This window comes from Tetranychus urticae, chromosome 2, assembly GCF_039701765.1.
Source record: "Tetranychus urticae isolate SD_2017Ah chromosome 2, NJAU_TeUrti_SD_1.0, whole genome shotgun sequence".
Lineage (NCBI taxonomy): Eukaryota > Metazoa > Arthropoda > Arachnida > Trombidiformes > Tetranychidae > Tetranychus > Tetranychus urticae.
Window position 1 is genome coordinate 16,903,658 of NC_142959.1, and position 112,704 is coordinate 17,016,361.

General features: G+C 31.9%; 14 protein-coding genes and 1 long non-coding RNA gene across 20 annotated transcripts; 7 read left to right on the forward strand and 8 right to left on the reverse strand.

The window, feature by feature from the left end:
* Window positions 1–366: 366 nt before the first annotated feature.
* LOC107366635 (uncharacterized) lies at window positions 367–2,239 on the reverse strand. Of its 2 annotated transcripts, XM_015934254.3 has the most exons (4): window positions 1,977–2,239; window positions 1,014–1,880; window positions 770–948; window positions 367–670 (listed from the first exon to the last, which is right to left on the reverse strand). In XM_015934254.3, the coding sequence occupies exons 1-4, from the start codon at window positions 2,016–2,018 to the stop codon at window positions 451–453; spliced, it is 1,308 nt and encodes a 435-aa protein (XP_015789740.1). In that variant the 5' UTR covers window positions 2,019–2,239; the 3' UTR covers window positions 367–450. The 2 variants fall into 2 exon arrangements, with proteins under 2 accessions (XP_015789740.1, XP_089123166.1); XM_089267040.1 differs by lacking the exon at window positions 770–948 and having other exon boundaries at window positions 1,977–2,213.
* A 796-nt stretch (window positions 2,240–3,035) lies between these two features.
* Window positions 3,036–5,093, reverse strand: LOC149094014 (uncharacterized). Its single transcript, XR_016199293.1, has 2 exons — window positions 4,932–5,093; window positions 3,036–3,928 (listed from the first exon to the last, which is right to left on the reverse strand). It is a non-coding gene; the product is annotated as an uncharacterized LOC149094014 (long non-coding RNA).
* A 489-nt stretch (window positions 5,094–5,582) lies between these two features.
* On the forward strand, window positions 5,583–35,954 carry LOC107366782 (uncharacterized). The gene is made up of 4 exons (XM_015934418.3): window positions 5,583–6,096; window positions 6,196–6,781; window positions 6,971–7,357; window positions 32,432–35,954. The coding sequence occupies exons 1-4, from the start codon at window positions 5,806–5,808 to the stop codon at window positions 35,731–35,733; spliced, it is 4,566 nt and encodes a 1,521-aa protein (XP_015789904.2). The 5' UTR covers window positions 5,583–5,805; the 3' UTR covers window positions 35,734–35,954.
* On the reverse strand, window positions 35,825–38,213 carry LOC107366606 (solute carrier family 35 member G1-like). The gene has a single exon (XM_015934226.3). It carries the CDS (start codon window positions 37,811–37,813, stop codon window positions 36,371–36,373), a length of 1,443 nt encoding a protein of 480 aa, XP_015789712.2. The 5' UTR covers window positions 37,814–38,213; the 3' UTR covers window positions 35,825–36,370.
* A 2,945-nt stretch (window positions 38,214–41,158) lies between these two features.
* On the reverse strand, window positions 41,159–42,077 carry U2A (small nuclear ribonucleoprotein polypeptide A'-like U2A). Its single transcript, XM_015934520.3, has one exon. It carries the CDS (start codon window positions 41,967–41,969, stop codon window positions 41,208–41,210), a length of 762 nt encoding a protein of 253 aa, XP_015790006.1. The 5' UTR covers window positions 41,970–42,077; the 3' UTR covers window positions 41,159–41,207.
* An 81-nt stretch (window positions 42,078–42,158) lies between these two features.
* On the reverse strand, window positions 42,159–44,248 carry LOC149094015 (deoxynucleotidyltransferase terminal-interacting protein 1). Its single transcript, XM_089268241.1, has 2 exons — window positions 43,443–44,248; window positions 42,159–43,372 (listed from the first exon to the last, which is right to left on the reverse strand). The coding sequence occupies exons 1-2, from the start codon at window positions 43,903–43,905 to the stop codon at window positions 42,423–42,425; spliced, it is 1,413 nt and encodes a 470-aa protein (XP_089124367.1). The 5' UTR covers window positions 43,906–44,248; the 3' UTR covers window positions 42,159–42,422.
* A 67-nt stretch (window positions 44,249–44,315) lies between these two features.
* LOC107366739 (uncharacterized) lies at window positions 44,316–46,287 on the reverse strand. Of its 2 annotated transcripts, XM_015934369.3 has the most exons (4): window positions 45,523–46,287; window positions 45,293–45,443; window positions 45,000–45,229; window positions 44,316–44,916 (listed from the first exon to the last, which is right to left on the reverse strand). In XM_015934369.3, exons 1-4 carry the CDS (start codon window positions 46,180–46,182, stop codon window positions 44,461–44,463), a joined length of 1,497 nt encoding a protein of 498 aa, XP_015789855.1. In that variant the 5' UTR covers window positions 46,183–46,287; the 3' UTR covers window positions 44,316–44,460. The 2 variants fall into 2 exon arrangements, with proteins under 2 accessions (XP_015789855.1, XP_015789854.1); XM_015934368.3 differs by having other exon boundaries at window positions 45,000–45,443.
* A 150-nt stretch (window positions 46,288–46,437) lies between these two features.
* ApepP (Aminopeptidase P) lies at window positions 46,438–83,822 on the forward strand. 4 transcript variants are annotated; one of them, XM_015934367.3, is made up of 8 exons: window positions 46,438–48,046; window positions 76,937–77,681; window positions 77,753–77,906; window positions 77,995–78,126; window positions 79,478–79,587; window positions 79,700–80,234; window positions 80,343–80,441; window positions 83,209–83,822. In XM_015934367.3, exons 1-8 carry the CDS (start codon window positions 47,176–47,178, stop codon window positions 83,326–83,328), a joined length of 2,766 nt encoding a protein of 921 aa, XP_015789853.1. In that variant the 5' UTR covers window positions 46,438–47,175; the 3' UTR covers window positions 83,329–83,822. The 4 variants fall into 4 exon arrangements, with proteins under 4 accessions (XP_015789853.1, XP_089124365.1, XP_089124364.1 ...); XM_089268239.1 differs by lacking the exon at window positions 46,438–48,046 and adding an exon at window positions 76,421–76,750; XM_089268238.1 differs by lacking the exon at window positions 46,438–48,046 and adding an exon at window positions 76,421–76,572.
* Window positions 83,823–89,133: 5,311 nt separating this feature from the next.
* On the reverse strand, window positions 89,134–90,199 carry LOC107366741 (uncharacterized). The gene is made up of 2 exons (XM_015934371.3): window positions 89,640–90,199; window positions 89,134–89,531 (listed from the first exon to the last, which is right to left on the reverse strand). The coding sequence occupies exons 1-2, from the start codon at window positions 90,123–90,125 to the stop codon at window positions 89,445–89,447; spliced, it is 573 nt and encodes a 190-aa protein (XP_015789857.1). The 5' UTR covers window positions 90,126–90,199; the 3' UTR covers window positions 89,134–89,444.
* Window positions 90,200–91,888: 1,689 nt separating this feature from the next.
* On the reverse strand, window positions 91,889–96,042 carry Snx27 (sorting nexin 27). Its single transcript, XM_015934436.3, has 9 exons — window positions 95,742–96,042; window positions 95,242–95,624; window positions 94,997–95,099; window positions 94,532–94,924; window positions 94,110–94,451; window positions 93,927–94,016; window positions 93,707–93,856; window positions 93,514–93,642; window positions 91,889–93,443 (listed from the first exon to the last, which is right to left on the reverse strand). The coding sequence occupies exons 2-9, from the start codon at window positions 95,472–95,474 to the stop codon at window positions 93,378–93,380; spliced, it is 1,506 nt and encodes a 501-aa protein (XP_015789922.1). The 5' UTR covers window positions 95,475–95,624; window positions 95,742–96,042; the 3' UTR covers window positions 91,889–93,377.
* Window positions 96,043–97,584: 1,542 nt separating this feature from the next.
* On the forward strand, window positions 97,585–99,027 carry LOC107366800 (sterol 3-beta-glucosyltransferase-like). Its single transcript, NM_001323146.1, is given in 2 exon segments — window positions 97,585–97,631; window positions 97,704–99,027. Coding segments are annotated over 2 exon segments (1,371 nt in total).
* A 3,540-nt stretch (window positions 99,028–102,567) lies between these two features.
* LOC107366794 (uncharacterized) lies at window positions 102,568–106,760 on the forward strand. Its single transcript, XM_015934432.3, has 4 exons — window positions 102,568–102,853; window positions 102,959–104,575; window positions 104,644–104,758; window positions 104,864–106,760. The coding sequence occupies exons 1-4, from the start codon at window positions 102,639–102,641 to the stop codon at window positions 104,966–104,968; spliced, it is 2,052 nt and encodes a 683-aa protein (XP_015789918.1). The 5' UTR covers window positions 102,568–102,638; the 3' UTR covers window positions 104,969–106,760.
* Naam (Nicotinamide amidase) lies at window positions 105,616–106,760 on the forward strand. The gene has a single exon (XM_015934434.3). It carries the CDS (start codon window positions 105,616–105,618, stop codon window positions 106,633–106,635), a length of 1,020 nt encoding a protein of 339 aa, XP_015789920.2. The 3' UTR covers window positions 106,636–106,760.
* A 44-nt stretch (window positions 106,761–106,804) lies between these two features.
* On the forward strand, window positions 106,805–107,897 carry LOC107366797 (chromobox protein homolog 3). The gene has a single exon (XM_015934435.3). It carries the CDS (start codon window positions 107,000–107,002, stop codon window positions 107,498–107,500), a length of 501 nt encoding a protein of 166 aa, XP_015789921.2. The 5' UTR covers window positions 106,805–106,999; the 3' UTR covers window positions 107,501–107,897.
* On the forward strand, window positions 107,812–110,300 carry PolA2 (DNA polymerase alpha subunit B). The gene is made up of 6 exons (XM_015934433.3): window positions 107,812–107,998; window positions 108,088–108,344; window positions 108,439–108,650; window positions 108,704–109,672; window positions 109,742–109,931; window positions 110,023–110,300. Exons 1-6 carry the CDS (start codon window positions 107,893–107,895, stop codon window positions 110,161–110,163), a joined length of 1,875 nt encoding a protein of 624 aa, XP_015789919.1. The 5' UTR covers window positions 107,812–107,892; the 3' UTR covers window positions 110,164–110,300.
* The last annotated feature ends 2,404 nt before the right edge of the window (window positions 110,301–112,704 follow it).

Consider the following 112,704-nt stretch of genomic DNA (forward strand, 5'->3'; position numbering starts at 1 on the left):
ATAGAAACAAGCAACCTTCTCCCCCTGCACCTTCAACATCACAATAGCCATCAACAGAATCTTTATCATTTTCAGGAAACATAAATGAAGGTAAATCAGTTTTATCTTCAGGAGAAATCAATGAATCAACGAAAATGAATCTTCATTGCCTGAATTAAACCCATCTTCACTTTCATCTTCTTCAGTTGAACCTGAGATTATCTTAGTTTCATACTTTTTAAGCAAATCTCTCTTTAATACTGTTCTTAATAACAGATTTTGTAATGAGAAGATTTATTAACCCTTTCACTTGCTATCACAATGAAACTATTTGTCTCAATGTAAGCGTGAACTCACTCAATTGATTGTGGAAGCATTTAAATTATTTTCAAAATAAAATTTTTTATTCATTACAATACTGAATACTTTTGCGATGAAAATATTTCACCAGATTTTTTTATTTAAACATGATTATTGACCATTAATATCTAACATTTCCGTGATTAGTTGAGATGTGTAACCCAAATGTCTTTTGACGATATCTTGAATCTTTTTCCTGGCATTAAAAAGTAACAAGAAATTCTCTAAATTACAAATCAGCTTCTTGATTTCATAGTTGGCTTCCAAGATTGAAAAACCACGAATTTCTAAATACTTTTGCACCAAATGAACTGTGATAAAATATTCCTTCCTAAATTAAAAACAAGAAGAAATCGATTGATTAGTTGGAATTGAAAACGCATTGAAATCAGTTTAAACACAGACGGAAGGTGATTCAAAATTAGATTACCTGACAGCATAAGAGGACCGAAGGCTTGCAGAGTTAGGGTTAAGAAGGCAAAGTATAAGTATCAATAGATTTATTAGTGGGTCAGAACGTAATATCGGGTGGATAGATGCGGTCAATTCAATAAACATGTTATCATTCATCATGGAACACCTCTCCATGCTGATTTTTTGTCCATTTATCTGTTTAAAAAGAGTCGTTAAAACTTAAAGCAAAGTCTAAATAAAAACAAAAGCAATTGTATTACCTTGATTGATCTCGTTTCTGGCTCAACGAAGATTAGGCTTTTGATTATACACAGATCCAGGAAACGCGATTTGAGCAAGGAAATTTGATCGTCCAGACATAGATTTGTAAACGATGTTATCTTTTTTACAGCTGCAATCAACTTCTCGGTGTGCTTTTGAATTATGGTTATTTGAAATTTATCAACAGGCTCAGTTGTCTCAAGTGCAGCGTCTCTGTTCTCGTGTAAAATATCAGATACTTTGGCAAGCTCATGGTACTTTTTGTATTCAAATTGACGCAGTCCACTTTCAATGCTTAAACGTTCTTCTTGTAAGTTTAATTGGATAAAATTGTCCTCAAGTAATCGATTAAAAACAGTCGATTCAAATAGATTTAGCAATTCAATGTCTCGTCGCGCTTCTTGGTCCCTCAAAGCAAGCCAATCATCTGATATTCTTGTTGAATCGGACTCTAGGGAAAATATTGATGGCGACGGTGAATCTTGTGACAGTGAGGGGGATATTGATGGGGATTGTGCTGGAGATGATAATGAAGATGATACTGATAACATATCATGTGGCAGAGTTGCTGCTGGGGTTAATGGCAATGTTGACACGGTTGTACTTGGCAGGTACGAAGGAGATGTTGATAATAAATCCGATGGGTAATAAGAGTAATTTACTGTTGTTGGGTCATTATAATCAGATAAACCAGAATTCTCAAGATTGACATCATCATTGGTAAGCCATGAAACCGTGTTATGATCCAATTCATTTATCCAAGTGTGATCATCTATTGGATTAGCTATCAAATCACTTGAGCCTGTAAAGTCAACATTTGGGCTCGAATTCGGTTGACCAATGAAATCCTCGAAATTGTAACACAGCTACAAAATTAGGTTACAAAATAGAAATGAAATAAATGCAAAATTAGTAAAAATTAATAAAATTAGACGCACAAAGCAAAGTAAATAAAGACTTACCTCATTCAACGCATTTTCATTGTTTACATTGTGTACCTCCATTGTGTAGTTGAACTATTACACATAAAACTTTGTTTTTTTGTCGAGATTTTAGTTTACGTTATTAACGTGAGTTGTTAAGTGAATAGTACGATAAATAAGTATATGACATTTCGAGTTGACCAGAATTCCAATACAATCAACCAGAAATGAGTGCTACAAAAATATAACACAATGGTAAAACATGGAAGGTAAATGATATAATTATAGAGAAGCTTAAATTCACAATGACTTTTTTATCAAGGATATCTGATTATTCGAAATATTGCCTGAATCAGATTGCCTGTTATAATCGATGTATTGTTAATGCAACCATGTAGATAAATAACGTCTGAGCTAAATTATAATTTATTAATATTCAACAAATGAGCATTGGTATAAAATTATCCAAATACTATATCCTATTAACGATAACTAGAATAGCAATTTTTAATGGACTCAGTTTTCATGTCCCTACAAACCTACAAAGTCCCAACTCTCAACTCAAAATTCAAAGTTTTTATGCAAATTTCATACATCTACATATTGCGTATACAAATGTACAACAATGTTAAGTGTCAATATTTTTTCTTTATTTTATGTGCTGTTCCTGATTTTCGGGTTGGGCTCTAAAAATTTATATATTTTTGCGGCGACATTCAGGCCAAAACCTTTCATTTGCGATCAACAGAAAATTTATAGACCCTTTGAGTGCAGAGAAATTTTGGCAGAAAAATAACAAAACGGTGATTGAAAAATGATTCATTAGCTACAATTTTCCACTTAAGATTATTGAAAATATGAAACGAAAATAAGCAAATTTTCTTTTAATTATCGAATGAATTGAAAATGTAATTAATTTTTGTTAATCAATTGAACGACTAATCAAGATTGTTAATTAAAAGTATCAATGAGAAGAATATTGAATTTGATGATAAAAGGAGATAAACTGGATAATTGAACATGATATCTGAATGTTTTGAAAGCTCTTTAAAATTGCAAATGAAATATGAAATTATTTGGATCATCATTTATCCATAATTAAGTTATAATTGAGTTTAATGAAACTATTGTTAAGTCACTTTCGATGGCTTATGTAGACTGATAAAGCTGGTTACTTGTGATTGGCATCATTTGGTTGGTTTGGCGACAAAATTGGCAAATAATGAGAATCAACTGATGATGATGAATAAATAGAAAGAGCATAAGTAAACAGATTTATCTAATCAATGAATAAATTGTTAAATCAATCTGGTGAACTCAGGGAGAGTAAAATAAACAGCTATTATTGTCCTGACAAAGGCAAGTCACAATCGATTAGAAATTAGAAGAAATCGCATAACTTTAGGAAAATGAGTTTAATTCAGTTCATCTCATCAAACGATTATCAAAATGCAGGGGAAAAATGATCTTCATTTTCAATCGATTGTCTTGTCTTTGCTTTGGTCATCAAACAATGCTGACAAGGATATCATGATGATTATGATTGGAAATAAGCATTTCATGAGAAAAGTTAAACTTACTGGTTTGATACATAATTATCATTTCTGGTCAACATCTATGTAAAATCATTATAATCATCATTATCATCATTATCAAATATCATCCTTCTCTCATCATTATGTCTTTCACTAACCAAGTCAATAACCTGAAAACACTTATTGAGAGCCCAGTGAGTTAGCAACTGAGTGAAGCTGAAATGAGTGAGAAGATGAAATAAAGTAAATTAACAATTCCTGAAAACGGCTCCATTAAATAACCCAAATTGACAGAAGACGAAGAGACTTGAAAGACACTGGAAAAGAGGCAAAAAATGGTTCCACTTTTTTCTTTGCTTCTTGTTGGTGTTGTTTCCTTGATTCCATGATTATTTCACCAAGTAATAACCATCAATCACATAACATTTACAGGCAAACCAAAGCCAATAAACAAGGCTAAAAAGTGAAAAGAAATCAATCAAATTAAAAAAATGTGACCTTATAATAAAGTTTGTGTTTATCAGGGAAAAGGGGAAGAAAAATTCACAATCAGATGGAATCATGTTTTACAATGAGTTGATTTTGTTCTGATTTATACTGATTAATGTATATTAACGTTTCATTTTGAGCTACAATTTTTCAAGAAACAAATGTCATTTGTTGCCATTTTTATTCATCATGAGTTTCTGTTCTGGTTTTTCGTCTCCAGTTAGCCAGATTGAAATCATTTGATCAGCTTTTCGGATAATGGCTAAGTAATCATTTGATTAACCAATTTGACAACAATTGATTGACATTTGATTAGTAAAACATAATTAAAACGGAAACAAGAGATGAACCAGAATTGGAAAATAAATTCAAGTGAAAATGGAGAGAAAAAAAGTCAAAATTTCTTGTATTCTTTGAGCTTGAAGTGTGAAACTCAATGAGCGAAACAATATGAATTGTTAACTTTAAAGATGATTAACCTTGATTAGTGTTGGTTAATTGTGTTTGTTAAACTGGGCTGGTTAGGAAAGGTAAATTGTTAACATTTGATATTCAATTAAAAGGAGTAAATTTGGTTACAATATAAATGATTGTTTAACCACTTAACCAGATTATCTGAGCTAATGCCAGGAATGGAAGGATAAATTGGTAGAGAGTTAATTGAAGGTTAATCAAGCTAAACAATCAAAACTTGTATTACATTTAACTGGTAACTTGATGAGATAATATTACCCTGCATATTGATGATCATCATTGATGATTCATCATCATCAAACCAACAGTTACCAATCAATATTTTCAGCTTTTATCTAAACAGGTAAAGGTATTAGTTATCATATCATTTGCTATTATCATCAATTGATCAAAGGTAAATTCAACAATCATGTTAATGATGATCAAGAAGATCATCTGAAAGAAGAAGAAGAAAAATGGGGAAAAAGTAACATATTTTATCCCCTTTTCCTCTTACCTTTTCATTTCCATTTCCTGTTGACCTGCTAATTGATTATTCAACTCAATGTTACATTTGATGAAAATCAATAAATTATTGTTATTGTAATACATTGTTATCACTGATAATATCCAGCTATACAGGGTTGACGCACTTCAAATGAAAGGTTTTTCAAACCAAATCATTGGTCAGCTTTTAATTTTTGAAATTAGATTTTTCGATTTCAAGAAAATCTAATTTAATATCTTTCATTCGATATGTATATCGTGATTGTGCGACTCATAAACACCGCGCAAATCGATTTCCAGAAAAAGTCCACAAATCTTTTCTTAAATATGAACGTTTCTAATGGGAAAATTAACATTAAAAATCTTAAATTTCAATCTTCCATAGACGCGCAATGTTAAAGCTTAGAAAATATTGTTGGACTTTTTCTGGAATTGTGAGGTAACTATAAGTCCCACAATCACGATTTACATATCGAATGAAAGATATTTAATTCAATTTTCTTTAAATCGAAAAATCTGATCATAAAAATCAAACCTTAGCCCATGATTTCATTTCAAAATTGCCTTTATTTGAACTGTGTCAGCCCTGTAAGTTTGTTATCTGTTTTTAACAACAGCGCCGTCTGGTTGTTGTTGTCAACTGCTGGTTAAGACTCACTTCAGTCTTCAGTTAACTCTCAACGTGAACACTTTATTTTTGCTGGTTAAGAGTGGTAAATGTTTAACTCAAGATAGTTTTGTTTGTTTGTTTTGTTTCTCTTTCTCTCTCTCTTACTCTCTCACCATTTTAATTTGTCTCGTGATCTCTCTCTGTCTATTAAAGAGTGTCTCTTTCTACCTGTGTGATTTGTTAGTTCAATTTTGTAGTCATCAAAATTGAAATAATGGTCGCAATTAAAGGATTAACCATTGACTTTCTCGATGATGAACCAACCCTTGAAAAGGCTGGTTACATATTTTATTCTGGTTTTAAATATGGAGTCAACAAAAATGTGCAAAAACGGATTAAAGTGAATCAATTTTTCTTTGTTCGGATTAGTCGTCATGATGATCCATGTATTGGTGAACTTGTTTCCATTTGGAAAGATAAATTCAGGGATACCATGTTATCTTCTGTTCGATTATACTTTTTACCAGAACAAACTCCTGATGGAAGACAATCAAATCATGGTCAAGTAAGTGTCAACCTTTTCCCTATTACCTTAATTTACTTTTTTTTTTACATTTCTCTCTCTCTCCCTCTCTCTCTCTCATTTTCACCACCAACTCTTCAGCATGAAGTATTAGCTGCATCAGAACCAGTAATTTTAAGATTAAATGACCTGGTCTCATGGATAACCGATGAAGTTGATTGGGTTACCGGTCTTGAAGTGCCTTATTCATCAAATAAAATTGATCCTCCTGCCTTCACCTTACCTTTCCTTAATTTGATTAATAAACAAATTACTCTGGGTTATCATAACTGTAACCCTCATCATTCAACTAACCATGAAATTGACAATGATGTAAAAATGAACCAAGTTCAACTTGAACAGCAATCAAATGAAGAACCAGAAAATCAGTCGACAATTGTTGTCCTCTCTTATCCACAATATTGCCGTTATCGAGCTGTTCTTAAAAAAATGGAAGAAAATTTTAAAGAAAAGGAAAATATTTCAATTAATTGTAAAGTGACTAAATCAACATTAACATTGCCAACCTCATTACCAACATCACCATCAAATAATCAAACTTTATCAACCAGTGCAATTGTTGAATCCGATAAATGTAAAATTTATCCCAACATTAGGATACTCTTTTGCCGGGAAACATTTGAACATGAAGGACTTTTGCATCATGATCTTAACTGTGAACATTTAGGTAACAATTTTAATCATTTATTGTAATCCCAATGATTATTGTAATAGTTCAAAGACGCAAATGTCAAAATTGTTATTTTTAGCAAAAGCAAATTTTTGCTTCAAATAATGCAACAAATTTGATGATCGATTTCATGTTTATGTTTTTGTTTTTGTTTGAAAAATGCATTTTCTTTGTCTTTCCAATTAGCTCCTAAATTGAAAGGCCGTCCTCGTAAACGCGGTGGTTCCTCTGTTACTATGAATGCTTCTGCTGCCAAAACAAGCAGCCATTCAAGTTCATCCCAAGATTCAGATACTTCAGAGGAAAATAGTAAACAAGATTCATCTCGGGTTCGTTTACCACGTAAAACAAGTGCAACCACCAACAAGGTTAAATCGCATGAAGTTGATTGCGCTTTCCAAGGAAACAGGAATAATGTTACATCTAAGTATAAGTCAACGACATCACCAATGTCAGCTAAATTGGCTGAAAAATGTCTTAAAAGTGAGACAGAATTTATGAAACAATTGAACAAGTTCATGAAAGAGCGGAATACACCCATCACAAGGATACCTCATCTTGGTTTCAAGAAAAGTAAGATTTCAATTAATTGCCATTTACCTTCATCAACTAAAACAATTAGTGAATATCCCAACAAAAAATTATCTCAACCCACAATTTGCAATATTTAAACATTGAAATTGAACATTTTTCAACTCAATGCAAATTGAATTGAAATCATCTGATTGAGTTACTCTGAAATGTATCGATTTTAAAGCAACAAAATTTAAAATCGCAAAAAAATGTTTTTCTTTCATTTTGTCAATTGTCTAACAATTGTATCAAATTGTTGGCATCAATTGGCTTTAATCAATTTCACATAATTGATGGAAAGAAAACAGTAAACGTTAAAGAGTTGAAAATGAAACTTAAAATTGATGAGAAATGTTTCTTTTATTCATATGTTTACCATGCAATTTGAGACACCATCTCATTAGTAAAGCTTGTAAGATTTCTCAAGTGTTTGAAGCCATTCAAGGAGGGGATGAAGATGGGAAGAGAGTGAGTGAGAGTAGGTCTTAAATAAAAGATTGGTTAAAATCACGTAAGAAAATATGAAGATTGAAAAAAAGAGAAGTGAGAAGAAGAAGAAGAAGAAGAAGAAGAAGAAGAAAGAAAGGAAAATAAGTAAGCGCATGAAAGCATGAAAAATGGTAGAGGTCACACCCTGTAGGCAGTGGTGAGGGGAGAGGTTGAAGAGGATGATGAAAACTATGAAACTGCAAAGATGATGGAATAAACAATGATGATAACTTGATAATTGTAAAGACTTGCAGTCAACTAAATATGCATATTTATATATGCCCATGGCCTTTATCATGTCTCTCACATTATCAAGTGATCTATTAATATTTTAAGCTTTTCAATTGATATCAGCCTTTTTTTTTATACGCCATCTTCATCCAAATGTATAAATATCTTGATGTTTATTTGCAATATTATTTGATGGTTCCTTGATTCCTCATATTCAACTTACTCTTCTTTGTTTAGCCTTATTGATTTATCACCATTGTCAGGACTTTCAGGGGGTGGTTTTTGTCTGTGTAATGAGTTTTTTTTCACTCTCCAAGAGGAATGAGAGAAGATGCTGATTCTCCTTTTCATCTCTTTCTTTCCCTCCTTCTCCTTCTTTCATTGTATATTTACAATTTCCTAGGAACCTTTTTGCTTCCCCTCTGCTCTTTATATTTCCACCCTCCATGGGAAATGTTTTCATGTTTTCACTTTTTTTTGCTGTTGCTCTCCCTTCTTGTGTTGCTCAATGAATTGAAATGTGATTTATCTAAAGCACAATCTTTTTTAATTTTCATGTAAACGTTTGAATGTTTGCAAAAAATTGTTGATTTGTCGCTGCATGTTGACAAAGGTGAAATTTTGATTACTAATTGCAAGTTAAGACAAAGAATGTGAGAGCCAAGAAACTGATGATTACCATCAACATCATCATCATTATATTCAAGACTAAATCTTGACAATAAGAGGGATGACAAGAGAAATGATAATAAAAGGTTTAATGTAATTGGTTTGCTTCTCTTTTTTTTCCTGTTGATTTTTTTCTCTTCTTCTTCTCTGTTTTACTGATGCTGATTATAAAGGCAATGAAGTTGTATTTTTGCTTTGCATTTTATTGGCAACTTTAATTTCCATTGACCTGGAAATGAAGTCTTTTTTACCTTTTTTTGCTCTTTCTCTTTCTCTCTTCTGATCATCATTAACTTGATGAAGAATGAAAAAGGTAAACGAGTAACGCCATCATTATCATCATGAACAACAATAACAAGAACCGTCTATTGATGATGATGAAAAAAGGTAGTCACGATTGAAAGTCCAATCATTTTTACCTGATAATGAGTTTAATATGCTTCCTTTTACTCTCTTTTCATCCCCTTTACATCATCATCATCTTATTAAATTTGCGTTCATTTTATTGTCCTCACTTATGATCTATTTGTTGAGTTTGAACAAAAAACAAAAACAACATCAATTTCAATGAATGATATGATTTTGTTGAGTGACCGGAACAATGTATAAAAGACCATAAATAACCCTAAGGGTAGTGAGAGAAGAGAGAGCGAGAAAGAGAAGAGGAAAGAGATGAAAGACAATTTGGGAAGAGAGAAGCTGAAAAATTGTTTAAATCATCAAACAAGCAAACAAAAAATACATCAAAATGGGAGTGAAATGGTTGATGAAAAAGTAGAACTTGTTTTTTTTCTTAAATTTATTTCAACTTTGCTGGTCCATTCTGTGTCTACCTAATATATATTTATGTATGTTGACAATTGAAGGGCAAATGGTTGGTTAAGATAGACAGAGAGAGAGAGATCAAGACAGAGAAGAGTGAACCCAAAAAGAGTTGCTATTTTGCCTGAAAACTTACTTTTAATAGGAAAGAATGTTGATGACAGTTGAAGAGAAGAATCAATATTTTCTTCTCTTCTTTTTTTCTTCAATAAAACTGTGTGAAATATTGTCTCATCAAGTATTTTTTATTCCCATGTAATCCAATCTTTATTAACCTTTTAGTTCATCTTAATAAGCATTTTTGGTAAATTAAATTGTCTGTAATTGTCGCACCTTTACAGTAAAGGGTAAAATTTACCTTTTAAACTTTGATTATTGATATATAATTGCAAGTTTAGTCACCTTTTAATAATGCAAAATAATCCATAAACCTTAACTTTTAGAAGCTGATAAATCCCTTTAGTTTATCTCTCAAGTTAATGTTTATCAACATGAAAATCAAATTTAACCATGAAACAAAGTGTATCACAATTGTTGAGCTTTTTGCACCAATCATGTTATTGATAAACTCGTTGGCTCCTGACTTTGCACCAAATGTTTGAACCTGCATTAGGCATGTGATTAAACTCAAGTATCTCAATGGATCAATTTTAACCCAGCCGAGTTATCGCGATTATCAAATGGATTTGGTTTTAACTCTTATCAATTTTCTTGTTATAATGCAAAACAATCTGATGATGACATTTAAACTTGAGTCAATATTTATTTAAAAGGCTGTAAAAACGGCTATTTTTACTTGGAATTAGTCCATTTTAGATATTTTTTTGTTTCCTTTTTCAAATGGCAAGATAAGTTCAGAGAAATATGAAAACAAGGAAAGTAAAACATTGACTGGATATTTATGAAATTCATTTCAGCTTCTCTCATATTTTACTTTTCACATTTTGTCTATTTCTTCCTCTTCTAATAAAAAAAACTTCTTGTAATATTTTTTGTTACCTTTCCTTTCATGTTAAAAGAAAAGGTAAAACCTGCTTCCTTCACAATTTTCTTGCCTTACCTTTTCATGTTAAAATGGTTATGTGAGAAGTGCAAAAGAAACATTGAGACCAAGTGAGAGAGAGAGAATGATGATAAGCATGAAAACAGGTAAAGCTTAATCCTATCTGATTGTATCCGATTGCTTGTTAATTTGAAGTCCAAATGCAATTGACTATATCGAGGTCAATCCTGCTAAAAGAGTCGAGCAAAAAGAGGAAGAGTTTGATGAAAGTTATCATCAATATTGAGCCAAGAGGATAAATGAAACAAAAAAAGGTTGAAAGAAGAAGAAAAAAAAAGTTCCATTAATAATCTTGTTTTCATTATTGTTCATCTTTTACTGATCTTTATCATTATTAGAGTAAAAAAAACATTGAGTTAATTTTATAATTGATTGTTAATTACATGATAATGTTGAATAACCAGTGAAAAGAACACCTTTTCTCATTGAACTTTTTCAGATTGTCATTCTCTCTTTACTCTCACACATCTTGTCACACATTTATATCTAGCTCAAGGATATTTTCATATGAAAATGTTCTTGAATGTTCATTCTTGAATAATGTGACTCAAGACACTAAATTTAATCTTACAAAAGTTTTAATGTTTAAATTGACTCTCAATATCCCATCGCCATCTTGTTTAATACCATTATTCACATTCATCTTTTTTTTATAGATGAAAAATATTTCTCTTTTTAACCTCGTTTTTTCTTCTCTTCTCATTCACAATGAAATCGGAAATTGAAACTTGAAGTTTTATCTCCATGGTGAAGTTGACTGTATTTCCTGTTTATACATATATATACATATAAACATGTTTTCCTCTTTCTTTCCTTTCTCTTCTGTTTTTGCTCTTTTCTCTCCCCCTTTCATTCCGTGATAACTCAACTGGAATTCATGAATTGAACAACAATCACGATTGCAAGTTCACAGTTAATCTGGACATCTCTATTTCAGACACTTTTTTGTTGGTCTTGATGTTCACCCTTTTTTTGCCTTCCATTCAATGTTTAATCTGATATCCTTGGTCAACTTTAAACAACAAAAGGTTACTTTAGATTATTGATGAAATTTGATTAAAACCAATTTTATACTTTACCTGACAAGTTATCACCATAATCATGATTCAGTAGATTGATCATTCCTTAACAAACCTTTTATCCATAAATAACACACAAAAAAACCTTTTCACCCTCTTTTCTCGTTCCATCTCAAATGTTTGTGTTGATTTATTGTGCTTACCTCCTCCTACTGATTATCATTATATTATTTGCCATCTTCATCTTTTATTTCATTTTTTTTAACTTTTTTCTTTATTCCTTTTAATTCACTTTGATTCAACTATTAACCAATCATAATAATCATGAAACAATTCAATAATCATTACTTTAAAACCATCCTTTGGGTGTGGTTTCTTCATCTGACATCAATTGTTTCATCATATTTTTCCCATCTGATTATCAACAAGAATCACATCAGGCAATAAATGAAATAAACAAATTAAATAACCAAAAGAAACCAGAATTAACCAAAATTATATCAGAAATGTTTCATTTCACCTTTAACCTTTATCTTCAACCAATCATCACAATTTTGATAATTTTCAATCAATCTTTTTGCTCTTCATTTTGACAAAATTCAACTTTATTTTCAATTCTCATTTTTGATCCATTTTTGTGATGTTCAAAAGTCACAATATTAATCATTGAGATTGTTGCTATTGAATAACTTGTTTCATTGTGTGATGAAAAGAGTTGCTTACTTTTTTGTAAAAACAACATTTGATGGCAATAATGGGAACAATATAATAACATAATTTGATTAACACTTTTTACACCAAACAATGATGCTAAAGTGACCTACTAAAAGAGGAATGAAAGAGAGAAAGAGAGAGAAATTAATTAACTTTTTCTCAGCCCCATTAATATGTATGTTTCATATGGATGATATAATCAGTAAAAAGCTCTCAATGGAAGATAATTTAGTTTCACTTTTGCCTTTCAAATGAAATCAATTTTTATTGCTGATAATCATATTTAACTCTCATATCTTTTGCCCTCATCTTAACCATTATTAATATTGCTATTTATCAAGCTTCATTTCATCTTGTAGCTGCTCTTTTCAATGCTCTCTCTCTCTCTCCTTTTTATTTATCATGTTGATGTTGATCATCATATTAAACAAGTATTAGTTTTGTTTCATCTTTTGTTGTCTTGATAATCATTATATTTATGATGGTTTGCTGAAGGTTATAGTGATACCAATTAATTTAGTTGTCTCTCACTCACTCACTTCATTACAACACACATCTCTACCTATTTTTAAACACATACTTTTATTGGTAATATTATACTTTTGAGATGATCAGCCTACCTTTACCTTCACTGATGTTGCCACAAGCTATATACCTTAAGGTCAGAGAACCTTTGGGAAAAAAGGTCCGAAGATGGCGAAAGAGAGGAAGATGGGAGGATGAGAGGGGAGAGAGAGAGAGAGGTCCTAGTGTATTGAGTTAATCTTCAAATATGCGTGTGTAATGAAAGAGGAAAGTAATGAGAAGAGAAAGAGAATTGACTTGACAATGAGTCTCATTTTGCAGGGTAAAAACTGGTGATGAGAGAGTAAAAGTTTATTTCGATGTCACCGGAAATGGCTTTTCAACTGTCTTTAACGATATTAGAGGGAAAAAACAAAATATCTGTTGACATATTTTGGGTAAAATGCTTGTTTAACGCATGTTTCAACTCGCTATCTTGGAGAGAAGCAAGAGAATCACTTTGAAAAATTGTTTATTAGCATCAAATCAATTTGGGTCCAAATGAGCATTATTTTCAAAATTGCTTTATCCCAACCTTTTGTGATGATGCAAAATGACTTCATGAAATCTGACGCTTCTACTCTTCAGATGAAAGACTTTTAATTTCAACATTTTTCACTTTCCAATAAAAGCTTCTCTTTATGTCTTGCAACCCATTATTTTGTTTCAACCTTCTGGTCAATGTTTACTCTTTATCATTTTGATTCAATTTCAACTTGAAACAATATTTTCAGTGAACACAGTTGATAGAGAAAAAAGTAAATTTTTTTCATGTCAACCGGAAATAGTCTTGAATTGTCTTTAAAGATTGAAGAAGGAAATGAAAAACATTTTTGTAAGGCCGAGCAAGGCTTGAAAGAGTCACTTGCAAGGCCAAGGTCTTGGGTTGAGATTGATCAAGATGAAGGGATAAAAGCTCGTCAAGTTGTAATCAATTGAAGATGCGATATTTTGCACCCAATCAAGAAACTCTTGACTCTGTGACTCTACTTTGCTGTTTCATATTTACATGCTTCTCTCTTCCTCTCTTCATTATCTTCATTTTCCCTTTCTTGATCATCTTTCCTCAATGCTTATCATATGCTAATGACGCCATCTACAAATAAATCAATGCAGTTATTTTGGGTCACCTCAAGGTATATCAGCTTTTCAATGGACCAAGGGTCTTGAGTTGAATAACAAAAATTACTTCAAGTTGATTATTTTTTTCCGAGCACAAAAGCCTTGTGAGACTCACTTGAATATTGCCATTTACCTGCACTTTTTTTTTGTACCAACCATTGTAATCTTGACATGATCAATGCTAATATTACACCATCAATTTACCGAGTCTTTGCCTGTTTAACCTGCATCACTATACCCAACACTTTCAGTCTACTCATGCCATTATTATTCATATTAATATCTGTATTTATTTATTCATTAAACTTGATTTTCTGTCCTCTCTCCCTTTATCTATGTATTTATTTACCTTTTGGTGTTTCATGGTTAAGTGTTCAATACAAAAGGATATATAATATTGAACAAGAAATATCTGCATAAATGTATTTATCTGTTAAACACCATTTCTATTCATTAGTTTCACATCCTTTATCCACTCTTTTATTTAAATTATTTGAATAATCATCATGAAGTAATGTATTTCCATTTTTTTCAAACTTTTATCAAAATCAAATAACGTCATCAAAAGCAACCTTTACCAATTTAGTTTTTCATTATTTTCAACTTTCAATAGCCAACCATTTCAACTCTTAGTCTAAAAAGTTGATTACAATCAAATCAAATTAGCCACCAAACTCATAAACATGATGAATCCGTTGATTGCGACTTCAGTCAAGTGAGTCAAATGAACCTTGAGACAAAAGTTAACATTACGAGTGAAATTTAAATCAAAATTGAACAATCATTTTTCAAACCTTTCCAATAATGCAAAACTCAATTTAATTGTTTAAATCAGATTAAATGGCTTTACATTGAAACCTTTGAACAATTTTTCAACCGATCATTTTGCTTGCAATCTTCAACTCTTTGATTCAATTTCAATCAAACAATGTTTTTCAATCTTTACACTTTACTAGTCACATCTTATCCCAGTTGCAAGAAAATTTCAACTGATGTTTGATTAATTGACTAAACAATTGACAAGCGCATCAACAGTAAAAACTGTGAATAATGAGTAAAAAAACTCTCTGCGTCTTCATTTGATTGCCTGTTAATTTTGCCATTACAATAATCCATTTATAATAGATTCTTACCTTGCATTCCTCTTCTGCCTCATCATCATCTTTCCTGCTCATCTTCCTGTGTTCCTTAAACAATCATATCTCACTCACTCTCATCTTTTTGTTTCCCTTTTTTGTTCATCTTCAAAGTTAATGATTCTTCTGTTACATTGAACTTTTTTTTTCTGGCAACCAATTTTTCTCTTGCAATTGGTCTTTGTCTTCATCTTTACCATGGTTATACATACCTTTCATCTGTTCACCTTTTTTTAATCAATTATCATGACAATATTGTTGACTCGTCAATCCATTTTGCTCGCCAATTTTCCCCCTGCAATTGAGTTGCAAATCTTTTCCATTCCATCATCACCAGCATATTCATTTCAATGAAATGCACACTTTCAACCATTTCTTTATCCTTATTTGATAGTCAATTTCATTCATATTTATTACTTGTAAATATCTTTTGATGGTTCCATATTTTTGTTTCTTGTTCAACATAAATTGTATTATAATCTTACCTTTTGTTCAACTGTACAATTTGTTTTTCATTTTTCGCCAAAAACCAATTCTCAGTTGGTTCACAAATTTATCTCTCTCTCCTTTTACCATGTATTTCAACCTTGGACAGAATATAATTTTCCTGAAGGTTCTCTTCACCCAAAAAAACAACAACAACAACAATCACAGCCTTTCATCTTCATCATTGACTTTGATCAAATTATTATTGATTTCCAATTCTTTCTTTTCCAATTGATTTGAAAAAATGCGATCGATTAAACCATTATTTATTTCACCAAAAGTTCATTTCAAATGATTGTCTAAATATTTAAACAACAAGTTTTGCTGCTGACTGTTAAATATCATTTCAAGTTGAACCTTAAAACGTTGAGAAAAAAAACAGGAATAAAAAAATCTGTAGGAGTAATTGATTAACTCACCAACATCAACACATGAATCTTAATTATCATGCTGTAAAGTTGATTCTTTATTTCTTTTCACCAACAATTAACTTGATTGTTAAACAGCAAGAAACAATCATCTACAATTAATCATCTTTTTTTAAACACTTTACTTTCTCAATCAATTATCAAAATGAGTTTCCAATCAATTTTGATTTCCATTTCCATTAATAGGAAAAACCATTTTTTGGTTTATATAACCTGTAGTGATAAGTACAGTAATTTACAAATCATGTTGATGGTTTAAGTAATGATAACAAATGAGAGAAAATATTGAATAAAATTCTTGCTCCTTTCCGTATTTATTGTGTTCCCTGTTTATACTGTTCACTGTTGCCATTAATACCAGAGTCTGCTTTTTTCTTGCTGCAATCATTCAGATAATCTGGTAACAGTTAGAGCATTTATTGTTAGGCAAAATGAATAGACTCTATTGTGCCCATCAACATTATATTTAATGTAATACAGATTTTGCTAGTTGATGAATGACAATAATTTTATCCATTATTTCAGCCATTCTTGATTCACTTTTTGCGACCTTTTTTGTTTCACCTTTTTTTCAATCGCAATTTGCTTCCATTGTTGATTTATTAATTGTATCAATCTTGTCACCTATGAAAATATTTGTCTCGAAACAGAAACGCTTTTTGGGTTCAATGATGCCATGAATTAGTCTTAACCAAACAGTTTTGTTTACCGTTTCAATTGATAATCAAAAGAAATGAAAGTAAAAAATTTGCTCAAATTGACATCATTTGCATGAGAAGTGACTTTGATAACAATTGATTTTGCATAATAACATTTACTATTACCTTAGACTTGCAATTTTTATTTCAAATGAACTTAAATTATTGAAATTATGTTTCAAGTTTTTTTTTTCATTTTCACTTGAAGATGATTTTTCTTGATTATCTAGAAACAGCTTTTCTCATATTTGGGTATTTTTTCATGCTTAAAGCATTTCCATGCTGTTATAATTTGATTGGAAACACGCGTTTCCAATTGAGCTGAAAAGACTCTTGACATGAATTTTCATTGATCAATTGTATTCAATTGGATTCAATTAAAATCAATGAAAAGGTTTGTCTCTGAAAAGGCTTTTTGTTTTGCCAATTAACAATGCAAAAAGTGATAAATGCGAGATGATGCGATTGAGATGATTTAAATTAATTTAACTCGAATTGACTGATTAATAATAAACAATCATTTGTAACATCAGTCATCACGTAAGCTTATATTTAGCTTTAGGGTTAACTTGTTTATGCAGCTTTCAATATCATCTTCATCTTGATCGTTAAAATAATTTTTATCCTCACAAAAGGTTTCATGAAAAGGGTAAAGAGTATCATTAAAATGATTTTTGGATTATCATTCATGATATCATGATGATGACTTTCTGTCAGTTTCTTGTCCCAATTTTCAATTGAACAATCATTTGATAATCTTTCCAATCCAATAGTAAAAGGAAATGATTCAACAAAAAAAAACAATCAACACATTTTCATATTTTTTCACTGTTTACCTCAAGAAGAGAAAAAAAGTCTTGAAATTTGCCTAAAGCAGTTTCCAGTGTTTCAATGGTTTTTATGTTAGTCTCAATGAATATTCAATTTGTTACAGAATTTTTTTCCTCTCTGATTTTTCCATCATGTTTCCTGGTTATATTGCATTCATTAGCTACTGATTATTCACTGATATTGATCTTGATTGTTGTTGGTTAACACGAGAAAACCATCTGATTGATTTAATAATTTAAATGTTTATTTAATTCAACTTTTGCATTCACTATCATTATGATTACCTGCCAACACATTAAGCTAATCGCTGGATTGACGTAAATGAAGAAACTATTGAATATCTTTTTCTTCATCATTCAGTTTCTTCTTCTCTTTGTTCATTCTCTGTGCTTTTTCCCTGTATTTATAACTTTTTTTTTCTGTGGCTCAGTGCATGACAACTTATCTGGTTCTGGCAATATTTCAGCTTCACCATGTTATTTCTACCTGAATTCATTTTCTCAATTTCCAACTCATTCTTTTCATCGATTTTGCTCGATTTTCTTTCTCTCTTTCTCATTCTGATTATGTCTTTGTCTTCATACTTTCATTATCATTCTCTATCTTCCTTCGTCATCATCCATTATTGTCAACATTTATTCTCATTTTCCATTCATTGTTGTTTCATGCGATTTTTAACTCTCATTTTCTCACTAAAATATTCAACCTTTTTTTGCCTTTCACTTTACCATTCTAATTACCATTAATCATGAACCCATTACCAGACAGGATTTACAATTTAATCAATTTTCCAATCCAATTTGAAATTTGCAAACATTCATCAATAAATGATAATAACTGTTAATTGTTTTTCATTGAGAGAAAGAGCAACTTTTTTTTCTGTCCAATTTTACCAACAATTTATCATCAATTTAAACATTTGCTAATTTTCAATTTACCATTTTCATGAGACACTCTTCAGCTATTATCATTTCCTTTTCCAGTTTACAGTCAATTTTTCCTTGTTTCTTTGTCAATTAACATGTTCAACTTTCTTCCCTCGACTTTGTTTTCTTTGCCTCATTGACTATTAACCTCAACCCAAAGCATACATGTTCAGCCCTTGATGTTTATGTACACAAATAGGCAACTTTAACACTTTACAGTTTCACTTTTGAGCAAAATTTTACTTACATTTTTGTTCACACAGTTAATTGTTATTCCGATTTGCAAATTCACTAATTGCTTATCCTTCATACAATTATACATTTACATAGTTTGCTTGACGTAAAGTTTGTATTGAACGGCTGATTGAATATTTGATGAAACATCAGGTTATTGTTAGGATAACAAATTTAACCCAAATGCGATTATTATTCGGATGACGACCAGAGTTGATTTGATCCTAATAAACATTCAATTTTACCTTAATTTCACCTTAATTTCACCTTGATGTCATGTTTAGAAAGATTAGTCTTTAATCAACTTCAAGTCATTTAACATAGAAAGAGTTCAATTTTTTATCGACAATTTTGCTACTTTCAAAATTAATTTGGTTCAAATAAACATTTCAATGAAACTTGCATTCAAATTCATCTTTTTTGCTTCATTTGATTATACATTTGTATATTCATTTAAACCCGCAACTGTTATTTTTGATATTCAATACCTTCTCAGGTTTACCTTGGCATTAATAGTTGATTTTTGTTGAGAAAACTGAATTTTCTTTTTATTACCAAATTGCAACGAAACACTTGATAATGTTAATAGTTGAAGTAAATGATAATCATATTGCTAATAACGATAATGTGCTTATGATAATGTCATAATCAACTTGTCTCTTGTTACTTCCTAATTAAAACTTGTTACCACTTCTTATTGACTTTAAACGCACTCCAATAAATTGATTGTATTCATCCGTGCGGACAATTTAAATGCAATCGAGCAGATTTCAATATCATTTACCTGCTTCTTAACAATTCAAACTCTCAACCGATTAAATGTTTAATCAATAAATGAAGAGTCAAAGTTTCCCTTTGCTTCTTATTCAATCATTTTGATACAATGATCTTCATTTCAACTGCAATCCCATTATCACAACCATCTTATCTTGAACATTATACAATTCAACTCATTAATCCAACTTTTAATAGCAACTATTATCAATAATTTCACATCGACACTAATCATGCTCAGGTTAACTCTTTTCCCTTGTAACTTGATCTTTTCCTCTTTTCTTTTCTCAACTTTTTCCATAAATTTCATTCCATTATCGTTGAAACTAGTTACAAAAAAAAACAATGAACTTGAAGCAAAAAAATTGATAACTTTTTAATAGTCAGTCAGAAACAAAATGATAATATCAAATTGTATCAAAAGCAGACTTTACCTAAACTTAAATGGTTCTTAAAAGTACAATTTAATGTGATTTAATGATATTTTTTTACCTTCAAATTTAATAGTTTTCACTTGTTCCTTTTTTTTCTGTATTCTGGACATTTTGTGATAACCATTATGATCATTGTTTTATTGTGTTAAAATTATTCAGCAAAGCCGAGGTAAAACTAAATAAATAAAACAATATTTGGCTTCAAGTTGAACTTTCAATATAATCATCATCATTGACTTATTCAGCCGCAGGCTTAAACACTGAACAAGTTGAGTTAATGCCATTTTTGCTGTCTCTCAGTTGATCCCATATGAAAATAAGGTTATGAAGATGATGTGAAAGATGGCAAGATGAATGAAGACAAAAAATGTTATCATTATCATGATAATTGTTATTGCAGTTGATTCACTTGTTTGTTTACATGTTTCCCTGGTTTTTACCCAAAAAATCAAACCTAATCTCAATCCGATTTATCTCTCACTCTGTATGTGTTAGTGAATTATTTGGTAAATACACTTTACTCTTTCTCTTCTTTCTCTTTATCATCTTGTTCCTTGTTCCTTTCATCTTTCCCTTTCTTGGGAATTGTTAACTACATTTGTTTACTGTCTATGTCTGTCTTCATGTTAGCAACAACTGAGAAACGGAAAAGGGAAAATGATTTTTTTGTCTTCAAATGAAATTGAACCCAATCTGGTTCATTAACTTGCAAAATTGAGTCTAAAAGGGCTTTTATTGTTTTTCATTTCTGGTTCCAATTAAAGTCGATAAATTCCTTCATTTTAGGAAATCCTGAAGCCTCTTCATGATAAACAAAATACCTTTCAATATTGATTGAAATTGAATTTTGAAAATTACATTTTTTGTTGAGAAAATTTTTGCAAATTTTTCATTTTAAAACCATGAAATTTGAGCTTTTAAGAGCATTTAAAAGTGACAGCAAAATTTGCTCAAATCAACACTATTTGCAAACAATTTTGGGCAACAATCCAAAATGTTATAATTATAATCATTGAAGAGTTGAATGTTTGACGAAATGTATAAACTTATTCATGAACCACTCAAACATGGAAACTCAATGTTTCCAATTGGGACAATCTGTTGAGCGACAATCAAAATGGCCAAATATCTCTCTCGCTGCTTTTCCCACTCTTGCTCATAACTGTTACACTTGAAGTCAAGATACAGGGTAAAAAGGGAACATTGTAAGTGAAAAAAAAAGATTGAAACCTTGAACCATAATTAGCAGGCAAGTAATCAGCAATTAAAGTAAGCTGTCAACGGCATTTCTCCTTTACTCTTGATAATAGCCTTAGCTTGGCTATTCTAACCATTCCTGTTGGTGTTGCTATTTTGTGGCTACTGTCATTAACTGCAATGCGCTTGTAAAAACAAAAACACAACCCAACAACAGCAACTCTCTATGCTTAATGGAAACCCCTTGAAAGGTGTGCTTCACAAAATTACCATTTTATTCATCTTCTTCATCTTCTTCATCATCTTCTTCTTCCTTTCACCCTCTTGTGTATTTAATTTCATTATTAAACATCAAATGATCAGCTCAAATGTTTCCATTGTAGTTATTATTTACTAAATAATAATCAAATGTAGAAACGCAAACTGAAAGGTAAAAACAAACAAGGTAAATGTTATCATGTTTTTATAATCAACATTTTCACTGTTTTTCATATTTTAATATTTAAAGGTTTGATTAAAAGAAGCAATAAAGTCTTGAACGTTTCCAAAAGTAACACTTGCAAGACTCAAGTTTCACTTGTAATTGTTTTCATTATTAATGTATTAATTGAAACAGGATTTGGCCAGCACTCAACCTCCTCTTATTGATCCCTCAATGTCCGTCTCTTATTGCCCTCATTTATATCCCTTAGGCATGTTTAAACCTCTCTCAACTGGGCTCAACGTGTGTTCATGTCTTGGTTACTCTCTCTATTGGTTGTGAACTTTAATTAACTTGAATCATGATTTTGTATTTATCAACTTTTTTACTCCCTCAACTTGATATATTTATCAACATTTATTGTTTACTTGCTACTTGATGATGTTTGCTTTGAAAAACATCTTGATTGTGTTTACAGTATTCAAAAAAATCGAAATGACACAAAACGTTCAAGTGGCCTTAAAGATACTTTTGTTTTGTGTCACATTAAAACCTGATTAAGGTACAATTATCATGAGATGAATTGATTTGCACAAAGATGTCATTAAAACAGGTTTAACTTATTGAAACAATGAGAGTTGATACAAATTGATTCTGTGACTTGTTTTGACTTTAATTTCTTGTCTTCTGTAAGACTTTCGTTATTTGGTTTACCAGTTTGAATGCTGTTAGACAATTAATGCTCCTGATTCAAGTAAACGCTTCTGGTTTCAATCAAAAGCATCTTTCAACTTGCAAAGCTCATTCATTTATCCTCTCGACTGAATTATAAATAATTACATATCCGGGTTAAAATGTCTACACATAAGATGTTGATGATTTGCGATTTAAACTTGAAACTGGATCAACACTATTTCTGGTTAACTCTTTCGAACCTTTTCTCACCAAATGTCGCTTTGGACACATCTTTTGTTCACCTTAACAGAATGAAGAATTTCAATTTTTTGCTCAATCTTTTACATTCTTTTGCTTCATCAACATTATTTAGTTTCTGCTTCATGCTCATCATGATATTTGCAAACCTCTTGTTTTTTATTCAACTAATTTCATGATAATGATCTTTGTTACATTGAACTATCATTTTATTGTTTCAAGTGAAACTTTTATCCAATTAATTTCAATTGAATCAACAATTGGAACTCTTGAAAATCAAAAATTTTGACCAATAAATTGAAACAATTTTTCATGTTTGGGACAATTTGTCAATCTAACCTAATAGGTTACTTTGAAAGGCAACATTCAACTTGAATCTCAACCATTTACTGACATCACTTTAACTCTCAAAGTGATAATGATAATCAATAGAAATGTTTTTACTCTTTTTCTTGTTGGACACAAACAATGGCCATTGGTCAAACTGTGCTTTCTGGAGACAATATTTATCAACTCCTAACCGGTTTTAGATGTTTTTTTGCTTCTCTTTTCTCCGTCTCGCATTTATATATTTTTGATGCCTTCTTTGATACTTTTGTTGTTGTTGCTCCTTTTGCCAATTACCTTGCAAATGTTTCTCATTCCCATCACAACACAGATTGCAAGAAGTAAAAAAATTATATAAGCTTCCTTGCTGTGTTAAATAGTGAATGAAAAATGGCGAGAAAAGATAATGTTGAACCATTGTAGACCATTTTTGCTCCTTAAAACACCAACCAAAAAGGTATTTATTTTCATACATTTCATATGTTTATTATATTTGCTCAGATTTATATAATTGTTTAAGTATATCAGATGGTTGCAAGTAATTGACTTGAAATTAAACAAGATTAACAAGAGTAAATTTAACCTCAAACTTGATTTTTTGTTCCCCTTCATCTTGATCATCATCATCTTTTTTTCATCCCCTGATCATCATCTTCTTACTTTGTTTTGAAGAGTCGATTCCTCTTCTTCTTACAACTTGCTTTACTTGTAAATGTTTCACTTGCTGCTACTAATGTAATAATAAGATGATGATAATGATGATGATGGTGATGATGATTAGAGTATGAGAAAAGAAGGAAAGAAATGAAAAAGAAAGGAAAAAGTTGAGTAAAGTTGGTTGCTTGGTTGGTCATTAATGGCTTAAAATGTTGCTTAATCATAAACATGCTGCTACTGCTTGATGGTTACTCTTAATGGGGTCACTTTGTTTTGGTCAAACATCTCAATTGATGATAAATCTGTGATGAAAACAAAACTGAAAATGATATTCATCCGGAAATTGATTTAAAGGTAGCTTGAGTGATTTCAGTGAGAAACAATTTTCAAGTTTTCATTTCAATTTCAATTGTTGCAATTAGTCGATTAATTGCATTTCAATTTACTCTGGTTGACACTTAAACAGTAAAGTGTCTTGTTAATGCCAGTTTTGGGTTAAATGAGTAAACACAAAATGTTTCCATTTGTGAACATTTCCGCAGATTTTAAGGCCATTATGACGTTCCTCTCATCCATCATCATTTACTTTTCCATTTTTCCCTGTCTTCCACTTTGTTCATCCCTTGAACTCGCTCAATGCCATTGGATTAAATCATCTTTGATCACCATTCAACATTACACTCCTTCAATATCATCATCTTCCTCCCTCTTCTTACTCAACTCTAATCGCTCTATGTTGTCTATTGTCCTTGTTTTTATTGCAACTCTCGAGAGTAAAAACGATGATAAAGATGAAGAAAGATGATTATATTAAAGAAGGAGCAAAGTGAGGAATAAATGAAGAGTAAAGATGCAAAGAAAGAGAAAAGCCATTTTATCGGTTATCATAGCCTTTACCGATTATCATCCTTTTCCTCATCCTTTCATTTCCATCACTTGAATCCTCTTTTTACGCTCATTTTGTACTCTTTTTTTTGTCCAAATTTTTGCTCATTTCTTGGCCAATATTTGCAAATGATTTTAAACAAAAAATTACTTTTCTTTCAATTTTTGCGTTTCAACCTTTTTTTGTTTCAAAATTGAATTTCAATTGATTCAGGGAATAAATTTTTCTCTCTTCCTTTCCCATTTCTCATCTTGGAATCCGTAAAAATAAGATTCAATTAAACCATGAGAGTGAAAATGTTAAAGATATAAATGATTTAGTTGATCGATACGCTTGTCACTTGTGTCTTCATTGTCTTCCTCTTGTCGTCAAACATTTAAAAATGATTTGTTTTTGTTTCTTTTGAAACTCGCAAAAATTCAAGTTGAACATTTCTCTACGATAACAATACAGATGACATTTAATAATACTTGCATTATTACATTATTGTTATATTGAAAGTGAAAACCTTGATAATAGAGACTCACCATTTTGATGATGCTACTCATGATAATTCAGTGTTTTCCTTAAGAACAAAATCACATCAAAAGGCAAGATTCACCCAATCATGCTCATGGTAAAATGATTTTCCTCTTCATGTTGCTAACTTTTTTCTCAAGATGTTGATGTTTATTTCAGTTGCTAACAAGTAACAAGGTAATATGCAATTTACCTGGAAAACGGTGGAAACAAGGTAAAGAAAAAGGTTGATCTGTTGAATGGTTATTTCAAGTGTAAAAACCAGGTAACAAGAATGAAACAAAAAAAGATCTAAATTTAACTTTCAATTTTGTTTCGCTTTCAACATTCAATAATCAATTGATATCTCATGTAAGTTTATTGTAAACAGCTTTTTACTCAACATGATTGTCAATCATGTTTAACCATTTCATGAGCAACAATTAACTTTTTTTTACCTTCAACTGTTTCCTATCAAAATGTTTGACAAAATTTCATTTTCTCTCAATCAGTTTATTCATCGAAAAATGGCCTTTCATGAAACAATATTCACTTTTCAGTTTCATATTTTGTTTCTTGTTTAATGGTTCATTTTGTTCAAACCAATTGTTTGATTTCAACCGTAAATGCTAATGATTATCATTATTTTCATGATAAATATATTTATTTAAATTGACGTGTTTTTGAAACTTTTTTTTCTTCTGTTCATTACTTTTTTTGCCGTTCAACTTTTTTCACCCAATTTTTGTGTTTGGTTATATTTGATCAAGAAAAGGTAAAAATGAAAAAATGAACTTTCCAAATTTAATTCATTTTAACCATTTTGTTTCAACTCAATTGAAATGTTTTAAACAACTTTTTTTTGTCTTCAACATTCACAAAATTCACTGAACTTTCTCTTTACTCAATCTCGTTTATTCCTTCTTCCCTTCCTCATCATCATTATCATCACTCTTTTTTTTCCTTTCACCTCTTCTTTACTACTTCATCATCACACTCAACTTTCTCACTGATTTACTCAATATTTTCATTTCACCATGAAGAGGTTCCATGACAAGGTTGACCAGAAAGAGAATCCAGAAAAAAAAATTGTAAAAGTTGAAAATTATTGGTTAATGGTTGAAACGATCATTATGATGATAATGGTGAAAGAGATAATTGTGATGATAGTTTTGGATAATTTTCAGTTTTTAACCCTAATTTCATTTGATTTTGTTTATTTGTTGAACCTTTTCAGCTTATTAAATGGCCAATATAACGGACCTAATGTATTGTTTGATTCTCAGGGAAAAGCAAGTAAAAAAAAAGATTTAATGCAATGAATTTAAACCTTTTTTTCAGTGTTTGGCTGAAAGCGTGAGTTAGATGAACCTTGAAATTGATTGCTGATGCTTTGATATCATGGAAATTTGAGTCCTCCAGGCTCAATCATTTCAATCTTTCTTTCCTTTCTCTCTTCCATTTGTTCATTTCAAATTGTTGAATCGATTCTCATTGATCACCCAATGATCGATTTGTCCTCATTTCACTCTGTTTGCCTGGTTATGTTTATGTTTGTTACTTGTTAATCTACTACAAGTTTACTGCTACTAACCAAGGTTGAGTTATGAGGGAAACAAAATAATATTATTAATAATCATAATAACCAATCATAACAATAACTGTTACCAACAATGAAAAAAAGTTCACAGAGTGAAAGGGGAAAAATGGAGCAAAAAAGTTGCATGAAAAATGGAAAGGTTGGTGAAAAGTTGATGAGCAGCAAAGAAAGAAAAATGATAATTTATTCATTTACTGATAATTTCAATTAATTTACACCGATTAACTGAATAGCTACAAGTCGCTCAATAAACATGAATCCATCAACATTTCCTTTTTTGTCCTTTTTCAACATTTTGTTTCACTCACTTTCCAGCTCATCTTTATCCTCATCTTTTTCATCTTCAACATTCTTGATCTTCTCTCTCTACTTTTCTGGTTTCTTTGCTGTTTATTTATCTTCATCTTTCCCTTGCCTTTTCCTCAACTTGCACTGAATATGTTAATCTGACTCTGCTCGGCTTTTCCTTCAACTATTTATCCATTTTCATTCAATTTTTTTGTTTCTCTTCTTTCTCTTTTCTCCGTGCTATTGATTGACTATTTCTTGTACTTTTCGAGCCTCTTGCTGTTGCTGTTGTTGTTTGCCATTGACATTGATGATGATAATGATGATGATAATAATAATGATTTGTGTTGCTTGCTTGGTTGACTCTCTACGAGTTGTTAGTTGAACACAAATGCAACTATTTTTACTCCCTCATTTGATTTTCCTATTAACAAGCAACTTCATCCATCTTTGAAACAAAATTAAAAGACACAATATTTAACCAACATTTAACAATTTGTCTTAAGTGTCACTTGATTTTTAATTTAATTTTTACATGACTCTTTCAATGTGTGTAAACAATTGACATGTAAATTCATTTTTTTCTTGCTTGTTGCCTGAAATTTTGCTCTTTTTTTCATGGATTTTTCTTCTTCTTCTTTAGTTGCCATGAGAAAAAAGTAAAAGGCTGAATTACTCATGACAAGTAACTTTTGCTTTACTTTTGCTTTACTTTTGCTGTTATTCAAATTTTCATGTTTATCCTTCCCAATTGATTTCCTGTTATTTTTGTAGAGATGCAATCAATCGAAAGACTTGATAAATACATTTGAAAGAAAGCTCTGATAATCTCATGATTATATTGATGATAATGATGATGATGATAAATGATAGATTGTTGCTATTGAAAAATGTGTTAATGATGAAGATGATGATATTACATTAATGATATATTGAAAGTTGCCTCTTTGGGAAACAAAGCAAAACTGGTTGATTCATTATTTATTATCATCATTTCAAGTAAACTTTTCATTCCAACCCAACCTTGAAGCAAATTAACTCTTAATATTGTCTGTTAAAAAAATTTAACTTTTAATCAAAAGTTTAATTCTCAATTGCAATTTAAATTGTTGGCCAATTGTGAACAGATTTTCATGATTTGTGGTGAAACTCTTTTTACTTGATCCAGAAACAAAAATCAATATTGTTGGAAGAAGAAGAAGAATCGGTCCAAAACTGTTAATGTTGAGATTCAGGTTTTCATTGAGTTTACTTCATGAAATGAATTGCTCCTGATACTGTTTCATCTATTAATCAATATTTGATCAGATAAAAGTTGCTTTCAATAATTGGTTTGCTTACAAAAACAAAGCAACATCAAGTCAACTTGTAAATCAATCGATGAATTGAAACAAAAAGAGTCAATTTAATTTCAATGTCAAATATGATTTAAAAGTTTGTGTTTTTGCAAATTGTTAAATTGTGTTCATTTTACTATTTGAATGCACAATCAATTTCAATCACTTATCAATTTAACCATATTAACTTACTCTTGATGATGATCATTACCAACACACAGAAAAACAACTTGAAATGTTACTGTTACACAGATTACCTAAATCATGTTGATCCTAGGTGATGCAATTTAAACTTTAATTTACGGTTAAATGATGCTGATACCATGAACCAAATAATGTTCAACTTTTCCCAAGTTATTTATCCTTTAACCTTTCTGCTTATTTACTTGTCTTCCAATCTTCACTGCATTTTCATCTTTACTTTTCTTCCTTTCCATTCCATTCTTTCCTTCATTTCTCTCCATCTTCTTCTTTTCCTTCATTTCTTCTTCTTCTTCTCTATTTTCATCCTTATCCAATGTGGTCTGGGAGTTTCTTGATGATTATTGTTACTTTTAATTGTTGTTTGGTGAGTGTGTCTGTAAGTTTATCCTGATTGTAACTCATTTTAACCTCTCTCTCTCTCTCTCTCTGTATGCATGCCTAGTAATTATCATCAGTGACTAGATTATGTTGATAAAAATGTTGAAAAAGCTGAACTAAATGAACAATTGATAAAAAGTTAATTATCCATGTTTCGCCTTTTCTCAATCTTCTGTCTCCTGTCTTTACCATTGTTGAACATAATTAGTTAGTAGTTAATTTAATGCCATTTTTCATGTTCATTTATCGATTCATAATCAATTTAACCTTTCTTTCCTTTCTTCTCACAATCATGCCCATAATGAATGAATCCTCTCTCTCTCTCTCCTGGTTATGAATATTGCTTGAAACAACTCAATCTTTTATTGACCAGATTAAAAACATTACTCAGACATTTTTATATCCTCTCATCATTATAACAAGTTGTTAACAAAAACTAAGTTATCAAGTAATTATCCCATCATTGTATTTGTAAAGTATCCTGTAATTATTTGCTCTTGATTTTATTATTATCTTTTCAATGTTTCTTCCCTTAATCAAATCTAATCTCAATGATTGATTGGATAATGTGGTTAAATGCGCAATTTAGCTAAAATTTATTATTACATTTGTAGTTATTTTTGCTCACCATTTCACTTTACTTTACAAAAACATGGAAACAATATTTCCTAAAGTTACAAATGATTAATCTATCAAACTAACACCAGAATTATGTTCAATATCAAGAAAAAAAAAGAGTTCAAAACATGAAAATATTTCAATATTTTTTTCCTCTGATTGCTAAAGGTTGATTTAAAGGTATTGAAAGAAAACATTGATTGCGTGATTTTTCAAATGATTACTAAAAGTTATCATTTCTTTATTAACAATTGTCTAATAATTTATAATAATAAAATGATAGTTAGATACATTTACGCATAACTGTCAACCAATTATATTGGCTGGTATTGCGTGTGAATGGTGAATCCCAATTGATTTCAGATGTATCAAGAAGATAAATTATTGATGATGAAAATGATGAGATGAGGATGAGAAGGATGGTGAAATGGCGAAGGAAAAAGTAGGCGAAAAAAGGAAAATGATAAAAAAAAAGATTTCGAGTTGGGTGGTGTCAGTGTTGATGGTGGGTTTGTATGAATTTTGTAAAATTCAAGAATCTCTCTGAGGCTGAGTGAGCTTGAAAAGATGAGGGAAAAGATGGAAAGAGTTGAATTGGAAGCAGAAAGAGTTGTCTAAATGTAATGACATTTTTCCTTCATTCACTTGAATTATATGATAGATAATGTTTCTGTTGATGTTGTTTTCATGAGATTTTATTTTCTCCAAATCTGTTGATTAAACCCTTTTTCATTCCCTTTTTTTCATTCTCAATCATTATCAATCTCATGTTTACCTCATCTTGACTCAGGATTGATGAAACTTATTCAATTAGAATCGTTGAAAGGGGGAAACTCTTTTTTTATCGCATTTGTGGTTGAAACTAATCAGCTAAAATTATTACCATTTATTGCAATGAATACAAAAAAGGTTCATTTTTTTGCTGGTAAACAAACTTTCAATAATTTACTTTAATGATCATTTCTCAGCACCTTTAGGCTGCAATCAATTGGCATCGTGTTAGCTTAGCCAAGCATTCACTTGTTTACTGGCAATTAAACTTCCTTCCGATTTTCATGAAAAATCTATGATTTCATTTCAACTCATCAAATTGATGATAATTAGTCCTTTTCACTCTTCTTTATTTCCTTTTCTTATCCAATTGTAAATACACATTTTCACATCGTCATTATCAACATAAATATGTTTTCCTTGTAAACCTAAAATGTTTCATTCTTTGCACCTAACAGCAATTAACTTTCTATAATTGACTAACTGCCCATGATATTGAACATATTTAGAATCATTTTTTCACTTACAATTGAGATAACATCCGTGATGAGTTTTCTGGTGTTCACTTGAATATGTGGATTGGTTATCAAATGAATTTCAGAGAAACTTTCTTTTCTTCTGGTTAACTTGATAATGGAAACATTGAGGTTGACATTGTTCAATCTCTCATAGCAAATGATTGCAATGAAAATGTTTAAAAAAGCTTCTGATTACCAATGGTTGGCATTTGCGTCTTTCATGATTCCATGAACTAGCAGATAAAATCATTGGACTATCAATAATTTCAGGCAACCTTAGAGACATGATAATGAAAAGTGGAAAAGATTGAAATGTGAAGGAAAGATGAAAAGCTGGTCAATTAAGATCAAGTTTATGATTGTTTCATGTTGAACCAGTCAAAAGGTAATTTAAAGGTTGATTGTTGATGAAAGTCAAGATCAAGAGAAAGGTAAACATTGAACATCTAATTGAAAGAGTTAAGGTTTGGATAAGTGTTTTAATTGTTGATTGCCCGCTTTTTTTAGGTCAAATTGAATATCTTTGTGAACGTAGCAACAACATGGTGAAATGTTTATCAAGGATTGGGAGGGAAAAGAGTGAAAAATGGTTGAAATGGCGATAACAAGTTGCATAAAGATGAAGATGAGGGAAAAGGCAGTGAAAAGTGAGAATGAAAATTGAAGTTGTTTTCATTCAACCAAATATCGATCCAATAACATGAGTCGCTTTTAAATGAATCTTGTCCAATTTTTAACTTGTTTTTTGCTCCATCTCTTTGTGTATCTTTTTATCATCTCTTGATCATCATTTCGTTTACTTTTCATCATTTTCATCTTCACCAACAATCTCTGTTTATTGTAAAACTCATTGACTTTGAAAATTGATAAAATTGTTTCTTTGCAAACTGTAAATGATAAAAATTTGTGACTTCTTTTCCCATCATTATCAGATTATCAGAATAGGAAATGTGAGATATTTTTCAAAATTATTTTTATCACTATTCCTTGTTGAAATTTGATAAACAAAGTGGAAAATGTTTCAACAATTTTGCTCTTTTAAAACATTCAAATGATCAAAATTAGTGGAAACAATTGAATAACTTTTTCTTTTCTGGTCTTTTATTTTTTTCCTTTTCATCCAAAATGTGAAATAAAAGGTCAGAATAGTAATTTGTTATCATGTAATTTAATAGAGTGTGATAGTCAATTGAATAATAAGTTGAAATGAGAGTCGATGAAGGACGCAAAATCATGATTATTGTTATATCAATGATTCAAAAGGCAATTCTGTTCAAGTTAATGTTTCCATTTAATATTGTTTTATTGTTTACTGTATTTTAACATTCAATCAATTGTTTTCTTACCTTTTTCTTGCTTCTCTCAGCCCAACACCTTAATTGATTATTCATTTAAATTACACCATTGATTGTAATTTGCAAGGAGACAAATTAATTTCTCAACAAGCGCAATAATTTTATTGTTCAATTTGTTGTTTAAATGTCTGTGAAAACATGAAAAATACAGGAAACATGATAATGAAAGATTGAACCATTTAATGAAGGAATCTATTACATGAGGTTCAATGAAAATGTTGAAAGGTTTTCATGATTTTTTTGGTAAAAATAGAAAAAAGTTTTTCTTTCATTTCTCTTGATCATCTTTTTATCACCTTTTCCTTGTTGCTGTCGACATTGATTTACATATTAATTTAAATTGATTTAGTTGATGAATACGAATGTTCAGCTTTTGCTTTAGACAATTTACTATTCGCAATTCAATGTATTAATTTGGACATTTTTTTTCTTCTCTCTTCTTACAGTTGACCTATTTTACTTGTTCACCTTAACTCAGAAACTTGGAGGCTATGAAAGGATTACCAAGCAAAGGATATGGAAAATTGTTTATGATCGCCTTGGCGGTGACCCGAGAAGCACTAGTGCGGCAACTTGTACGAGAAGGCATTTTGAAAGGTTGCTGTTGCCTTTTGAGAGGCATTTGAATGAAGCTCGAGGAATCAAAACTAATCGTCGATCGACTCGGGGTCGATCAATATCTCCACTTGGATCACCCGAGCTATCGACTAAAGGTGGAGAGGGTCTCGATGATGATCAGTCAATTGCAAGTGCAACTTCAATGGTAACTGAAGAACGAAAAGGACGTCGAGGTCATCATCGTCATCGCCATAGACGGCAAGGTGTTCGTCAGTCTAAACGGTTACAGCAAGGCAGTTCATCGAGTGCTCCTGCTACGGTTGCTGCTGCCTCGACTAATGGGTCAACCTCGTCTGCAACCGATGACGATGAAAGTGAATCATTAAACAGTGAGTTGCATGAAGAAGAGGCTAGCAAGTCATCTATTGTTGATGGTTGTTCGGTTGAAGCCGAGTTGGTTAAAAGTGAGGAAAGTCAATCTGGTCAATCGGAACGGAAAATTGATAAAGACTCTAATAATTGTTCGGATGATGAATTGTCATCTAGAAATGGTTTGCCTAATCAGAGTCGAGATGAGAGTCAAGTTGAGTGTAAAGATGAAAATGAACGGAAAAGTTTAACTTGTCCTGTTAAATCAACAGCCAGTCCAAGTGTTGAAGATAATTTAAACTGTTCACAATCAGAGCGTAAACCAACCTCTCAAATGTCAGCTGTTGGTGTTGAGGAAAACATGGAAATAGATAAAGTATCAAATTTTGAGACAACTGATGATGTTAAACCTGGTTCATCCATGGTCAACTTGGATGGTGCAGATGAGGTGAAAAATGATGCCAATAAAGATTTAAATGAAACGAAAGTTGATAAAATTGAATTAAAATCGGTCAATAGTGAACTTGATGGAGACGATATGAAACCAATCAAAAGTGAAGTTGAATCAAAGTCAGCTGATGAGATATCTGCTGATGAGAAGGTTAATTGCTTGAAAAGTAACAAGTGTAACGATGATGATACCAATAATGATAAGAGGGACAAAAATTTAACCACCGGAACTGATGACTGTGATACCGATGATAATGTTGAAGTTGATTTAAACTTATCTAAGTCAGATAAATTAAGCACTGCTAATGGTGCTGTTAATGTCGATACAAACAATGCTGCTTCACCCTTATCGTCTATATCAACACTTATTTCAGCAATGGATGCTGCTAAACAACAACAGCAAGTTCATTTGACAAGAGAAATGAAAGTTGAAAGCAATGAAAGTCAAACAATACCACCAGTAAATGGTATTAAAAAGGCCAATTTAAATGTTAAATCAAATGCTGTTGCTGCCACGGTTAATGCAACGGTCAATAATTCACTTAATGTCAGTTTAAATTCAAATGTAACAAATACAACCTCTGGTCGACCAAGTGTTATCCATAAAACACCGTTAAAGCCTTGTGTAAAGGTTGTTCCAACTTATAAAGACAATCCAATCGATGGTTTACCCAAAGACAATTCCCTGCTCAAAAAGCCATGTTTACCTCCTATTGCTCATGCAGCCACCTTTTTACCCTCTCCATGGTATACACAACAAATACCCTTTACCAGTGGATCTTCATCAACCTCATCTTCAGTCACTAAAAGTACCAAATTAACACCCAACTTTACCTCCTCTTCATTGAAACGTAAAGTTGCTCCTTCCTCACACCAGGATTCACTGTTGCTACCTTTGGATTTAACTGTCAGTAAAAAGAGGATTGTTGAAGTTGATCGAAAGGTTGTTACACCAAAAGACAAAGTGACCTCTGAGGACACCTCACCATCAACCATACTTGATTTAAGTGCTAAAGTACGAGTTAAGGAATGCAAATCTGGTAAAAATTCTGGTTTACAAGTTATCCATAACTCTATGGATAGTAATAACAACATCAACAACAATACCAATAATAGTATTCATCGTTCTGCACATCAACATGCTGCTAATAACAATGCTGTTATAAATTCAGTCCCTAAAGTGCCAAAGAGTAATAATAGTAATTGTAATTCTAATAGTAATACTAATAGTAATAATAGTAATAGTAATAATAATGTTAATATTAATGTTAATTATGAGCGAACAACATTAAAAAGCAATTCATCCAAAGCTGCTGTTAACCATCAAACCCAAAACCAACAGCAACAGCAACAACAACAACGACATGTTAACCCATCGCCATTGCCTGTTTCTTCACCAGTGGCTATTACTGGGACAACATCGACACCCAAACATCATTCCTCTTCACAAAGTAACCACAAAACTATCTCCAATTCAAATCGATCTCAACTGATTAAATCAAGTCCTTCACCCAATGCCTTGAAAATGAAAGATAAATCAAATCATTCAGCATCATCGGTCACTAACTCTGGGTCTGGTCTGAAAGATCTCAATCAGCAACAGCAACATTTAATTCAAACACACCTTAATGGTCTCTCTAACCATCAACATCATCAACACCACCAACGCCGTCAGCAACAACAGCAACAACAACAACAACAACAACAACCTCTTTCATCCCACCATCATCAAGCACAACAGCAACACCAACAATTACCTCTATTACCACCTGGCTTTCCATTTTCACCCTCTGAATTGTCCGCCGCCAATCGAGATGTACAATCTAAATTACAATCTTCAAATACTCTTAATCAATTACGTGCAATGGTTACACCGGAAAACTTTGCCTTGGCTTCACAAACGATTGCTCAAGAAATTGCTTTCCGTGAAATGGAACGACTTCATCCCAATCTAGCCAAACAAATGAGCTCGGCTGCCGCTGTCCTAGGCTATCCAGCGGGTTTCCATCCCATGTTAAACTCTGTCCATCGGCCAACCGTGCCATCTTCACCCTCAATCTCAGAATACAATCCAACTTTACCCTCTTTCCTTCCCTTTTTCAACTCGTTTCCCACCGCTGCTGCTGCTGGAAGTGGAACCCAAACAAATTCAAATGGAAACGGATCCGGGCCTAATATGAATATGAATGCCATGGCTGCCGCTGCCGCCGCAGCACTGGCTTCTGGTCACTTCTTTAATCCTGCTATGCTGGGTCAACAAGGAGGCGTCTCTGGCTTTTCACCCTTAGAGTTACTTGGCGATGAAAGGTTTTCCGCTGCTGCTGCCGCTGCTGCTGAAAATGATGCTCGATGGAGAGGCTGGTTTGAATGAAACTCGAACAATTTGAACAATTTACAAATTTTAAATCCCACAAAAGTCATCATGAACCATAATGAAATCATCATTAATCATCAACTGATCGTCATTTCTTTCATTATTTAATTTTACTGATAATTACTGATTGTTACTGCCTCTATGAGCAAATGAAAAATTACATTAATCTATACATAAATGTCAAATAAATTTACAATAAATAGAGTCAAAACATCAAATTTTTGTGTAAAAATTGTAATTAAACGGAAAGGATTCTACCGGAAATTTTTGCCCACATTGAAAGCCGCGATTGAACTACATGTCCGAAAAATAGTTAGAGCTTAAGCAGAATACAGGTTTCTGAGAAATTTCCGCTTAAACAGGGTGAAGGGAAAAACTTTTTGATTATTTAGTTTGATGGTTTATTGTTGGACTAGGAATATATATGTAAAACAGTCTTTTAAATAAAGAGTTTGGTTAATAATTTGGTGCCTCAACTAAAAGAGACCAAACGATAAATTTGAAGTCAATTTCATCCACGATTGTCCATCTGACAAAATTTTTAATTCAGAATTTGAGTCTTTAAATGTGAATTGAATTTATCGTAAACAGTGAAAATAAATTTGCGATAAGTCATGATCGGAGGTTCCACTTGTTATTTTAATGTGAATGCAAATAAACGTCTCCAAATACTATCCTTTGGTAGTGTAACAATATATTTGCGAATGCTGGTCAATGAAACTGCTGTTGTTACCAGGAAAGCGCCAACATAAGAATACCAATCAGGCATTGATTGAAATATAAAAATTTGCGTTAAGAAAGCAAAGATAACTTCAGATGATGCTCGAGTGACTGATACTAGACCAGCTTCTTCACATTTAAGTGCTTTAGTTAATAAAAATTGAGCGTAAAAAGAGGCAACTGTTAAAATTACAAGAAGCCAGGTTCCTATTACGGTGGTCGGTAGTTGAATACCATCTTGGAAATAAGTTATTATCGAGCTCTCAATTATGGCCACCCAAGCAAAGTTGAATAAGATTATCGACTGGTCTAGACATTTAACTTTACGGACAATCACATAGGATGACGATCCAACCAAAGTGGCCCCCATTCCAGCGGCTAAGCCCAAAAGATGAGCAGTCTTGTCAATACCAGCATCAGCAGCTTCTTCCTCAGATGAACCAAAGATGACATTTAGTTTAGCCGTGAATGCAATTCCCAACAGAGTTACTGCAAGAGCGATGACATGAAAAATACCACAAGGCTCTTTGAGGAAAACTCGAGCCAAGATGCAAACAAAAACTGGCATTGATAGGACAATGATGGTTGCATTGGCTATGGGAAGATATTGAAGGGCACAATAACGCAGATAGACTGAAGTAGCTCCAGCAATACCACGAAGTAGTACCCAAAATCGTAACTCTCGTGGGCCTAAAATGTTACGGAATCCAACTTCGGAGACCATTGGAAGGGAAAACAAAAGGATTCCAATGAAACGGAAACACGACATTATTCCTGGATGAATTTCTGATAAATGTTTAACTATGGCTGAGGTGATGGAAAAAAAGACGGCTGATAGGAAAGCAAAGAAGATTCCTCGAAATGAGGTCCATACAGAAATGACAACTTGGACTGATGATCGACGAAGATTTGATATGACAATAGATGCTTTACGTCCATAGTTAGCCCCATAGTTAGTATTGACGCCGGTATTGGTGTATTTACCCTGATAAGAGTAAGGCAATGAGGACATGGAATCTGATAGGTTGGCCTGGTGTGAAATTGTTGATATCAGTAAATTATTGGTGTGGTAAGGAGACTTAGTTGACTGGTCAATCGGTAATGGTAAAGCACGAGGTGATTTACTGGTACTGTTGAAATTTATTGAAGATGTTGAAGCTCGACGTAGGACAGGAGTTGACCGTAAATGGGATTGTCTCGGTAAAGGCGTTAAACTGTGTATGTTTTCATTGGATTCAGCTAGTGTTGAAGTTCCTGTTTTAATTGAATTGGTTTCACTAGAATCGGCTACAGTCTCAATAATGAAATCGTCTTCATCTCTTGGATTGGCTCGATCAACGGCAATTGAATCCTTCATTTTCAACCAAAAGCAAACTTTTTTGGCTAATCAAATTTTACAGTTTAAAAGCAAACAAAACAAGTTGATTTATTTTATAAAATTGTTGTCCAAAAAGTCCACTGGATCAATTGATTTGTCAATCTCTTGTAAATTGTCAGAAACGTTTGAAAGAAGACTTTTACTTGGTAATGATTTGGTTTGATGATACACAATTGAAGCAAAAATTAATTAACATGATTGGAAAAACAGAAAAATTTGATTGGTGAAAATGGTCAATGGAGTCCTGAATTATGGTTAATGAAAACTGTCCTTCTCAATCACAAAGACTTTTGAAGATGGTTTAGGTCCGCTCCCAACTATCAACTAATAAGTTTCATATTGATAGATAATTCAATTGAATTAAATTGATTTTTCATTTTAATCACGCCCAACCTTGATGATGATGCTTACATCAATCAAATTTAAACACAAACATACAAGACTTTCGCTTACTCATTATCATCAACCCACCTCAACTCCCCATTAACTGTATCATTTTCATCTCTATTGGAATCATCAACTTCTCAACAGATTAAAGATCTTAGGCAAATCAGGAAGCCTAATCAAATCAATTGAAGTTCAATAGTAATTATTAACCTTTCCAGTCTCGTGTAAAGGGTTGATCATGAATTGGCCGAGCTGATAGGAATAGGATCAATGAATAGGAAATTAATGAGTAAACAAAAAAACACAGATGTGCACTGATTTGAGTAAAGGCAAATAAACTCGATCATTCAACCAATTATTAACAATTACAGCGATTCAATCTCTTCCTCGTCTGAATATTTAAATCACAAAGATTCATTAAAGATGGTTAATAATATTAATCAAGGATAATCAATGTAGATGTTGATCTTTTCAGATTGCTGTTAATATTGTTTGTCTGTGCAATTGATGTTTAGGTTTGTGGTTTTGTTGATGCTTTAAGAGGACAAATTGTTTGACAAGGGCATTTAATTGTAAATTGTCAACAAAATATACTTAGTTAATTCACAATCATCATCATTGACTAGTTATTTTACATATTTTATTTTTAAATGATCAACTCTTGCTTCAAGTTGGATTCAATCAATTTTGCCGAGCAACTGTTAAGGTTAACAACAATCGCGTAGTCAGATTAATGAATCTATTCCTGTTAATGATGAGTCAAAAACTATTTAGATTAATAACCAATGATTTGAGGTGAAAAATTTTGCTAATAAAAAGAGTATTTAACCTCCATTTGAATATCAATTTACCTCGTTATGCAGTCAATGGCCATTTACATGTGAACAGATTGGGGAAAAGATTGCTGAGTTTGTTGTTGAATGAAAATCATCAAAATTATTATCATCAATTACTCGGGTAACGACAAAAAGGTTAATTTATTAGTTAATAAGCTTACCTTTGAATTAATTGAATTGATTGTTTGGTTAAAAAGGTAAACAAAAAAAGTCTTGCTATGTTTGAAGCTAAGCAATTGTTTGATGTTTAATTTAGTCATTTGGAGTGTAAATAAAATCAATGAAACCAATATTCAGTATTTATTGGTCTTATCAGCCATCAATCAAAACTGAGAAATCAAATGATCAGTTGAATGTAAACAAATTGCTGATGAACCATCAAGGTTACAATTGGGTTATACCACAAACTGATTCAGTTAATTACTCAATTATAGTAGATAAAGTATTGTCCAGCATTTTTTCACAATAGATTGTCATCTTCATCAAAGGTTAATCAATGTTTACTAGTCAGCATCACCATTAACATCATCAGCATCAACATTTCGCTACTTGTAAACATTATTTACCTGATTGTGATTCTCATGATTAAAATGATGAATTTAAAAAATAAATAGGAACAATATAAATTATCTGATGACGTTTGAACTTGACAATAGAAATTAAATTCTGATTTGGATTTATTGTAGTCAATATTTTGCATCAGCATTTACAATTCATTCTTCTGATTATCAAAGCTAGTAAAACAATGGTTTTTGTTGACGATATAATTTATATTAAAAACAACCCAAATCTAAATTTTATAATATTATTGATGATTGCATTTCTATTAGTTTAAATCAATCAAAATTACTTGATGGAAACTCAATCGTTTGGTTGAATAAGAAGATAGAGATTTTATACAGAAATGATTGTATTTAGATAATTTTGATCAGAAAATAATGAAGAAATGTTTAAATTAACAGTAAAATTTCAATTGTTTTACATCAAAAAGCGAGATATAATAATTAATTCACAGTTCATTTGTATTACATTGATATAAAGGCTAAACAATATCTATATAACCAGTTGGACTATCAATTTTGATCAACTCTGTCAAGGTTTGCTGTTTAGTTATTGTTAATGTTTCCATTGTCATTGACACCATTTTCAATTACAATCAGGTTAAACATTCAAAGATTAATAGAGTTCAATTAGTTGATCAGCATTACGATATAATTGCTAATTATGTTATCACATTATCGATAGTTTAACCATATCAAAAAGCAAAGTTAAGTAATAGGGAATCCTGAATAAACGATGTTAGTCAATGTTGAAATTAAATTTTTAGATCATTTTAGAGTCAATGTTGCTAATGTGGCTAATCATTAGATTATTATTCAGTAAATTTGAATGATTTAAATGAACTTCTCCACGTAATTGCTTAAATTTGAGTAAATTTACGATTCGCTTTTATGAATTTTCACTTTTCACATTTCATTGTAACTCTTCATTTGTGTAAACTTGATTATTTATACACTTTGCTTGTCTGTATTGTTAGAGTTAATTTAGCTGATCATGAATAAATTATAATGAGAATAGTTTAATTGAGCTGTTTATTTCCTTCTTATAATCATTTAAGCAAATTGTGTGTGTATCTTGTATACTATTTTACCTTTCCAGAAATTAAAGGTTGGCTTAATTTCATTACTTGGACAAAACTGTTTTTGTTGAAGCATAAAATTAGGTTAAATGAAGAAATAGATTAAGATTGAAAAAATGAACAAATCATTTTCTTGCTACCTTTATTACTTAAACAAGTAATATTTAAATTGACCCGATTTAACTTTGAGTGTTTCATTGAAACAAATTATATTAGTATAATTTAGGAGTAAATAGAATAATTTGATTGATCCTGATGATTGAGGATCAATGTTGATGATAGCATTTTAGTCTTACAAGTTGTTAGAATCATTTGTGATAATGAAATCAGATTTTCACCATCTTTCAAAATTATGGCTCATCCTGAATTTATTGTGGTAGCAGGTAAGATTCAAGATAATCAATTCCAAGGTAATAATTTAAAGCCACCATCGCGATTTTAAATTAAAATATCAATGCTAAATTACCAAAGAAATAAAAAATTTATTTTACACAGGTTGGTTTGGTAAAGCTCAGCGATTATTTGGTTCAAAATTTTCATGATCATCTGCTATCGATTTGCCGGGAACGTATCCTGCTTTCAACAGTTGATTAAGCCTTTCAATTTCTTCCAGTGTTTTAGCCTTTGCAATGGCAGCTTTGATAGCTTCAACATCAGCTGGTGTGTGAACGGGTTTACCAGGTTGAGTCTGTTTCGATTTCGTATCATTAGCATTTGATGCGGCACTGACAAATACTTTCGACTTGATACCAATCTCTTTCTCCAATTGTTTACCTTTTTTACCTTTGAATAAGGCCTTGGCTTGTTCTCGTTCCTTCATCTTGACTTTACGAAAATCAAATAACCGAAGTGTTGGTAATTTGAAAATTACATATTCTCTGTAATATTTTTTTGTGGCAACAGGGTTGTTCAGAAGGCATAAGCATTCGAGTTTAGGTAAACGCGCTAGAGCATCAATATCACCTAGTTCTTGTATAGAGTTATTAGTTAATATTAACCATTCCAGATTGGGTATACATTGGTCGAGATCATCAGCAATTCGATTAATCCTATTGTTGTTGAGTAAAATCTTTTTCAATCTTAAAAGAAGCGGAAAACCATCTAACCGGCGAATGTTGTTATCGGAGAAGTCAATGCAGTCAAACTGGTCCAGAGAAGCGCCCAGATTTTCAATAACACTAATCTTGTAGCCTCTTAGATCCAACTCTCGATCCTTGGTAGCAGGATTAATATATTGAGCGGCACCTTCGATTATATCCACAGATAATTTCATTTTGATTATAATTTAAATACAGAATAAAACAAAACAAAAAATAAATTCAACGGTTTCAATAGAATGCATTGCCATCTAGCACATGCGTAAAGTTATGATATACTTTGCCCACCAAGTTTGAATGTAGAGATGATAAAAAAGTTAAAATTACTAAATTAAAAGATATAATCAGATTACGTACAATGAACATTATAATTTGATAAGTCCTTCACAATCATTTAATTATAATCTCAAGAATCAATTTAAGCATCAATAGCTAAATCCAAATAAAATTTATACAATCTGGACAGTTAGACTCAAATTAATTTGGTATATTTTTTGATAATTAATTGGAGAAACATTGTTTTTCAAATTTATAATATTTATAGTATATTAGTATTTTCTTAAGCGTAAATAGAATGTTGACAGGATTTACTCCTCTTAAATATTGATTAATTTTACAGGGTATAAATATTAAATATCATTTGAAGTTAAACTCAGATCTGTTGGAAGTGGAGAGATTGATGGACTCAAATCGACATTTGAACTTAAATAGTCTAGGTCAACTGATGGTGAAGGTCCCCTGCTTGAATTTTCAACAATATCACAATTTTGACCGGGAGGCGCTAATTCAATGACTGGTGGTACCAGTGAGTTATTTTTCATTAAATTTGACCGAGCACTTTCGTTTCTCAGAGCTTCCATAGTTTTCTTCATCTTATCAATAATATAGCTTGGTACAGTGAATCCTACTCCCATAGAGTCACCATCAACCCCAGGAGCATCACGATATTCGTCAGAACTCAACAAATCTTCAATGTCTTCCTTAATTATGAGATAAGCTTTACCACCAGCTGGAGGCATGAACCCATGCTCATGTAGCCATTGTTTATCTTCTTGGTCACCAATGTATCGAAAAAGATCGGCGTGTTTAGTATACAATCGACCTCGAGTTGCACCGAAACCAAGAGCTTTGTTTGCTTTCGATCCGAGAACAAATCGTGTTTCCGTACTCAGTCTGTTTGGATCCCACCTTGGACCTTCTCTCTTAATGTCAATTGAACTGTTCCCTTTAACTTGCACTTTTGCGGGAGTTGATTTTACTTTACCCACCACAGATGTGCCTTTGAATTTTTTCCTTTTAACCGGTGGCGGACGAAGATGATGATTATGAAAGGAATTACTTTCCGAGTCTGATTCATAGTCAAACAGTTGGTTGATAGGGAGATGATGATGGTGATGACGCCTTTTGGTTCCTGAAATTATGGTATTATTTTCATAATCTGATCCATTTTCAATTAATTCTCCATTCGATGGGCTATTAACAGGTGCAGAATTTGATGAATTTACATTTGAGCCGATGTACATTTTTTTGGCTTCTTCGAGTATTTGACGGCAAGCTGCCTGAAGGTGTTGTTCCGAAACTAAAAGGTATAAGAAAAAAAAGGAATGAGATGTGGGTTGCAAGGAAAATGAACAAATAATAAAACCAACCTGAGTTAGCACCGAAATTTTTACGTATGTTGCTTATGGAAGGTCTGAAGTATTTTTCTATATATTTTTGTAAAATAGTGTTAATTTCATTATTGATACTATTTTGAAGAGCTTGTCTCAGAACATTCAACGATTTGGCTGCACTTGTGACTATTCCGATTCTAGCTCTGTTCATGACAGTTCTATAATTAACTCGGTTAGATGAAGCATTTGTTGGAAAGTTTAATAAATTCAAAGTTCTCATATGATAAGTTCTGGTCCATTCACGAAGATCATCTTCACTGGCTTTCAAATTACCATCCAAAGATTGACTTATAGGACCAGTTAATAGAGAAGCTGTTGGAGTATATGTTGTAGCAGCATTAAATGAAGTAGATAATGTTGATGTTGATGACGATGAGGCATTGCTTGGTTCATTTTTAACACCAAGATGATTCTCAGTGTTCACCACCTTTTGGTTCATCTTGTTCACTTAATTTTAAATTTTTAGGATGAATAGAGGAATAAATAAAGAAATAAAATAAAACAGATGCTGTACAATATCTTTAAATGGTGAGAAAATTTGACAGAAGTTTGGATTGAGTAATACAGATGGTTAGTTTCAACAAAATTTTGCAAAATAAAAAACCGACTTTATACTATATTATTTGGTCAAACAGACCAACCATTACCAATGGTAGACTCACTGGCATCATAACTAATAAATAAGCAATTAATCAACAATAGAGAATAAACTGGGATGATGATTAAAAATGGTAAACAACATTACTTTAAATCAAAAGATTAGTGTTGCAACCTGCAACTTGAAAGATTCTTTAGGATCGATATATCGATAGTATCAAAATTATTGTGTTTTTGTTGCAAGTTTTGAAATTAATGTTTCAGATCATATTTATTGAAATATAAATTGAATTTAAATTGATTTTGTTAAGAAAATAAACTTTTAAGTTTCGAATGAGATCATTGTTAGATTCAAAGAGTGGTAAAAATGCAAATGTTAAAAAATTGAGCAAACAATTTAAGTGAGCTCTTCTTCCGACTCAAGATCACCATCGACTATGTAATCGTAATTCCCAACGAACTGGTGGTCTTCATACTCTTCGTGCTCTTCTCTACTTTCTTCAGTTCCTTCATTGGCTGAACGTATGTAGCAAACCTCATCATCTGATGCCCACATATCTCCTTCTTCATACCTGCTGCAATCTTCTCGGGTTGCGTATGCGCTCGGTCGGATTCGGGTTAAATTATAAATGATTACTAATTCTTTCGAAGCCAACCCTTGATGAACTAAATCCCAGCCGTACAGCACTGTCTCAAGAGAGATTCCGTAGCATTGATTCAGTGATAAAAGTTCCAGTGTTGGGCAATGCGCGAGAAGATGCATTGCACCTACATCAGTGATGGAGCTCCCATTAATTTTTAATTCCTTTAATTTCTTGAGTGTTGCAAGTGCTCTTGCAGATTCGTCATCTATCTGTGGAAAAAATAAATTTTAATAGATTTAGAAAAACAGATTTCAATTAGTTGGCAAATAATTAGTGTGCAAATTAAATTTACCTTTGATCTTTCTAAGGTTAAATCAGTTAATAGCGGGCAATATTTGGGAAGGTATGACACTGATAGGCTTTTCAATTGTTGAGCTCCAAAGATGCATAATTCTGTTAAATCAGGCCATTTTTTTATGTTTGCAACAAAGGTATCATTATCCAAATCTTTAAGGTATGGTAAAATCCGTAAAACTCGCAATTTTGTCAGATTGCCCAGAAGTCTGGCTCCGCTCAACGTACCTGGTAGCATTGGCAACGCATTCACAATATCGATAAGTCGATTTTTCGTGGACGCCAACTTACCTCCATGTGAGGATTGAACTTGCAATACTTCTAAACTGCGAAAAGTGTTGCAAATAATTTCGTATCCGGCTTGGGTCAAAGAAGGTGCCAACAATGTTTTCAAAGTTTGAGAGCAGTTTTGACCAAGCCTAGAAAATGCATCTGTAACAATCTAGAAAAGTAAATCATTAGAAAATTAAAATTTGCTACAATTAAATAAAGACGCACTGTCTTCACTGTGTAAAACTTACCGAGGAACAACCTAATAGATCCAGGTATGAAAGATTAGTGCATAAATCAAAACACCGCCCAGTGATGTTGTCGACTTGGCTGAGAGAAATAGATTCAAGATCGGGTCTTAATTCCAACAATTCCTGCAAACTTCTTTCACTGATGTTGTTACAGTTGCTGAAATCGATTGATTTAATTGATGGGCAAGCTCTGCCGAGGTTTGCGATATTGTATCTGCTAAGATTTTTATGTTTCATGATCAATTTTTGAAGATGCGGACAGTGCTGGCCAATGACATTAAAAATTGTTTCATCAAAGTTGGTTGCTGTTTGCTCCAAGTTGATTGTTTTCACGTTTGGACACTTGCTGAGGATTTTGGTCAGTGTCAATGTATCAAGAATTTGTCCTGATTCGTCCCTCCAAATATTGAAAGAATTCTCGAAGGCCAGTAATTGCGTCGACTGCCAGCACTGCATGACAATTTCGTTCCACAGTCGACAAACTCGCTCACATCTCGTCCTGTTCCGAACATCCAATTTCCCAAAAATAATAATCATTGGATCCACATCAACGTCATAAATAGTCTTCACTTTCGTTTCTTCCTTGCCATCCTTTTCTTCCTTCGCATCCTTTTGTTGAGTGCTCGTTGAAGGTTCGGATTCCGCCACTGGATCACTCATTTCAAGCAGTTTAAGTAAACAATAAAAATAAAATGGATATGGAAATGGAAATGGAAACAGAAATGAAAAAAAAACAGAAATTAAAAAAACGTTGAAAATTAAAAAATCAGAAAAAAGCGCGACCTCTCACACTGTGACTATTTATTTATATGCAAACAAACTAACTGTTAACTGTTGATTTAATGACCAACAGAGGGCGATCAAATAATTTTAAAATTGTCCGGTTGATTATTTTGATATTGAATAAAGAGAGCGGGAGAGTAGAAAAGAAAGAGAAAGAGAAAGAGGAGTAGAGAGGGTTGTTTATTGGGCCTGGTTCGTTTTTTTAATTTACCCGGAGGGCCAATCTTCTCTCCTCACTCTTCTTCTCTCTTTTTTTCTGTTTCAGTAACATTGATGTATACAGATAAATACACTTTTATACACTTTTTTGAGCCAATTATGTGTTCAATTCAACTTAAGTGAAACCCTATCGACACCGTATTTTTTTTCTTCGTCCCTTTTCTTGTTTCATTTTTGTCCTTTTTTTTCTGTGTCATCTTCACTTTCAACCTCTTTTCTACACCTTTTTTTTACCTTACACTGTGACTTTATTTAGTGGCCTTATATTTATCATTGGACATATCATCAACAAATGTAGTTGGAACCAGTCAATTATCATTATCAATAACACGTTCTTGCTGTTGCTGGTTAAAAGTTTCTTGTTGTTTCTGTTTTTTTGTTGTTGCTTCTTCCTATTGTTGGAATCAAATTTGGCAACAATTTACAGTCAATTGCTAGTAGTAAACTTATCTTACCGTGATTGATTCGTTAAACTGTTTACAAGTTGTTTTTACCTAAATTTTTCTACAATCAAGATGATCCAATCTTCTTGATTCCTTGCTGTTTTGGTTTTACTCTTTTTTTTATTTGTTTTCCCCTTTTGTTTACCTCTTTATGTGCTTATGTTAATATATATCGTTTATTGGGAGTTAAATTTGATTCACTGATGCAATGGAGTGCCAATATGTAGCGACTCAACGAGGTGGAATAGCTCTTGTCTACGAAGGCCATAGATATAACAAAGTACGTGATGGTAAAGATGGAACTGTTTATTGGCGCTGTTCTCGTGATCGTCAATGTCCAGGTCGTGCAGTGACTGTTAATAATCGTGTGAAAAAGGCCAATAACAAGCATAATCATCCAGCTGAGGCAGGAATTGGTGGTGTACCTGGTGCCACGGGTTCGGGTTCCGTGGGTTTACTTCGTAATGGATCAACAGCCTCATCCAATTTTATCAATTCACATAATAACAATAGTTCCAACCATCATCATGGACACCATTCACATCACCATTCACACCATCACCATCCTCATCACCATTCCAATCGCCATCATCACTCTCACCTTCATAACTCTAATCAATCAAATAATAATAGCAACAACAATGCCAACAATCTTAATAGTACCAACAATGTTAATAGTATTAACGCCAATCGAGATGCCAATTCAAATCAATCCTCATTACACCAAGTTCAAGCTCAAGCCCATCAACATCACACCTCAGGTTCATCGTCATCCGCAGGATTATCACCACCCTCTTCAGGTCAACTTGGTGGACCTTTGTTATCAGATGTAACCCCAATCATTTCACCACGAGTACCATCTGGATTGACCATTCAAGAAGTTCTTAATGCTCAAACGGCTGTTGCAGCCACTGCAGCAGTTTCATTTCCCACTCTCATGCAGGAGACTCTTAAATACATTGCCTTTGCCAGTGGAAACCACCAGTTTGCCTCTTTTGCTGCCTCAATGGCCAACTTTGGTTGCCCCAACATTGAAACTCTAGAAAGATCACTTTGCCGAAACATGTTCACCAATGAAGGTTTGTACCTTTATAACACTAAACCAACATTACCACTGACAAAATAATCAACTAAAAAGGCAAAAAGAGATTGAAAATTCCCATCTTATCATGTTAACCATTCCAACCTAATCACACCAAGATTAACCATCCTAATCCACTTTCCTACCTACAACCAATACCAATCAAAGCACACCCTAATAAGGTCAAGAATTTAGTCTCATTATCATGAGATTATCCGTGAGATTTGAATGAATTTTATTCTTTATTGACCAGCAAAAAAAAGTAAACCATTCAAATGTATTAATAAATTCACAAGGTAAATGAATTTCCAAAAAAAACTCACATCAATTCACATAGATTTCAATCTAAGCTAATCCCAAATCAAATTGTGATCTTTAGAAGAAGCAAAAACCTTTAAATCTCTAAATATTTGCCCAAAATAACAATCTAATTGATAAAGTGACTTCTGACCACAAAAAAACACCAAACCATGAAACAATTTGAACCAGCAAATAATCCATTAATCACCTTTTTCCAAGTGAACATTACAATATTGTTAACAATTAGTTGATTATATAATTTAGTTGGACAAAAAACAAAATGTAAAAATCATTGACCATGGATAACAAATTAATCTCATGAGTTACAATAACCAATCATAAGACTGATACACAACCCTTTAGCAAACAAACAAAAAATGGTTAAACCTGGAATGGCCATCCATTTGCAATCCATTGACTAACTACTCGCATATCCGTAACCTGGAGCTACAATTAATAACATTGTTTACGTTTTCCAGTTTCCTCTGTTAATATCAAAATTCTTGCTCCATAACTTGTTTCCATGGTATTCCGAGTCGTCTTGTTCAATCTTTGACAATTTCACTTTTAATCATGTTAATGTGTTGACTCAATTTGAGAAAGCCTTTTTCCAGGCCAAATTGAATTAGCTAATTAAAACAATTTTTTGGTGAATTTGGTCTTTCATTTTATAGGGAAATCCTTGTTCAACCCTTTCAACTTTCCCTATAACTTTAAGGGTTAAACGGGTAAAAATATTTAGACAGAGATGATGATGATTATGATGATTATTATGATGATGTAGATGATTTGAGTGTTAGCACTTTCTCACGCTTCTTTTATTCATTAGACTTGCCAATTAGAGTTTTACCTGAATTTATATCTTGAACTTGAAATTACACTTATAATGATGATTAAGATTAATATAAAGGTGAGGATGAGAATTGAAGCAAAAAGATGAACAACAACAAAAAGTTGTGAGCAATAAAATTGTTTTTCTTTTTGCGTTAATCAACTTTTTGCTTGATAAAAACCCGATTATTAGTGCCATTAATAATCATTATTATTAATTATTATGATAATATCAATTCCATTGTAATTATCATTATTATTCATTTTAATGTTGTTTGCTTTACCATGAACTTATCACCTTTTATCGTTACTTTCATTTGTCCTTTTACTTCAACTTTTCAGGTTTTTTTGTTTTTCTGGTCACTTTATTGTTCCACCAATTTCAATATCTAATAACAGAACTAATCAATTTAAATGCATATTAATCATCGATAAATTGCTTGCAAATTGATTAGCTTATCAATTTAATTTCATTTTCTCATTCATTTTCTGTCAACTTGTTTTACCTTTTTTTTTACTTCAATTTTTTCACTCAAATTTTTACTTCTTTCTCGTCTCTTCGTCTTGCCATTGATAGTCATCAGTTGAATGAAATTGCACCAAAAATTTATCATTTTTGGGGAAAATTTTGTTATATTTTCTCTCATCATCATCATCAAGATGATTATCAACCCTTTAGATCTAATAATCTGTTCCTTTGGGCAATATCTTTTGACTTTTCATCATCATCATCTAATCATTTCCAACTCATTTAAACTTTACTCTTTTTTTTTTGCTACTCTAAACAACTTATAATTAAATGTACAAAAAAATTAACGTTTAAACATTATAATTATTTATCTTCTTGATTTTACCTGAAAAACTGAAAATTTCAACTTTCCAAATCAAGTTAATCAATTTTGAATAACTCAAACCATTTGACCATTGAGGCAATTAATTAACCAAAAATCATTGTTCCTAACCTTTTGCCTTGGATAAATCACCTTTTTAACCTAACACTGTTATTAGCAATGTCAGGTTGAAAAGATTTATCATTTATCCAGATTCTTGGCCCACCATGATTCAGGTAACTTAACCCATCATTTACTCCTCTTTTTGGCTAATAAATTATTCCAATTTGAGGTTCCTTGATTGTTGATTTGTTCAACAATTGAACGTTTGTCAATTGAATTGGAAAATGATTTTCCTGTTTAAAACAGTTTATCTCATGAAAAGCCAGGTGAATGTGTTTTTTTTGTTACAATTTAATCGTTGAACCATTTTACGATTGAAACCATTTTATCGTTTACTTTAATGTTACTTTTTTAATTTAATTGCAAATCACAATTGTTACCATTTTGTTTTACCGGTCATTATTGTGTGCACTATCAATTGCTATTAATCATTTTTAATCAACTTTTACTTGAAAATGCTGGAAACATTTGTCACTAAAGTTTGCCTTTTATATTACAAATTGAAAAGGTTACTTCGCACTCCTTTCAATAGCCAGAAGCATATTATTTGTTCATCAACATCATTTAAGAATCTCACTGGAATCATCTTTCATTTGTGAATTGGGCTTGGCTTTTTATTCAGTTAAGATATTCTGGTCACATTTTGTTTTAATATCCAGACATGAAATGGCCATCATCTGCTACTCTCAACTACCAGAAAAAAAAGATATTCAGTTGACCTTTTTGATTCTCTTTTTGACAATCAATTTTGGGTTTCATGATGAATTGAATATAACAGTTAATCTAATCTGTTGCTTGTTCCCTCAAAGGTCCATTATTATCCTCTTGGTTTTAAGACAATTTAAGACAATCATTAACCCACTGTGATCCATTGATTGTTAATCACTTGCCTTATGCGACCTTTAATCTGCTTTACTTATCCAAAAGGTTATCAAGTTAACTCTCAACAATTTGTTAAACTGTAAAATGTTTTGCTTCTCTTCCCATTTCATGGATCAAATTTGTTCCGTTTCAATTTAAATGTTACCAGTTTGATTGTTCATTTCAACCAACCTTTCATCGCTCATCATCATTATCATCATCAATTCATTTTAAATCAATCATAATCAAACTGAATCACAACTTGTTTTCATCTCGCCACCAACAAAAGTTGATTGTCAATGATTTCCACTTTAAATGTTAAAATCTTTCATCAAATCGTAAACATTTGCTCATTTCTTGTCCAAAGATAATCTTGAAATTGTTGTTTATCTCATGGATTACCGTTAATAGTTTACTTCGAGGTCATTATTAAAACCATTTGACTCAATAATAAGACCAAATCTTGTGATTTTGAGTAAAAAAAATGTAAACGTGTTTACGTTATTTTCATATTCAAAGACAAATAGATAGCTTTACATTACCATAGGAAATCAGGTTTTTTTTCAATCAATTTTACCCTCTTTTTTTATCCTGATTATCATCATTCAGTTTCTCCTTTATGATCACAAATATCGTTGAAATTTGTCTTCCAATTGAGTTGATTATTTTGTTTCAGAACAGATTTCCAACTTAAATCTTTTTCTTCTTTTTACCTTTTCTTTCAATGACAGTTTTGTACCTTCTCAAAGAGACATGAAAACCAATTAAAATGAAAGATTAAGATTCCTTTTTCTTCAGCTTTTACCCTTTTCTACCTTCATTTTCATCTTTTATGTCTTAAGACAAACACATATTTCTATCAACCTCAAATGCAGCTTCTCTGCTCACCTTGATTTATAGCCTTAAAATTGGCCTCCGAAAGATCATTTCATCTTCATTTCTCATTTCGCCGTATTTACTATCTTCTCATCTAACGTCCATTCAACCCTTTTCTTCATTTCTCTTCTTGTCATCTGAAGAAGAAAAAAAACGAAAAAAAGAAAAGTTAATTTCTTGTTAACTTGTTGATCATCTCACCATTGAATCTCCAATGAAAAAGGTAATTTCTGTATCTTTCAGAAATGAACAAAAATAACAAAATCAAAGTTGTTTTTGTTGGGCCTCAACATTATTTTATCACAATTTTACACGTTACACTGTTTTAAATTGTTTGATTATCCCTTTGATTACCTTTGATTCTTTCTTTTTGATTCGCCAGATAATTAATGGTAACCAATTGTAATTATCATTGTTATTACCTTTATCATCATCATTATCTTTATTTCATAATGAAATGTTCATGATGAGGATAATTTGAGCAACTTGTTTCTACCTCTGTTTGTCTAATGCTCATCTCTATTTAACCAATTATCATTTGATATTATTTTCTCACTCAATTGTTGACAAGACAATTATTGATGATCAACTTCAACTGATTATTCAAATTGGTGAAAAATATTTCTTGTTTACTGTATCAGAGCTATTTTTACCCATTCTCATGATCAATAATTACAATGATGGTTAATGAAGACCATGATGCTGATTGCCTTGAGCATCTCTTCAACTCTTTAACCTAATCAAAGGGAAATAGTGATTTGCTCAACAAAACATATTGAAACAGTTCAACAAATGTTTAGCTAATTATTTATCAACTCGTTCAGCTGCTCATTTCAACCCTTTATTCAGTATTTTAACCTTCTTTTATTGCTAATTGTCTTCAAAATTTACTATCATAATTATCGCGACAAGCAATTAGTTTCATTTTAAAATCTGGAGTTTGATTTATTAAATATTGGTTCAGTAAAATGTTGACTAGAGTCACTTTGGTTCATATTGTAAGGTAAATATCAAATGATCTTGTCTAGGCGACTCAGTCTTTGCAAATATTGGCTCTAATTTTAGATCAAATTTTGATGAATCTCAAGATTCAATGATTGTTAATCAAACAATTAGTTGAAATGTTCAATTCCTATCTGTTGATCAACATCTTAACATCTCTTGACTTGAAGATGACAATTGTTTTTGTCTTTACTTTGGTTTTGAATGAAATATTGATATGTTTTTGATTCTCGATTCAAATTGCAATGATTTTGAATTGATTGAGTTATTTGGATGATTGTTGGGAATTATTGTCTGAGTCTAGATGAATGAAATTTGCGTGAAAATCAATTATTGAGTAAATTAACAAATTATCCAAGTTTCATAGTTAATAACTGATTTCAATCTAGTAACTTGATCATAATGATAGTTGACTGTTTCAATCATTAATTATATGATAAAGAAAAGAGGTTCAAATCAATCCATCAATTTGATATATTTAATGCTCACAGGGATTTCAGGGTAATATTCACATTATCGTTTGTTTCTAAATGTACCTTTACAATCCTGTTCATATTGATAATTATTTAACCAACTATTAATACAATCATTTTAACCCCTTTTAACTCACCTTTTTTATCTTTATTTTATTCAAATTGAACATCATCAGGTGAACCCTGTTTCATTGCATGGTGTGCATCGCATCTTTGATTAACACCTTGAGTTATAATTTACAGATAATTATCAATTAATCAAATTAATCGTTGTTCAAAAAACAACCAAAATACAATGGGACAAAAAGGATTGTTACTTTGATTTATATTAACCATCTTCTGTGTGTTTTCAAATTAATACATTATCATTAAGGTAGAAAAAAGTTCCAATTCAGAAAATAACCATTTTCCTGTTAAAAATAACTTAATGTCACAAATCATTTTATTTTTCAACCCAAAACACTAATTACTCTAATTAATATCTTTCACCATTTAATTAAGAGATCAAAGTTGGATTGTCCAAGTAAAATATTGAACAATATTTTCAATTTTTTGAACATTAACCTTTACTTTGATAAGCATAATTAGATACATTATTGATTGATTATTGTGAGACATGAAAATTAACCATCTTGACCAATCATAATTAACAATAAGACTCGCCATTCAACTCAATCAACCATTCAACCTTTCATCACGATCATCATGATGGATTAAAATGTGATTGAAAGTGAACCAGAAAAATCTGAAAATCTCTTGCAATATGAATCAATGTTTCTCTTAACCCTCCGTTGCTACTCTTAAAAAAAGTCACAAATATGCTACTCTTTGGACAAAACTGTCCGTAGCCTTAACAGAGTCCGTAGTAAGAAGTAAATGAGAGGCAAAAGTTGTAAAATGGGGTTGCGTTGACCCTGACCCTAACTTTTGACCAAAATTTTGTTAGTTCTCTTTTTTATTGCTTTTTTGTTTCTGTGTCTTATGTTTGACTTTTTTTGACTTTTCTCAAATCTATTGAAATTTTGAGTTTGCTTGAAATCTTGCTATGGCAGTCTATCTATAATTTTCTCATTCTCATATCAAAAAAACCGCAATAGACATTGAGATGCCCCTAACTGTATCTTTTAGAGCATATTTTAATCTATTGAAATCCATAATCAAAAGTTGGTGATATGAAGTTGGTGTAATAAATTTTGATCAATGATTGTTCAGTATTCAATGCACATTTAACTTTAATTGCTTTTATTGATAAAACCGCAATAGACTTTGAGATTTAACTAATTGTATCTATTCGAGCATATTTCAATCTATTGAAATCCATAGTCAAAAGTTGGGGACATTCAAATTTTTTTTATCAATCATTATTCAATGTTGAATATTAACTAAACCGCAATAGACTTTGAAATCAGACTGATGAGTTATTGTAGAGAAAATGTTATTGTATACTAAAAAGAAATCAAAAGTTGGGGACATATCAAAAATTTTGATCAATTTGAAAGGAAGAGTTCATAGTTTTAAACTAATTTAACCAAATTAAATAAATTCACTTTTGATTGCGTACAACTAAACACAATTTACTTTATTCAGAAGATTTAATCAGCCTTTCAAATCCTGATTGATCAGGTTCTTTTAGGATCACCTTAGAGTTCAACTGTAATAAGTCTTAGACTATTAGCTTTACTTCTAACCACAATGGTTGACCACAAAATTTTAAGAATGTTGTTCTGCAAGTCTTAGACTAGATTATCTGGACAGGTAATAGCGTACTAAAGCTGACCAGGCACGAGTCGTAAAGCTTAAATGATGAAACCAAATTCTAGCCAAAACAAGCTTAGAGTAGAACAGGACAACTCTGATACCAATATCAGGATTATAACCAATAGCTCACTAGCTTTGAGTTCCAGAAACATAGACTTAGTCTTTAACAGGAATACTTGAACTTCGAACAGAGGCTATCTTAACCAAATTATAAGAGCACTTAAACACAATTAGCTGCAAAGATGGAAAACGGGTTTTCTCGATGCTTTACAGGGGCAAGAACAAGTAGAAATCAGACTTAGTCTTTTTAGAAGGAAACTTAAGATTTAATATAAATGAAAATTTTATTAAAGTACTGTATTTCAAAGGTTCAGGAAGAACTTATATTTTAAATGTGTATCACTTGATTTGTTTTAAACAGAGTAACTTGACTTATGAAAAGTAGAAAATTGAACATAATTAATTAATGAAAATTCAAAGGTATTTATACCAATTGAAAACGGAAACCAAAAGAATAGAAAAATATTAAGGAAAAGGAAATTATATCAAAGTCTTAGACAAATTTAGAAAGTAACTTAGACAGTGATTTAGACAGAAACTGATAAAGCAAAAAATGTTTAGACTTAGTCTTTTTGATTACAAATTGTTTAACTGAAAATTGTGAAATGTGGGAAAGTCTTTAGGGATTATAATAAGTTTAAAACTTTCAACTCTTATCAATAACCTTGTGATGATGATTAAATGATTTAATTTGGTTTTGGGTAACTCTACCCTTCATATCCTCGGATCCTTGATTAAGAACCCAGAATTGAATTAAATCATTGAATTCATTCCTCGTTCCATCCTTCCAATTCTTTTAACATATTTGAGGCTGAGGCTGCACCATCATCTGGCTTTTGAGATTTCATTTCATCCCAAAGAGTATTATACTCATGATTGGGGTCCATCACTTTTTGACTTTTTGTTGCATTTTCCGATTCACTCGGTTCAGCAGACCTTTTTGCTTTAAGCATTTCGACTATCTTTTTGTTGCGCGATTGTGGAGTATCTCCTTTCGACTTTTTCACATCAGACTTGCACAGTTCAGCGGTTCGCTTGAGTATCTCGTTGTCTGGTAGGATACAATTATCATTAAACTCCGGGATGCGGATGCTCCTAGGGTTTCGTTTCCATTCATCAGGCCATGAACAAAAGCCTTTGGCTATTCCCTCCGTAAATTCATTTAGAAGACCTGAGGTTACTCGATTACCACAAGTTTGCTGGCAATTTTCGTTGTGAATACCTCCATGTACCTCTGCCATTTTTTCAATCTTTTTCCACTGCAATAAGTACATTCGCATGACAGTAGTAGTTTCCACAACTGGAGAATGAGGGTTAGCTGGAAGTGTGTATCCATGAAACCATAAGAAGGCGATAGCATGAATATTCATTGGATGCTCGATGTACGGCGAGTAATAATTGTTTATATCTCGAAGCTTAGGGTGTAACACCCGGATCTCATCTCGAGACAAACCCAAATTTTTCAGATGGTTAATCAAACCATATCCAATAACTTTCTTAGCGCAAGCCAAAAATTTGATAACTTGATCCCTTGCGGTGGCCAAGTTTCTCGCATACTTTAAGTCTTTGACTGTTAGACCATGAAATCGTGAGTCGATGTGGTCAACTTCTCGGTATTTGACAAATGTTTCATAGACCACTTCAAGATTACCATCCATAATAGCAATCCAACAAGGTCGAGGTCTCTGATAACCATTCTCATTGATGCGAACATTAAACATTGAAATCGAAAAGATCAATTCTCTCTCAGGGCAAGTTGCAGCCATTTCGTCTATGACGTTCAATTGATCAGCAAGCATAGGTGGAAGATTTGCATCAGGGCGATTCTGAAATGATTGTGCCAACTGAGTTCGTTTCCTGGTTCTAGTCATTACCGTTCTTTCTTTTGTAGAAACTGCTAGCTCTCGATAAATATTTGAAGGATTCTTACAACTCGGAAAGTTATCCTTTATCCAGTCTTGGACTGATTCTGCTTCTGCTGGAGCCATTCGTTCAAAGGGGTCAGCAAGTATGAAAGGCGATTCCGGATCATTGACATCATGCGAGTATAATACTAGAGATGATGTCGTTGAAATACTGTCTTTATCAAAATCGACATACTTGGCCCATCGTCTCCAAGTTTCAGATTCAGCTAACAAATAGTATGGAATTGTACTATTTCGGCAAGTTGGCCATCTTCTAGGCACATCAGGAATAGGGACTGGAGCACAACTAGGGAATCCAATCTGCAAAGCCCATTCTTCTCCTTCATCCAAAGGTTCAGTTGGATCGATCATTCGTTTCTTATTATTCCAATGATTTAACCCGAAATTCGCTTGAGTACGCATTTCTATCGGGGTTACCTCTTTTCTTTCATAACTTTTAATAAGAAAAGCATAGCAGAGAGCACGTTCATGCCACATTTGTGGGATAGTCTTGGTTGGCTCTTGCTTTTTGAGATGTACTGGCAGCAATGAGTTGATGTCCTTAGGACGTTGATTCAGCTCATCTCGAATTGGACCTGACATAAATGTCAACTGGAGCGTACGGTCAAATTTGAATTTGATTGGTCCTCTTCTACATTTTTGCAAATGGTGCAAAATGTTACAACTTAAATGCTGCTGCTCGCAAAACTTTCTGTGACAGCGAAAGCTTGCTTCCTTGAAAAATTTAGCAATTGCTTGGTCTTTGACCTCACCAAATTTCGGATATCCAAGAGTCTGTAAATCGACCAAACAATTTTGATTGATGCACATGAATCCATCCACTTGATTTACCTTTTCCAACTCCAAATCGATTGGCAGGGCTTGAAGCCATTTAGCACAACCAAGGCAGTAAATCTTGTTGCATTGATGACAACTTCTTGGATTCAGGGCAACTTGTTCACATAATATGCAAGTAATAAGAGTTTTAAACTCATGGAATTGAGGATGAATTACCTCTGCTGCTGTATAACCTTTTCGCAAGGTTCCAAATTTGACTTTATCCAGATTGTCCTCTACCACATTCATCTGGAGTTTCTCCTTTATGAATGAATTAAACCAATTCTTGTCAGCTTCCGATTGCTCGATGTCTTTCTTCAAATCATCTCGGGCATTAATGAAGAACTCTGGTTTGAGAAAATCATGAGGCTCAGCAGTTCTCTTGGGTGCAGGAAATTCACAATACCTTCGACCCTGATCGGCACTTGGTGGAGGGTAAGGACTGTTATCAGTGAAACTTTTCTTAAACGAACTTAGACCATAAGCCGTCTTTTCAGGAAGAGGATCATAATAATGATTCAATGCGTCTTGGACATTAGCATTGTCAAGGTGAATAATTGTCTTCTCAGAACCATTATCTCCTTCCATACCAGGCCATTGAAATTCAAAAGATTCATTACCTGTACCATTGTTATTAGCATTGTCACCCTCAATATTGCCAGACGTTGATGCCTCTAGGTCTATGACCGGAACAGGAACAATTTTAGCCAATTGTCTTCGCAATCGCATCGCAAATCTAGCGTCTTGAATCACAGTGTTAGCGCTGGCATACGATCCAGAACTTGAAGTTGAAGCACTTGATACCACTGATGAAGGCATTTCGATAAACAGCAGAACTTGAATTTGTTTTAAACAAGAAAATTCACAACACTTGAAAAGTTCAGAGTCAGTTAATTCACAATCAGAATGAAATCCTTTACAGTTCAATGTTAATTGTTGCACAGATGAATCACAATTTAGCTTATTTAAGCTTGCTGGGGTCAGACTTAGTCTTTGAAGCAACTTAGCAAGTTGAAATTTCTCACAATTTGACAAATTCAAAGAAACTGAATTAACTAAACTAGTTAATTTTAAGCACAATTCAATCAAGATAGTCGAAGACTGATTTAGATGATTGAAATAATCAGGACAATGAAATTTTAAACTTGAAAAATCTAAGAAAACTTGAAATGAAAAGGAATAGAATGATGACTGTGTCAAGATGTCAACTGTCTTAATCAGAAGAACAAGTGAAAGTGAGACAGTTAGTGTCTCCCCCAACTGTAATGCATAATGAGCGCGAAAAATAGCCAATTGCTTAATTGCGCTAATTTTAAAATCTTTCACTTTTAGTCTTAGACTTTTTTGAGTTTTTAAGCTCTCGAACTGGATTAAGTTTACTGAAACAACTTTTCTTTTTCTGGTCACTGGTCCAAGTTTTTCAGCATCTTGACCACTTATGACTGGATTATCTCGCATAATCTGTCTATTAGCAGTAATGTATTTTCGCTTCTTTCTTTTTCTTCTCTTTTTTGAACTTTGAGCTTGGTTTAATTGAGATGCATTTTCATCAATTATTGTTGATTTTTCAGAGTCAGAATCAATATTAACTTCCAAGCTATCAGGCAAAGTTTGATTTTCGGCACTTAGTCTTAGACTATTATCTGAAGCACTTTCTTCTTGATTAGATTCATTTAAATCAATTTGATTTAAATCTTGATTATCGGCAGATGCTTCACTTAAGTGTTCATTTTGATCATCTGGTTCAAATGTGTTATCATTTTCAATTAACAATTCATTTTTCAATTGAATTAACTTTTCAGGGATAATCCCAACATGAGGTCTAGTTAATTCCAAGTTAGAAGTAAATCTTTCTTGATTCTCAGGATTGAGTAAAAGTACTGATCCATGCTTCACTCCCATTACAAAAAATGGTCCAAAAAACTTATTAACCAATTTTTTGGTTGTTCCCAATGAAGGTGCACTATTTTTAACGTAACACAAATCCAAAAACTTGTAAGGATTTCTCTTAGTCACAGACTGAAGTCTTTCTTGATAATAACTTTGCTGCTTTAAAAGCCTTTCACGAGCCAATTTTCGGCATTGTTCAATAGTTTCACTAATTGTTGCGTTTAGATTCAAATGTAAATCGATTGGTTTCTTCAAATATCGGCCAAACACTAAATAGTATGGTGAGAATCTGTGAATCTTGTGGATTGATGAATTAATTGCAATAACGGCATTCTCCAATGATGACTTTAAATCAATTGTTTCCAAATTCATAATTGATGTTCTTAGTCTCTCTGCAATAGTTCGGTTGATTCTTTCCACGGTACCTTGACTTTGAGGATGATAGGCGTTTGAAACTTCATGTTTTATCCCCAACTTCTTCATATGATTTTCAACGTCCCCTGAAAGGAAGTTTCTCCCTCTATCAGTTTGAATAATCGAAGGAAATCCAAACTCGCTGAAATATTCATCCAAAAACTTTATCACAGTCTTAGACTTTTGATCTGGTAAAAGTTTTGCATAAACAAATCTTGATAGAGTATCAATCAAAACCAATATTACTTTCTTTGCTCCATTCTTAAATGTAATTGGACCTTGAGCGTCCATCTCCAATCTCTCCAAGATTGATTCAGGAACCGGTTTTAAACTTGGTTCTGCATAAGTAACATTAGATGATTTACCAAGGTAGCACTTTTCACAATTTTGGCACAAGTCTTTGACTTTCTCATAAAGTTTTTCCATCCAAAAACGTCTTGAAATCTGCAAATACGTTTTTTCCACGCCAAAATGTCCACCAAGAGGAGATTCATGTTCCTCTTTGAACAAATCTTTTAAGATTTTCTCGTTTATAACGATTCGATTAACATCATGACCAAACATTGGTTTTCTAAACAACAAATTATTTAGGAACAAATAATTTTTGTGCAGTTCTGATCTTGGATCAACAATTAGATTCAGGATAATTTTACTGATTTCAATATCCTCTAATTGAGCATCTTTCAGCTTCTCATTCCAATTCTCGTCAGACTGGTAATAATAAATAGTTTTAAACTGCTTTTTTACCATTGAATCAAGTAATTTGATTTCGTTGACTTCAGCTTCGTTGATTTCGATATCAGCTTCATTCTCATCAAAGTTGATAAACTTTATCCAAAATAAATCTTCTATGAAGTCTGCTTCAGGGTCTAACAATTTCGGAGACCATTCAGTTTGATACCTTGACAAACAATCAGGACCATGTTTGTCACCTTTGGTGTAAATTACTTTATACTTGAAACTCGATAGAATTATCTGCCATCTCTCCATTCGTTGATTTTTAAACTTTAGTTTCGGCAACTGGCATAATGCATGATGGTCTGTTTCTACCAAGAATTCACTACCATCCAAATAATGTTTAAACTTCTTGATTGCAACTAAAACTGCTAGGCATTCTTTTTCTGAAACTGAGTAACTCTGTTGATGCTTCGCTAACTTCTGAGAAAAGAAGTATAATGGTTTCCAATGCTTGACTTTGTCAATTGGAACATCTTTCAAAGATTCAAATTCACTCGGAATTTCTTGTTGAGGGTCTGCTTGAAGCAATATTCCTCCCACAGCTACATCACTTGCATCAACTGTTAGTTTCTTTTGCAATTCAGGATCAAAATGTACCAACATTGTTTCTTCAATCAAAGCATTTTTCAATTCATCTAATGCTTGATGATCTTGTTTGAGCATCTTGAATTTCCTTTCCTTAGAAATTAACTTATATAACGGCGTAGCCAAAGTTGAATAGTTCTTTATATACCTTGAAAAATAGTTGTAACAACCCATTATCGATTGAAGTTGTTTAACACTCGTAGGGTACGGCAATTTTTTCAATGCAGCAACTTTGTTAGGGTCAGGTCGAATCCCATCTCCATTGACAAGATGTCCTAACAACACTAATTCAGTTACACCAAACTGACATTTGTCGGTTTTGATTTTCAAGTTCCAATCACGAAGTCGATCAAGCACTAATCTTGTGTTACACAATAACTCTGACCAACTTTTTCCCATAACTGGAATATCGTCGAAATACCCCAAACATTCGGTATAGTTTAAACCATTCAGGACTGTGTTCATAAGTCGCTGAAACTCGAAAGGTGCACAAGCTAGGCCCATAGGCAACCTTTTATACTGGTATTTACCATCAGGCGTCAAAAACACTGTTTTACCTCGTTCAGACGGAGGTATCTCAATCTGGAAATAGCCTTGGTAAAGGTCAAACATATTGAAAAACTTAGTTCCTCTGATTGCTTCCAAACAATCATCAATTCTTGGCATCGGGTGAAAAATCACATTAGTTAATCTGTTGACGGCTCGTAGATCATTTAATAGTCTGAAACTTCCATCTGGTTTACCAATCAACATTGCAGGAGATCCACCAGGAGCATTGCTCTTTTCAACAATATCATGCTTAATTAATTCGGCAATTATCTTCTGAAACTCACGTCGTTTCTCAATTGTGCATGGGTACGGTTGTTGATGTGGAATTGTTTGATCTCCAATATCAATTTTTATCGGCCATTTCTGCCAAGGAACTAAACCCATATCAGACTTAGTCTTACTGAAAACTTGTTCGAACTCCATTAAAACTTCTAACAATTCACTTCGTTTTTCCGTATTCAGTTTAGGATCCATCCTTTTCATCAATCGTTCAGCTAATTGTAGCTCATTGTTTTCAATTTGCAAATAAATCGGCATTACATTCTCAAATTCCGGTGTCTTAGACATTTCTTGAATATAATGAAGTCGTTCCACTTCCATCTGTGGAAATTGAGAGTTTGAATTTAATTCTCCATCCATCCATGGTGAATACGGCAAACTATCAAGTATCAGATTTGCAACGGTCTCTCTGATTGTGTTAACAGAGGGAATTTCAGGCACATTTAACAATCCCCAGGATTCTTCTGCTGTGCAAAATCGGAAAGCGATCTCAGGGCTTAGCCATTCGCTTTCAACACTTTCACGTAAATTCACTTGGTATCTACCTCCATGATTTACCATTCCAACAAAATATACGTCGGCGAATCTATTACCTAAGACCATCACTGGTTCCAAATCTTTCATTACCTGGAACTTGATTATCCTTGTCTTAGACATTTTCGGATGCTTCATAATAGCATAAGCGGCTCCTTCAACAATTTGGCAGGCATCGGCAATTATACCTCGAACTGAAACATTCGACTTCATAATGAAGGCTTTCATTTTCTGGGCAAATTGATAGTCAATACACGAAGTACAAGCGCCAGTATCTAACAATACATCACCAACTTTAAATGTTTCCCTCGTTGGATAACACATAGTCAATCTGACTGTCGGAAAGTTTCTCGGTGATGGATCAATTTTGGTAATCAACTCCACTTGTTGATTATCCTGTTGATTTTCATTCATCATAAATGAATACTCTTTAGCTGGTGCTCTCGCCATGTAAGCATTGACAATATTAGTTTCTTGTACCAAATTAGCTGATTCCTTAGCCTGTGGCTGATTCGAATTTTGCTGGTTCTGCTGGCTTTGACCAAACGTTGGTGCATTAGCCATTCTTAACTGAGCCGGTTGAAATCGTTCAGTTCGACCTTCATTCTTGTTAGAATTAGGATTTTCACTGGTCTTAGACCTTCTGGGCTGACGGCATTCTCGTGATGAATGACCCAAATTGTTGCAATTATAGCACCTGAAAGGTGGTTTCACTGCACGAGTTGATGAGGATGCTGATGCTCCACTAGTTCCACTAGCATTAACATTAACGGCAGCATGCCTTTTATCATCTCCTCTCTTATCCTTGTAGGATTCCTTACGCTCAGCGCGTTTCCTTAACTCAATGTTGTATTCATTAACCAATGCGGCGGTTAAATCTTGGATGTCATGTACTGACTTTGATCGGAACAATGAGTCTTTGACTTCTGCTGGCAATCGAATTAACACATCTTGTATGAATTCTTGAGGTGAAGGTTCCCCTTTGACTTTGATCACCATAGTCTCTAACTTTCTGATAAATTCAGCAGGGTGTGAATCGAAATTCCACTTACATTGGTGAAACTCTGAAGTTGCCTGTGAAATTACCGCTGGATTTCTTAACTTGTCTTCCAATGCAGAAATATAAGTTTCACTTGTGTGCGTTTCCTTATCTAATTGCTTAGCAAAAGGTAAAAAATCGTAGGCCATTGCTTTCTGTAGCACATACAATTTATCGTCATCATGACAGCGTTCCAATGATAATATCCTTTTAATTGTCTGTAACCATTGCCAAGGATCCATAGCATCTTGAGTATAAACAGGAAGCTTAGGTAGCTTTGGTTTGCATTTTGCATAAGTTTTCGGTTCAGCCTTAGCTTTCTCCTCAACTTTATCTTTATCTTTGTCTGGAACTTTAGCAGTTGCTGGAGCAGATTGATTTACTGGTGAAACTACGGTTTCATCAAACACACGAGGTTCATCTTCATCTGTATCTTCAGGATGTTCATTTTCATCTTCAGCTTCTATCTGTTGTCTAGTTACAGTTGCGTTATTGCCTAAGGCAGGAGGACTTTGAGTATTATCAGGCAAAGTCTGATTCAGAATATCATCTAACTTGAACCCAGGATCCACAACTTGTCGCATAACAATTGGTTCAGCAGGCTTAGCCCATTTCTTTACCATTGCTTCGAGTAATCTTTTTGCAGGAGATGCTATCGGCAATTTTCTAATTGAGACGTCACTAGTCAGCATCATCGTCGGTGGGTCAAATCCCATTTTCTTGATTATCTCTCTCAAATCATGTTCAGTTGTGCCTTGAGCTCTGAGTTCTTTGATCCAATCAGGAAATTTACTTTTAATCATTAACGCATTAAAACAAGTATCACCAACCATTTCATCGGTTGCATCGAACACACTCTCTAGAGCAAATATTGTCTGAATGGCATCATAAAATTTTTCACGAATTATCTCGTCATTGTCAACGAATCGCACTTGCCAATTCTTTAACCACAGTTTCATTTCAGATGTTTCCATATCTTTAATATAATGTTTCGTTGATAGAGTTGTTTGAGTTTGTGATGTCGAAGTCTTAGACTGGTTACCACTTTGATCAACTGGATCATTTTGTTCATTTTTGTCTTTGTCACGTTTATCACTTTTATCACTTTTATCACTTTCATCACTTTCGCTTATTGTAAAACAATAATCAGTCTTATAACAGGAATTCATTGGCAATCCTGCCGTGGTCGCCAATTGAAAGGAAGAGTTCATAGTTTTAAACTAATTTAACCAAATTAAATAAATTCACTTTTGATTGCGTACAACTAAACACAATTTACTTTATTCAGAAGATTTAATCAGCCTTTCAAATCCTGATTGATCAGGTTCTTTTAGGATCACCTTAGAGTTCAACTGTAATAAGTCTTAGACTATTAGCTTTACTTCTAACCACAATGGTTGACCACAAAATTTTAAGAATGTTGTTCTGCAAGTCTTAGACTAGATTATCTGGACAGGTAATAGCGTACTAAAGCTGACCAGGCACGAGTCGTAAAGCTTAAATGATGAAACCAAATTCTAGCCAAAACAAGCTTAGAGTAGAACAGGACAACTCTGATACCAATATCAGGATTATAACCAATAGCTCACTAGCTTTGAGTTCCAGAAACATAGACTTAGTCTTTAACAGGAATACTTGAACTTCGAACAGAGGCTATCTTAACCAAATTATAAGAGCACTTAAACACAATTAGCTGCAAAGATGGAAAACGGGTTTTCTCGATGCTTTACAGGGGCAAGAACAAGTAGAAATCAGACTTAGTCTTTTTAGAAGGAAACTTAAGATTTAATATAAATGAAAATTTTATTAAAGTACTGTATTTCAAAGGTTCAGGAAGAACTTATATTTTAAATGTGTATCACTTGATTTGTTTTAAACAGAGTAACTTGACTTATGAAAAGTAGAAAATTGAACATAATTAATTAATGAAAATTCAAAGGTATTTATACCAATTGAAAACGGAAACCAAAAGAATAGAAAAATATTAAGGAAAAGGAAATTATATCAAAGTCTTAGACAAATTTAGAAAGTAACTTAGACAGTGATTTAGACAGAAACTGATAAAGCAAAAAATGTTTAGACTTAGTCTTTTTGATTACAAATTGTTTAACTGAAAATTGTGAAATGTGGGAAAGTCTTTAGGGATTATAATAAGTTTAAAACTTTCAACTCTTATCAATAACCTTGTGATGATGATTAAATGATTTAATTTGGTTTTGGGTAACTCTACCCTTCAAATTAATATTAATATCATCATCGATTTTACATTCAATTCAAATCCTTCTTTGTCGTATGATTCATCAACACATTCATTCTTATGGTAAAATTTTACAAACTAAGATAGTTGTAACCATCGTAAAACCAAAAAAGTTGATTTGACCTTTGCCCTCTTGTTGCTAATTAGCTTCGCTTTTTCTTACGGGAAGGCTTGCATAAGCTATTGGTGACTCTTTTTACAAAAGCAATAAAGTGGTCAAAAAAATAAAAGAGAATTTTATTGCTGTGTAGCTTTGGCAGTGCATTTACGCAAAGCTACTCTTGTGACTTTTTTGTCTTTGACCGTGCCAGTCACCCTTTATATCAATATTACAGGTAAACTATAATGGCCTTGCTCTTCGTTTTCGAGATATACACACTCATATCTATGATTGACAATGTTCCGGAGTCAAAAGTTTCTAACTCATAAGGTTTTGATTTTATTAACATTCAAAAATTATTTTGGACAAAAAAGTCTAAGAGTAGCAACGGAGGGTTAATCATCATTACTCTCATCATAACCATCCTAATCTGTATCATAACCATCATCAGGTTAAACAGTTCCGGGTATGATTGATGTTAACACGCAACTGATTAAAATGTTTATTGTTTTTGGCTGAAACCAATCAAAAACAAAGTATCAATTGTCAAACAATTAACTCGACAATTTAATTGTAAACCAACTTATGATCAACTTTGATTCAACCTTTTTTCAATGAAAGGTTCAGGCAACAGTTTATCATTTTTACCTGTAAACCAATAATGATGATCAAGATCATAAGCCCAACCTTGTTTATCAAACCCAATTTTACTTGAAAATGTTCAGCTCTTGTTAATCAAAACAACAAAGACACTAATTCAACATTAGTTGCTTTGTTGGTTGATTTACTAATAATTTAATGATCTTTTAATGAAGTTATTAAAAGATGTTTGTGTTTAAGGTTATTAAATGTTGTAATAATAATTATAACCAGCGCCTTTTAAATCATCATTATTCAATCATTTAACTCTTTCCTTGAAGAAAACTATTTTATTATCAATTTTTTCATCCAATATTGTTGAGAAGATCAATCGATCAAAAATATCGAAATGTTTATCACAAAGAAATCGTTGAATTGATTATTAATGAATTGAAGCAGATCTTTTTTTATCTGATTATCTTTCTGATTAATGATATATTGTGTTTGTACAATTAACATTTTTGTTCATTAGTTTACACCTTTACAATTTGTTAATTGTAACCTTTGTTTAAACCATTTGAAATGCTCATCTTTAATCATCAATTCTGTTGATTGCTAAACAGTTTGCCGATGTTATGCCGAAAAGGTTTGGCCGTTTGGCCACTGTTAACAAGTTTCAAGTTGATTGTGCTCTGATTATTATCAATGGACAATTAACTTGATTTTTACTGTGTAAATGGTAAGAAGAAGTGGAAACAAAAAGATGAAAAAGGTTGAATTGTTTGTTTGTGCAAATGGTTTGATGATCATTAATCACACCAATCGTAACCAAACTTGAAAACCATTAAACAATTTATCGGAATTCACCTTTTCTCTCATTTGGACATTCATGCAAACCTAATTCAGTTTGTTCATTACTCTTTCAAACTAAATTAAAATCACTTAAAACCTCATCATTATCATCATGATTCCAGATCATCTTCCTTAATGTCTGTTCACTCTTTCAACCGATAAAAATCTTTGAAAAATGATGTTCCAACATTTATAAATATATATTTTTATATATTTACCTTTTCACATTTAATCTATAAAATAATGTAATTTAAGAGTTACTTTCGTCAAACAAAACCAGAACTAATCTGAATGTGAACTCTTGATTCTGTAAAACCTTAAAGCTTGGGCGAAATTCACATTTTTCATGAGCAACATTCAGTTGATCATTTTTTATGATCATATGTGCACACCAAAACGACAACTGTTGTTGTGTTGACCTAATTTGTAAATCCTTTTCATCTCCTCATCAGAAAGATTTTTGGTAAACTCCTTCATTAATCTAACTCAAGATTGTTGTCAGAATTTGTTTTCATCTGAAAATCGATCAACCTTATTGAGATAAATCTATATTTGTATATAATTATCGAATGTATATTTAGTTTTGTTGTTTTTATCCAACTTTTCCACATTATCCAATATTCACTTTAATCATTAACCATTTTAGATAATTTGGCGATTATGATGATTCCAATAATGCTATTAACTGAATTGGTCAATAAGCTCAATTTACCCTGAAGATCAACTTTTCTAATCATTTCCTTGATTAACCATTTAATAGCTGCAGTTTGTCATATTCAATCAATAACTTTATAAATTCAAATGCAACTCTTTTATCCAATGTTCAAAACAGTTTGATAATTAACAGTTTTTACTCAATCCTTTTAATGAACAAGAAAAAATTTCATTATTTTCGTTGATTAATTAATCAAACTCTTGCTACTTGTTAAAGTAATTAATCATTTCATCTCATTTAATCATGACTTTAATCATGTTTTTTTAGTGTTTTCCTCATTTTTTCAAATTTCATTTTCACTTTGATTTACTTTTAATCATTTTATAGTTTATTCAAATTGACCAATTCCGAAACTTTTCATGATTCTGATTCACCACAAAATCTTTGTCTATGCAATTTGATTAAATTGTTTAAAAGCTGAATCAGTGGAAGCGCAATTTAAATTGCTAGTTAAATGTTAATTTCGTGATCAACTAATAAACGAAAGTTATTGTTACCACTTTTAATCAATTAACAGCTAAGATATGCAAAGATAACCCTGATTATTACATCAACTTTTATTGTTAATTAAATTGCATATTGAAACGCTGATCAACTCCGGTAATTCACTAATTAGAGTCTTAAACAGAAGTAATTATCATAAATTGATAAACCAAAATGTTAACCTTTTGAACAGTTACGTGATTTGAATGAAAGATGTCAATCACGTATCAAAATTTTCAGATTAACATATTCTTTCTCTTAATTGTATTCATCTCTTCCTATTATTAATCAAAATTGTGTTGATTAATTTGAACAAATCATTAATTTTGTCCAAAAGTTTGTCATTTGTAAAAGTAAACCTGAAACATTAAAATTGATAGACTTGAAGTTGACTTGAAATCAACCTCAATGAATAACTTGATTGTGAATTGAATTTCTGTCCTTTTTTGCATTTCTAAATGTATCACTTTGAAATGATTTGAATAATCAATCATCACTTTCATCATGATTTTCACTTAAACCTTTTTTTTACCATTCATTATCTGTTAATGTTATGCTTAATGTTTCATTTGATTGTAATTATCATTATTTTGTCCACAGCAATCAATCAAATGCAATTTATCCTTTCCATTGAACTTTCATGATATCTTTAGATATGATATGAACCCTTTCATTTGTTGATTTCATAGTTTTATGTTGTTTGGAAATTGATTTTTCTTGGCAAAATTGAACATTCTCATTAATGAGTGCTTCTCAATGAAACTTGATTACCTTTTAATTGTTCAGGATTCATTAATTGTTAACGGATAAACACACACGAACAAAGAAAAAATGATTTTATTAAGTGAATTTATTAAAGTAAAATTAACTATTATTTTCATCTTTGAGCTTCTTGTTTCATTTATAATTAACAATGTATTAAACATTAGTTTGCTTCCAGTTATATTTACAGTTATTAATTGATTGATGATGAAAAAAACTAACAAGATTGCCGTTTAGTTAATCATGAAACAATCAAAGCCACACTATTCAATAATAAGGATTTGAGTTAAGCTTTTCACAAATTGTAACACTTTAACTGAACTTGCAATCGATTAGCAATAAATGCTTGAAAAGTAACTTGAAATGGTTAATAGGATCAAATCAGTTGAAAGACAATGTTCAATCAATTGCAATCCAATGATTCAAGTTACTCCTAAAAGACTTGTAAATATTTGAATATTGAATTTAGCATCAAATTTTTCGCTTCTTATTTGTAACTATTCATCCAACAGATTATTGATATTGTAAATGATTAAGAATTCTGAAAATAATGAATATTATAGAATCTTTCATCCATCGAAAATTTCTTATCATGTTCAGTCTTTTCTCGTAAAAATTATCTTCTGATGCTTACTTCTTTACTGTGGTTCAGATTATTCAACGAGTTCTGTGTCAAGCTTCATTGATCTCTTTGAGGCTCCTTCTCACCCAACTCTGCTATTAATAGTACGTTTACATCTTCCTGAACCATGGAATGAAAAAATTGCTCTTCTCGACTAAACTTTTAAAATCGACTTTAGACGAATGTGTTGACACTTTCAAGTTTGTGTTTCTTCGACACTTTATTATTGTAATAGTTTCTCTTATTGTAAACATCTCAAAGTACAATAAATACTGAAATTTCTTGTGAAGAGCAAAATCTTGATCAATATTTATCAATGAAAATTAAAACCAATAGTTTGGTGTAAACTGATCAACTCATTAAACCTATCAACAAAGTAAAAATCATTTCGTCGACTTGATCGCTCAATTCATGATTTTTGTTTTAAAGCCTCAGCTTCTTACCCTTGCTGAGTCCTTTCAAACTTTTACACTATTTCAATATCTTTGAGTTTTATAAAATTGGTAGCTAAATAATAAAATAAACGATAAAATTAGATCCTTTAACTGTTCATCAATTTAGAGCAAAATGAACTATTAATTTTTCAATGAGAAAACTAAAATTAGCCAAAAATCTCTGTTAATGGTTCCAATATTCATCTAATGAACCTCATTAATTGGTAACCAATTTGAGGGACTTTGATGGGAAATATAATGTTAGAATAAAATCAACTTTTTAATTGCCTGATTGTAGTTGTTTTAGGTTGAATAAGCATTCATTTACAATACTAATCTATGACCCTCTAACTGGACAGCTGTAATGACCAGGCCATCATGTTAATCTGTTGGAATCAACATTCCAAGTTTCCCATAAAAGTTGCAAACATTTCCATGAATTGTGCATAATTGCTGAATAAATGCAAAAATTAAATCAGGTAAATGTGTTTATTGAAGCATATTTCAATCCAAACTAATCAATTAACCAATTATTAACATTAAACTGTATCAAATGAGGCAAAAGGCAGAAAAAAAGGTTAACTCAAAGTGTAAACTAAATGAACTTTATCTCAATAAAAAATCAGATTGATAATGAAATAGTAATTCCGTTATCAATTGTAATCAATTTTAATTGCTGAATTTCAATATTTTTCTTGCAACTCAACATCTATTGAACAGTTAATAAAAAAAGCGGTTCTGAGTGATGATTATCACACGTTGTGTGTTTGAAATCAACTGAATTAATGTGAGTGACAAAAAAAAGTAAACGATTTTCATGATGAAACCAAAGAAAGTGGAAGCAAATATTGAAGAAGAAGAAGAAGAAAATTATTAACATTATTGATAATGAATAATGTTGAGTTAATGAATTACAGGTAAGCGCAAAGGTAATCTGAAAGTAAATGAAAAATGTAACCAAAAATTTAAACTCAATTTTATAGAAACTCTGATAATAATAATATTTTAATCTCAATAATAATAATTTGATATCACGATATCACAATTGGCCTTAAGGTGTTCACTTTACTTTACCCTTGGCACTTTGATTGTAAATTCATAATAAATTCATAGCACAACATTTCGTTTACTCGTTCTCACTCTTAATCTTCATATTTATCATCTTTCATGATAGAAATGAAACCGAAAAAGAGAGGCCATTTTAGACAATTTTCTTCTTCTTCTTCTTCCACATTCTGTACCTTTTTTATTGACCTTATTCTCACCAAGGTAGGCAAAGGTTAGTTTTGTAGTCAATCATGTAAACGTTGATTATGCAAACTGAATTGATTATTGATTTGCAAATTGTTTCCATGTTTTCATCTCAATCTTTTTGTTTCTATTTAAACATTGTTCACTTCATTCACTTGATGTTGTTCATTGATGAACAACTGATGAACGGTGATTAGAAGCTTTGATAGTTAATTTATACCAACAATTTAACCTTAGGGTTACCTAATAATTGGTGGCATATTTAATGCACATGCAATTTATGTTAACAAAACTGAACAACTCAATAAAAATGTTAACCAATGTTGAGGTTGAAAAGTCTTTAAATTTATTCATTTTCACCAGTTGTTTGATGAAGATGTTGACATGAGTAAAATACCTGTTGCTTTAAAAGCTCAAGCACTTCAGGTTAGACATTGGGATTGACAGTAAAAATGAAGCAAAATCAACATCTGGTTTCAGAGGTTCTGTCATCACTTCAATCGATTTTATCACAGTTATTCTGTAGAAGTTTCAGTGGAAATTGGATTGACTTTATGTGTTCAACTGTTTCATGAATATCAGATTATTTTGCATTATCTTTGGACAAGAAACTTCTGCAGTTGACTTTCAATCATTTGCATAAAGAGCTTGAGATTGATCAGAAATCGTTTGCTTATTAGTTTGTGACAATCAAACGATTTTAATTGTTTGAGTTGTGAGATTTGAATCTTTTTTTCGGCGATTTTGTTCTGAATTCATGTTCTCCTATAATATCACCTTTTATCTGATCTGTTCAAGTATCAATCATGAGTTTAACTCAATGATGAAAAGTAAAATTGATAATCCTTTTTTGTTCATCTTTTCATTTTGATAATCAATTTTGTGGTTTTTACGCTAACTGTTAGTTTATTAAGTGATCACAAACATTCATTTACCTTGAAATGTTTTGTTGAAACAAAAAAGTAACCAAAATTTTCTCATTTTGTGTTGAAAATAATAAAAAAAAGTAAACTTTGTTGATGGCTTCATCTTAAGCCCATTTTCAAGCTGAACATTTGTTTCTTTCAGCTCTTTGAAAGTCGTGTTAGGAACTCCTGTTGAGAAGCTGAATATCATCAAAGTCAACGAGAAAGTAATCAATTTGATCGTTTAATTTGCTCATGAAATGGTTCATGGAATAACATATTTTCATCCGTTGAAATGGCAAGAATCAACTTCAATCTTGAATATAATTGGACGACTCAATAATGGCTAATAGGTCTAACCCATCAGTTGGTGAATCTGTTTACTCTATTTTTCTTGATCAACAATTTACTTTTAATGTTGATTTACTACTTTAATCAAATGGATTAACCTCAAGGGTTAGATGATTTACTACACAATTTAGTTAAACAATTATAATCTTCTGTCCATTAATTTTAAATCTTTTCTTGCTAAATTAGGACAACTTTCCTTGATTAACTAAATTATCATTTGAATCACAAGCTCTTTATGATCTAATATCTGGCTTTTTGGTTAATTATTATTGTCATCAACTTGTTTCCAATTAGTTTGGAAAACTGGTTTGATTGTTGACTAAAAATGTTTAGGTGATTTGCAAACAATTTACAAATTGTTCAATTTGTTGACTCGCAATGATGATTATAGTGAATCGTGATCAACAGATTTACTATTATTATTATCATAAGATGAGAATGGTTAATCAAAATGAATTAACATACGAAACATTTTCTTCAATTAATTCAACCTTCTTTCATCTTGTTCATCTTAACCAACTACTGTTTACCCATTTCATCCTCTTGTCATCCTCATCTTCTTACCTTCATTTCATGTTTTAATAATCAACATCATCTTTTAATCTCAAATGTTCATCTCAACCAAAATGAGATTTTCTTGATTCTAGAAAATGAACTTTCAACATTTTCCCAATCAACCTCATCATCTACCGTTAATTAAATTTATTGCATCCAGTTGATGATAAACTTCATAATTTACATGAGCGTCAAGTCAATTGCAGGAAAGTTCAGTTGGAATGCAATATTGGAATCAACTTTAATCGTAATTATCATTGTAATGAGTTGAGTTGAAAGAAAAATGCTAAAAAATGCAAAATTTTTACGCAAAAAAAAGTGAAATCTCAATCAAATCAAATCATAAATCAAGTCATCAAAGTCACAGTTGAGATTGTCTCAGTTTTAATCATTTCGAGTCATAATGCAAATCTGGAAATGCTCATTAAACAGTTAATTAAACCAATAAATTAAACCTTTAATCAAACCTTTGAAATTGAATGCTTTTCATGTTTTTAAACCTTTAACATTTGAATTCGAGTTTATACAAAAAGACTTTTTTCAGTTCATTTTTAGTCGTCTTGATGAACCTTTTTGCTGCTTTATTGGTTGATAAATTGGTAATTAGTTGCTGAAAGCCAACAATTGAATGATGATTCAAGTGCTTACAAAGATGATGATCGATCAGTTTATGATTAGTTTTCATTTTGGGTTATTTACTTCACTTTTTAATCAACAAATGTAAACAATTCTCCATGTTGATGATCAGCATTCTTGATGGGCATGAATCAAGATGAATACAGGTAATATGAAGCAAATGAATTGGGATGAAAAATGACGTTAAACACACCTTTTTGATGTTTAATTTTAATTGTTGCGTTTCCTCCGTTACTAAAAGGTGTAACATTGAGAGGGTTTGGTAGCCTTAAAGTAGACTATTTAGCTAAATGTAATTGTGATTAGGTAAACAAACAATCTAAATTGTTTGCACCCTTAACATGAAGAAATATGATCAAAAATTGTTTCTCCTCCTCCTAATCATAATCAAAACTTCATTTATAAATGAATTTCTTTTTCATCTTTTTTAATTGTTTCCTCAGCAATTGTCTAACCATCCATTTAAACCAATATCTAAATGAACAAAATTGCAATTAACCGAGAAAGCAAAGTGATATCAATCACAGTTGAGTTTTGTATTGAAAATAATATCTTTTCAAGTGTTTAATTGTTCAACTGTTAACTGGTTCACTCGATTTTCGTGTAATCAATTAATTAGATTTGAATTTCATGATTAAAGATTAATAACATTTTGCTATAATTTACAATTCGCTTAATTTCATAGGCTAAAGTTGATTGATTAGGCAAATTGTTTTTCCTTGTTTTTGTTGTTGTTCTTGTGACTATTGAGAGTAAAATGTTTGGAAAAATTGATTAATAATTAATAATTTGGTGATTAACATGACAACAGCAGATTGTTCAGGTTATTAACACCATCAAGACCATTGACCACACGCATTTTGATTCAACTTGCAGGTCAATGTTAGGTTTAAACGACCACCTAATAATGTCTGTTGGACAAGAAGGGAAAATATTTATAAAGGCAAATGAAAGGTTGAAGGAAACTTGGAAATGCGTTATTTTTATGGTTAATCATCCTTAAAATGAATCCTTTTATAATATCTTCGACACATCATCTTCATCTTCATCAAATCAGTTTCTTTTGACTGATTAATTTTCATGTTGGGCCACACAGATGATGAAGATGGTGATGATGATTAAAATGGTGACTCCTTCAGTTTTCAGTTAACCACACATAACCAATTACTCACGCGATATTTTTTCATCTTTTTTCTGGAAAATTGTTTCTCAAAGAGTTCGTCAGATAATCCTTTAACTTCAATATTCTTGGCTGAATTTCCATTTTACTGTTTGCTTCCCAATTCGCGATAACATTTGTGAGAGACGCTCAAGTCCATGTGGCAATGGGCTGAATGTTTGCAACATGATCAGTTAACAGATTGATCATTTTCAGTTTCAGTTTCATCAGCATTTGTAATTTGCCACTTTGATAACATTAATATTTGATTGACCATAATGAATCTTTATTCACTGGTGAGTTTGACCAAAAGCCATCCATTTGGTATAAGATGCAAATAGTCACTGTGTGTCATTTGGACAACAAAATTTTTGCTCATTTCTTATTTGGATCTATTTCTGTCGACTTTTAGACGTTAGGTCTTAGGGGTTGAACCCGTGTTTATCTTGCAAATTTACAGTTTTCAAAGTCAACTGTAAAATTTCTGGTTTTGATTGTTTAACCGCAATAAACATTGAATTAAGTATCAAATATTTCATTGATGGTCAACAATAGATTGGTTTGTATTGATCAATTATCAATTGACTAAATATTGATCAAGAAGTCTGATCATCTCATGTTTCTTGAGTTATTTGGATGAGATGAACAGGTTACATACAGGGTCTTGAAAAGTCTGAAGAGTGGGCATTAAATTGCGCTAAAAAGATAGCGGTTTTTTTAAACATCTCATTGTGCAAAAATTCACATGGAAATGAATGTTAACCAGAGAAACCAAAATTAGTTTAGTGCGCAAGGGGAAACATTTTTTCCCTTTCTCCAAAGGCTTTCTTAACATTCTGTACATTTGCTGTTTTTGTGATTACATTTATTCAAGTTGGTTTAGTTTCAGTTAATTAAATTTAATTTGACTTGTGTTTTGGTCTCCTATCTATAAATTGTGTCTTAAGAGGCCAATTAAGGACAAATTATTATACCCTAAGGTATTTCAATACACAATGTGCTTTTCTTATTTACCTATTTCAGTTGATACACATGAAAAAAAGATAATAAAAATCAGCTGTTTTCAAGACGTTGAATATACGGAGAGAGAGAGTTTAAATGTTAGATCAACACGGAATGGATAAATCAACTGAAATAATTTACAATTTGTGATTATTGGTAAATTGGCTTTATCTTGGTTTGTGTTTGTTGCATTTTTAACTAACCCTTTTCTTCGGAAGATGGCGACTTAAAAAACAAAGAAATTTTTCTTTCTTTCTCGATGTTTCTTGCCTTTTGCTGATAATCTTAAAGGAATTGTTCTTTAATTGTTCTTTCGTTTTTTTTTCTCTCCTCTTTTTGTAGCTACAAATTATTATAGTGATTCTTCAGACGATCAACCTCTCAATATGTCTGTGCGAAATTCTGGTCAAATTTTGAAACGTATCCGAAGTTTATTGAAAAGCTCAAGTATTTCCAATGAAGCACTTTCTGCTTTCATCATTTCCTCTGGAGATGCTCACCAAAGTGAATACATTGCTGATTGTGATGATCGTATCTCTTTTATTTCCGGCTTCACTGGGTCCACATCAACGTCCGTGATTACCCTTGATGATGCAGCTCTTTGGACTGATGGTCGATACTTTTTACAAGCTGAAAAGGAACTGTTTCCTGGTTGGATTTTGATGAAAGATGGGCTGACCGAGACACCCTCACCTGGTGAATGGTTGAACAAAGTGTTGCCCAGTGGTAGTAAAGTGGGTTGTGATTCTTTCCTTGCCTCCTCCTCTCAATGGACAAACTTGGCCAAGGTTCTTACTTCCCATGGTAATCACCTTGTCCCGGTAGCCTCCAATCCTATTGACCTGGTCTGGGAGGATCGTCCAGCTCCTCCATCAAATCCAATTGAACCTTATCCTACATCTTTTGCCGGTAAATCATGGCAAGAAAAGGTTGAAGAGGTACGCAAGGAGATGGTCAAAAAAGATGCCAATGCTTTAGTATTAACGGCACTTGATGACATAGCCTGGCTACTCAACCTTCGTGGGTCTGATATTACCTACAATCCAGTCTTTTTTGCTTACATTGTCGTTACAATGGATGTTATTAAGTAAGCTAAGGAAATATCAAGCGCTCTAAATCCATTGACTAATTGTTTCTCTTGCACATCTTTTGTTTCAGTTTTTTTGTCGATGAATCCAAACTTGATAATCATTGCCGGAAACATTTAAATCTGGATGCTTCTTCTAAACCAAAAATTGAATTAAGAGAATACAAGTTGATTGCGGAATTTCTCAAATGGCTTGTAGCTCAAGACAATTCCTCCAAAATTTGGGTAATTATTGTCACCACCAAAAGCAGATGAACCAATTGAGTCCAAAATTGTATTGATAAATTTTTTGTCTCCACCTTTTGTTTTACAGTTGGATAATCGTTCAAGCCATGCTCTAGTCAGTATAATTCCGGAATCTCGTCGAATCAGTTTACCTAATCCAGTCTTATTAGCCAAAGCAGTGAAAAACAAAGTTGAAATTGAATGTATGAAGCGAGCTCATGTAAGTATCCCAATGATTAATTTACCCACTCTAATTGATTAACCCTTTAAGATGGATACTTGGTGATTAGCAAAGAGTAAATATCAAAATGTAAACGTGTGCTTTCTCATTTTTTGAAAATTCAAAAACAAAAACAACCGTCAAACAAGATGATTACAAGTTTTTTTTAACTCAAGTTGACATGAAACAAGTTCAATTAAGAAAAGTTGAAAGAAAAAATTTACCTGATGACTGATAATATTGCCTAAAAGCATAAAGATTTATAAACTTCATTCTTACAATTTTTCATTTAAAAATATAGTCAGTGGTTAACCAATAAGCTGGAAATTGTCCTTAATTTATTTAAATTCACCTACGCAATTTACTTGAATGGGTTTAATATGATCAGTAATTAAGCCTGATTCACCTTGTATTGAACCTTTTTCTTGTCTATCAATTAACTGACAAAATATACGTCAACGTGAATTACCTTTCAACATTTGTGAAGGAGTTTTCACATTTAAAAATATATCTACTAACGGTTAACATTATTTGTTGATATTTATTAACCTCGACCTCCATCATAACCATCAAATTAATTACAATCTGTTTCCCAATTTTAACCTATCTTTTAATTACACTCAATGCACACCTTTTCAATGCTAATAAATCAAATGTCGTTTCCTTGAAGTTACTTTTGCTTTTGGGACAATTTTGTTCCGTCTTGATCTTTTACCTTTTCAATGTTTTCTTGATGTTAAACTTGATTCCCTTTGCCTTCATTCAACTATAGTTTCCTTTATTTCAATTATTATTATCGCCATTATCTTGATGATTATGGTGAAGATACTGTTGGTCATGTTAACCTGAATTGATTTAGTTCCAATTAAATTGATACAAGGTAAACTAATGATTAAATATTAACCAACAAGCGACAAACTCCTTTAGTTGAGTTGATTTTTGTGTTCTATTGAAAGTTGTTAGTTTAATTAATTTCAAATGTTGGAAAGGTGAAACTTTTTTTTCTCATCATCTTCTTTTTTTCAGGGAAAAAATATCGAAAGATTAATTTAAAGCTGTAGGCTTGAATCAGCCATTAATCTGATTAATTTACGTTTCTTTTTTTCTTGAAACTTTTTTCATTTTCTTTCAAATGTTGAATAATTTGGTTAAATCAAGTTAATCAATTTTACTTTAGCCATGTAATCACCTAACAACCAATACAAATCACTTTATTACATTATGCCAAATTGATTTAAATATTGAAATCTGATTATAAATATATCACTTTATTCAACCGTTTAAAAATATTGTATCTCAATTTCAAATATCTTTTGCTATTTTATTCATTAACTTTTTTTCATTTTTTCAGGTTAAAGATGCTGTGGCTCTTTGTGAATTTTTTGCTTGGCTGGAAGATGAAATAGTAAAAGGTGAATTAGATGAGGTTAAAGCAGCAAACAAATTGGAAGAGTTCAGAAGGTAATCAGGGAAAGTCGTGAAAATGAATCGACGAGCTGAAATACTATTTGCTCATTGCCTTTCAATTGAACATGATTTTAATTGATTTTTTTTGTTTCTTTGCCCTTGCCAGGACTCAAGAAGAGTATATTGGACCATCATTTGAGACAATATCTGCGTCTGGACCTAATGGTGCTATAATCCACTATAAACCTTCACCCGAATCAGCTCGAACTCTTTCAACCAGTGAAATGTATCTGTGTGACTCGGGTGCTCAATTTAGAGATGGAACTACCGATGTAACTCGAACCATGCACTTTGGTGAACCAACACAATATGAACGGGAATGTTTCACAAGAGTACTTAAGGGTCACATTGATTTGGCTCAAGCGCATTTTCCCTCTGGTATTCAGGGTCAATTGTTGGACTCTTTTGCTCGCCGTCATTTATGGGAAGTAGGTTTAGACTATCTTCATGGAACCGGTCATGGTGTTGGTGTCTATCTAAATGTCCATGAAGGCCCAATGGGAATACATTTTAAGCACAAACCAGACGATCCTGGTCTTAAAGAAGGAATGATTCTTTCAAATGAACCAGGTTACTATGAAGATGGTAAATTTGGTATAAGAATCGAAAGTCTAATATTAGCCAAGAAAGTTAACCTTGAGGTAAATGAGTGCAATTATTTGCATTTTTTTGGTTAATTTGATCACTTTTACTTTCAATTTTTACATCTATTGATTGTTTATTCATTTCCCTTTTCCTAAACATTTTAGCATAATTTCAAGGATCGAGGTTATCTTGGCTTTGAAACGATAACTTTAGTACCAATTCAAACCAAACTATTGGAACCATCTTTACTATCCATTGAAGAGGTAAGTCTGAAAAAAGGCTAAATCAACATTTGACGGGCAAAAAATGACTTTCCTTCTAAATGATGGTCATCATAATGATCATTATCACCATCATTTTGTATTAATATTACCAAGTTTAGGGTGAACGAGTTAATATATTTGCTCTTGTTCATTATCTAAATCATTTTTTATTAGATCTCAATGTTCAATTTGAAAGCAGCAAAAATGAAGATTGAGAAAATTGAAATGAAAATTGAACGCTCCAAGCAACAACTAAAAACATTTAATAAAAAATACTAATTGTAATCATAATTACCACTCCACTCGAGGGCTCAGTTAAAGCAATTTTCACAGTCTCCATCTATTGGATTTTAATTTTCAACCAATCAGTGATTGTTGACTGTGGATTTTGTCCCAAAAAGTTCATTTTTCAATAGCGACTGAGAATGAAAAAAATGCGTTAACTGAGCCCTCGAGTGTATTCACTAGGATAGATCAGTAAAAAGGTATAATAAAAAAGGGTTGAGTAATGATAAACCGGTTTATTTGTGAAATGCAAAAAAAAACAAGAGTTGAAAACCATAAAGCCAATATATTCATTGAACATCATCATCCTTATCATCTAATTATGATAAGAAATGTAAAGATGTTGTTGATGTTTGCGATGATGATGATGATCCTCTTTGAAATACCTATTTGATGATCGTAGGTTCAAATGTTTATTTCAATCACTTTTATCAACTTCTCCTCAATCCCTGAAGCATTTTCAGTCGTAACTAAAATCATATTATGATCTTTTTGTCTGTTAAAACCTAAGTCTAGATTATTCTTGGATCAATGATCTTCATCTTTACTCTTCTTCTAAATATTTCAACTGTTAATCTATTCAATGATCCTAATTAATTATCAACTTTTATTTGTGTCTCTTTAATCAACTTCATATTTATTGATATTGTCACCCAATCCTTGACTTTGCTCATATTTTATCTCTTTTTTCAATCAAAGCCTACTCAACCTTTTTCCACCTTGATTAGTTTTAATATTTTGATGTTTCACCAGCAATTTGTTTTCTTAATCTACTCTCTTAATCACAGTTTTATCTCTATTCTTGTCTATTTAATTGCACTTTAATTCCGGTATTAAGAAACCTGTAAATCCTAATTTATGTCATATTTTTCATATCAACTTTTCTCACTTCATTTCTTTTATCCTCATTATGATTGCTGATGAACCTTAATTTGTTAGCATTACCTGTCCAATGACCAATAAAATGTAAACCTTTTTTTCCCATTTCTCGCCATTCTAGTTGAAACTGAATTTAAATTTAAATTTCTTGTAGTTACCTAAAAGGTTATCTCAATATTCAGATTTGCCTTTTATTGCTATACAAACCTCTTTTTTCAATCCTTAATTTACCTCAATTGTCAACTTGATAAAGCTTGATTTATTAGATAATATTTAATTTATCATATCGTTCAATGGAGGCTCAATTTCCGGATAAATGAGTTCAATTTTAAAATTCATTTATCAGCAAAATATTACTCATTTCTTCCTAATGATTAGGTTTGAGCAAAAAGGCTAAACACATTTAATAATGATTTTTACCATTAGATGTTTATCAGTAGGTCAAGCTATTAGAGCTTGTTTCCATGATGAAAAAAAAGAGTGTTAACTATGTTATAGTTAAATCAAGATAAACACATTGATTAATTTTTCCCTGATTATCATCCTTTAAGCAACGTTTATCCAAACCAAATGGCTGAGCTTCAGCTTGATAATGGTTAAAATAAATAACTAAATATGCATTCATGTAATAGTTTACATGCAAGAGAAAGAGAAACAAATTGAACTAATCTTTTGTGAAACTGAAGCTCATATCTTGAGGCTAATTGATGCTAACCTCTCAGGCTATTAGATGATGATGAAGATAAGTGAAGAAATAAAAGGAAGATGATGTGACATGGATCTATTCATAATGGGTGATAATGGTTTGTCTAATCAAATAAGGAAGATAGAGAGAGAGAGAGAGATTGTTTCACTTTATTAATCAAAATTGTATCAAACATATTTAGACTATTCAATATTGACTTATTTCAATATTATATTTTACCCATTAATATCATTATTTTCAAGTTTCCCTAATGAAGACTCCAACTTGGTCTCCACCTTTCATCTCATACAGATATATGAATCCAATTGCCCTTAAGATTTAATAGACAATCGAGTTTTAATGCCTACAAGGCAATTAAACCAACTGACCATTTATTTAACTTTTTTTTGCTGCTGCTTCTTCTTGATGCTGGCTTTACTACTTTGGTACTTTTCTGATCAACAGCATGAATTGAAACAAAAAATATCTCAAATGAGTAGTTAATATCATTTAGGAAGCATTGATAGGGATAGAGATTAATAGATTGATAATAGAGCTTCATTACTCTTCCTTGATTCTCACATTTAATTAGCTACTGATTTTATGTGTGTTGATTTTTAAATGTTAAATGTAAATGGTTACAGTTAAATAGTTTCAATTTTGAGCCTTTCTAATAGCTCAGTTAAATTGCGCTGCAGATGCATTAACACTCAAATGTGTATAGTGAAGCTTGTTTCATTTGAAAACCATCATTATTTGTAACCAACAGTTAATTAGCACTATTTTTAGCCGTTAACCATCTAAAAATATTGCAAACTAACCAATCAGTTAACCAACAAGTTGAACAATCGACTAACCATTTTCATTTTGATTATCTTTTTTTTCAATTATTAATTTTTTTTCTCTTTTTAACCACAGATTGAATGGTTGGACAATTATCATGCAACTTGCCGAGATGTTATTGGTAAAGCATTGAAGGAACAGGGCAAAACTAATGCATATCAATGGTTAATGAAGGAAACTCAACCGTTAGGATAAATTACTCGCCTTATACCTGTTTTTTATCAAAATTTAGGATCAATTCAACTTCAACTTTTTTTCATCCTACTGTGATTTGATTGTTTTCAAAACTTTCAAGCAATTAAACTCATTATTAATATTATTAATATATATATATATATATATGGATAAATATATATTCAATAGGCAACGATCTATTCAATGTATAAGTTTAATGGATGGACTGCCAAAAACCATTTGATCAAAGCGTAAACAAGGAATCAAAAGATAAAGCAAAGCAAATCAAGATCACCTTACAAACAAGATAAATAAAAGCCAATAACTCTTATATTTTTTTGTTAAAATAATTTAATTCTAACAAAACTGGATTATGATTTGTAATTACAGTGAATGTAACTTTTTATTGTCGACTTTGCAAAATTTCAAAAAATGCCATTTTTACTGAATACTTTTTCATCTCATTCATAATCACAAACCACTCGTAATCAATAAAAGTAAAAATCAAGACAAAACCCATTTATGTAAACCAATTTTGTCTTCACAACATATTTTTGTATTCAGGTCTATTCAGATGATATTCAAGACAATATTAAGAATTAGTTAGCGACTTGGAAATTTCAATTTCGGAAAATAATTTCAGATTAATGTCTTCAAATTTAGAGCTTGAAACAACAAGTTTTCAGTAATTTTACTTGACTGGAATATTTGTATTCAGTTACTTAAACTTAATTAGTAAACAATTGTATTCTGGATAAATATTAACATGAATTATTTTTATTCATTTTACTCATAACTTTTTATCCAGCAAAAACGAAGCCTCAAAGAGATGCTTCAAATCAAAATGAGGGAAAAAAGTCAAGACACAGTTGCCAATAACAGTGAACAGTTTTTAATAATGTTATTTTTAAAACAAAAGGATAATTAAATAGATCAACAAGTTTAAGATGGTAAATATAATGATGATGATAACGTTCAACTTGGTGAAACTACTGAAATTACATTATTTTCGGATGCAGCAATCGCATAGAGAATATTAATCAATTGGTTGATGATGTAAATCGATGGCAATGTTGGCAAAACCAAGCTTATCCAGAAAAAGAAGCGTATATAACGTCCAGAAACACCACGGATCAATGCAAGTGCATCAACAATTACTAGAGTGGTCATCAAAGTGGCAAATATAAGATAAAAGACCTGATACGACCTCAGAATGACAATCCATCTTTCTTGTAACCCTTTAGCGTAAAGAATGTGAGAGAAAAGAGAAACAATGGCTAAAGTTGCGATGATTTTCTGATCATCAATTAAACAGTAAACGGCGACAAAAGTCAACATAACTAACTTATAAAAGGAAAAAATTTTGAGAAATGTTATTATCTTGGCCAAAGCCTCCTCTTTGGTGTCAACAATTTTGGAAGTAACTGTTGGTGGTTGTGTTAACGTTGGTGGTGTTGATCCCATTGTAACTGTCAAGATGATGAACACAATTATTGGACAATTAAGTATAAAAAAGCTGCACAAGAAACTATCCAACAACTTGGGTGTTGATGATCAAAAATAGATGTACAATTAATTTGGGCGATCCACGTTCAATTGGATATTTTCATTAAGATGGTTTGATGAGGAACAAGTAAACTTATCGAATAATATGGAACATTTTGCTGGTTCAAAAAAAGAGTACAAAGTAAGAAGGCAAACGAAGGAGAAGACGAAGGAAGATGCCGAGGATGAGCATAAGAAGATGGCAGAAAGAGGGAAGAAAGAGTTTCCAAAATTTCCCTTGAACCAAATTTAGAATCGAACCAATCCAAAGAATAATGTGAGTGAGTTCATTTTGAATGAATTTTCAAAAAAGGCCACTTTTTCAGATGAAATATTCAATCAAAATGAGCGAAACTCACTCACATCTTTCCAAATCTTATTCTCTTTCATTTACACCAATAAAAATTTCTAATCCACATCGATTCGTCAAAAGAATCAGAACAATTAGCATTTAAACTTGGTGCCATTTTCATTGTATGCCTCGAAAATTTACTCAGAAGGTTTACACCGCTCACTTTGGGTGTTTAAAAAATAGGACTGAGGTTATGTTTAGGTTAATTTTGTGTGCTAGTTTCACATAATAATTAACAATTCTTAATAATTGAATTACAACTAAATTTAATGAAATAAATCTAATAATCACCTAAATGTTGGAGTTTAAATTTTGTTTCACTTTTATTCAACTCTTTAGTTAACATCTAGCATCACCCTTTTCAACTTCACCATCTCGATTCAAACGAATCTTGTAAACTTGTTTACTTCTTATTTTGTTGATCTTTTACTTTTATTTTTGATTTTTTCATCTCAATTATCACTGAAACTCTAATTAATTGAACCTTTCAATTTGAACTTAAATTAGATGAGTCTGTACAAACCAATCAAGTCAATCATGTGCCTATGTTTATTTATTTTAACCCAACTAACCCAATAATATTGTAATCAATCTGTTGATCTAAATTTTTTGTTTTTCTGTATTAAAGAGCAACAATCTCAATACTTTGTGTTTCCGCAAATACATGATGTTTCAGCATTGATTGATATTGAAAGAAATATTTAGTGATACAGATTTTAGGAATCATAAATTTCTTGCAATTTACCATTTACTAATAGCGAAACCTCCAAATTGTCTCATCACTTTGAATTTCTGCCATTTTTATAATCTTTCACGTTTTCTGGTTTCTATTTTGTTTTGCAGTGAAAACTTTACGCTTTCAACAAACACTCAATTCATAGGGAAATTTATTTATACCTCGTTTTGGTCTAGTTTTAGTGATATATTGATTGCTGTTCCCTTAACCATTTCAAACGTTTGATTGTTGACGGTGATAATAATGTTAGTTCAACATTCTGACTCCTTTCCAAAAAGTCAAATAGTTTTCTTGTTCAACTTTTCCTGTCAACAAAATCAAGTTGAATCTTGTTCCTTTTTTTCATAATGCAAATTTAAATGCAACTCTTAACCGAATCAAAAATAGTTTGCTACTTTAATATCATTGTTGATTGTTCAAATTATTGATCAGTTTCCAAGTATAAAGTAAATCTAATGGTAAAAGGAGAAATGATTTGCAATTTTAAAGGCCTAATCAACAATGTTAACTTGTTTCCAAATGTTGAACCATTAATTAATCAAATGAGCAAAAATGCTGAACTCTATTTTAAGATGCTTTTTCAACTTATTTAACCAACATCTTTAATTGTTAGCTAATATCAAGTTTGCCAAGAAAAAATTACAAAATATTATTCTCTCTCTCTATTCAACTGCATTTGAATGATTAAAGAGATTCCAACCTGAGTCCAATTTAAAGATAATAATGATCAACACAAATTACATTTTTGAATACATTTGCTCAGAATTCTCAGAATATTCTCGGTAGGTTTTCATTTAAGCTCAATTAATCTTAATGAGATGCAAATCAATCAAACAGCTAAATGTTGAAATTTTTTCATTGAAATCATCAAAGTCAAGGTTTCCTTCAACTTGTTGATTCAATATTGATCTATGAGCTTAAATTGTCATTTCTTTGAGAATATCATTTTGCTACAAAGATTTATCACTTGTTAATGATAATTGTTAATTTCTGTAGCTTTGTTTTCACCCCTTTTTACAAGTAATTTGATTGATTATATTGATTGTCACGGACTGGCAAAAAATCGCAAAACATTGACTCATGTGTGACAACTAGCTGATGGAATCTGTCATGTTTGATCACTTAGAACTTTCTGATTGCTTCTGACTTCTTCATCTTCTAGGCTCATCTCTTGAAAATTTGATTTTAATTTTGGTTACAGTTAACAACTAGATTGGTCTATTTTAAGAGCAGTGTTGATTAAGGATCCTTTTTGTTGAATGTATCCAAGATAGGTTGGCGCACGGTTAAAGGAAATCTTTTGTTTCTTTTGCTTATGAACCCCACGAATTTCAATGAATTAATTGAACTGGAATTCATTTTAACACAAGATTTTATTATCTTATTAGTCAATCTATTGATTGACAACAATAAAATAGGCACAAGTGATTTGTGTTTAAGTTTGGTGTATTGTTAACCCAACGAATCATCTGAGCATAATCAACATCTTGATAATTTTATCAATAGTGATCAAATGTGACAATTGCTGATGCCAAGTGTCTTTTACAATTAAAATATTAAAAAAAACACACACGAAAGTCAAACTAATGATGAATGAAGATGATCATGTTGAAAGATTATGTAAAAGAAGCTCGTTCTCGGATTAACTTTTTGATTCTCTTATAGTCTCATCTCGTATCAAATCCTTCAATTGTAATCCACTTTAGGGTTAGAATTAAATCACAGATTGGGTAGATTGGTTGTATTGAATTAACTGTATCCATGACCAAAAAAAGAAAGGCAATGCGAAAAAATGCATTGTTTCAATCATCTGGGTTGAAAGACTCCATGTAAAAATGTACAAACTGCTAAGGCATTTGATGTTGTGGACGCGATGGCTGTTGCTTTTTGGCTATATCAATGTAGTAATTTAAGTAAATGTCCTGGCTTAATCAAACATCTTCAGGAAAATCAGGTAAGGTTTCAGCTACATAATCAATGTGTCCTTGTAGGAAATAAACAGTTAAAACGGTTGGAACAATGAGTAGAAGCCAAACAGGGAAAACAATGTAACGAATATCTGGTTCACCCATACAAACACGAACTAATTCAATAAGGAAATTAACAGTAAAATATGCACATAAGATGACAAAAGCAATTTGAAATAATCTTAAAATGGGAATCAATTCTTTCTTTAATCCTTGTAGGAATAAAATACAAGCAAAAAGTCCAATGATACAACCCGATCCTACATAATCATAATCATAGATGGTAGCATATATGGCAAAAATGCATAAGATGACACATTTGTAGCAACACAAAACGGTTAAATAAAAACTTTCTTTTGATGAACTCATTGGTGAACGATTTTTACAGTTAATGGCATTTAGCGAACTCAATGTTGTTATGCTACCAGAAACACCACCGGGTAGCTGTAAAGTTTGTGGTGTAAGATGATGACTTGGGGCGGCTGTTAAATAAACCATAATAAACAAAGTGTATGGAACCGATCAAAGACAACCAGATTCACTTGGATATTCAATAGGTTTGTTTTTATATTTTATCTTCTTCTTTTTAGATGAATTTTTTTCTTTGTTTTTGTTGTTGGTGTTGGTGTTGGTGATGATGAAAACGCTGGCAATCTTGGCTGGGATGATGATCTCTGAAGTTTACGGATTTGCATAAGGATGCACTCAATAAGATAATGTTGATGATCTCTCCTCTTTTCTCTCTTCTCGTCATCTCTTCTCCTTCATCATCCTATTCTGTATCTATCTTCACTTTATTTATACAAAAAGTAAGTTTACTGCAACTAACTTGGTTTCAATTCAAATTATACCCCTGTTAACCATCTTTTGCACATTTCTCTGTCTCTAAGGATGCTTTTGGTTTCAGAAGCTGCGCTCTGTCTCTTTATCATCGACTCTTCCTCGACATAAACTTCATTCTCATCGTTTTTCTTTTTCTTTTAACCTCCTCCTCTCTTCTTCTCTATCTTCAGGTTTCTTTTCTGCTCAGCCTGGCTCGTTTTTCCTCACAAGAACTAAGGAACACAAAAAGATGTGGAAAGGAATCAAAGATTATAATCTCAGGAAGAAAGTCACATTCGTTTGGACATTTCTATTCTTTGTTTTCAATGGCGTTATCATACGTGTTACTGATCAATAGTCAAACATTTTTGGTTGTTGAAAGATAGCGAGGGAATGAGAATATGTTTTATTTTGGAAAACTTTCAACTTTATTTCAGCTGTTGCATTCCATGCAACCATGTTAATCTTTTTCTAAAAAATTACAAAATAATGAAAATAATTTTAACAATATCAACAATTTTAACAAACCTAATCAGTATTCAGTGAATGGTCAACAATTGAGCCAATTTCTCATAAAGCTTTGCCTGAACGGCTGTACCTTGCTGTCTATAATAAATAGTGCTGATGTCAACTCAGCCCAACATTGGATGTTGTCATTTAATCTGCTTTCAATGTCATTCCACTCCATCTTAACGCTGTTTACCGGCCTTTGGTCTTAGACGAATTTCACGACGACAGTCATTGCAAGACAAGCAATTTGCTTGTTATTGTGGGTAATCTCCATGTCCAAAGTATAATCACCCTGCAAAGGAAAATAATTGAAATTACAATTGATCAATCGACATATGTTTGAAAATTTGCAGAGACTATTGGCAAGATTCGTTTGCTCAAATTTTATCGGTTTACTTACATTTCCAAGGGATAGTATAGCTGTTGGAATAAGGGTGAAGGGAAGCTGGTAGTTAATATCTGCTGCATTGTAAACACCTGGGGCTGAAGGACAATTACAATCGTGACCAGCGGCCTCGAGGATTGTGCAAACAAGTTTTTTATGGATTTTGAAAATGTCACAAAGGCTAGCTTCGCAAGAACCAATACCATTGATACAAGGGACAACAACTGGTAACTTATTTCCAAAGATGTTCAATATCTTTTTAATTTTAATGTTAACTTGTGAATCGGCGGGAACTTCAGCGGATTGTGTAGCATTGAGCGATACTTTGACTGGAGTTGTTTTACCAATTCTGACTACATCCTCTAAACCAATATTGCGGAACCTAACAATGGCATCGTCTGAACCACAATCTCGCCATGTTGTCTTGAATTTTGACTTCTTTGCTTCAACCAAATCACTTGAAATGGTTAAAGTCATCACCAACAAAGTAAAAAACAACATTGTAAATATTAATTTAAAATGGAGGAATGCTTAGCAAAGGAACAGAATTAGGAAAAGCAAAAGGATTGAAATGAAAAACTGAATGATTTTTGTTCGATGGTTACTTTGGTTAATATACTTCTGATCAATGTACGATTCAATAGATTTAATGAGCACGTGGTGCAACTAAAATGACAATTAACGCCTCTGATTAACTTAGAAAGATTACGAGAGAATTATTTTGCATTGTTTTACATTGATTCATTTTATTGAGTAATTTTATATCATAACTAGTTGACTTTTTTAAAACCTTGACAATGAAACAAAAAGATTAACTCTGATTTTTAACCATTTTGATTGATAATCAGCTAATCACGATCATATGGTATATAATGTTCAATGTATAATAATATATTTTGAGATGTATTGTAATTAATAAACAGAAGACATTTTAGTGGAATTTTTTCGAATGATTGTAGTCTCATTTTTAATGTTTCTGATTCGTTAACAATTGTATGTAATAGTAAACTGATTGAGTTGGTTGCTGGTTAGCATACTTTGTTTGATTATCAATCCAAGGTAAAAGATGATAAAATCAAGATATATAATAAATGATTTGGAGTTCATATAAACTCGACAGAAAATATCAAATACAAGTTAATTTGCTACGCTGTTGTAATTTCACTGATTTAGCTGTGAGTCGACGAGATGTTATAATAATGCACTTAGCGAAAGTAACTTAAATCGTGAATTCTATTGAAAAAAAAGGTGAAACTCTAGAGCAAATCATGTTTTCTACCAATTATAACCAATATGATTTTACATGAGTCAAACATTAGTATTCTGGTACTCTGATATGAGTACTCTGGAACTTTACCCCTGTGCATTAGATCACATATCAACTTTTTCGGACCAAGATCAAATCATGTTTCTTAAATGTATATGTTGAAAAGTATCAAGACACTTTTTATTTGTGATTTATTATCTTGTTACTGAGCTGCTGATTTGTGAATTATGTGTAAACCCTTTTATTGTAGTTCATATGTTTCGCCCTGAATAAATTTTGATATCTCACGGTAAATAATCATCTTTGCTTGAACTAAATTCAAGAGTGAAGCTGAGAAAAATTTTGAATGTTGTTATTGAAAGGCCACAAAAATAATGGTTGTTTTCATGGGCTCGTTTCATGCTCCTCTTCACAAACAAGGAATCTTTTGTAGTGACAATTTTCAATTATTGAAGAGTATGAAATTTTAGTACAGAAAGATTTCAACTCTTATTAGCTTTCAATAGTTTATCCACTTAATGACCGTAGCTGATCAAATGGGCAAATCAAAGAGTCTCAACCAAAAAGATCCATCATAGCAATATGGAAAATTATATTTTCGGGTTTTGTCAGGATCTTTCTAAGATCACTTACATGCCAGCTTTCAGAAACATATTTAATATCGATTCACCTTATTCTTTATTGTTTTCTGGTTTTGTCTTCAGTCAAAAAAATTTGCAATATTTCAATTATTTTAAAGAAAGAAAGTGAATATAACAGTTATTGTCTTTGAGTATTTATTGTCACATATTTCGACTCGTTTTTGGTTAATTCTTGCTTGACAATTGATTATCTAAAGCCTAAAGCTTCCATTTCCTATGAACTTGACACTGACTCTTTCTACTTCCATTTTGGACTGTTTGAAAAGTTAGCCGAAATATCTTGTAAATCAAATGAGATTCTTAGAGTTTGATTAGTCTCTGTAGTCAGTAATCAAGGAAATATTAGACACGTAACATTAGGCATAAAGAATTTATGTTCAGATGAAAATAAAAACTTTTACAATTGATTAAAATCAGCAAAAAACATAATTGTGTGCTTCTCATTTAGTTTCTTGGTTCTCAATTACAATAATCACTCAATCATTTGATTGAAAGGATTTCATCTTTCAAATTATAAACAAAATTGATTGAACCAGTTTGTTATCCTTTTAAAACATTTATATTTCTAAAATAAAGGGCAGAGGTGATGTTAATCATCAAAACATAAAAACAAAAAGGATGAGCAACATAAAATAATACAAGAGACAACAGTTTATCACCGGGTAAGGCTTCTCATGGAATTGATTAGACCTTTGACGAAGAATATATTATTTCATAAGATGTTACATAATTTAATATTTTTCATGTCTTTTGGTGCTATCTTTAATCCTGTTGCTTGATATTTTGCTTTGCGTAGTTCCAATCCCAAGAAAATATGGCCTTTGATAGACGAACAATTGTTTAAGATTATCTGTTTAACAGTGAAAATGAATAGGGAAAGTTATAAAAGAAAGAGAATGAAAGGGATAAAAAGTAAATAATGAAAGAGACGTAGAAAAAAGAAGAATTGAAACAGATTCAAATCAGCAAAAAAAATTAGGTAAAAACTGTCTTGCTCATAGATATTTTTTGAGTATGTTGGAAGGTGAGTAATATTTTGAATTTTCTTAGTTTAACCAAATTATGAGACTCTTAGGATTGTTAATTTAGCATTTTTGTTTGACGATTGGCGAATAGATTTGCCTACAGGCAAATAATAATGTGTGTGTGTGTGGGAGAGTGTATATACATATACCATACATAGATACACACGCACTGTATATAATCACATTGGATATAATCGTGAATTTCATCTGATAGTGATAACAGAATAATGGAGTAGATTGGCGAAGGAGATTTTCTGTTCTGAGTAACGTTGAGTAAAACCATAGAAAAGTGAATCTTTGCTTTGTTGGATGGAGAAAAATGTGCAGATAAAACATTATCTTGGATATGTTGATTGATCAATAACAGTTCCAAGACTCGTTTTTTGCTTGTAGACGTTTAAAGATGTGTAAAGTTGAACAAAAAAGAAAAAGGCGAAAAAATTGTATGGAAAGGAAACTAAGAAAAGGAATGATAATTAAATTAGGGCAAAAATATAGATAAATATGGGGAGTTTTCTGAGAAAATTGAGAAAAACTTGTGCATAAACATGAAATAGACCGGGTTCAATTGGACATTCGTAGAAGTTAGATTAAAGATGAAAGGGTGAAGATAGATGAACTCCGCATCTTTTCTTGGTGTTTTATTAGATTCAAGTATGGCACTCGCCTTCACATAAAAATTTGCCCTGATTACTTGTATTCACATTGCACTTTTGAAGTTGATTATTTTGTTGATTTTCCGTCCAATAGTTGGCTAGTTTTGGGGATATGCAGTAGAAGATGTTGATTTTAAGCAGGTAATTTAAAACACAAATCGATATCATTCACTAGATAATGCATTAAGTTCTTCATGGATCCTTTGAAAGCAGTCATACATGAAAACAAACTACAAGAAAAAATAAATAAGAGAATAAAAATTAAGAAATGCTATAAAAAGTTAATTTTTCTTAACATACATAAGGTGTCTGTATCCTTATTAGCCGAGGCTTTTTATCTGGTCGGCAATATTGAAAAGCAAAAAATAGTCCTTCTTCGTCTATCTCCCATGATTTAATATGATCCCATGTAAACTCAATGACTTGCGTCTATTAAAAGAAATTTATAATTAAATTTAATATATGTAATCGATCAAAAAATGAAAATACAAACCTCAGCTGTGCCATCCTCTTTACAAGCTTGAAGTTTAAGACTGTTAAAACTAATTGAAGCAATTACATGACCAACTTTACGGGCATCACATATACAATATGGAAAAGAAATTTCACCATAACCTTCAAGTTGTCGTGCTAGAGCGAGATACTAAACGAAAAAGAATAAAGAAATTAATTACAAAGGTTGAAATAATTAGGAATAGTAAAAAATAATGTACCTCTTTTCTTTTAGTATAATCTTGCAATGCTTTTAATTCGTATAATTGATTACCAGGTTTGATTTGTCCTTTGTTGACATCATCTACAGCCTTTATTGGAGAAAAAAATGTAAAAGAACGAGATTAAGAAATTGATCAATCAATCAACAAATCAAAATATTTTGAAAAGCAAGAGTGATTTACCTGCCAGTAGAAGTAACTTTCGGCTAATGGGTCTTCACTCAGCTCGATTTCTTTATCAATTGAAAAAAGCCATTTTCTAACTGCAAGACATGTAGACGTTGCGGTTGAATAATTTTGAATGTACAAATTATGAGGAAATTCATTAGACTGAAGTTTTCGTTCAAAACCATATTCGACAATCTCAAATAAATCAAAGTAAGGTGATACTTTGGGTGATAAATTAATCTTTTCAATCACAGATTTGAGTACATGAGCTGCTGTACTATTCTTGCGTACTGTTACAACGATGGTTGATCTATCGGGAAGCAGTATCTTTAGATCAACCATAGCAATATTTCCTTCCTATAAAGAAACGATAAATAAATTTATTAGATTAATTGAAAAATCAAAATCTTAAATTTTCAAATTATAAAAGTACTTACTCGTTCATCATCAAAATCGGTAAGAAATTCTTGCATAAGATCACTTTCAGCGATAACTCGTACAGCGCAAACCTTTTCTAAATATTGCTCTAACCCTCGTCTTCGAGCGTCAAGTTGTTGGTCAGATAAAGCAAATGGCCATTTACCAGGTAATTTAGGAAATTGGAAATCTTGAAATTCTTTTCTTAAGCTATTGTGCAGATTTGAAAATTCCCGATATCTTCTTGAGCACAAATGTCTTCCAGCCATGTAAATGTTGAACACAACAAATTTATGGCCATTTCGCTCAATGTAGTTGTAATCGGGTATAGATATGGGTAATGATCTCTTCTCGCTGTAATCGTAATAGGTAAAGGCAGAAACATCATCTCCTGGATCCAGTTTCTCAGCTTCCTGATTAGGTGAGTATAAAGAATTGACAAAATGTTAAAAAACATGATGTTTGAATCGAAGCCAATGACATACCCTCGGAGTAACAGAGATGACTGTCAATGTCAATGTATCACCACCTGATTTGATGAGGTCGACAACTCTTTTGTGAGTCGCTCCTTCAACGTTAACACCATTCCTGAAAAATAATTATGATAAATTATAGTTAAATAATGATGCAAAAGAGGAAATAAGGCATAATACCGAGGTCAATGAAAATTTCAAAAGTAAAATGATTGAAAGTCATGTGAAAGAGAAAATAAAAACTGCAATTCACTTACACTTCTAGAATACGATCACCTTTACGAACACCCGCTTTCTCAGCCGCCCCACCTTCCAAAATTGCTGAAACATGTTGCAATGGTGCATACAGCTCACCGTTAATACTACGCAATGGTCCGCCTTCACTAACTTGTCCTCTTACATTGAAACCAAATCCCGAATCAATTTTGTGAATGGTAACAACTCGTGGACCAGCAATAAAGGTATCTTTTTCAGAGCTTGTGTCACTCATGTTGTAAACCTTTGTTGTAACTACAGGTAAAGTTTATTCAATGTAAACCACTATCCATTAAGAGAGATCAATAAATCCTTCAACTCTTATCTAGATACGTTCAGCATAACTATTGATCACTACCTATGTAAACAATACAAATGCCTTTAGCTTTAAAAAAAGAAGGTTGGGTTAAATATAAGAAAATGAGAGAGGAGAAAAAAATTAATTGCCAAGGGTCACAATAAATAAATGTAGATGTGTTAATTAATAGAAAAATTATCTTACCGGTGAATAAAAATGGATTGTCACAGTGAAAGATTAATTTTAAAATGAGGAAACACTTTAAGAATGGATGTTAGAGAACAGGGAAAGAAAATTTGCAATTACAAGGACATGGCGATTGAACGAGTTTTATGGAAGTCAACAACTGGTCATCATAGCGATGATAAAATTTGGTCAAGAATAAGGTTTCAATAATGCTGATACAGGGGATGAACCAAAGATAAATTGTTTATCAGCAATGTGATTAATTAACAAAAAGAGATACAGAGATGTATTTACAAGTTAGGAACCAGAAGAATTTTTAAAGGCTGACTGATTGTCTATGATGCAGGGGGCACTTGCAGACAGAGGGGAGTGAAGAGAGAAGGAGAAAGAGAGAAAGAGAAGTAGAGATGTGAGGAAGAGAGAGAGTAAAAAGGAAAGGAAAAGTTAAAAAAATAACTAGACATTCAAACACATTTCATGATGTATAAACTTTCAATTAATTTCTAATCAAAATTCAGTTTTTATCTCCGGTTATTACAGTTAGTAATACTGATTGTTTAAATATTGGAATCTCTATCTATAACTTTCCAGCTGATTCCAAAGACTGTATATTACTCACTCTTTCTGTCTGTGTGATTCAACTGTGGTTTCTCTGGAAGGTGTTTTGTGTCATTTTATTTGCCAATGTTTATACCTTGCAACCTATTTCCATAGATGATAACAACAACGCCTTCTTTCAGTTGTTAAAAAGAATCATGATAACGATGATCACGATTGCGATTAGCAGCATTTACCAAATAACTTGGTTTCTTCGAGCCATACTTCTATCATTAACTTGTATAAATTAGTGTTAATTAGTAGAGTTTCAGTTTCTTCACAAGTCAATATAGAGATATTGATAAGCATAAAAGTGTGTTGACCAAATAAAATTGTTACCTAGATTCTAGATGAATGATTTATCGCAATACCTGATACCTAGCAACCAACAATGCATTCTACAATTCAAACCATGGTTTTTAAAAGGTTGATTATCCATGAATATTTAAAATCTGTTGATTAGAAACCGTCAAATAGATGGATTGAAATTCAAAATGAGACAATCACTATAAAGAAATAATGATTGAAGCACATGATTAAACTGGCCAAAATTTGGGAATCACAGTTTTGAGTTAAATAGGCAACGACTTAAATATTTGGAAATCTTGGTAATTGTTTTCTTATAATTGTTAAGCATTTATAATCAACCAGAATTTACTTCATGACAGCTTTAAAAATTTATTTAGATATCTGATTCTCAAATTCAGATCCGATGAGGATCAGGTCTTATTGAGTCAAATTGAATTTGATTGTTCAATCGATAGTATCGATTTGTCTTTTATGAAAAAAATACAAAAATCTTTACAAGTGTTGAACGGTTCAACTTGAACGATTATTAGACTTATGATCGATCAAAGTTTTTCTTTAATGTGCTCAAAGTTTTCCTCATTGATAACAACAGAAAGTAAGTTTGAAGGACTCTATTTCATGGGGAAAAGGTGGCAATAAATCCAAGTCAATGGTATTATGCGATGAAAATGTGACGAAAATGGTAAAGAACTGATCTGGTGATTTTGAATGGACTTTATCAAAAACCTACCTAGAGACGGTTGTAAGATTGATTCGCTTTGTTTTATTAAATCATAAAAACACTAAGTTTAATACGATTTAATTATCATTATATTCGTATTAAGCAATTATTAAACATCTTATCATATCGTAATGTGAAGCAATTGTGTTCAGTAATAAATGATTCTGGTGTGGTTTCAATTGTGTGAAGTTGCTCTCAGTGCTACTTCTGTACGCTTTAATTGCTTTCAAAAAGATGACAAGTAAACCAAGATACCGTTTCCTTATTTCAAGTATTGATGCGTAAGTATTTAATTTCATCAGTTTACTAATTATCTATCAATTATATTAATAATGAATATCTATTGCACATAGATTTGGGCACATCAACTGTATTTTGGCTTTCGGTGAAATCCTAGCTTTACATGGACATGAAGTAACCTTTGCTCATCGTCAACATTACAAAAAACTTGCCGATTCACGAAACTTCAAATTTATTTCTTTTGATGAGACAATCTTTGAAAACATTGATTCTTCTGCCATCGTTAAATGGTTTGATGGACTGTTGCATAAATTTAGTGTAGATGCTGGTTCAATTTTTGACAATTGGACACCAGATGAGATTAATTTTTTTGGCTCAAGAGTTGATGTTTATGATCGTGGAAACCGTGCCTTGGAAGCTATTCTCAAACAAAATGAAAAAAATTTCGATATGTTTATTGGTGATTTCGTGATGAATTATCCACTTTTTCATCGGGCAACTATTCCTTGCGCATTACTCCTCTCAATGAACCCGGTCGCTCTTTATCCAAATGGACCACCAGCATGGTCAGGATTTTCTGTGAAGGGTGACAAAAAACTCTGGGATCAATTCAGAATGTCGTTTGCCAAAGCTTCTAGTGTTATGCGTGAAAAAATATATTCCTGGTGGAAATCGTATGAGGTGCCTTTCCCTACTATTCAAGATTCACGGATTGAAAATTGGTTGTATGCTGAACCTGAACATCTTGGTTTTTATCACTATCCTGACCTTCTGGATTACCATGAGATCGGTCCAATAAGATCAGATAAATGGATGCGTATTGATCGCGTTATTCGTCGACCAGAAAATAATGAGCCATTCAATATTCCAGAATCCCTGAAGTCTTTACCAGGAAAGCTGATTTTCTTTTCGCTTGGTTCAATAGGCTCTGTTCAAATAAATTTGATGAAAACTTTCATTAAAATCCTATCAAAATCTCCTAATCGTTTCATCATTTCCAAAGGGCCTAAAGGAGACGAACTTGAGTTGGCACCAAACATGTGGGGTGAAAATTATGTCAATCAACTCGCTATCCTTGAAGCTGTTGACTTGGTTATAACACATGGAGGAAACAATACGTTTTTAGAGACAATTCATGCAGGAAAACCTTTGATTGTGGTTCCGTTTTTCATGGATCAACTTGATAATGCCCAAAGAGCTGTCGATTGTGGAATTGGATCTCGAATTAACCTTTGTGATTTGGATGAGACAAAATTGCTAAAAACTATCGAGGAAACATTATCCAACATCGAATTTGCTGAAAAGATAGCCAAAATATCTGATTCTATGAAATCAACAAAAAGCAGAGGAAATGCTGTCAAGAAAATTGAAAGCTTTCTAGAAGAGTATCAAAAAGATGCAAAAAATAAAAATTCTGATCTTGTACAGTCAAATTGAAGCTTGCTTCAGAAACTAAAGTTTGTAAAATTGAAGAAATAAGTTAATAAAGATCAAATCCCTTCATTATTTTAAAAACTTTATATATTTTTAATTGATATCTTATAAGCATATCTCATACATTGAGGTTGTTAGTATTATAAAAGACACAAATAAGCAACAATTGCTGCATTTATGCATAAAATTGACAAAACACTAAAAATAAAATGGGCAAGAACGGTTAAAATTAACTTGTTGCAAATTTAGAGTCTGTTAGTTTGTAGGGAATAGAAGACTTAGTCAATTTGGGTAATTTAAAAGTTTCTCGGGTCCATATTTTTCGAGAAAATCGACTTTAAAGTTGAAACTTCAATCGCCTTTTGTACGATCATGGCAGCACATTTTGTCAAGGAGCATATTATTCGTGTATGCAAATTTCTGTAAGCATTTCGTTCAAGTTAAATCAAATCTAGGTACCAAACATTAGATCCATTGTAAAAGGTCCTAAGAAGTACTTGAAATGAACATTTTCGCAGAGAAATTGGACTTTTAAAGGACTTAGCAGGCCCAAGATCTTTGCTGAACTGATGCCGAAACTTTCTTAAAGGTCTTAAAGCTAATATTAATAATTTCATTCAAGTCTCAATGATATAATGGGTTAATACAATACGTTTGTTACTAAAAAGACACAAATAGCAACAATTGATGCTTTTATGCACAAATTGAAACAAGTTGACAAAACATTGAAAGTAAAATGGGCGAAAACGGGTAAAAATTGTCTTCTTGTAAATATAAATTCTGTTAGTTTGTAGGGAATTGAAAACTGAATCCATTAGTACAGATCAAAAACTTCTCAGATAAATATTCTTCGAGGAAATCGAGTTCAAAGTTGAAACTTCGATCGCTTTTTGTACAACAACAGAAGCAGATTTCTTGATGAAACGTCGATGTGCAGATGTTATTTTTGATGCTGAATTAGAAAATGAACTTATTTTTAGAAATAAAATTTCACATTTTCTTTAAAACAGATAAGTTCGATTTTCACTTAAACCGCACTTTTTTAGTGACCGTGTAATTTAGAGATCTTAAACTTGTGATTCATCCATAAAAATTAGTTAGAGACACCATGGACTCAACGATTTGTTCAATTCATCAACAGTTTTCTCGATTTTGGCCATAAATCGGAAAACTTTGAACCTCGATATTTCGAGAATGGTGGCACCTACAATCATCATTCTATGACCAAACAATACATTTTATTATGGACTAAAACATATTAAACTATTGTATTATTCAAGATCCGTCAAAAACCGTAATAGCATTGCATTGCATATGTTGTCAAATTGAAAATTTATTCGTAAAGTTGAATAGTTACTCAAACACAAACCTTGATTGTTGAAAGGATATTCATTATTGAAAAATTTGTGTTATACCAAATTAATGTTCATTATAAAATGTATTGTTTGTGCAAAAAATGTTGATTGTGGGTGCTACCATTCTCGAAATATCGAGGTTCAAAGTTTTCCGATCCATAGCCGATATCGAGAAAACTGTTCATCAATTGAAAAAATCGTTCAGTCCATCGTTTGACCAACTAATTTTTATGGATGAATCATAAGTTTCAGATCTCTAAATCACACGGCCATAGAAAAAGATCGGTTTAAGTGAAAATCGAACTTATCTGTTTTACAGAAAATGTGATATTTTATTTCTAAAAATAAGTCCATTTTCTGGTTCACCATCAAAAATAACATCTGCAAAATGAGTTTCACTAATGCACCTACTTCCGTTAATGCATAAAAAGCGATCAAAGTTTCAACTTCGAACCCTATTTTCTCGAAAAATATAGATCGGAGAAGCTTTCGAACCATACTAATGGATTTAGTTTTTAATTCTCTACAAATTATCAGAATAAAAATTTGCAAAAAGTTAACTTTCACCCGTTTTTGCCCATTTTTCTTACAGTCTTAATACATTATTATGTTAAAACATTGGGTTTTGTTGCTAAAAAGACACAAATAGCAACAATTGTTGCTTTTATGCACAAACTGACAAAACCCTGAAAGTAAAATGGGCAAAAACAGACAATAATTAACTTTTTGCAAATTTAAACTCGGTTAGTTTGTAGGGAATTAGAAACTGTATCCATTAGTACAGATCAAAAACTTGTCAGATCAATATTCTTCGAGAAAATCGATTTCGAAGTTGAAACTTTGATCGCTGTTTGTACGATAACGGAAGCAGATTTTTTGATGAAACTTGATTGTGCAGATGTTATTTTTGATGGTGAACCAGAAAATGGACTTAATTTAAGAAATAAAATATCAGATTTTCTTTAAAACAGATAAGTTCGATTTTCCCGTAAACCGAAATTTTTTGGTGACCGTGTAATTTAGAGATCTGAAACTTATGATTCATCCATAAAAATGAGTTGGTCAAACGATGGACTGAACGATTCTTTCAATTCATCTATAGTTTTCTCGATTTTAGTCATTGATCGGAAAACTTTGAACCTCGATATTTCGAGAATGGTGACATCCACAATCATCATTTCTTGCTCAAACAATACATTTTATAATGAACAATAATGTAATGTGACTGAAAATTTTGAATAATAAATATCCTTTCAACAAACTAGGTTTTTGTTTGAGTAACCATTTAACTTTACGAATGAATTTTCAATTTGACAACATATGCAATAAAATGCTATAACTTTTTTGGACGGATCTTGAATAATACAATAGTTTAATATGTTTTAGTCCATGATGCAATCTAATTTTAGGTCATAGAATGATGATTTTAGGTATCACCATTCTCGAAATATCGAGGTTCAAAGTTTTCCGATCAATGACTAAAATCGAGAAAACTATAGATGAATTGAAAGAATCGTTCAGTCCATCGTTTGACCAACTCATTTTTATGGATGAATCATAAGTTTCAGATCTCTAAATTACACGGTCACCAAAAAATTTCGGTTTACGGGAAAATCGAACTTATCTGTTTTAAAGAAAATCTGATATTTTATTTCTTAAATTAAGTCCATTTTCTGGTTCACCATCAAAAATAACATCTGCACAATCAAGTTTCATCAAGAAATCTGCTTCCATTATTGTATAAAAAGCGATCGAAGTTTCAACTTTGAACTCGATTTCCTCAAAGAATATTGATCTGAGAAGTTTTTGAACCGTTCTAATGGATTCAGTTTTTGATTCCCTAAATTTAAATTTGTAGGAAGTTAATTTTCACCCGGTTTTGCCCATTTTTGTTTCAGCGTTTGTCAATTTGTGCATAAAAGCAACAATTGTGTCTTTCTAGTAACAATCTCAATGTTTCAGCATGTTATTTCATTGAGACTCGAATAGAATTATTAATAATAGTTAAAAGACCTTATAGGAAGTTTCGGCACCAGTTCAGCGGAGATCTTAAGTCTTGTTTTTGTCTAAAGCAATCAAATTAATATTTATTTTACTAATTCCAAGTTTCTTCCCAGATTCGTAAGATTCACTGAATCCATAGTATCCTTATGTATCTGATCTTAGATCCGATATTTTATAAAATGTAAACAACATGTGTAACAAGTTCATCACATTTATTATAAATTTGGTTTTAATTTTTTGTATTATTGGTTAATCATGCTCGTTTCTCGTTTTTCGATTAAATCTGTAACTAGTCCACTAACGTGCAAATTATGTCACCGCAGTTTTCGTCTATCAGTGCCTAATGCGTATCTTCCCTCTCTTGCTCAAATTTCAACCAGAAATGTCGACCGTTCATCCAATTTTAATAAACTTACCATAATTTCGAAGACCAGACAATATTGTAATCGTGAAGTAGATGAAAATTTACCGTAAGTTTTACACTTTATTGTCGAATCTATAGCCTTTAAATTCTAGTTAAAGATTATAATTCCCAATCTCATCGTTTATGCTTTTACTTGTTTCTTTTCTTTTAGGCAACCTGCTTATTCACGTTTTGCTGATCAATATCGTCTCAAGGCTGAAGAATTAAAAAAGAATCTTTCTAAAACCACTAGGCTGGACAAGCTTTTCGAATTAATCTATGACAATATCGATTATGTTGGCCGAATCAACAGTGGTGTTTTCATTTCTCGGTTGAGTCACTTAACTGATCCTAGAGAAAAGAATCACAAAAAATTGACTCTAAAGCAGATTGACTTTTTAACAAAACTAGTCTTGGTTAACGTAAATGTCTTAGCTGATGCAAATTTATTATCTCTGGTTGCCATTATATTAAGCCAAAAGCTTTCTGATGATCATAAATTAACTACCACAACTCTACATGAAATTCGTTGTCGTTTAAAGGACTTTGAAGTCACCAACTTAATCTGGCTTTGGAAACAAAGTGGTTTTAGGATGAAATCATCTGAAAAGTCCAAAGAATGGCGCCTGCTAAGAGAGGAAATTATTAATGTAGTTGAGAAAAAAGTAGAAAATTTTCATTATGATTTCCAGAATGTTACTGAGATTTCTCAATTGTCTCGTATCTTGCTGACCAAATCAAGTTCTATGCCTATCCTCAATGGTTTGATAAAAAATATAACTGTTTTCACCGAGTCTATCGACTATGGCTTGGCGTGGGCTTTATTGGTTCAATTGTCATCTCCATATCGACGATTTGGACGGATCGAATCGAAAGATTTAGACACGATCTACAACAAATGTTTCCAAGTAATCCAAGACCAGTTTTACGAAAATAATTTTCAGATGGACACTTATGTCAAAGAATTTTTTCTTGATCGTATGGTTGAATCGCCTCAATTTATGAAATTGCCATACAATCAATCTTTTTTTCAAGCGCTTAAAAAATTAGTGAAAAGAAACCAAAAATACTTGGAACCCAAAAAATTCAGTAAATGTCTGGATTTCTTCGGTTTTAACCGATATTATCCTGCTGACCTGATGCAAAGTTATTGTACCTGGATCACAGATCACCCGGATGATTATTTGTCTGACCCAGAACATAATCCGACAAACTTGGTTAAATTGTTCAGTGAATCAAGATTTTTTGAAACAAAGAAAGATCAATGGAACAACTTCTCAAAGCTTTTATTGGATCCGGCAAAAATAACTTGCCTCAGTCAGATAGATAAATTTCAATTACTTTCATATTTGATGATTATGAACGATTATTCTCATCTACAAAGTTTCTGTCCTGAATTCGATGGATTACTTGAAAAGATGAACCTTCAGAGGAGTTTATGTAGATCATATTTGCATATTTATGCAGGTTTATCCAAAGAGGAATCCAAACTGAATATAGAAGGGCAGCTAATTAAAAAATCCTTAGACAATTTGGCGAAGCGAGCTCGTAAATCTTCGATATTTCTTGATAGACCGGATAATAGTGATGATTATTTAGATGAGTTATTGGCAAACGTGTTTAGAGATCGTTCACTTTATTCTAGAAGAGTTTGGACATCAACATGCGTTTTGTTAAATTATGTATTTTTAGTGGATAAGAATGGCAATTTACACAAATTTCAGAGTCGAGGTAGAAATAATGTTGCCGTTTTAAATGACTTAGTCCAAGAACTAAATAATTTTCATGTGTAAGTAAAACGAACATCGTTCACAGTATTTTATCCTCACTAATTCATATGTTTTTATTTGATTCTAGTTTTGTTCTATTCCCGATCGATGAGTCTCATTTTTGTCATGAACCATTAATTATGAGAGGAAAATATGATTTCAAATTATCAATGATTAGACACCACGGATTCATTCCAATAATCGTAAGTTTACCGACTAATTGAATATTACATTTATTGTAAAGTGTGATTTTTTCAACAAAATTCATAACAATTTAACTAATCTGTATTATTCTCCTTTCTTTACAGATTGATAAAAGAAACTGGAAAGATCTCAATGAAAAACAAAAGATATCAATTTTGAATCGAGAAATAGAAAACGCTAAATCAAAATACATCGAACTTCCCAAATGACGTTTAGAAAGGCAAAGTAGGCATAAATAAGAATTGATTTCAAATTTTCTGTAAATTGAAGAGTGTGTATTTTTGTAACTTTACACAGAATAACAATGTTACAAAACGCCCTTTGAAATAACTTAGTCGTCCGTTATATTCTTACTGATAGGTCAATTAAATATGTCGATAGACAATGTGTATAATTTAAATGCAATGCTCGAGATTTTATTAAAAATGTTTTGTTACTCTCAAAGTTAACGATAAATCTCATATAAAATTTTTATATGATGCTATCGACTTTCTTTTAGTAGCAACACTTATACTGCTAAATCTTTATTCTTGCGTCTCTGAAATAATTCAAAATTCATGATATTAATTTTCCAGATTCGAGAATCTAGTCTTTTATTTTATTTATTTTCGATAAATCGCATAGTAATCGATTGTTAAATGTTTTGGGAAATATTGAGAAATTTGGAACCTAGATCATCAATAATATTGATTCAATATTTATAAGCAGAAGTTTTTTCGGTGTTTTGTAATATCTCTTCGTCTTGAATCATCATTGTTTCATCCTGTTTGTAGTATCTGATTCCCTTGTTTAGAAGTGTTCTAACATATTTTGTTACATTGAATTTACTATCAGTTTATTGTCAATTGGTGAAAATATGACTTCCAACAATGAAAATTTATTTAAAGACAAGTTGTTGCAAAAATTATCTAACAAAGATGGTTTGTACAGTAATGAATTTGACAAGCTGATTAACGATTTATTTACAGGTTTTGTTGATTCAGAAACGAAAGAAGTATTTCGAGCTTTTAGTCCGACCTCGCATGGCATAATGGCTAGAAAAGACCTCGAGCATATGTGGACTAATTGGCTGTCATTGGTATTGGATTCAAAAACAGCTTTTTTGATAGTTGATGTTCAAAACGATTTCATCTCAGGTTCCCTTGCATTGGATAATCTTTCATCGAAAAAAGAACAATCCTGTGCGCAGATTATTCCACTCATAAATTCAATGATTGATACAATTCCATTTGAAGTGGTAGTTTATACTCTTGACTGGCATCCACCTGGTCATATTTCGTTTGCCGATTGTGCACATTTGCGACAAATCACTCAAATAAATGGCAGTAAAATTGAAAAAGACGCTCAAAAAACTATCCAACCTTTCGATAAAGTAACCTTTAACATTAACGGTCAACTCTTGGAGCAAGTCGTTTATCCTTCTCACTGCGTTAAAGATTCATGGGGAGCTCAATTGCATGAAGATTTAAAGATAGCTCCGAACTCAATGAAAATTTATAAAGGTACCAATCCAGATGTGGACAGCTATTCTGGTTTCAAGGATAATGAAGCTATCGAATGGACTGATCTAGATTACAAGCTGAAAACTAAAGGGATAACTGATGTTTACATTTGTGGCTTAGCGTATGATATTTGTGTTTATCACACTGCTTTGGATGCTTTATCATTAAATTATCGCACATTATTGGTCGAGGATTGTTGTGAAGGAACAAAAGAGTCCGAAGTGCAGCAAGCCCGGAAAGAATTGGAGGAAAATGGTTGTTTGATCGTTACTTCAACAGAAGCTGATAAAACGATTCGCGATAAAATAAAATCATGGAAAAGGGCGTACGAATTATTTAAAAAATTACCTCCAAGCGTCTTTATTAAAAATTAAATTGCCAATTTGAAATTGACGATTGAAAATTGATACCCCACTATTTTTAAAATAAGCACAAACCACAAAATGTATTATTTTTCTAGCTTGTCAGTCCGCAAAATAAACTATTTTTTATTAAATTACTTCTTTTAGTAAATTTTACAAAATTCAAGTCTAATCTTTGTTCAAATAAATGTATATCTTGTTGGCTTAAAAGCTTAAGCTTGTTAGCTTTATCCCAAAAGTTGTGCGCGATTAATTTTGATGCTCCATGACTCTCGTTACCATGAGAACTTTTTTTTAAAAAGCATAATTGGCAGAAAGCATTGAATGATTTGTTTTTATGTCACCGTTTTAAATTCCTAACATATGAGCTAAAGTTATGTCAAATCGCCGCAAAGTGTTGAAAGATTGCCTTCAATATGGATTTTACAAGCAAAAAAGGATAAAAAAAGTGAAAACATCTTCTAAAGTGAAAGCAACTACAAAAAAACAAACCGACAAATTTTATTCAGTTGAGGAGATCCTTGGTCGACGAGTGTTTGAAGGAAAAGTGGAATACCTGTTGAAGTGGCAAGGATATCCTGACAGTTACAATTCTTGGGAAGACACAAGCAATATAACAAGTGATCTGTTGTACGAATTTGAATTGTCAACATCTCAATTTGAAAATATGTCCAAAGAAGCTAAAAGTCCCATTGTGCTCAAAGATGTTCCTGTCAAAATTTGGGACATCAGAAAAGATGCATCAGACGATCTAGAGTATCTCGTACAGTGGAAGAAGGAAACTGATTTAGAATGGATCTCTGCTGTAATCATGAGAGAAGGTTATCCTCAATTGGTGATTGAATTTTATGAAAGAATTTCTTCCTTGGTTGATTGAACACACTAACGGTTCATTGTTTATTCTCATATTCATATCCAAATTTATTGTATTCTCATTTTTATATTTTTTTCAATTTAATTCCAACGTGCATTATCACTTAATTGTGTCAAAGAGTCTACCAAATGTATTAATATCAAGCAATTATAATAAAATAAGTTACCAAAAAAACACCTTCATTTCTTGTTAAAAACGCTATTTTGTAAAATACAAGATTTGAAAAGTGTGTGTTGTCAGGACTCCTGAGTCAGAAGACAACTTTCCTTTATCATCTGTTTTACCCGCCAATTTTATGTCTTGTGTTGTTTTTCTTTCAATAGTGTTTCAACTTGCATCAATAATATTTGTATCTTTGTTTTGGCCTTTTAATTAATCATTAAATTGTTTCAAAAATGGATGAAGATTTTTCTTCAATAAATCTCGTTGATTCTGCTGAGATTCTTAATGAATTCATTGAAGCTGGTGTCTACATTGCCAATGAAGATGTTGTGGAAAAATGTAAGTAATATCATAAACATTTTTACATGTCTTCGACTTTTTGGTATGGATTTTTGATTAATTTATTCATCTTTTAACTGTTTATATAGTGAAAAAAGTGAGTGTAGAGTATAATCTTACGCCTGCCGATCTTTATGCTCAATGGTTATCATACACAAACAAAAACCCCGGAGTTGAAAAATTAGATGCTGTTGTTGCTGAGGAGCTCGAAGCAAGGATTCACCAGAGTAGGATTAAAGCCACTCACCATAGTGCTACCAAGGCTAAATATATTCCCAAGATCAAACCTAAGATTGAATATGATATATTGGAAACTTATGTGTCTCTCGGCAATATAAAGAAAGAGGTAAGGTTAGGTGGTAGTATTTACTGTGTGTTAATACAAATTCTTGGTTTAAAATGCGTTACTAGTCTCATGTTCTTTACTTTTCTTCTCATAGAATGGCAGTGAAGATGCAAAAACTGATTTAGAGGAGAAATCTGGTGAATCAAAATCGGAACCTGTAAAGATAAAAACAGAGCCGGTCGATGAGCCCATGCATGAAGATATATCCATTGATCACATAGAAAATGGTAAAGCAGAAATAAACACAGAAAAATTTCAAGCCAGATATATAAAAATAGAGCGTTCTGATGAACCAGAAAATCTTGTGTAAGTTATTTCTCATGCATCTTGAAACCAAAACTAAAAGTTTTTCTTTATAGAGAAAGCAAACGTGAATTCAAAGTTGATGAAGATGACGAATTGTACAAAAGAGAAGTCATTTGTGAATTTGGACAAGTTATCCCTTTCAAAGCATGGTTGGCCTTAAAAAAGGATCGAAAGCTCAACATAACACCATTCGATCATAATAGAAATTTATTAGCAGAAGAAAAATTCATGGATTGTAGTATAATGAAGAATGTTCGAGCAATGGATGCAATACATAATGAGTTGAGGCCCCTATTTTTAAGTGCCGACCGAGACCGTGTCATAAGCACTTTCGTTAATGCTGAGCCTGGAGAAGCAGCATTTTTTGGTAAACTTCGAATGGACGCAAAAGATGAGTTTGATGAGAAACTTGTTTTTCTACATGACGATAGTGAATGTAAAGTCCGCTTTCAACTCGATCTTACTCATGTAAAAGATTTTTCCATTTTTCCTGGTCAATTTGTCGAGATTGTTGGCGAGGCTGTGACAAAAGAAATTATTCGGGTCCAAGAAATCCATGATATGTCCTATTTAATTAGACCTTTTCCACCAGCTCCCACCTTTACTCATCCTATTAACATTGTCACTGCTTCAGGGCCTTTCAATACCCCTAACACTGATGATTTTTCGTTGCTCAAAAATCTACTTGAATACGTCTCAAGCTATCGTCCTGATGTTCTCATTTTATTTGGACCGATTGTCGAGATGACATCGAGTATGTTTGACTTCTTTTCTCTCTCCTTATTTAATGACGCTATGTGTTTGATTAGTGAGAAAGTTGTGGAAACTGGAACTAGAGTCATAGTAATATCTTCACCTAAAGAGTGGCACACTTTACCTTTATTTCCAACTCCGCCATATAATGGGTTCTGGACCAACATCGAGCTTTACCCCTGTCCATCTGTTATCGACATAAATGGTTTAATTATTGGATTGTCCTCTGTTGATATCATTTTTCATTTGACTAAACATTTATTGGAAAGGTTAGTTCAATCATCCATTAGAGATTTCTTCCGTTCATTTTTTAACCATTTCGTGATTTTTCATTTCAGTCGAAAAACAACCGAATCTGGAAATCGTATTAAACGTATCCTTAGACACATCGTGGCTCAGCACAATTTTTATCCTCTTTACCCAACAGCTGATGAAGTGACACTAGAGGTTCCCAAAATTGAATATTGCCGATTTATGAAAACACCGCATATAATAATTTTACCATCAACGCTTCGTAATTTCATTCATGTAAATCATTTGCTATTTTTCTTCAATGCAACCCGAAACTTTTACATTTCTAATCACTAATCCTTTTTTTTATGTTTCTTTTTATTTGCAGTCTATTGAAGGTTGTGTCTTTGTCAATCCAGAAAGAATCAGAAAAAATACCATCGGTCGAATTCAAGTTTTCCCCGCTGCGAATCAAGGAGTTTCAACAAGCATTGAATCATCAATCAGTGCTCAAATCATAAAACTTTAAATCATATTGTTTTCATGATATTCCATTTTCTATAAATTTAATAATTGTGATGTGTCAATTTTAACATTTTTATGTCTACAGCAATGAGTAAGCAAACTCTTTTAAACATAATTAAATTCAAGTATTGAGAAAGATAATTTTTTATTCGTCAAAAAAGTAGTAAAATTTTTCCAAAATTACAATCATACCGGTTCATTGGATAATTTTTGTCCTCCGAATGAGCAAAAATTACTCCATTAATGGTTAATAGACATTCGGCAGGTAAATAAACTTCGGAGGATTAGATCCAAAGTATGAACGATTAGCACCCATTTTCGCTTCGTTTCTGTTGTGTGGTCTCTTTCGATAGGTGGTAATCAATAAAATGTGACTCTTAAATCAAATTGCCATAGTCGATTATAGCTAATGTAAAGTATATATTTCTGTCTCATCTTTTATCTGCCATGAAATTTGAAATTATAACCCTGCTTGTTGATGAAAATAATTAGGGCAAACTTGCCAGTTTACAATACCAGTCAATGATTATGAATGGATTAGAAGAAAAAGATGGAACATTAAAATGGATTGAGTTAGCAAACAAACACACTTCAGTCCCTTGGCTACTACAACTCTTGATTACAATTTAGATGGTTAGGTCATGTTTGCCTCATGATTTGAATTGTATTAGGGCAACATTTATTTTTAGGAACCCTTTCAAATTCAAGTACCAACAGAGAGAGAAAAAGAGAGAGCAAATTTTCATCTTCAATTATACAGAGAAATGTTTTAGTTCTAATGGCACTTATTTTTCAAAAAAGTTTTCTGTCTTTTCATCTGTTATGAAAGTGGCCGTTGTTTCTGTAATTAGTAGTGTTGGTGTTTTTAGAGGAATCATCATTTTGATCATTGTTGGCACCAATGTTACCATACTTTTGGAAACCCGTTTGAAATGCTTTTTCAACCGTAGTCCACATTTCCAGAACCTTTTCTTGGAGGCGAGGTTTCCATCCAACCAAGTGATCATTTCGTTTTCGGCGACCGCACAAAGCAGTATTTGAAGTTACCAGAGCGGTGAAAAAGGTTGTTATTATTGGAATAAGGAAAGCACCGAGTCCAATAACAAGTAAAATTGGTAATACATAGTAAAAATCTGATCGATCCATTCCACCATGATGTCCTGCAAAAAGTCCATAATCCTCATAACCTCTTCTTTGGTACTGATAGTCTTGAAAATCCCATCTTCTTGTTGGATAATAACTTATCTGTTGATGAAAACGTCTTCTAATTTTCGGTTTATGTTCAATGAATTGACTGTGTCTATCTTCAATTTCAGGATCTAATGTAGCCTCTTCCAGGTTGGTCACTCCAGTTGGTGAAGCTATGATACGGCCATAATGTCCAAAATGGTGAAGTCGTGCCGCATCAGGTTGTTGGTCATATTTTTCAGCTGAATAATCACAATTGCACCAGGTTAAAAGTATGGAAAGGATCACACAAATGTGAAACATTATTTTCTGGATGTAATGAGACAATTTGATTAGCTTGAAAAATATCATTTGCTAACACTTTTAGACCAAGATGTTTCAATTTTTAAATCGGAGGTGCGCCAAAGCACTTTGGAAGTAAAACAAATGAAATTAATCCAGTTCTCTGGTTGCACAAACACATGAATCAACTAAAATCAATCACAATTTTCACAGACCAATATTTAAATTTAATAAAAAGCCATCAACAGTTGATAACTGGTTATAACAGCAAACTTGAAAGTTTTAACAAATTGTTTGATGTGAACAAGTTGGAAGTCGCATCTTCAACTGAATTAACTTATTAATCCAGGAGAGAGGTACAATAGTTGATGTCTAATGTTTACTGGAAGACTTAATTTTTGAAGATTTTCATTGATTCACCTGATACAAACAAGTAGACCTTAACAATCAATGAAAAGAATTGTCAACCGGAACACAGAGAATCAGTGGCACAATTAGGAATAATTTTTATTATGATGTTTTTGTGATTAACCACTGCTTTGACTTTAGTGTTAGCAATTTCTTTAAGGGCACAACAGGACAAAATTAGGTATTCTCAGGTGTTAATGAGATATTTTTACTCTTACCATGACACCAAACATAGAGTTAAAGAAAGCGTTCAAATTTATCTCATTGTGTTTGACAAATAACGATATTTGTTTCTATTAGAAACAATTCTCCTTTTCTATCACAATTCCGTTATTATCCATTCTAATAAACAGTGATAACTGGGTGCTTTAGATTTGCTCATCATAAGCATAATATCAAATTAAAAATCACTTTTTGTAGGTTAATTGTATAGTTGAGAGGTGCTTCCAAATTGCTTGCTTCATGAGTTGCTTACAATAGAGTGACAATTATGAGAGTATTTCATTAGATAATAATCCTTGATGTGAAAGAAAAATTACTTTTTGTTACGATACAAATTGAAGACTTCAATTCTTGACCAAAATTCAGATTGAAAAGGGATAACATTTGCAATTAGATGGATTTACATTTACAAGAATATGTCTGAATTGAATTGAAAATAACTTCA

Excerpts from the sequence above, each read along its gene's own strand:
- PolA2 (XM_015934433.3), top strand. The coding sequence starts at position 107,893 with ATGGATGAAGATTTTTCTTCAATAAATCTCGTTGATTCTGCTGAGATT. Across the intron at positions 107,999-108,087 it reads TGAAGATGTTGTGGAAAAAT|TGAAAAAAGTGAGTGTAGAG; the intron begins GTAAGTAATATC and ends CTGTTTATATAG. Across the intron at positions 109,932-110,022 it reads CGCTTCGTAATTTCATTCAT|TCTATTGAAGGTTGTGTCTT; the intron begins GTAAATCATTTG and ends TTTTATTTGCAG.
- U2A (XM_015934520.3), bottom strand. The coding sequence starts at position 41,969 with ATGAAATTATCTGTGGATATAATCGAAGGTGCCGCTCAATATATTAAT.
- LOC107366782 (XM_015934418.3), top strand. The coding sequence starts at position 5,806 with ATGGTCGCAATTAAAGGATTAACCATTGACTTTCTCGATGATGAACCA. Across the intron at positions 6,782-6,970 it reads TCTTAACTGTGAACATTTAG|CTCCTAAATTGAAAGGCCGT; the intron begins GTAACAATTTTA and ends CTTTCCAATTAG. Across the intron at positions 7,358-32,431 it reads TCATCTTGGTTTCAAGAAAA|TTGACCTATTTTACTTGTTC; the intron begins GTAAGATTTCAA and ends CTCTTCTTACAG.
- Snx27 (XM_015934436.3), bottom strand. The coding sequence starts at position 95,474 with ATGAGTGACACAAGCTCTGAAAAAGATACCTTTATTGCTGGTCCACGA. Across the intron at positions 95,100-95,241 it reads GGTGATCGTATTCTAGAAGT|GAATGGTGTTAACGTTGAAG; the intron begins GTAAGTGAATTG and ends ATTATTTTTCAG. Across the intron at positions 93,857-93,926 it reads ATTATACTAAAAGAAAAGAG|TATCTCGCTCTAGCACGACA; the intron begins GTACATTATTTT and ends TTTTTCGTTTAG.
- LOC107366739 (XM_015934368.3), bottom strand. The coding sequence starts at position 46,182 with ATGAGTGATCCAGTGGCGGAATCCGAACCTTCAACGAGCACTCAACAA. Across the intron at positions 45,444-45,522 it reads ATCTATTAGGTTGTTCCTCG|ATTGTTACAGATGCATTTTC; the intron begins GTAAGTTTTACA and ends TTACTTTTCTAG. Across the intron at positions 44,917-44,999 it reads TAACCTTAGAAAGATCAAAG|ATAGATGACGAATCTGCAAG; the intron begins GTAAATTTAATT and ends TTTTTTCCACAG.
- LOC107366741 (XM_015934371.3), bottom strand. The coding sequence starts at position 90,125 with ATGTTGTTTTTTACTTTGTTGGTGATGACTTTAACCATTTCAAGTGAT. Across the intron at positions 89,532-89,639 it reads CTATACTATCCCTTGGAAAT|GGTGATTATACTTTGGACAT; the intron begins GTAAGTAAACCG and ends TTTCCTTTGCAG.
- LOC107366606 (XM_015934226.3), bottom strand. The coding sequence starts at position 37,813 with ATGAAGGATTCAATTGCCGTTGATCGAGCCAATCCAAGAGATGAAGAC.
- LOC107366797 (XM_015934435.3), top strand. The coding sequence starts at position 107,000 with ATGTCAAATCGCCGCAAAGTGTTGAAAGATTGCCTTCAATATGGATTT.
- LOC149094015 (XM_089268241.1), bottom strand. The coding sequence starts at position 43,905 with ATGAACCAAAAGGTGGTGAACACTGAGAATCATCTTGGTGTTAAAAAT. Across the intron at positions 43,373-43,442 it reads AAATTTCGGTGCTAACTCAG|TTTCGGAACAACACCTTCAG; the intron begins GTTGGTTTTATT and ends TATACCTTTTAG.
- LOC107366635 (XM_015934254.3), bottom strand. The coding sequence starts at position 2,018 with ATGGAGGTACACAATGTAAACAATGAAAATGCGTTGAATGAG. Across the intron at positions 949-1,013 it reads CAGAAACGAGATCAATCAAG|ATAAATGGACAAAAAATCAG; the intron begins GTAATACAATTG and ends CTTTTTAAACAG. Across the intron at positions 671-769 it reads CGGTCCTCTTATGCTGTCAG|GAAGGAATATTTTATCACAG; the intron begins GTAATCTAATTT and ends TTTTTAATTTAG.
- ApepP (XM_015934367.3), top strand. The coding sequence starts at position 47,176 with ATGGAGTGCCAATATGTAGCGACTCAACGAGGTGGAATAGCTCTTGTC. Across the intron at positions 48,047-76,936 it reads AAACATGTTCACCAATGAAG|CTACAAATTATTATAGTGAT; the intron begins GTTTGTACCTTT and ends CTCTTTTTGTAG. Across the intron at positions 79,588-79,699 it reads AAATTGGAAGAGTTCAGAAG|GACTCAAGAAGAGTATATTG; the intron begins GTAATCAGGGAA and ends TGCCCTTGCCAG.
- LOC107366794 (XM_015934432.3), top strand. The coding sequence starts at position 102,639 with ATGCTCGTTTCTCGTTTTTCGATTAAATCTGTAACTAGTCCACTAACG. Across the intron at positions 102,854-102,958 it reads GAAGTAGATGAAAATTTACC|GCAACCTGCTTATTCACGTT; the intron begins GTAAGTTTTACA and ends CTTTTCTTTTAG. Across the intron at positions 104,576-104,643 it reads GAACTAAATAATTTTCATGT|TTTTGTTCTATTCCCGATCG; the intron begins GTAAGTAAAACG and ends ATTTGATTCTAG.
- Naam (XM_015934434.3), top strand. The coding sequence starts at position 105,616 with ATGACTTCCAACAATGAAAATTTATTTAAAGACAAGTTGTTGCAAAAA.